We start from the raw sequence: 144,179 nt of genomic DNA on the forward strand, positions 1-144,179 counted from the left end.
GACAACGTTAGGCACCAAACATATCTCAACAGCCTTTATAGGATCATATAGGCGAATTCCCTCAAATGCCCTCATCCTTTGTTCTAATGCAATGAATTTGTTCAGATCATCTTCTTTTACCATTTTGCCCTTTTGAGATTCATTCTCTGTAAAATTAATGGTAAACGACATTCTCGTGGGGTATGCTGGTTGAAAATGCATGGCTTGTTGAAAATCAGATGACAACCCATTTGCCCCCAGATTCTGTGGATTGAAGGGATTTACAAGCATAGGTTCAGGCTGAGCTATAAGTGTTGCTTTTCCGGATTTATCTCTCAAGGCCTGCTCGAGCAGACTAGTAAGCCTTGCGACTTCTTTTTTAAGATTTTCCACCTCTTTTTTATGTTGGGCTTCCAACTGGGCTCTTTCTTTGTTTTCCATTTGTCTTTTCTCAGATGATTGTTATAGGTAGGTTTTAATGGGGAACCTATATTTCAACCTGTAAATGTAAATCATGCAATTTATGCAAAAATATTGATTCAATTAAAAATGCATATGAAATGCGGGCACACCCTTCACGGGATGACAACCTAATAGGAAGATCCTAATTGTTGAGTGCATCAAGGGGTTGGTTATTATCTAGTTTTAAATGGGTCTCTCGCATGCTCAATGATCATCCTTGAAAAGGTCGATATGAGGCTTACAAGTAGTGTGAAGATAGAGGCCCAGAGTAATATCAGTTCGGCATATCAACCAATTCCATGTAAACAATCAAGCGAGAGCTGGTTAATTTCACGAGTCTTACCCAGGCTAAAGCCATTGGGGTATCGTTACTCCCCCACCTATCCTAGGTTGTAAGGTGTGTGCTTTTAATGTGATGCATGGCAATATAAACAAGGATGCATGCTAAAGCAGTTAAATACAGGAAAAAATAAACAAATAAACACATCGTAACAAACATTATAGCAATTTACAAACAAAATGCAAATCTTAGTCCATTAGTCCCCAGTGGAGTCGCCATTCTGTCGCACCTGGACATCACGGCAGCCTTAAAAATCTTTAAAATCTTTGAAAAGAACAAATTTCTGGCATTCTGTTCTTTGATGGGGGAATGATCTTGTTTAAGAAGTCGCCACCTAGTATTATGGTCACTAGGAACCTTAACTGGTCAACAGAGATTCTATGGTTCGGGACTGGTTACGTAAAAGGGAAGATATTATCACCCCTTAAACGTCCTGCCTGAGGCAGGCTGCATTGCTAGTTTCGTCTTAAATTGCTAAATGTTTATTAGTTTACGATATGATAATTTGCTTATAATATTCCCGACTTTAGCGCCAGTGAATATTAAACTACGGATACTTTCAACTTTGGCGTTGGTAAATATCACATAGCTATAAAATAAATTAGATTAATATTTTTTTATTCCCGACTCTAGTGCCAGTGAATAAATAAACAAAAATAAATTTATTTTTTACGCATGCACATATTTTTTTATTTTTTCTAGCTAAATAAAATAAAATACAACGAATAAAAATAATATAAATTTAAACCGGTATTTTTATTCCTGACTCTGGCGTCAGTGAATAAACCAATAAATTTACGTTATTTTTATTCATCTAAATAAAATAAAATACAACGAATAAAAATAATATAAATTTAAATCGGTATTTTATTTCTGACTTTAGCGTCAGTGAATAAACCAATAAATTTACATTATTTTTATCCATACATACATATTTTTTATTTTTTATTTCTCTGCTTTTTATTTTTATATTTTTATTTTTTTTGAACTGGGCTAGACCCGGCCCAGCATAATTTTTTTGGGGCTGGATCCAGCGCAGCCCACATGGCCCAGCCAGCCCGGCCAGGTCACTGGCCCAAGCCAGTGACCGGCTGGGCAAAGACAGATGAAGCACGCGTGGAGTGGCTCCCCGCGTGCTTCATGCACAGTGCGAAGGTAATTAATTTACCTTCGCACAGTGCAACGATACAATCAAATTGAATGTACAAAAAAACGAAAGAAAAATGACTTACCTGTTCTCTGGAGACGGTGTGGATGGTGGCAGCGCGGTGGCCCTCCTCCGCTTATAGCTTTCCCTCCTGCTTTCCTTTGCTTCTATGCCCACTGTCCTCTCTTTTTTCTTTGTTTTTCCCTGCTTTCTCAGTCCTTGTGATGATGAACTGAGGACGGTGCTGGCTTCTCCTTCCAATTCGGGATCTGGGTTTTGTGTTGGGTTTTTTTATGCAGGGACGTCTGCAGAGATGAAGGCAATAGCGGGAACAATTCTCTGTGTATACTGGATTCCTTACCTCTCCTTCTCTCTATGTATTAATGCTTTGCTCCGGGGTTTTTGCTTTTGTTTTGGCTCCAGTTTTTCTGGGTTGATTGCTCTATTTTTCTGGGTTTTTTCCGCCTCTGGTGTGCTTACGTTCTCTGCCTTGGTTACTCCAATGATTTTCGCTTCAATTCCCCCAAAATCCTTCTCCCCCTCTCTTTGCCTCTGCTCTGCTCTGCCTTTTATAGAGCCAGAGAGCATGTAGAAACCCGTTCCCCTGTTAATCAATCCATGAGCGGGATCGTGGGCAAGAGATCGTGGTGTAGTGGCCTTGACTTGCTGGATTTTTCCCTGTTGAATCGGTCTTCTCCGTGCGGAACGAAAGGGATGGTGAACGGTGGGATCAAAACGGCGTCACTTGGCATGAAAAAAATGACAGATTATGGATTGGTCCCTTTCTGTTTGAAATGTATCAATTGGGTCCTTTAATCAATAATTTTTTTATTTTACCCTTGGATAAATTTCAATTAAGTCCCTGAATTTATTTAATTAATTAAATCAAAGTTTAATTAAGTCCACAAACTTATTAATTCTTCTAATTTCATTAATTAAACTAATCCAAATTTTAACTAAATTTCCAAACTTATCAATTCTTCAATTTCTGACCAATTTACTCTCAAATATGATAATTTCATCCATGAACTTTGAATTTGTGTTGTTTTAACCTCATTCTTAATAATATTTATTTTTTAATATTTATTCAAAAATTAGATTATGACAACAATAATTCATCCTCCACAATCCTTGGGGTGAATCTCGATACATCCATGAATGATCTGTCATTACTTCTATCGAACCTCTATAAAATTACAATGACAACATGTGTTAATTAACTATGTTAGGTAAATAAATTTGCAAAAATATTGGTTTACTTCGAGATTATCCAACAAGCTAATTACAACTTCTCATAAATATTTATTATCAATTATCAACGTCCATACAAATTTATACATATAAATTTATGGAAATTACAACTCCGCAATAGCATTGATAAAAATTAAAACGGACCCGTTAAGCAAGCTATTAATTATTTCACCACAACACATGTAATTTGATAATTCAACAAAGTTTCAACAATTTACAACCAAATACAATTTTACAATATCTAAAACAAACCATAACAAGTACAAAATTATACATTCATACTACAAGTTTGTTTGAGAAATAACAATAAACATGTACATACACTAAAAAAATACATATACTAAAAAAACAATAAAATTGACATTTAAAATTAACATTTAAATTTTAAAATTAAAAAAAGATAGATTTACTTACAGAAAATGATAAAATCCACAATAAATCAGAATACGAATGCTGTGACCACAAAACTTAAAGAAGTATTACTTGTGTTGAAAAGAGGAGTATTTTTTGGAGGGGGTGGTTGTTTGCAGTTTGGGAGGGGAGGGGAGAGTTAGGATGGGGAAGAAAAAGGAAAAATAGGGGAGGAGAGGGTCGACAGAGTGGTGATATATTCACTTTTACCTAGGGAATTATCGATGGACTCCTTATGTCGATGATTCCATCGGCATTTTTTACGGTGAATTGGTCATGTCACTGTACGGAGATTTGGGTTTGAATCCCTCGGTGATTCTGTCGGTAAAATCGCTTGCAAAAACTGCCACGTCAGCATCCCTGTCTTTTTTTTAATTTTATATATTTCGTCTGTAATATAGTCGGTATATACTGATGGAATTATTCCATTGGTAATTATCACCGCAATTATTTCGTCGGTATATACCAACTGGATTACAGATGAATAGTATCCGTTAGTAATTATCACTGCAATTTACCGACAGAATAATTCCGTCGATAATTCCGTTGGTGTTAGGTAAATTTCTGGTAGTGAAAATAATAAATTAAAAAGAAATTTTGTCATGACCAGGGGTGAAAATCCATAGTAATCAATGTAAAATTAACCTTGGACAAATAAAAGAATAAATATGCTCAAGAAAAATTACCTGGCCAAGAATTTGATGGAAATAACATGTAGGATATTTAAAATAGTGGGATTGTTGTAAATAAAAAGTTTAACCTTCTTTCTCCTACAATGCCGACAGTTTGGCTTCTTGCAATTTCTTGTTTTCTTTCACCAAATTGGCATTAAAGAGTGTGTATGAGGGGGTAATTGGTATAAAAAATTGATTGAGAAAATGAGGGTTGAGAGGTTGGGAACATAGAAAAAAATAGAGAGAGAGAGAGAGAGAGAGAGAGAGAGAGAGAGAGAGATGCAACATTGGAGGAGAAAAGAGAAATTCTTGGGATTTCTTGCAAAAGGCTTAATAAATTGGGTTAATTGATTGTGGTAAGATGTTTTTATTATTCTAAATGCACTTTCTTTTGTTAATTTTTATGAAAATCCCCAAATTTAAAAATTTAGGGTTTTGGTGTGTTTGTGTTTGGAAAGGTGACATTGTTTAGTTATTGGTTAATTTTGGGTTAGATAACATAGTTAATGATTAAATTAAAGATATTAAAAACTAAATTTTTGAAATTTGGGACCCTAAGTGGCGGGCCTTGGTAGGGATTTTAGGAAAATGTAAAAACTTGATTAAATTATGTGATTTTAATATTTTAAAATGATATTGGGAATGCTTGGGTTGATATGAAATGTTGTGATGGGGATTGCTAGGTAGTTAGTTATTGCTGCAATATATTGGAACGGTGTAAATGTGGAATTTTGGCTAAATTGTGTAGGTTTTGAGGATATAAAGATGATGTGATGCTTAAACTTAAATAGTATGATGATAAATTATATTTAATCATGATTATGATTCTTGATTAATTAAATTTTCTAGATATGGTTGAATGTGAAATGATGAAAGTAAGGAATTGGAAAAAGTAATTGTGTAAATATTGGTGTTTTAAATAGTATACTATATTTTGATTGCCGAGTTAGTAATGGAAAATATAAAATTACTTAGTATTATGGTCACTAGAAAACCTAACTCGTCTTTCAGAGATTCTAAGGCAAGGGACTGGTTGTGTAAAGGGAATGTTTTAGCACCCCTAGTACGCCCTACCTAAGGTAAGTTGCTTGGTGTTTGGTTTGCCTTATAATTGCTATGGTTGTCATCACCCAATTTTGGGTGATTCCCCAAAATTCACCTTTTTTTAAAAAAATAAAATAAAGGCTGGCAATGTGAAGAAAGCTGACCAAGAAAGGCTGCAAAAATAGGCAAAAATCAAGCTGCAATTTTCGAAGGCCTAATTGTACACTGTTATGCCCAAAGATAGAAAAATGCAAATTCATAGGTCAAATTAAATGAGTATTGGATGAATTTGCATAAAAATTAAGTCTAATGACATAATTAAATTTTTAATGGGCCAATTTGATTTAATCATGGGCCAAATTAAATTTTAATTATGTTCAAGAATTAATTTAGGTCCAAATGAAGGATTTAATTAAGTGTAAGGACTTAATTATACTTTAAATGGGTCAAATTAATTTTATTTGGAGCTTAATTAGTGAAAGATTAAGTTTGGGAGCTTAATTTGGACTTAATTGAAAAGATCGGAATTTTAAGAGACCCAATTTAATTTTTACCAAGTGAATCAATTGAAATCAAAGGCCAAACACAAAACTTGAGGGACCAATTTTGAAGCCCGAAAAAACTATTTTGCCTATAAATAGCCTTCATTTTCAGCTAAGTCGGGGGGGCAATTTTGACAACTTAAAAAGAAATACAAAAAAACCTAACCCTAAACCCATTTTTTCAAGGGAAGCCGCCGCCCCCCACCCGGTTGAAATTTCCTTCTCTCCTTCGGTGAAAAAACTGACCGGCGTCTTCCCCTTCTCTCAATCGATTTTCACTGCCTCCAGCGGCCTCTCCATCTCTTCCAAAAACAGAGACCGATCTCCTCCTCTGCCTTCGGTTTCTTCCTTTTCCAGCCGCTGACCAAGCTGGCCATTACAGCTCAAACAACCCGTCTTCTCCTCCAAAAACAGAGACCGAAGCCTTCCCCCCAGCAGCATCTTCTCCTCCTCCAGACCATCAATGCCGGCCTCCAGCAAGCACCACAACAGCAGCAGCTCCTCCCCACAACAACCGGCTCCTGCAGATCCAGCGTTTTCTCCTTCAACCGACCTCAGCAGTGGCAGTTTCTGCCCACGCGACAGACCCAACAACCCATACTCCTGAACCAGCTGCCAGATCGTGAACGCCCGGCCATCCCTGTTCTCTCCTTCATCTCCCCGCAGATCGGCCTCCACAGGAGCCAGCCTCCCTCTCAGCCACCGTTCTTCCCTCTCGTTCGTTCCCCTTCCTTACCGGCGACCTGAGACAGAGAAGAGATGAGGCAGAGAAACGAGACAGATTGAAGAGAAGAAACCGAGACGATACATGTTTGTATTTATTTCAGGGATCTTTTTATGATGAGACGGCAAATGAGACGGCAAAAGAATAAAGAAGGATTTAATATTTTGATTGGATCACGGTGTAGAAGTACAAACTTGTATGAAAGTTGTATTTCTAAAATCCGATGAAAAGACAAAATTTTTAAAACTTCTTTGACACATCACAGCCACAAAGCAGCTTACCTCAGGTAGGGTGTGTTAGGGGTGCTAATACCTTCCCTAACCACAACCAGTCCCTTACCCGTGAATCTCTGACAAGACCAGTACACTTGGGTTTCCTAGTAACCCTCAATTAAATACTAGGTGGCGACTCCCAACAAAATCAATTTCAATAACAGAGAGAAAAACCGCCATTTCTAGGACGGGGACGCCGCGCAGGTGTTTTCCGACGTGCGACAGAATGGCAACTCCACAGGGGAGGTACTGTTTCTAACAACATTGGACTAAGCTTTGTGTATTTGATGTGTTTAAATTTTGCCATTTTTGTCTTGTTTTAATTTATCCATGCATTTTTAGAATTGTTTCATGCATCACTTGTATTTATTTTTGAAAGCACACACAAGCTTCTAAGCTAGGTGGGGAGTAGCGGTCTACCTCATGACTTTTAGTCGGGGTTCAGATTTGTGAAACATCCAACTATGAGCTGAGTGTTTACTCGGTAATGGCGGTCACAGGGTGCCCTGACCATTCCTTGTAAACCCCTATACTGCCTTCATGCGAGGTGGTCACTGGGCAGTTCATAGACCCTTTTGAGACCAGGTAGAAAACCTATCCATGTTCACATAATGAATAGAACCTGTCCTTAGGTTGTATGTGCTACTGTTTATTTGCATTGGGCAAACCCTTCTTGAAGCATCTTGAATTCAAGACTTGTGGGTGACAGAATGATCGTCACTCCAAAAATTTTCATTGTAGAGTTTGGGCAAGAATCAAGATTCTTGTTTCATCATACAAAAGTGACGATCATATGTCACCCCTCGAAGGGCAAGTTCAACATATAGATTGCATGTTCATACATTTGTCATGCATGCACCAGAATAAAAAGTGGGTCCCCTACGAGTCTGCAACACCCAATTTTGAGCAAAAAACATTGGAGATAAAGATCGTGCTCATCGCAGCACCCATTTTCAAAAGGAGTTGGAGTCTCTGAACAAAAGCTTAACTCACCTCTAGCTTACTCGAGCAAATATCAAAAAATATCTCTAGGGAAATTCCTTCCAGTTGACCTATCATCTTTGTTCAAACCCCAACGACTCAACCCAAAGAAACTGGGGGCAAACATGGTCAAAAGCATGAACACAATCCGAAGGGGAATTGCACCACCGTTGCAGAATGGAGCTTGTTCTTGTTCTGCCAAAAAAAAAATAATAAATACCCCTGCTTGATCATGCTTGCAAAAACTCCTTGATTTTTGTTTTAACCTATTCCAGTTTTTGTCTGTAATTTGGCTCAAAATGCCACAAGACTTTCTCTGTCAAATGAGCCTTTCCTGTGAATAAAAGCATGTGTTTTCTTTTTTTTTGTGTTCATGCAAATAACATACTAAGCACACCTTTGTACTTACAAAACTACTGCACCAAGAATTCTTTGGTGTTTTTCCCTTTTTCCCAAAACCATGCATGACCCCATGTTTTCACAAGGATTTTTGGGAAATCCAAGTTTAGTACAAAAACAGAAATCATATTGGTGTTTGTTCAAACAAACAAGTTTTGAAAATTCAGGTGATTCCTTAGAGAGGTAACCATACACCTAGAAAACCTAAAAAAAACACCATGAAGTGACTCTAAAGCTGAGTTTTGGTTGCATGAATAATGAGAAATCACTTTGCATATTCGCATGAAAGCAAGGCTTACCGATCCTAAATGCATGCATTTGAGATGAAGAAAGACCATCTTTGATAATCTTTTCACAAGGCTGAAATATATCCTTTGCAGTCCTCTTTTGAGCCTAATAAATTTTTCTTGAAAAATAACCTTGGTTAGGATCACACCATACACTGGGGGGGCAAGTGCCAAAAATCCTTAATGATTGAAAGTGCCCAAATGACTCTTAGGGGCATGAAAAAAATCCTCAATGATTGAAAGTGCCCAAATAACTCTTGGGGGCATGAAAAACCTCAACGATTGCAAGTGCCCGAACAATACTGGGGGGCATAAAAGAAAATTCTCAATCAATCGAAGGTGCCCGTACAAAGCTGGGGGGCATGAAAAAAAATCCAAATAATCCAAAAATTTTGAGCAAAAAAAAAAGCAAATGCAATGATGCTCAAAATCAAATGAAAAAAAAATGAGAAAGAGCCCAAGCCCAACATTAGGGGGCACCGTGGACCATTTTACAAATCAAATCTAAGGTCCAGAAATGTATGAACAAAAAGTTCGGGATACAAGCACTAGTGATCCTTAGTCTTAAAGTCCCTTAAACACCTTTTGAGCCTACGAATATCCTTTTCTTCATAGTCAAGAGCCCAAGCCTACATTACGTGCCTAATCAAGCCCTTTCTGATCAAAGGCAAGCAATTTGGATCGGTAGGCAGTGCTTTCTCATGCGAAACGAAATCATTATTCATGCAAATAAGACGGTTCTCAATAACCCTCAAATTGAAATTTCAACCTTTTGTGACCAACCAGATGTCACTTCATGTCCTTCACTTTTTCGTCGAAAGACGGTTCTCAATAACCCTCAAATTGAAATTTAAACCTTTTGTGACCAACCAGATGTCACTTCATGTTCTTCACATTTTCATTGAAAGACGGTTCTCAATAACCCTCAAATTGATATTTCAACCTTTCGTGACCAACCATATGTCACTTCATGTTTCACATTTTCACCAAAATCAAAATAAAAAGTTTTCATCACATCTGAAAACCTCTCAATAGGAATCACTTGATTTTCTTCAGAATGAGTTTGCTTTGAACAAACATCAAAATGATTTCTGTGTCTGGAATAACTTTGAAATTTCAAAAATTCTGTATGAAAACAACTCCTTGTAAATAGCCAAACCTTCTTTCACATTGCCTCATCCCCAAACCTGATTTGAATACTTGGGGGCATGATCAAGCTAGGGGCAATCAAAAACATCTGGTAGAGCTGGCTCCATGATTCCCTTTTTGAGAAATTATTGGGCAAAATTGGTAACTCTTGAGATAAAGGGGGGGGGACAAAGAAGCATGATGATATCAAGTCTTTCCCAGGGGTCAATATCACAAGAGATGACTCGAGTAAGCAAGAGCGAAAAGAGCCATCAAAGCTTACTATCAGAGACTCAAACTTTTGAAGAAAAGAGAACTCCATGAAGAAAAGAGAACTCCACGTAGAAAAGGGAACTCCATGAAGAAAGGGGACCTACATTTCTCAGGTAAGTATACATGCATATTGATCATGATGCATTACTTTCATCTTTGACAGATCAGTGTCTCACCATCACCTCTTTTGAGCCGGCTGTTAAGCCCTCATCACTTAGGTAGTGTGTTTTCTAACCCTACCTCCTTTTTTGAGTAGGCTTTCGAGCCCTCACATCTTAGGTAGTGTTTTTCTAACCCTACCTCCTCTTTTGAGCAGGCTGTTAAGCCCTCATCATTTTAGGTAGTGTGTTTTCTAACCATGCCTCCATTTTTTTTAGTGGGCTTTCGAGCCCTCACATCTTAGGTAGTGTGCTTTCTAGCCCTATTTACCTTCTTTTCGAGTGGGCCTTCGAGGCCTCACACCTTAGGTAGTGTGTTTTCCTACCATACCTCCTTTTTAGTGGGCCTTCAAGCCCTCACACCTTAGGTAGTGTGTTTTCTAACCCCGCCTCCATTTTTGAGTGGGCTTTCGAGCCCTCACACCTTAGGTAGTGTGTTTTCTAACCATGCCTCCATTTTTGAGTGGGCCTTCGAGCCCTCACACTTTAGGTAGTGTGTTTTTTAACCATGCCTCCATTTTGAGTGGGCTTTCGAGCCCTCACATCTTAGGTAGTGTGCTTTCTAGCCCTATCCGCCTCCATTTTCGAGTGGGCCTTCGAGCCCTCACACCTTAGATAGTGTGTTTTCTAGCCCTGCCTCTTTTTAGTGTGCCTTAGGGCCATCAACCTTTTTAGATAGTGTGTTTTCTAACCCTGCCTCCTCCTTTTTAATGTGCCTTCGAGCCCTCACACCTTAGGTAGTGTGTTTTCTACCCCTGCCTTCTCCTTTTAACTGCGCCTTGGAGCCACCACATTTTAGGTAGTGTGTTTCCTAACCCTGCCTTCTCCTTTTAACTGTGCCTTTGGAGCCACCACATTTTAGGTAGTGTGTTTCCTAACCCTGCCTTCTCCTTTTTTAGTGCGCCTTAGAGCCCTTACACCTTAGGTAGTGTGTTTTCCAACCCTGCCTCTTCTTTAGTGCGCCTTAGGGCCATCAACCATCTTAGGCAGTGAGTTTTCTAACCCTGCCTTTCTTTTTCAGTGCGCCTTAGAGCCCTTACACCTTAGGTAGTGTGTTTTCCAACCCTGCCTCTTCTTAAGTGCGCCTTAGAGCCATCAACCACCTTAGGTAGTGTGTTTTCCAACCCTGCCTCCTTTTTAGTGCGCCTTAGAGCCACCAACCACCTTAGGTAGTGTGTTTTCCAACCCTGCCTCCTTTTTAATGTGCCTTCGAGCCATCACACCTTAGGTAGTGTGTTTTCCAACCATACCTCCTTTTTAATGTGCCTTCGAGCCATCAACCACCTTAGGTAGTGTGTTTTCTAACCCTGCCTCCTCTTTTGAATGTGCCTTCGAGCCCTCACCTCTTAGGTAGTGCGTTGTCCAACCCTTCCTCTTTTTAAGAGCTCCTTCGAGTCCTAACCTTTTAGGTAGTGTGTTTTTCTAACCCTACCTCCTTTCGAGTGCGCTTTATAACCCTCAAGAGGATTCATCATTCCTCAACAAGATGAGTCAATCATATCTCATCCTTGTTTTTCTTCTTTACAATGCTTACTATCTAAAGTCTCGTAAGCATTGTAAAGAGGGGGCCAACTGTCATCACCTAATTTTGGGTGATTCCCCAAAAATCACTTTTTTTCAAAAAAATCAAAAAAATCAAAAATATAAAATAAAGGCTGGCAATGCGAAGAAAGCTGACCAAGAAAGGCTGCAAAAATAGGCAAAAATCAAGCTGCAATTTTCGAAGGCCTAATTGTACACTGTTATGCCCAAAGATAGAAAAATGCAAATTCATAGGTCAAATTAAATGAGTATTGGACGAATTTGCATAAAAATTAAGTCTAATGACATAATTAAATTTTTAATGGGCCAATTTGATTTAATCATGGGCCAAATTAAATTTTAATTATGTTCAAGAATTAATTTAGGTCCAAATGAAGGATTTAATTAAGTGTAAGGACTTAATTATACTTTAAATGGGTCAAATTAATTTTATTTGGAGCTTAATTAGTGAAAGATTAAGTTTGGGAGCTTAATTTGGACTTAATTAAAAAGATCGGAATTTTAAGAGACCCAATTTAATTTTTACCAAGTGAATCAATTGAAATCAAGGGCCAAACACAAAACTTGAGGGACCAATTTTGAAGCCCGAAAAAACTATTTTGCCTATAAATAGCCTTCATTTTCAGCTAAGTCGGGGGGGCAATTTTGACAACTTAAAAAAAAATACAAAAAAACCTAACCCTAAACCCATTTTTTCAAGGGAAGCCGCCGCCCCCCACCCGGTTGAAATTTCCTTCTCTCCTTCGGTGAAAAAACTGACCGGCGTCTTCCCCTTCTCTCAATCAATTTTCACTGCCTCCAGCGGCCTCTCCATCTCTTCCAAAAACAGAGACCGATCTCCTCCTCTGCCTTCAGTTTCTTCCTTTTCCAGCCGCTGACCAAGCTGGCCATTATAGCTCAAACAACCCGTCTTCTCCTCCAAAAACAGAGACCGAAGCCTTCCCCCCAGCAGCGTCTTCTCCTCCTCCAGACCATCAATGCCGGCCTCCAGCAAGCACCGCAACAGCAGCAGCTCCTCCCCACAACAGCCGGCTCCTGCAAATCCAGCGTTTTCTCCTTCAACCGACCTCAGCAGTGGCAGTTTCTGCCCACGCGACAGACCCAACAGCCCATGCTCCTGAACCAGCTGCCATCCTCGTTCTCTCCTTCATCTTCCCGGAGATCGGCCTCCACAGGAGCCAGCCTCCCTCTCAGCCACCGTTCTTCCCTCTCGTTCGTTCCCCTTCCTTACCGGCGACCTGAGACAGAGAAGAGATGAGGCAGAGAAACGAGACAGATCCAAGAGGAGAAACCGAAGCAGATCTAAAACCAAAAACCGAGAAGGAAAGGGGACAACTTGTTGTTGCGTTTGTGTTCTTTTTGCAGGTGACAGTGATTGGCACCACCGGCAGAGAAGAGGAGAGGAGCAGTAGCTGAGCTGAACCCACTGTTGGTTAATTTCGCAAGTGCATGAATCGTAACAAGTAATAAAGTGATGAGTAGAGTATCATCCCACGAGGATTTGTAAGAATTACTACTAATTACCAAAGTCTTTTAAATTATGATCTATTTGAGGAATCGAATGAGATAGTTTATGAAACAAAAATTAATGATTAAAAAAAAAAACAAACAACCAAATAATTAAATATTAATAAATTCAATTGTACTGGTTCTAGGATTTCTGACTTACCGTAACTATGCTTATGTGAACTTTCTCGATTAAATTAATTACTCCTAATGTTGATAATCAGGTTTTCCTAATGTAAATATTAATCTCTCTCGAGCATCAATAAATTATTTCGACAAACAAATTTCATATACTCTATGAAAGTCCTGAACTTGTCGAAATTTATTAAGTACTGTAAAACCTGTATCGATTACAAAAGTTCCTAGGATATCTCTATCCTATAGATTTCTTAAGGTATTTCAAACAATAGCTAAAACAATTATCACTTCTCAGTTTCAAATTGAATTCTAAATCGTGCAGATGTTGGCCAAACACACGCAAGCATTACACATATAATGAAATACTCAACATCTTAATATAATAATTCAATCGAAGAATTTGTTCACATATTCATAGTAAGGTTACATAAAAAATCCCAGAATAAAAGTCTACTCCATAGTTAAATTAAAGAGAAACAAACTTGATACGATGAACATCACTCAAAAGCAGAGAATTTCAGTGGAGGAGATAGGTGTCCTCCCGGTCTTCAATATTTTTGCCTCTGTTCTTGTTGTTCCTGTTGGTGCCGCCTCCTCTATTTTTCTTTGCTATGTTCAGGGTTTCTAAGTGTCTCCACACGTTTTTCAGACCCCCAAACTCTTCTTTTATACTGTGGCTTTTCTACCCCTGCAGTCATGAGGAAAATTTCCTTTTCTGCATTGATTTCTCCTACCCAGACATTGCGGGCCAGATTTGAGGTAGGAAACGTGCGAATTCAAAGATCTCTATTTCTGGAGAAATTGTAGAGAATCAAATTTTCTTTCCAACGACACTGATCGTGCAATTTTTGGACCTCTGAGCGTTGAGATATGGGCTATAAACCGAAACAGTCTTTGCAATGCAGGAATTTCGGGCTGGTTCAATCCTTGTTTTTCAACTCGCTTTTTGGGCTTCGAAACAACAAAACTGAGTTATATGTCCTTCATATGTTTTGTAGACCTTCATCTCAGCTATTTGAAAATGGTTACGAACATCCGGAACTAAATTGTATAGCTTCTTTACAGCACATAATGAATCACTGTTCAGTTTCACTGCCCGGCTCTGCCTGTTCAGTAACCTAAGATCTGAAAACACATTAATTTCCCACGAGGTCAATAGTTCAAAAAGAGATTCAAAATTCTAATTGTCTTGTGCAACATATCCAAAATATTTAAAAATCAAGCATGAATAGCAGAAAATATACATGCTAAAAATTCCCTTATCACCCACCATTTTCCGGCATATAGTGGCGGCGCGTGAACCCACCCGCCGCCACTGTTCCTATGCACTGTTCCGGCAGCAGAGGGTTCCTATGCAATTTCTGTGGGACTGACTTGTAAATTTCGGATTATTTAATGTAATTTTTGTTTAATTTTGAATATTATAATGTACTGTGGATGTAAAAAGGAAGAGGAAAAGAAGAAAAGAAGAAAAAGCAAAAAAAGAAAAAGAAAAAAAAACAAAATATAAATATAATAAAAAATGTGTGTTTGTGCTTGTATTTTTATTAATGTTATTGAATTATATATATATATAAAAAACAAAAAGAAAAGAAAAAGAAAAAAAACAAAAAATACATGTTTGTATTTATTTCAGGGATCTTTTTATGATGAGACGGCAAATGAGACGGCAAAAGAATAAAGAAGGATTTAATATTTTGATTGGATCACGGTGTAGAAGTACAAACTTGTACGAAAGTTGTATTTCTAAAATCCGATGAAAAGACAAAATTTTTAAAACTTCTTTGACACATCACAGCCACAAAGCAGCTTACCTCAGGTAGGGTGTGTTAGGGGTGCTAATACCTTCCCTAACCACAACTAGTCCCTTACCCACGAATCTCTGACAAGACCAGTACACTTGGGTTTCCTAGTAACCCTCAATTAAATACTAGGTGGCGACTCCCAACAAAATCAATTTCAATAACAGAGAGAAAAACTGTCATCGCTAGGACGGGGACGCCGCGCAGGTGTTTTCCTACGTGCGACAATGGTGTTGATGTTCTCTAATCCCATCAGTTTCCTAGGATAAGTCTGCTTTGATTAACGAACTTGGGTTCAAAGTCTAAGGGAAAGAACCCTTGGCCAATACGGATCATACCTTTAGATATGTTTATAGAGTGCCAAAGAGAAACGGTGCAGATCTCTTGAAGTCTATGTTTGATTTGAAATAAATTTAGAATTTATAAATTTAGAGACAACCAAGATAGAAATCTAAGGAGATTCAATGTGCTTAAGAGCTCATTTTTCCCTTAGTATTTCAAGTGTTCGCGACTTGTAAATCGCAAGGAAGAGAAACAAAAACCAAGTTACAAATCAAAGGAAATTCAAAGTGCTTTAGAAGCCCATTTTTGCCTTAGTATTTTATATTTTCATGACTCATAAACTATGGAATCAAAATTTGAAATGTCCCCAATTATAATTGAGGCTTCTTTTAAGGATGTGCAATTAAATTGTTCTAAATAAAATTTTAGGCATAAAACTACCCTTATGTTAAAAATAAACAAGTTGTATTCCTATTAACAATATTCTGGACATTTACCTTTCATAGGTTTTTAGCCCTTATATTATTAAGGGATATTGGCTTGTTACTTCTAGAAAAATATTTTTTGATATTAAACACCTGGGGTTTCTTTATCCAAACATTAACAGTGGACAATGACGAATTATTCCTAATAATATTTTGAATATTAACCCTTTTGGGGTTTCTTTATCCAAACATTTGTAGTGAATAATAACAAATTATTTACCCTTTTGATATTTACCCTTTTGAGATTTTTTTATCCAAACATTAATAGTGAATAATAACAAATTATTCCTAATAATATTTTCGATATTTACCCCTTTGGGATTTCTTTATCCAAATATTAATAGTGAATATAGACGAATTCCCAAAAATAAAATTTTTATATTTTTGGAATATTGGCCAACACCCTTTGGAATTTACAAACATGTTGTAAAATCCAAGATGCAAGAAAATAATTTTTTGTGTTTAGAAAATCCATGCTAAAACACATTTTTTTAAAACCTCGAATATTTGCCTTTTTTAAAAAAATAATTTAAAAATATGTTAGGGTATTATCCATATGCAACACACAAAAACATTTTTATATTTTGATTACAAACACTATTTATCACAACAATTAAATACAAACATCATAATTGAAGCTAGCCAAACATCACAAGAATAAATTCATCACATGGGAGGCCAAAGTCCTGATTGAACTCAACACAGCGGTTAATCGCAACAATTAACACAAGCATCCCAGTAAACATAATTAAAACGACAAGCCATCACATATATTTCTAACACTGCAAGACTTAAAGCGTGCGTGTAAAACAAAGCAGGAGGAACCCAGCAGGGGAAAAAAGCTTTTCAAAACTAAATCTCATTCAACAGACTTCGATCCATCCTCTCAAACTCAGGAGCCAAATATAGCATGACCCATTATTTTCAACGGAAAAGAGTAAATCCGTGTACACATGAAAATCAAAGCTTTGAAACCGAATCCTATAGTAGAAACCGTGACCCCGTCTCTCCCCTTTTCTTAATCTCAGGCCTTGCCATGTTTGTTTCACGCTAAAGGAAACAACTTAAACATCATGCCTTTGTATTACATATGTTAAATACTATAACGATAGACCAGCGGTCTGCTGCTTCCCTTTTCACAGAAACAAGAATGAAAACGTGAACCAAACCTGCCAAAAGAAAACCTCAAACGCAAAGGAACCCCTCTCACGTTTTTCTTTATGGATGAAAACTAAATCTGTGTGAAAACAAGCATCCTATACAAATCCCAGTCAAGGAGGCACTAGGCAGAGGAGGCGATGGATGATGTGTTGGGTCATTCAAGCAATCAAAACACATCAAATTTACATGGTTCGGCAACTTGCCTACTCCACGGAGCTACTGGTTTGTATTAATCAAGCTTAGAAACAATACAAACAACAAAACAAGGAGGAAGAGAAAATTCTTCTCTACTCAACTCAGCTCTCCCTAGCTCTTTCTCTGTGTTTCTCTCTTGTTCTCTCTTGTTCTCTCTACACTTCGTCTCTCTCTCAGCATCTCTATTTATAGCTGAGACACTCCTTTAGTCAAATATGGCAGCCACCATTTTCAATGGTTAGGTAACCTACCATGCCTAACCTTGCAGCCATGTTTGACAGCAGCCATGCTTGACATGGTTGCCACCACCACCATCTTGTGTCCACACATAACAATCTCCCACTTGGACACAAATGGTGCTAGATCTGTCTTTTAATCTCTGAGACCAACTGAAGCTTTACACAGCTTCAGTTTATCAAGAGTAACTCCTTTGGTTAACATGTCAGCTGGATTCTTGCTTCCGCGGATCTTTTCTAGCATCAGTTGCTCCTCGTCTAGCAATTGTCGGATGAAGTGATATTTGATCTGAATATGCTTCGTCCTGGAGTGAAATGCTGGATTCTTGGCAAGGAAGATTGCACTCTGACTGTCGCTATACAAAGTACCCTTTTCATTCATCTTGCCCAATTCTTTCAGGAAACTCTGTAGCCATACTATCTCTTTTGCAGATTCTGAAACTGCAACATATTCAGCTTCGGTTGTTGAAAGAGCGACGATCTTTTGTAAGGTCGAACTCCAGGAAACAGCAGTCCCTCCTAGAGTATATACATATCCTGTAGTGCTCTTTCTGCTATCAACATCTCCTACTAGATCAGCGTCTACAAAACCTTCAAGTTTCAAACCACCAGCTGTGAAGGTAAGACATGTCTCTGATGAACCTTTTAAGTATCTCATGATCCATTTCACCGCCTCCCAATGTTGCTTTCTAGGATTGCTCATATATCGGCTTACAACTCCCACTGCATGGGCAATATCTGGTCTAGTACAGACCATAGCATACATCAAAGAGCCAATAGCTGAGGCGTATGGAAGCTTATCCATGTATCCACTTTCTAGCTCAGTTTTTGGTGACTGGTCTTTGCTGAGCTTGAAATGATTCCCCAGAGGTGTACTTACTGGTTTAGCATTATCCATACTAAACCTGCTGAGAACCTTCTTGACATACTCTATTTGTGAAAGCTGTAGTATGCCTTTGTCTTTATCTCTAATGATTCTCATGCCAAGTATTTGTTTAGCAGCTCCCAGATCCTTCATTTCAAACTGTTTTGACAATTGTTGTTTCAGCTTGTCAATCTCCTCAATGTTGGATCCTGCAATCAACATATCATCCACATATAATAGTAGAATGATGTAGGAGTTGTCAAAATGTTTGACATAGCAACAGTGATCAGCCTGACATCTTGTGTATCCCGAACTACACATGAAGTTGTCAAACTTCTTGTACCACTGTCTTGGAGCTTGCTTCAAACCGTATAGGCTTTTCTTTAGCTTGCAGACTTGGTTCTCCTTTCCTTGTATTTCAAACCCCTCTGGTTGTTGCATGTAAATGTCTTCCTCCAATTCTCCATGAAGAAAGGCTGTTTTTACATCTAATTGTTCAAGATGTAAATTATCTGCTGCTACTATCCCCAGAACAACTCTGATTGTTGTGAGCTTCACAACTGGAGAAAATATCTCAGAGTAGTCAATCCTTTTCTTTTGTTGAAACCCTTTTACAACAAGTCTTGCCTTGAACCGTTTGCTTCCGTCATGCTCAGTCTTTACTCTGTAGACCCACTTGTTTTGCAAAGCCTTCTTTCCTTCAGGTAGTGTGGTCAGCTCCCAGGTCTTGTTCTTCAGCAACGAACTCATCTCATCCTTCATGGCTAACTCCCACTTGCTTGAGTTTCCATCTTGTAAGGATTCTTCATAACTTAGCGGCTCACCACCATCTGTCAGTAAAATATAATTCAGTAGAAGTGTGAACCGTTGTGGGGGCTTTATAGTCCTTGAAGACCTGCGAACATAAACAATTGGTTCACTTGGCTCTACATCGTGTTGGGTAGTGGTGGGTACAGATGTGCTTGAATCTTCTTGTAAAGACTCTTGAGTTTTGTTTTGCTCGGTAACATCGGGAAGGCCTTCTAATCTTATGAATTCATATTTTTGTGGACTTGTATCTGAATCAGTCATATCTGTTTCTACACTTGATCTATCTTTGTACAAAACTTTCTCATTGAAGATCACGTTCCTGCTTCTGATAATCTTTTTGTTCTGATCATCCCAGAACCGAAATCCAAATTCTTCATCTTCATAGCCAATGAAGAAACATTTCTTAGATTTGGCATCTAGCTTGTTGCGAGCATCAGAATCTATATGCACATAGGAAACACACCCAAAGACCTTTAAATGAGAGAGTTGTATCTCTTTTCCTCTCCATACTTCCTCGGGCAATCTGAACTCCAAAGGAACTGATGGTCAACGGTTGATCAAGTAAACTGCAGTATGAACTACGTCAGCCCAGAATGTTTGAGGTAGCCCTGAATGCAACCTCATGCTTCTAGCTCGTTCATTGATGGTCCGGTTCATTCGTTCAGCAATGTCATTCTGTTGTGGTGTGCCTGGAATGGTCTTTTCCATTCTGATACCATTAACAGCACAATACTCCTTGAAACCTCCATCAATGTATTCTCCTCTATTATCAGATCTTAAGCATTTCAACTTCAAACCTGATTCATTCTCAACCATAGCCTTCCACTTCTTGAATGTTTCGAACACATCAAAATTATTTTTCAGAAAGTAGACCCATACCTTTCTACTGAAATCATCAATGAAAGTTACGTAGTACCGAGAACCTCCAAGAGATGCCACTGGAGAAGGTCCCCATAAATCTGTGTGCACCAGTTCTAGCTTTTTTGGTCTTAAGGCCCTGCCAACCTTTAAGAAACTGAGCTTCTTCTGTTTTCCAAGAACACAGCTTTCACAAATGTCTAGATCAACATTTTTAAGCTCTGACAGTTTTCCCTTCAACTGAAGTATCTTCATCCCCTTTTGACTCATATGGCCGAGTCTATAGTGCCATAGCTGTGCTTGATTTTCTGCTTCATTAGAGGCAATAATGTCTGCAAATCTTGTGGCCATATACAGGGTGCCGGTTTTCTTTCCACGAGCCAAAACCATTGCTCCCTTTGATACCTTCCACATACCTCCAGAAAAAAGGATTGAATGACCACTCTCATCAAGTTGTCCGACTGAGATCAACTTCTTCTTTAGTCCAGGAACATGCCTTACATTTTGCAAGTTCCATGTAGATCCATTCATTGTCTTGATCTGCACTTCTCCTATACCCACAATCTCCATTGGTTGTCCATCGGCCAGATAGACTACACCGTGATCTCCAGCAACATAGTTTTGCATCATCTCATGGTGTGGTGTATAGTGGAATGAAGCACCAGAATCAAGAATCCAATCATCAATTGGACTTTGTACAGCAAGAATCAAAGCGTCTTGCACCTCATCTGTGGTAGCGTTTGCAGAGTCAGCTTCAGGTTTTTTTGGTTTTGTGCAATTCCTCATGAAATGACCAGGTTTGCCACAATTCCAACATTCAACCTGCTTTCTGGGTCCGGACTTGCTTTTACTTCTGTATCTTGATTTGGATCTGCCTCTGGATAAGCCTTTATCATGTCTCCTCCCTCGAGTGTTAATGTTGAGAGTTGATCCTGAACTTGAACTTTCACCTGAGTCTTTCCTTCGCACTTCTTCAGCTAAAATCAAGTCTCGGATGTCATCATATTTCAGTTTGGATTTTCCAGCTGAGTTGTTCACGGCTGTCCTCATACCTTCCCAACTGCTTGGAAGTGAAGCTAGCAAAATGAGTGCACAGATCTCATCATCAAACTCAATCTCTACAGATGACAATTGATTTGTGATGGTATTAAAGTTGTTGAGATGTTGTGTGACGGAGGTGCCTTCTGTCATTTTCAAGTTGAACAAGTTCTTTATCAAGTGCACTTTATTGTTTGCCGAGGGCTTCTCATACATCCCAGACAAGGCTTCCATTAGTTTTGCAGTGGATCTTTCTTTTGTAACATTGTGAGCAACTCTTCTTGATAAGGATAATCGGATAATACCCAAAACTTGTCTATCAAGAAGCAACCAATCTTCTTCTGGCATATTTTCTGGTTTGCTCCCCAACAGAGGAAGATGAAGTTTCTTCCCATATAAATAGTCTTCAATTTGCATTTTCCAATATCCAAAATCTGTTCCATCAAATTTTTCAATTCCCGCAGCCTTTATTTCATCTGCCATTTTTAATGTATCTCTGATTTGAATTTGTCAAATCTGACCTTACAGATGTGTCCAGAACGACCAAAAATATTGGAAACGAAACTGAGATCACCTCAATCGGACTTCGGATGGCTCAGATCTTAACAATCAAAGTTTTGGATCAACGGACGGTGCACATGAAGTCGCGTGTCAGGCAGAATAGTGTTTGCGAAGCACTGGATCAAAACCCACTTTGATGACGTGGCCAGATGACATGGCCAGATGACGTGTCCTTCACGTAGGCCAACGGGGACCCCTTTTGCTGACATGGCAAATACACGCGCGATTCTTGCTGACGTGGCAGTGTCTGACGTGTCTGCTGACTGGTCGGATGACGTGTCAGGTGACTTGCTGATGTGTCAGGTGACTGTACGGTATTACTGGCGTGGCTGCTGACTGGCTGATGACGTGGCGGGTCAACCCGGTTCAGATGCAGGCATCCAGGCAGAGACGACGCGTGGAGTGCGTGCTGCGCGTGGGCGCGCGTAGGCAGTGGCTTCGTCGGCGCGTGCGGGCCCGTGCGGGCATGTAGGACGTCGATTCTTCGCCAGGTTTTCACTAGTGAATTCGTCTTCTCTTGCTCTACACGATGGTATGTTCAAAAACACGTTTTGAGAACTTTGATTTTTGAGTTTGGATCAAACACCCTCCTTTTTAAGAACAAGCTCTGATACTAGTTGTTGGGTCATTCAAGCAATCAAAACACATCAAATTTACGTGGTTCGGCAACTTGCCTACTCCACGGAGCTACTGGTTTGTATTAATCAAGCTTAGAAACAATACAAACAGCAAAACAAGGAGGAGGAGAAAATTCTTCTCTACTCAACTCAACTTTCCCTAGCTCTCTCTCTGTGTTTCTCTCTTGTTCTCTCTTGTTCTCTCTACACTTCGTCTCTCTCTCAGCATCTCTATTTATAGCTGAGACACTCTCCTTTAGTCAAATATGGCAGCCACCATTTTCAATGGTTAGGTAATCTACCATGCCTAACCTTGCAGCCATGCTTGACATGGCTGCCACCACCACCATCTTGTGTCCACACATAACATGATGAACCCCTTTAAAAATCACGGTCTCTCGTAAAAAGTAACAGAAAGGCATATGCAGCTTAAATAGAAGGAAAACAGCTCATAACCATGGATAGATCAGCAAGTAAGCATGCCATCCTTTTTTTCGACAGAACACAAACATCTAGAGAAAAGGAAGAAACGGTTCTGGAACATAACGAAACACAGATGCAAAGGCCGAAACTTATACCTGCAGATTGCTTGCAGAAAGGGAGAACAAACCAGTGGACAGTCCCTGCGTGTTTGCCTTTGATGACCCGAAGAAAACCTTCCTCTTTTACCGCTAGGAACCTTTTCAAAACTCTCTAGAGCTTTGTTAAATTCCTTTTCGGCAAGGTAGAGTAGATTGAAGTTAACCTCCCTTCCCTTTCGTTGTTTCCTTCTACTTTCTAACTCAAACTTTCTCTTGTTCTCTCGGTTCTCTATTCTCCCTTTCCCTTTTGTTCCCCTTTTCTCCTCTGTCCCTATCTTTTCTCTGCCTGTTTAATTCTCTCCGTCTCCCTCTACTCCATTCTTAATATCTTTGTTTTTTTTTTCCAGCCTTCCCTCTCTTTTGTGTCTCTGCTCTCTCTTTTTCTTTCTTCCCTCCTCCTCCCTTTTTTTTTCTTTTCTTTGCAAAGCGGTCTGTTATATATGCAAGCTGAAGACCACCCCCACATTCTCTCATCTCCACCGTATGTCTTAGGGAAACAATCCCAGCCCTTAGATGATGATGAGGCTCCCCCCGTGTCTTCTTCTACAGCTGGCACAGAGGAGGTGCAAAAATCGTTTTCCTTGGACTGGAGCTCTGAGTTGCAGCTGCACAGGCGTGAAAAGGGGGGTTGTCCTGTACATGCTAGGTTGCAGCGGGAAGGACGACAATTTTCAAAAATTAGCAGGGAATGGTTGCAAGGGACGGTACTGTTCTGAAAATGCAAATAAACAGTGCCATAATGGGGCTGTTTCAAAACGGTGCCGCTTCTTTTCTCAGCTGAAGAAAGAAAAGAACAAATGCGAAGTAATGTATGACGGAGTCATTTGTATTGCTGAAAAAGAATACAGCAGCAGCCACGTAATTCATGGTGGCAGATTTTTCTGTCATTTGCTGATCCTATCCCTTTTTCTATTTTTTCTTTTAAAACCCAGCCAAGTTTCTTCCAATTGATATATGCAATTAACTCCTTTATTTCATTTTTTTCAATTCAGTCCTGCAAAATCCTCGGCAGAATTTTGCAGCAGAATTTTCATGGCAGAATTTTCACTTTCTCATTAGATATTCAAACATGAATATCTTGAGCTTTTAATATTAAAATCAAGTAATTCAAGAACCTAAATTTATCTATGCGTGTAGGACTACAACTTTTACTAGGGATTCAAGGTGAGATAAAATCGTTTTACAGAACAGAAACTGACAGCAATCTGGTTGGTAAAAAGGGATCTCTATTAGCACGTATGGCTTAAAAAATGGGTAACAACAATTACTATGAAACAAATAATGATGTGATTGAATAAGTATAAATAATGAGTTAAAATGATTTGAGATACTAATCAGGGATGTTTCCTTGAAAATTCTAACAAACATTTGATACTCTGTTTTGCAAAATAAAAATATTGGTGTAAAAAATTAAGGGTCGAGAGATCAATTTTTTTTAAAAAAATATAAGGATTGGAAAAGATGAGCAGGGTAACTTCGTGGAGCATGCATGATGAGGCCGTGACACTATCGATGCATGCGGCCTCTTTTGGTTGCATTAGAAACATCACAGCAAGATTTTTCTATTTTCTGCAAATTCAACAGAAAGTAGAAGTTTAGCCATTCATTTTATTACGTTGATGAAAGATATTAATAAACTCTTTGATATTCTTGATGTTAGAGTTAAGGAGTGCTATCAAGACGAAGAAGTTATCTTTGTTGCTGATATTGCAAAAAGATGCTTGAATTTGAATGGGAAAAGTCGACCTTGAATGGGAGATTTCACATCAGAGTTGGAGAGGATAACTGGACTGTCTCAAAAAGAGCCAAATATTCAACAAAACTGTAAAATATGTAGGGGAAAAAAACCCTCATGAATGATGCAAGCAATGACTGGGATGCAGCTTCCACATCAATTACGGGTGATTTTGACAGTGGCAGGACTCCATCATCTCATGGTGAACCACTGATAAATATTAAAACATGGTGATTTAGATGATTGGGTTTTTCCCGTTGTTATTGTAAAATAAAAATAAAGTTTGCTGAATCGCTGTAAAACACGTGTGTCTCTGTTTTTCATGGGAGAATAGCATAAATAATATATTCTGAATACAAAATGGTTGAGCAATTACAAGTGCAGAAGGCTATATTTGAGCTGAGATTTATATCCACATGAAAGTTCTTGTTTGTTTGTTTTCTATACGATAGTAGATCCAATGAAATTTATACAAAGATGCTGAACTACATAAACAAAGACTTGACCATAAATTTTAAAGATGCATTATTTCTTCTCAATGTTCACTTTCCGATTGGACCCAATAAATGCAGGGTAAGCTATCATCAGTTTTTGGCCTTCATACTGATGCTTTAGCTTTTATTAATCTTTCTCTGCTCGACAATGCAAAAGATCGACATAATGGAAACAAAAGATGCTGAACTAAATGAACAAAGACTTGACCATAAATTTTAAAGATGCATTATTTCTTCTCAATGTTCACTTTCTGACAGGACCCAAGAAATGTAGGGTAAGCTATCAGCTTTTGGCCTTCATACTGATAGCCTTAGCTTTTATTAAATGCAAAAGATTAACAAAAGATGCTGAAACTACATGAACAAAGACTTGACCATAAATTTTAAAGATTCCATGGGTTCAATCATACACATTATTATTTTTCTGATAACGTCACAAAATCAATTCATTTCATGATGTATCAAATCTTTTTTTTTTATTGAGAAGTTAGTAATGAAAAATATAAAATTGTAATTTGAGATACCATTAGTACTATGAGATACCATTAGTATAAACAATGAGTTAAAATGATTTGGGATACTAACTTGAAATTAAATCAAGAGAGATGTCCAACGTTGATCTAGCAGTTGAGGGGAGCTCACACTAATGGAATGCCGGGTAGGTGCCACCACTATACTTCTTTAATTGCAGTATTGTTATTTCAATGACTCTTTTATTGATTCATGTGTGTGTGTGTGTGATGAGCGACAACATATTTTATGGGAAATTTTGAATAATTTTAAAGTCAACCATAATGGCAAAGACTTATTGAATAAATTTATAGTTCATCGTAATGACATAAACTTATTAAGTAAATTAAAGTTGACTGTTATGATGAAGACTCTTTATATAATTTTTAAGTAGGTTGAAATGCCGAAGATTTGTTGGATATATTCAAAGTTGATTGTTATAACGGAGACTTAATGATTCAATTCATAGTCGACCATGATGATAAATACTAACTAAATAGACTTAAAGTCGGCTACAATGACGAGGACTTATACCTGATAGTGAAATGATGGAGTTATAGTTGAAAATAAATAATTAAAATGAAATGAAATTATGGTAACTATGTTTGTACCTAAAACAGTTTTAGGGTAAAGAATATTCAACTGCTCTTATTCATTGTTTGTATTACTATGTATTGCAAGTTCTTCTTACCCGCCACCATAACATTGATCTTGTTGTTGGGATTTCATAGCTTTCGTTATTAGATAGAATTTTGTAATTACTACTTTATGTCATGTAATTAAACTTGATGCATAGGTTAATCATTAATACTTTCAAGTTGTAACAAGTAAAAGAATAAATTAGTAATTATTCTAGTTTTTTTGGATAATTGTCCGCGCTACATTGCAGATCGTATCAAATTTTTATTGAACATAAAAAAAATATTCAGATGTTGTCAACATGTTTTCTAGAAAAAAAAAATGTTAGGTGAAGGTTGACCCAATGTGACATAGTCAACTTTACAGGTCCAAATACAACTCGAACAACCGGTAAAAAATATAGTTTGACTAAAAAAATCAAGACGATATCTTTTTTTAAATATTGAGATTTACCTGAATTTACTCGAATCGACTCCAATTTACTCAGATCAAATCAGATTAATCTACCAAATCTTCAACCTAAATTATGAGACCTTAATAACTTTATAGAAAACAAATAAAAAAATTATCAAACTCAATTCTCAACCAAACTCATATTGAAAGATGAAATTGAAAAACAATCAATTGAAACAAATTATAATGTTCAATTCTCAATCAACTCAATATTGAAGGACAAAATTAAAAGAAAATCAATTAAAAAAAGGACACGAAAAAACCACATGAGTCAACCCAAGTTAACAGACCAAACTCGTGACCCAAGTCATGAGACCGGGATAACCTTATAAAAAACAAACCGAAATATATTATAAAGCCTAATTCTCAATTAACCTAATATTGAAGGATGAAATTGAAGAAGAAAAAAATTAAAAAAGAACAAAAAAAAATCAAGGCAACTCGGCTATTCCATGACTCAGGTCATGAGACTATGATAACCCTATAAAAAGAAAATTATGAGGTAAAATTCTCAATCAACCCAATATTGAATGATTAAATTGAAAAAAATCAATAAAAAATAAACAAAAAAATATTTCTAGTCAACTTGTGCTAACTTGCCATACTCAAATAATGAGACTTGGATAAATTCATAAAAAAAAATTCAAAGCATAATCAACTAAATGTTAAAGAATTAAAATTAAAAAAAATAAATTAAAATAAACCTGGACAAGGGGATGTTACCAATCTCATGCAATATTATGAATTCTGCTTTAAATTAAATTAAAATTAAAATACGGTTTGCGTTCTTGTCATTGTGTATACAGGTACTGGTGTAGAATAAAATTTTGGATAGAGATCCTGTACTGGCAGACTCTGCTAGAATTTTGTTAAATTAGATAAATTATTTGTTTGAATGGAAAGTCCTTGCGTGATTGATATGCATGCAAAATATACAAGTGTGCGTGTGTTATGCGTTGATTGAGAAGGAAACTTTTAATGTGCAAACTGCACTTTTGTGTTGGTTGGAAGAGACTCCGTATAGAGAAGACTTCTTACAAAGATATATAGAAAGAATTCCTCATTTTACAAGTCCTTGCGTGATTGATGATGTTTTTGTATTTTATTTATTTTTCCTAGTTTATTTAGAATTTTAATTACTTTTTCTACTTAGTTTGGATTCTTCGGTTTGGTCAGTTTTTGCCTTTATATAAACAATCATTGTGTTATTGTTTTCCATCAAATTATTGAATATCAGATTGTTTAGAAAAATATCATATTCTTCCCAACATGTTTCTCTATAATTTGATGGACCGTGAAAGAAAATCAAGGACCGGGAAAGATGGGCGGGGTAACTTGGCAGCGCGTGCAGGATGAGCCCGTGACGCTCTAGCGATGCATATGGCCTCTTTCGGCCGCATTAGAAACGTCACTACCTTCAGCAAGTCCTTAACAGAAAGTAGAAGTCTAGCCATGCATTTGATTATGTTGATGGAAGATAATAAACGCTCTGATATTCTTGATGTTAGAGTTAAGGAGTGCTATCAAAACGAAGAAGTTATCTTTGTTGCTGATATTGCAAAAAGATGCTTGAATTTGAATGGGAAAAGTCGACCTTGAATGGGAGTAAATTATGCTGAATTAAACATATAAACATGTAATATGCTTTATCATGTGGGTGTAAATTATGCTGATTTTGCATGTCAATAGTTTTTAAATTAATTTGTCACAGAATAATGTCGTTCCAGGTCAACTTCTGGTGTAACAAAGGAGGAGAGAAAAATATGAGGATTAGGGTCTCCACACAGAAACACTCGGTCCCATAACTTTAGTTTGAGATTTCACGTTGGAAACACTCGGTCCCCTGTTTTATTCATATCATCGTCGTCTACACGCTATTTTCTTTAGTTTTAGACTACTCGTCTTTAAATTGGTTAGACGAAAGTCACCATCAGTCAATTTGAGAATCTTAATTTATAGTCTTGTGGAATTTATACATTATTAATCGAAGCTTGGAAGTTGGATAGAAACATCCTCACTCCAAATCCTACGAATACTCGAATTAAAAATATGGAAGGCCACCATATTATATATATAGATAGATTGAGAGAGAACTTTTCATTCAATTTGCTTCAAATGATTTGAGAACTTTCCATTGTGTTTACTCTTTTAAGGCAGTCTTCTCTGTCTCAATTGTTTTTTTTTTCTCACAAATATAGGGAGCAACGAAAGATCTTTCCCCCCGCTCTCTCTCTCCTTCCATTATTGATCTCCAGCAGCATCTAAATCTGCAATAGAAGGGAAGGCATGATTCCTCGTAGTGTCTCTCTAAATTTTTTCCTGCTATTTCTAGTCCGTGAAATAGCAACTGTATCAGCACTAATTATGGCGAAGCCTAATTGTAAAGACACTTGTGGAAACATTAGCATCCCTTTTCCATTTGGAATAGGAACAGGTTGTTACATGAATGACTGGTTCTCAGTTGATTGCAACGAAACAACTGCGGATTCTCCCAGCAGGGCTTTCTTAAGCAGAATCAACATGGAGGTCTTGGGGATTTCATTAGAGGACAGTGTGGTTCGAGTAAACAGTCCAATAATTTCCTCCGGCTGTTCTGGTAGAGGTGCCAACTTAGCCATTAATATGACTGGAAGTCCTTTCGCCTTCTCTTCCTCAAACAGGTTCGCCGCAATGGGCTGCAACAATCATGCTTTATTGACCGAAATTCAGCCAGAAATTGTCGGGTGCACGACGTCAACTTGCGGTGCTAATAATTTGACTAGTTTTAGTACAGAAGGTAAAGAAAATTGTTACTGTTCTGGTAACAATTGCTGCCGGACCTCAATTCCCTCGAATCTCCAGATGTTCAACGCGAGTTTGGGGACCACAGAGGACCCTAATGATCAAGGATCAATGCAAGGTAGCTTTTATAGTAGACGGAGAATTGTCCCTGGACAACATAAAAAGTCCCGAGGCGGTGCAAGATATGCAGCATGTCCCAGTAATCCTGGATTGGTTTGTGTATAGTGATGACATCCGTGTGGAGAATTCTGATGCAAAGTATTGCAGCCCCCCTGTAAAATTAGTTTCTGGTAGTTGGGGTTTGAGGACAGTAACTTTGTATTCCAATTCAACTAATTGTAGGTGCAACCTGGGCTATGATGGCAATCCGTATCTTCCTGATGGATGCACGGGTATGATTCGAACACGCTTAATGTGATTTTTAATTAAAAAATAATAATAATGGAGTACTGAAGCTTAAACAGTAGTCAAAAGCTCGACTTTTGAATGGCTCCAATCACAAGGCAATAGCTCATTGGATTTCCTGAATCAGATATCGATGAGTGCAAAATTCCCAAGGGAAATTGGTGTTCGGGGATGACAAAATGTGTGAATGTACCGGGGTGGTACAAGTGTGAGCTCGGTCAACCTGAAATCTCATCTGACGATTCTCTTTAACCAAAGCCACTTGAGATCTTATCTGGCGACCTTTTTTAACCAAAACCAAAGAATGTGTGTAGCTCCGTCAACCTGAAATCCCATCTAGCAATTCCCTTTAACCAAAGCTACCTGAGATCCCTTCTAGCAATCTCCTTTAACCAAAACCAAAGAATGTGTGTAGCTCGGTCAACCTGAAATCTCATCTGGCGATTCCCTTTAACCAAAGCTACATGAGATCCCATCTAGCGACCTCTTTTTATCAAAACCAAAGAATGTGTGTAGCTCAGTCAACCTGAAATCCCATCTGGCGATTCCCTTTAACCAAAGCTACCTGATATCCCTTCTGGCAACCTCCTTTAACCAAAACCAAAGAATGTGTGTAGCTCCGTCAACCTGAAATCCCATCTAGCAATTCCCTTTAACCAAAGCTACCTGAGATCCCTTCTAGCAATCTCCTTTAACCAAAACCAAAGAATGTGTGTAGCTCGGTCAACCTGAAATCTCATCTGGCGATTCCCTTTAACCAAAGCTACATGAGATCCCATCTAGTGACCTCTTTTTATCAAAACCAAAGAATGTGTGTAGCTCAGTCAACCTGAAATCCCATCTGGCGATTCCCTTTAACCAAAGCTACCTGATATCCCTTCTGGCAACCTCCTTTAACCAAAACCAAAGAATGTGTGTAGCTCCGTCAACCTGAAATCCCATCCGACGATTCCCTTTAACCAAAGCTACCTGGTATCCCTTCTGGCGACCTCCTTTAACCAAAACCAAAGAATGTGTGTAGCTCCGTTAACCTGAAATCCCATCCGGCGATTCCCTTTAACCAAAGCTACCTGATATCCCTTCTGGCGACCTCCTTTAACCAAAACCAAAGAATGTGTGTAGCTCCGTCAACTTGAAATCCCATCCGGCGATTCCCTTTAACCAAAGCTACCTGGTATCCCTTTTGGCGACCTCCTTTAACCAAAACCAAAGAATGTGTGTAGCTCGGTTAACCTGAAATCCCATCCGGTGATTCCCTTTAACCAAAGCTACTTGAGATCCCATCTGGCGACCTCCTTTAACCGAAACCAAAGAATGTGTGTAGCTCGGTCAACCTGAAATCTCATCCGGCAATTCCCTTTAACCAAAGCTACTTGAGATCTCATCTAGCGACCTCCTTTAACCAAAACCAAAAAAACATGTGTAGCTAGGTTAACCTGAAATCCCATCGGCGATTCCCTTTAACCAAAGCTACCTAAGATCCCATCTGGCGACCTCCTTTAACCAAAACAAAAAAAAATATATGTAAAAAGCGGTCTCATTGTAATAGGTGGCCTACCCAGATGGAAAAATGTGAAGTGCGGTCTCATGGTAACGGGTAACCTATCCAGATGAAAAAAATGTGAAGTGTGGTCTCATTGTAATGGGTGACCTACCGAGATGAAAAGAATGTGAAGTGCGGTCTCATTGTAACGAGTGACCTACCCAGATGGAAAGAATATGAAGTGTGGTCTCATTGTAATGGGTAACCTACCCAGATGGAAAAATATAAAGTATGGTCTCATTGTGATGGGTGACCTACCCAGAAAAAAATGATGGTCTCATTGTGATGGGTGACCTACCCAAGTGAAAAGAATGTGAAGTGACAAGTGTGAAAAAAATAGGACTTACCTGGTGAAGTCCTGAAGGGATGACAGGAGAAGGGCTGGAAAACTTGGTGCTTCTTGATAATTCCCGATCGCAGGGTTTGAAAACTCGGGGTTTCCCGATTGCAAGGTTGATCTTTTCATTTCTTTGAGATTTTCCTAATGGTAAGGTTCCTCTCATCTTCTTTTTATTCCATGATCAAAACTGATTCTTTGTTATCATCAACATAATGCTTCTTTCTTTTTCCACAATCTTGCTGGACCTCATTGAGGATTTTTCCTGTAACAATTCAAAAAAAATTGTGCAATGTTTTGAGGTTAGATTACATGCATCATTCTTGCCTGATTTAGAATATAGATCCCCCTTCTTTGATGTTCGATCGTCATAAGGTGCCTTTGTTTGCATTCCAAAGCCTTCTTTGTCCTTCTGATTTACCGGCTTATCCGTGTGCTAGCCATCCACTCAGCTATAAGTGTCGTGCCTATCCTGGGCTATCCGTGATGATTACTCCTCTCGTTGTTTATCAAGCATAAGTGTGCCCCCAAGTGTGGTGTTGCTTAATTTATCATGAATGAGCTTAACCGATCATTCATCTTCTGGATTATCCTGAGAATTGTTCTCTCATTGATTGTGCGTATCGTGCCAACACCCATCAAGATTGTCAATCAGTCATGAACTTGCCTCAAGTTGAAACAATACTCTTCAAGTATATGTTATCACCAGTCTTCTTGGATACTATCTAGTCATCCAAACATGCATCTCATAGCTTGTAGTGCAAGGCTCATCGTTAATGTTCTTCTCCATAGATTTCTCTCATCTTGTCGAATCAAATTATGAAATGAAATGCATTGGCATCATCAATGATGCTCATTTTATCACCCATATTCATGTGATGAAGTGCGCCTTTGAGCTCCAAAACAGATGGCCCACAGTCAGTTTTGGTGGTGTGCATCTTTCTAACATTCATTCAAATGTAACCATGCGATAGCATCTGTCATAGCCATGTTTCAAAGGGTAACCCCCAAGATGAAGATATGAAGTTTTCCCTCAAGTGCAACGCTGTTTTCAATTACTGCTGGAGTTCACTAGATCATGGAATGTTTTTGAACAATATTGCCCCCGGTATGATCTGAACGTGCTTGTTCATTGATTATCTTTCTTTGAACCACATTGTCCTCCATTCACCGATTCTTCATTTAATCATCTTTCTTTGCCCCCCAGCTGAGCTGAATACTGTTTTTTTCCCTTCTTAGAGTCCATTGTATTGCCCCACGGTGTCTTAACTTTTCAAGGAATGTTGAGAAGAGTTGATGTCATTTCATGTCAAGGATTTTGCAGACTCAACCGATGTTCTTCTTTGTTCGACAATATTTCTTGTTCTGGAATCAAATCTCATATTCAAAGGTCATATTTATTCAAGTCTAATTGTTGAAATGAAATCAGAGAGATATCAGTTTTGGAAAAGATCTTTTAAAAATCAAGCTTTTTGGTCAAAGACTCAACACATGTCATTCAAAATATGTAATCCTTTGATTGTCTTGTATTTTGAAAACAGAAATTGACACGTTGCAAGATTAAAATGGCCTTTTTTTTTATGGTTCTTTGTATCCATTTTAAACTCTAATTTTGGGTATATCTTTTTTTATTGTCTGTGATGAGGTGACATTTTTGTGAATTTCAAAAACAAGATGTTTAGGCTTTATCAAAAAAGGTTGTTTCTTTTCTTAGCATTTATTTTATCAACATGCATAATAACCAGTAGCTTAATTCATGAAGTCATGACCCTTATAAAAAACTCTTCCAATTTTGAGAGCGTCATTTATCGGTTTAGATTGCTTACTTGATCGAAAAGGGCTTTTAAAAGCACATAATGCAGGCTATGGTTCATGGCTATGAAAGAAAGGGAAATTCATAAGCTCCAAAAGATGTTTGAGAGTTTCAAAGACTTAGGATCAACATCAACTATTCATCAATTCTCTTTCTCTTGTTGTCTTTGTAGAGACAGTGACATATAACCTTGTTATCCTCAAAGATCAGAATTATCTTAACATGGGTCATAAAGCAAATCCAACTTCTTCCTTGATGAATAACCAATCTAATCATTAGAGGCTTTATCATTGATACCAAAAGACAATGTTTGTAACTCGGTATTTTTTCCTAGTATTGACTTTTTGTGTATACTGTGTCTTTTCTTAATTGAAACCTCTTTTGCTCTTTCTAGACTTGATAGGCGTTCTCCTTCCTTAATCTTTGACTTGCCTTTAAGTGTTGGCAATTTCCACTCTTTTTTCTTTCTTTCTTTTTTTCTTATAGCCTTCCTTAAAGTTTTCTCACATGCCCCTAGTCTATGGTTTCTTTCTTTTAGCCCTCTCTTAATTGTTGGACTTTTGTTCTTAGCCTTCCCCTTATCCATTGATTCTAACATTGTCTTATATTTGCCCCTAGTGTGGGGTGTGATCTCGGTCAGGGTTTTTTGAAAGAAATATTCTATCAGGCTCAAATGGGGACCCCAAGGGATATAATCTTTAGAAAGTGAAGGGATGAACAAAGATGGCCTTTTCTCATTTCAAGCAAGGTCAGTTAGAACCGATAAATTTTGATCTCGTCCAGTGTAATGATTTGGACTTGTAAGAATCATGATTCACGAGTCCATAACTACTGAATCCACTACATGTCAATATATACTGCTAAAATTTAGCTACATGGTGTGTGGTTCAATTTCAAATGTGAGTTCAAAATTTGTCTGGTCACCTCATATTGTTTATCTTGTCATTTTAACAAATATCGAGTCATTTCTGCAATCAAAACACTTTTAATCTTTTAGGATTGACTAGCCTTAATTTTGCATGTTGGAGTTTGATCAAAATATTTCATCAAAATACCCTTTGAAAGAAGCATCTCTTGATTTCAAAACAAAAGGAAGACAAAGGAAAGACATGTTTCATTCAAGGATGAGATGTGACCCCAAAACAAAATGCAAAATGGCAAAAATCCACAACAAAATAATTGACAATTCAGCACCATTCTTGGATCATCTTTTCTGGCAATATTTGTGCTTTGCCAAGGATGTTCTGGTGACAATATGATTGATGACATCATTTTTCACAAACTCAACTCGCTTCTTGCTCACCATCATCCAGTCTCAATTCTTGAAATTCTTGCAACTGTTCAATTGAAATGGCTGAGGAACCCACCATGATATTCACATCTCGTCTGAATTATACCACGGTGGTTGCATGAAATTTATCGAAGTCGGGGCAACAAGTCTAGAATCTAATAGATGCTAGTCGGCAAACTCGGGTGGTAGAGTGATGTCAATCTTGGCAAAGACATTTGAGTAGTTGATATTATGGCAAGACCTGACTAGGAAAAATAACTGAGGTTTCTCAATTGAGAGGCATCTTCTAATTCAACTCTCATCACTGTTCTGGAATCCATGGTAGATCCTTCAATCTTTCATCTCCTCATAGCTTGTTCAATTTTTTTTCCAGCAATCCTCACAACATCATGTCAATCTTCCAAGGTTGTTGTGGTTGTTTGAGGATTGTTAGAAACCTTCCACCAGCTAGGTAATTTTGGCAGCGCACAGAAACATGCAGCATCGCCATTATCGACGTGTGGAATCACGCTGTCTCTATTGGAGGAGAACCTGATGAATCAAAAGCTCATCTATCTCCTCTTCGATTCCTCACTAACAATGCAGCAAGCAGACACTTGTAGAGGGAGTTCTGCTCTATTGAAGTTTCAGTCTTCTTCATGTTTTTTCAGTTCAAGTAAGTCTATTCTCCCTACTTTTGCATTTTCAAGCTAACACTGATGGGAGAAAATTATAGATGATCTGAAACTACCGCATCCCCTCATGTATTCCCCACTAGCATAGCCACAAACAGATCTCTTTTGAGAGATCTCTGCTATGTTAAACTTTAATGAAAAGTCATGTTTTTCAGACCAACATCCTGTGTTGCTGGACTGGAATGGAGTTCACAGCAGATATGGCTAGAAAGAAGGCCTCTGCTCATGGCGTGAAAGGCTGATAGCTATTGGGTGCTATTGAAAGATGTGGAGTCGGTGAACAATTAATAGTGCAGTTGAACCAAAAAGGAGATTGTCTTTTGTTGATTATTGAAGACGTTGCTGTTGTTGTTCATGACTGAGGAGAGGCAGTGCCACTTCAATGTTTTGGCCACTACTGGTAGAGTGCTGAGAAAAAGAGTTCGTTATTTTTCCTTGTAAGGGACATGGAATGATAGTGCTTCCACAAGAGGCTATGCAGACATTCCCTTTCCACTCTTGAAGTTCAACACTTGTTCAAGCCGATCGAGTTTAGCTACTTCACATTTGATGCTCTCAATTTCCTTTTGACAAAGAGCCTTATCGGACCCTATTCTTTATTTTCCAACTTTTCTCAGTCCAGTATAGAAGACCTCGGGTGAGGGAACCTACTTTTCATCCTGGTGGATGCATGACAAATGTATGAGCATGTAATCTATATGATGAACTCGCCTTTCGAGGGGTGATATATGGTCGTAACTCTTGTATGATGAAACCAGAATCTTGATTCTTGCCCAAACTCTACAATGAAAATTTTCTGAGTGACGGTCATTGTGTCACCCACAAGTCTTGAGTTCAAGATGTTTCAATAAGGGTTTGCTCTAATGCAATTAACGATAGCACATACAACTTAAGGACAGGTTCTATTCATTATGTGAACATGGGTAGGTTTTCTATCTGGTCTTAAAAGGGTCTCATATCTGCCTAGTGATGATCTTTGTAAAGACAGTATAGGGGCGTTACAAGAAATGGTTAAGGCACGTATACCCACCATTACCAAGCAGGCACTCAGATATGAGTTGGGTGTTTCACACATCTGAACCCTAACCAATATTCATAGGGTAGATCTCTAGTTCCCCACCTAACCTAGAAGCTTGTGTGTGCTTTCAAAAATAAAAAAATGTGATGCATGAGACAATTCTACAAAATGCATGGATAAAACAAAAATAAAAAAAGACAAAAATGCAAAAACATAAATACATCAAATACACAAAGCTTAGTCCAATATTGTTAGAAACAGTACCTTCCCTAGTGGAGTCGCCATTCTGTTGCACGTCACTCGCGCGGCGTCGGTTGGCGATTTTTGTTTCTTTTGCTTAGTTTGAGTTCTTGGGAGTCACCACCTAGTATTCGATTCAGGGTTACTAGGAAACCTAGATGTACTGGTATTTGTTAGAGATTCACGGGTAAGGGACTAGTTATGGCTAGGGAAGGTATTAGCACCCCTAACACACCCTACCTGAGGTAAGCTAGCACACCCCTAGGTATCTATGTGGCTTGATGCAATTTAAAAATTTTGCAAATTATCTTGCTAACAGTCTATAAAATTTTTTAAAAAAGTTCTCCTCGATAAGGAAATCCTTATCTTATCAGGTAAAGAAAATCTAACGTCAACACAAAAGCCAAACAAACAACAAATTTTTTTAAAAAAATATTAAGAATAAATCTTACGTATAAGATCATAATCTTGAATATCAAAAGAAAACAAAATATTTTTTGATATATTTTTTTGAAATATAAACCAAATTCAATGCAAATTGCAACATTTAATTCTCCTTTCTTTTTTTATCTTTTTAGTTTGATGATAAAAAAAAACCATACATAACAATAAAAGTGACAAAGACACCTACTCAAATACTCTCTCTTTTACTATGTTTAAGCACGCATCCATTACATGTTTACAAATAAAAAATTTAAAATAAAGCAATCAGTACATTAAACAAATTGAAATTTACAAAGTAAACCCCTAAAAATTCAGAACAGTGTCGGGCAACCCCCAGAGGTTGCAGGAACAGTAGCGGTGCGTTGCTCCACGCGCCACCGCCACTGGCGGCGTGTGGGTTCACGCGCCGTCGCTGATGAAGGAAACAAAACCGGTGGATCAAGAACGTCTTCTTCTTCTCTGTCTTCTTACACTGTTGGTGAGGGTCACCACCACCTGCAACAAGGGAACAAATACACAAACAACAGTTGATTTTAAGTTTTCTTTTTGTCCAGATCCATTCTCGGGTCTGGTTTGTTGTTCTTTCCTTCTTCTTTAAGCGGCGGATCTAGCAGTTGAGGAAGGGGACGGTGTCTGTGGGGGAGGAGCTGGAGGAAGACAGTGGACAGATTTGGGTCTGTGGGTGCCGCTGTGTTCGGGCTGGTCTTGGGTTGGTGTCGACTAGAGCCTTTGGTGGAAGCCGGTCGGTGTAGATGAGGGAAGATCTATTATGAGAGGTTTGACTGGTTTTGGGAGATGTGAGGTCTGGTGATGGCTAAGAGAGGGAGAAGGAGGAGATGACTGAGAGAGAGAGAGGACGGACGAATGTGGGTAAATGGAGGAAATGGTGTTGGGATGGCGACTCGTTTAGGAGGGAAATGGGGGCCCCTGGTGATGGCTGGTTCAGGGTGTAAAGGAAGGACAATGGAGAGTGGAAATGGAGAAGAGGCAGTGTGTGGAGGCTGTTCACGTGTCTGGGTCAGCGGGAGGAGAGGAAGGGGCTGGTCTTCGGGTGCTGGAAAATGGCGATGAGGAAGAGAAAAGGTCCTGGTTTGGTTTCAAAGGGAGGGGGGCGGCCAACCTTTGTGAACTAGGAAAGGGAGGCTTGTGGTCGTCCCTGGTTCTCTCTAATTTTTTGCTAAAAGAGAGGGGAGGCGGTTCCTTTCAGTTGTGCAAAATTGCCCCCCTTGTGTGTGTTGTAAAGACTTGTATTTATAGGTAAACATATTGCTAGGTTTCCAAACTTGGTCCCTAAACTTCTTTCTTTTTTTGTAAAATTTGATTTTTTTATTTTTTTGTATTTTTTTCTTATCAACATTGACTCGAATGAGGAAAATCAGTGATTTTAAAAATAACGCGTTAAAAGCCGAACGCGTTTAAAAGACCTTTAAAAATTAAATTCTTTTGAAACGATGCTGAAAATGCTAAAAATGATGCAAATACATTAAAAAAACATATTTTTTGGATTTTCGTTGTTTTTGTTATTTTTTTATTTTCAAAAATTTTATCAAAAAAATTGGTCAAAAATTAGGTAAAAACAAATATATGTAATTTATCTTATTCACGTTAACACTATGTACAATTTATCTAATACAACATATTTGTTCAAGCAATAAAGTTTCTTTACGTCATAGTCACCTCACCTCCTTTAACAAGACACACTTCATCAACTCAACCAAACCTCATTTCAGCTCATAATATGACCATAATTTTTTCCGTACAAACCCTAAGATAGTCATGTTTGGGGGCTTTTCATATTTTCCTCTAATTTCTACCGAGAATACAAATTGACCCATGAAATTTAACTTACCAAGCAAAATAGAGCTTGAGTTAGGTGTTTCTCAGCACTTCTTCTTCCCCTCCATTCCTTTGATTTTTCTTGTGATTCTCCTCCTCCTTCTACCTTCCAGCCATCTCACTCTCTTCCTATGTCTCAAATGTTGGGTTTTCTTTCCACTTTCCCTCACACCCACCCTTGAAACTCTCTATTAGAGGTCATGCGTGGTGTTTTGGTGGAAAAAAAAAATTAAAGAGCCTGGCTTAGGTTTCTGTTCTGGCTGGCGGCATTTATGAGGAAGGAAGAATAATGTTTTTTTCTCGTTTGTATTTATACTCTCATTAGAATGTTTAGGTCTTGTTTGTTTGGTTGACCTTTAATACATTTTCTAGTGTTTTTATATAATGTATCATAACTAAACTATTAATATATTTCAACAATTTTCTAGTAAAATCTTATATTGTAGAATTATTTGCCCAATTCTCATCCATATATTTATTTCTATGTCTTGTGATTATATTTGACTCGATAGAATTCCCACTCAATCCTCTTAAATTTTAATTATAATTTGTTGGGATTTTACAAAAATTGTATGTACTTCTAGACGTTCTTTTATTCAGTGTTAAACTTGTCCTTTAGGCAAGTCGTCATGTTTGTCATTGCGATCTGTGAGTCACAAAATTTCTACCCACTTGATTTAATATTTAGTGATGTTTGGGGTCCTGCCCCTATATTTTCTTCTGATGACTTCTGTTACTTTGTTATATTTGTCGATGCGCATACCAAACATATTGGTATTATCCGCTTATTGTCAAATCTGATGTGTTTTTTATTTTTCAACGTTTTCAAACACTTGTTGAGCGTTAGTTTTCACTTAAAATTAAATCTGTTCAAACTGATCGGCATCTCAACTATCCTAAACTTTATTTTTCTTAGTTCTTGATCCCTGATTTAAGAGAGTGGCTGGATTTTTGTGATAGAAAGAGAATCTCGATTGAGACTAATACAAGAACGACATGAAACATGTCTCTTCTATCCCAGCCCAACCATGTCCATCTTTTTCTGTTTTGAGATAGCACCAAACACTATCTTAGCGACGTGTTAATAAATTAAATTTCATTTCATTTCTTTTATCTCTTTTTTAAATTTCAGAACTATAAAAGGGTACTAAACTAGAGAGAACAAATTAAACAGATACGAAGTTATCTTTGTTGCTGATATTGCAAAAAGATGCTTGAATTTGAATGGGAAAAGTCAACCTTGAATGAGAGAAGTCACATAGAATTCGAGAGGATAATTGGAATGTCTCAAAAAGAGCCAAATATTCAACAAAACTGTAAAATATATATGAAGAAAAAAAAACGTCATAAATGATGCAAGCAATGACTGGGATACATCATCTCATGGTGAACCACTGATAAATATTAAAAACATGGTGATTTAAGAAGACTTGTCAATGGGATTAGATGATTGCATTTTAATTTCCCGTTGTTATTGTATAATAAAAATAAAGTTTGCTGAATCGCTGTAAAACACACGTGTGTCTCCGTTTTTCTTTTCCCTTGTTACTATTTTGATGTGAATTAAACATATAAACATGTAATATGCTTTATCATGAGGGTATGCTGATTTTGCAAGTCAATAGTTTTTAAATTAATTTTGTCAAAGAAGAATGTCGTTCGATGTCAACTTCTGCTATAATAAAGGAGGAGAGAAAAATATGAGGATTAGGGTCCACACAGAAACACTCAGTTCAATAACTTAAGTTTGAGATTTCACATTGGAAATTTCGGTTAAGTTTCTCCATGATAAAGAATTTCGGTTAAGCAGCATCAACATGGAGGTCTTGGAGATTTCATTACGGGACAGTAGGGTTCGAGTAAACAGTCCAATAATTTCCTCCGGCTGTTCTGGTAGAGGTGCCAACTTAGCCATTAATATGACTGGAAGGTCCTTTCGCCTTCTCTTCCTCAAATATCTTCACCGCAATGGGCTGCAACAATCGTGCTTTATTGAACCGAATTGAGCCCGAAATTGTTGGGTGCACGTCAACTTGCGGTTCTAGTACAGAAGGTAAAGAAAATAGTTACTGTTCTGGTAACAATTGCTGCCAGACCACAATTCCCTCGAGTCTCCAGGTGCTCAACGCGAGTTTTGGGACCCCAGAGCACCCTATTAATGATCAAGGCAGGAATCAATGCAAGGTAGCTTTTATAGTAGAGGAAGAATGGTTCCGGAACAATATATCAAGTCCCGAGGTGGTGCAAGATATGCAATATGTTCCAGTAATCCTGGATTGGGATATGTATTATGATACTGACATCCCTGAAGGTGTAAAGAATTCTGATGCAGAGTATTGCAGGCGGGGTTTGACAACGTGGGGTTTGAGTACAGTAACATATTCCAATTCAACTACTTGTAGGTGCTTCCCGGGCTATGATGGCAATCCGTATCTTCCTGATGGATGCACTGGTATGATTCGAACACGCTTAATGTGATTTAATCTATTTTTTTAAAGAAAAAATAATGGAGTACTGTAATAGAGATGTAACAAAGATAATTAGCTGCCTTCTTATCATCTGCTGCTTCCTTATCATCTGCTGGCTCTCCCTTATCACTTCATTTATTCAAATATATTTAAACGTTGTTTGTTGTAGCTGTAACTCATAAATTATAGGATTCAGTTGTAACTTTCCTAGTTTGTAGGTTTTCAAACACTTCTGATTTGTATTTATACAAGTGTTTTATCAATGAGAAAGTTAAGCTTTTGCAACATTTTATGGTATCAGAGCTTAATTAGAGGGAACAAATTTCATTTTTCTTTCCGCCTCCCCCTCTCTTAAACTTCATCAACGGCCATGGCTTCTCCTTCTATTCAAAACACAAGTGACTCTCATAACACCCTTATTAGTATTAATGTTGCTGCTCAAACCCCTCTCAAACTCACCTCCTCAAACTATTTGTCATGGAAACTACAATTCCAAACTCTTTTTATTGGCTATGACCTCTTAGGATATATAGATGGCTCTAAGCCATGTCCCTCAGCCACTCTCATCCTGAATGAAACAACCAACTCCAATCCTGCTCACATTCTTTGGATTCGACAGGATCAATTAATTTTAAATGCAATCATTGGTTCCATCTCTCCTAACCAACTGTCATCATCATGAACCGACAACCTTCACCCAAGCCCTCAAAGATCATAAATGGCGTCAGGCCATGTCTGAGGAATATGATGCTTTAGTCAGGAATGGCACCTAGGCTCTAGTTCCACCAGCTAGCAGTTACAATTTGGTTGGGTGTAAGTGGGTGTTTCGTACTAAACGAAAATCTGATGGTTCTGTTGACAGGTTCAAGGCACGCTTGGTTGCCAAAGGATTCCACCAACATCCTGGAATTGACTACCACGACACATTTAGTCCTGTTGTAAAGCCAACCACTATTCGGATTGTTCTTAGTATTGTAGTGAGCCGTGGTTGGACCTTGCGGCAACTTGATGTAAACAATGCCTTTCTTCAAGGCCATCTATCAGAAAATGTATACATGTCTCAACCACCAGGATTTGTTGACATTGATCACCCCTCTTATGTCTGCAAACTAAACAAAGCCATTTATGGCTTGAAACAAGCCCCTAGGGCGTGGTATCAGGAGCTAAAGACTTTTCTCCTGCAGTTTGGTTTTCGCAATTCCTATGCTGATACATCACTCTTTATATTTCATGCTGATGGCTACACAATGTATCTTCTTGTTTATGTTGACGATTTGATTCTTACAGGAGACCATGAAACCAAAGTTAATCACTTCATTGCTATTCTTGCTCAACGCTTCTCTATCAAAGAACTTGGTCTCCTCACTTACTTTCTGGGCGTAGAAGTGATCCCAAACCAACATGGTTTGATACTCTCACAAAGAAGATATATCACAGACCTTCTCATTCAAACCAAGATGCAAGACGCGAAAGTTGTACTCACCCCCCTACCGATTAGTCCCACTCTCAATCTCACTTCAGGTTCCTTGCTTTCTAATCCCACTAAGTATCGCAAGGTTGTTGGCAGTCTACAGTATCTGCTTATCACTCAACCAGACATTGCTTTTGCTGTCAACAAATTGTCTCAATATATGCACTGCCCTACAACTGACCATTGGTCCTTTGTCAAACGGCTACTACGTTATCTTGTTGGCACCATTGATGATGGCTTACAACTCTACAAAGACTCCACAATCAGTTTACATGCCTTTTCTGACACTTCTCTTAGTTTACAAGCATTTTCGAACGCAGATTGGGCAGGGGACAAAGACACTTTTTGCTCCACCAGTGCTTACGTTGTTTATCTTGGTCAGAATCCAATTTCATGGTGATCTAAAAAGCAACGAACAGTTGCTAGGTCTTCCACAGAGGCAGAGTATCGTTCCGTTGCCAATACAGCAGCTGAATTTATTTTATTTGTTATCTCTTAACTGATCTCGGCATTTCGCTTCCCTCATGTCTTGTTATTTACTGTGATAATATCGGTGCCACTCAGCTCTATTCAAATCCAATATTTCATTCTTGTATGAAGCATGTTTCCATAGATTTTCATTTTATCAGGGATCAAGTTCAATGTGGCGTTCTTCGTGTGGCGCACGTCTCCTCTGAAGATCAACTTACGGATGCTCTCACCAAGCCCCTTCCACGCCAACGTTTTCTTCAGCTTAAACACAAGATTGGAATTCTCTCCTGCGCTCCATCTTAAGGGGGCATAATAGAGATGTAACAAAGATAATTAGCTGCCTCCTTATCATCTGCTGCTTCCTTATCATCTGCTTGCTCTCCCTTATCACTTCATTTATTCAAATATATTTAAACGTTGTTTGCTGTAGCTGTAACTCATAAATTATAGGATTCAGTTGTAACTTTCCTAGTTTGTAGGTTTTTCAAACACTTCTGATTTGTATTTATACGAGTGTTTTATCAATGAGAAAGTTAAGCTTTTGCAACATTTTATATTGAAGCTTTAGAATAGAGTTGAAGCATAAATTCACCATGCAATATCATTCTACTTTTGGATGGCTCCAATCACAAGGCAATCACATGAATATACTCACTCATTGGATTTCTTGAATCAGATATCGATGAGTGCAAAATTCCCAAGGTAAATTGGTGTTCGGGGATGACAAAATGTGTGAATTTGCCGGGGCGATACAAGTGTTAATTGGGTTTAGATGATTTACAAACAAAAGAAATATATATATATATATATTTCTTTTATTAAATTTCTTTTATCAACATAATGGTATATTCATTTATGTAACAGATTCATCCAATATCTAGAGAGATCATTAGTTTGGGACTCCACTTTGTCAAGCCTATGTAAATATTTAACTTAAGCATAATAAAATTAATGTGTTTATGGAGTGTGCTTTCGTGTAAACCTTGATGTAATTATAAAAGTCTAGCTTAGCATGTAAGTACATTAATTATCTTGTAATTAACCCTTTTGAAATGTTCAAGAACACTTATTATGTTTTAAATACTTTCTTTGCATATGTTCAAGAGCACTTATTCTTTATTTTAAATTGTATAACATGATATGTGGGCTATGTTAATATTAAATTTATTTTTAGGATATATATATATATATATATATATATATATATATCCTAAAAATATATATGTTGTGTGGACTGTATGAGGTGTTGAAATATTGATGATTGAAATAAGGTTCGGAATTATGGAACCATGTGATGATGGATTGATTGAGAATATTAATAGTAGTTGATAATTTGGAATGTCCTAAATACAAACGAAACTTTGCCGAAATTTTGGTAGATTTCAAAAACAAAAAAAATTACCCTCAAATTAAGAGCATATGTTGGGATTATTTAGCATTGCTCAAATCATATAGTCGAGACTGTTACAGTTGGTATCAGAGCCCTGGTATGGATTCTGGGAATAATTAAGAGGTTGTTATTGTTCATTAATTTATTGCAGGATGGTACGTACCCGCCAAGAGATTAGAATAGATCTATCCTCTACAAGATTCTACTTCACATTCACCAGTAGTATCGACTCAAGCAGGGCATGAAGAATCGACGGGGCCTCAAGTTAGACAAACACCAAGGCAAACTAGGGATGTCCGGTCGACCGTGTCAGCCCCACGGGAACGAGTAGAGGAGCCCTATTAGACTACACTTGCAAGGCCATCTATTTCTTATGTTGATCCGATGCTCCTGGCCCAGCTAGTCAAAACAGTTATGGAAAGTATGGCTAATGCTGCCACTCCTATGCCAGCACCCCCACTTACACCCATCATACAAAGCATTTCAGAAGCAGCTACAACTACTAATGATGTGGTACATCTAGTTCGTTTGGTGAAAAGTATGAGAGAAATGGGTTGTGAACCCTACTCAGGTGAACAAGATGCTGAAGTGGTGGGAAGGTGGATTAGAAAGGTGAAGAAAACAATGATTCAAATTAAGATACCACATGATTTGCGGGTAGATTGTGCTACACAATTACTATCAGACGGTGCTATGACTTGGTGGGAGACAATTCAGTTGAGAAGGGCTATAAAAACCCTATCCTGGGATGATTTCAAAATAGAGTTTGAGAATCAATATTACTCCAAATATCATCGAAAGATGAAGGAACAGGAATTCCTAGCATTGAGACAGGAGGGAATGTCAGTACTCGAGTACGAGAGACGATTTCATGACCTCTCACTATTCGCACCACATTATGTCCCATCAGAACAACACATGATAGAAAATTTAAGGGATGGCTTCAAACAAGAATTGAAGTAGGGGTTGATTGCTTTACAATTCAAGACAGTAAGGGAACTGAGTGAATCAGCACAAGCCTTGGGCTTGTATGGAAGAAGGTCAACAGAGTCACGGGGGTGTAGGAAAACGAAAGGATATGGAATTTTTAGGCAGGCCACCGCTTCCAAAGAAAGGTAGAGGCGAACAGTTCCTTCAATTCAAAAGGAAAGGGGGGACATCAACTAGCTCTCAGCAGGATATCAGTGGGAAGTCAGGAAATGGTCAGACCCGCTCTAGGGCTATAGCTCCGAGGTTCATTGGACCATTTGAAATCCGAAAACGTATCGGACCTGTAACATATAAAATAAACTTGCCCTCATAATTGGCCAAGGTTTACAATGTATTCCATGTTTCTTTGCTGCGAAAAGTTGATGTAGACCCTGCGAGAGTGTTACCTCAAGTGCCAATGAAGGTAAAAGAAGACTTAACACTTGAGGTAAGATCGATAAAGATACTCGATTGGGGCGAGAAAGAACTTTGTAATAAGAAAGTTCCCATCATCAGAGTCTTATGGTGAGAACTTTGTAATAAGAAAGTTCCCATCATCAGAGTCTTATGGTGAAGCTCACAAATCGAGGAAGAAATATGGGAGAGAGAATCAGAAATGAGACGAAAATTCCCCGACTAGTTTATAAACTCAGGTACATCACTCAAATTTTGAGGATGAAATTTCTATTAGGAGGGGATAATATAAACCCCAGAAAAAATAATATAATTAAAGTTGCTTAAATTGCAAACTAACTACATGAGAAATAGAAGTGAAGAAATTCATGCATATGGTTAAATAAAAACAGGAATTCAAAAATTTTTTAATATAAATTTTCGAGCGAAATAATTCGAGACATTATAAATAAACCCGGTAATGTTGAGGGTTGGATTTAATTGAAGAGAATAATACACTTAAAGGAAATGGGGCCTAAATGCAAATAAGGGAAATTATAGAGTATAAATACTCTTCTCCTCACCAAAAATCTGCAGCAACCATAAGAAAAGAAAATAGAGAGTTTTGTATCCATTCTTGCAAAATCAAGAGAGAAACACTAAAATTTCAAGAAACACTAAACCCTTGTGAGCAAGGGATTAACAAGAAAATTGAACAAGAAGAGAAAAAGGAGGGCCAACTGTCATTAGAAAAGAAAGGAGGGAGTTGAAAATCTTTAATTGGTTGAAGATCAAAATCTTAATTCGTACCGGGTAAGGTGTTCTAAACATGATCTTAAAGTTCATTTCAAATTCGATAATGAATTGACGCCTTGATATTGAATTATAAGTTAGGGTTCTTAGACATGAATTGGGGAAAAAAGTATTTATTGTCATGTGTGGTATGTGATGTGGGGCGTGAAACCAAAATAATTTACCCATAAAATATAGTTTGTGAAAGTATTGTGTGAAGGGAAGGGGATGACGAATCTGGACAGACTTGTCTCCTGACTTTCAATGAGATTTCTGGTAGGAGGATGAGGGAATTAGGATCGGGTTCCTTCATAGAAATTGTAGTTTTGGATGTTAGCTAACCAAGGAAACTGGTTTTGCTCAATTTGGAGCTCTAGCACTCCAGTTATGGGTCACCAACCGATATTGAGTCATGACTGATTTTGTAGGTCAGTAGGATTGATTAGTTGATGAGCAATTTTGACTATCTTGGAGGAAGAACTGGGTTCTCCTTCCTTTAGAGAACTTGTAGCCTCATGTCTTAGTTTTCCAACGAGATCAATCTCACTTAAAATAGAGTTCTAGAATCTAGATATAGTTAAAACTCTGATGAGTGTTCAGACAGTAACAATTCAATATCTGGACAGTAACAGTTCAATGTCTAGACAGTAACAGTTAGATAGTAACATTTCAATGTCTAGACAATAACGGTTAGACAGTAATAGTTAGACTTTCACGTGAATACTATATGTAAGAATATAAAAGAACTGAGTCATGCGAACACTTGCACGTTGAGATACTCACTCCAAAAATATACATAATATATGTATGTATGTTATTATGAGGAAATGAACATACATAGAAAGTAACATATGTGTAATGAATGAATATGGATTCTCTATAATAATCTGCTTGAAGGAATCATAACCAAAAACTTCCTTGTGATGCGACCAGGATTGGATCTTCTGTTAGGGGAGGTCACGAGACAAGAGGAGCAGGTGAGTGATTTTCCCTTCTATTTGCACTTATACAATTTAAAATTCTTCTGGTGAATGCATTTACAATAAATACCATGTTCAATGTAAATAAAGTCTAGCGTATTTATAAGATTAGCTTCGGCTAATGGCATCCGTGATAGGAATGCTGGGAAATGAATTACAAGATTAGCTACGGCTAATGGCATCCGTGATAGGAATGCCAGGAAATAAATTACAAGATTAGCTATGGCTAATGGCATCCATAAGGATGCACACTATTAAAGTGTTTCCATGCTTCGTCGTTGGAAGGATCACCATCACTCCATCAATCGCATCATGTGATTGGTGCCATGTCATGTGCTCAGCAGTCCTTGGTGACATGAATAACCTCTGTAGTGTAGGTGTGATTGGGAAGTATCTAAGTTTTTTATATCCCATGAGAGTCTTTCCCCTGCCAGTTTTGGGTTTGTAATGGGAATGGCCACATATCGTGCACTCGGTAAGCTCAGCATTTTCAAGGTAGTATAACAAGCAGAAGTAAGGGCACATGTCAATTTTCTGGTATCCTAAACAGAGGGGTTTCATCATTGACTTTGCAACATAGAAGTTCTATTTCAGCCTCTTCCCTTCAGGTAAAATGCTTTTTGCCCATTCGATAGTTTTGTCATAACCGGCTTCACTCAACCCGTGATCTGACTTGATGGTGAACACCTGTGCTACGACCGATAATTTACTATGGTTCGTGCAACCATCCCATAATGGTTCGTCAGAATCTTTCAACAGATCAAAAAACCTAGTTGCATCTGCATTAGGTTCTTCTTCTATGATTGGACATTGACTAACATTACCTTGATTCATTCTCATTGCATCCATAACCATATTCATGTAAGGATTCCTGTTGTAATTTGCAACTCCCTGCACGTTGTTAGCACTAGAAGGTGACCCAACCACCCTTTCTCCCATGCTCTTATTACGAACAAATACTTCTCTGTGTGCATTCTAACACAGGTAATTCTCCATGAACCCTTTGTGTAGAAGATGCATCATTACAACATCTGGATGCAGATACTTTTTATTTTCACACTTCCTGCATGGACATCTAATACCGCCTCCAGTAAAATTTATGGGAATAGATGTTGCGAAATTAATAAAACCCTCAACCCCGTTACAATAATCCATCCTCCGCAATTCTTGGGGCGAATGTCGATACATCCATGAACGATCATCCATGACTTCTATCGAACCTCTATAAAATTACAATGACAACATGTATTAATTAACTATGTTAGGTAAATAAATTTGCAAAAGTATTGGTTTACTTCGAGATTATCCAACAAGCTAATTACAACTTCTCATAAATATTCATTATCAATTATCAACGTCCATACAAATTTATACATATAAATTTATGGAAATTACAACTCCGCAATAGCATTGATAAAAAATAAAATGGACCCGTTAAACAAGCTATTAATTATTTCACCACAACACATGTAATTCGGTAATTCAACAAAGTTTCAACAATTTACAACTAAATACAATTTTACAAAATCTAAAACAAACCAGAACAAGTACAAAATTATACATTCATACTACAAGTTTGTTTGAGAAATAACAATAAACATGTACATACACTAACAAAATACATATACTAAAAAAATAATAAAATTGACATTTCAAATTACATTTAAATGTTAAAATTAAAAAAGATAGATTTACTTACAGAAAATGATAAAATCCACAATAAATCAGAACACAGATGTTGTGACCACAAAACTTAAAGAAATATTACTTGTGTTGAGAAGAGGGGTTTTTTTTAGGGGGGATGGTTGTTTGCAGTTTGGGAGGGGAGGAGAGAGAGAGAGTTCTTGAAATTTCTTGTTTTCTTTCACCAAATTGGCATTAAAGAGTGTATATGAGTGGGTAATTGGTATAAAAAATTGATTGAGAAAATGAGGGTTTGGGAGGTTGGGAGCATAGAAAAAAAATACAGAGAGAGAGAGAGAGATTCTTGGGATGTCTTGCAAAGTGCTTAATAAATTGGGTTGATTGATTGTGGTAAGATGTTTTTATTATTTTAAATGCACTTTCTTTTGTTAATTTTTATGAAAACCCCCAAATTTAGAAATTTAGGGTTTTGGTGTGTTTGTGTTTAGTTAGTGGTTAATTTTGGGTTAGATAACATAGTTAATGATTAAATTAAAGATATTAAAAATTAAATTTTTCAAATTTGGGACCCTAAGTGGCGGGCCATGGTAGGGATTCTAGGAGAATGTAAAAACTTGATTAAATTATGTGATTTTGATATTTTAAAATGATACTGGGAATGCTTGGGTCGATATGGAATGTTGTGATGGGGATTGCGAGGCAGTTGGTTATTGCTGCAATATATTGGAACTGTGTAAATGTGGAATTTTGGCTAAATTGTTTAGGTTCTGAGGATATAAAGATGGTGTGATGCAATAGTATGATGATGAAATTATATTTAATCATGATTATGATTCTTGATTAATTAAATTTTCATGGAAGTAAGGAATTGGAAAAAGTAATTGTGTAAATATTGGTGTTTTAATGATGTAATTAAGTTCAGAAATTGATTGAGAGTTTGCAATTTAAAAGATTATGTATACAAGTTAGTAATGGAAAATATAAAATTGTAATTTGAGTTACGATTAGTACTATGAAAAAAATGATGATGTGATTGAATAAGTATAAATAATGAGTTAAAATCAGAGATGTTTCCTCGAAAATTCTAACAAACATTTGATACTCTGTTTTGCAAAAAAAAAATGTTGGTGTAAAAAATTAAGGGTCGAGAGATCAATTTTTTTAAAAAAAATATAAGGATTGGAAAAGATGAGCATGCATGATGAGGCCGTGACACTATCGATGCATGCGGCCTCTTTCGGTTGCATTAGAAACATCACAGCGAGATCTTTCTATTTTCTGCAAATCCAACAGAAAGTAGAAGTTTAGCCATTCATTTTATTACGTTGATGAAAGATATTAATAAACTCTTTGATATTCTTGATGTTAGAGTTAAGGGGTGCTATCAAAACGAAGAAGTTATCTTTGTTGCTAATATTACAAAAAGATGCAAGCAATGACTGGGATGCAGCTTCGACATCAATTACGGGTGATTTTGACCACTCTCGTGCAAGGTACCTGATTTATCACCGTGACATCAAGTCTATAAACATACTTCTAGATGAGAAATATAGAGCGAAAGTATCTGATTTTGGATCTTCAAGATCAATATCCATCGATCAAACTCACTTGACCACTCTCGTGCAAGGTATCTTTGGCTATTTAGATCCCGAGCACTTCCAGTCTAGTCAATTTACAGAAAAGAGTAATGTTTATAGCTTCGGAGTGGTTCTGGTTGAGCTCATAAGTGGACAAAAACCGATATTTTCTGTAAGCCAGACAGAAACTAGAAGTTTAGCCATGCATTTTATTATGTTGATGGAAGACAATAGACTGTCTGATAATATTCTTGATGCTAGAGTTAAGGAGGGCTGTCATGTGAAGCCAACCACCTAAGTCAACAATGGTAGGAGAAGGTGAAGCCATTCTTTACACCTTAGTCAAAAATTGTAGGCACCGAATTGGTGCACTTGCCTTGCCCCTTTGTCCTTTGCTTGGATGCTTGCCTATAATTAGGCAATGCATCCAAGCTTATTTTGCACAACACGGAGAGAAATAAGAGAGAAGAGGAGAGTGAGAGAGGGAAAGTAATCCCATATAATTGTGAGGTATTTGTGAGATAATAAGTGAGGTGTTTTCTCCTAGTAATAGAGAGATTTCAGTTGTTCTCCTATTGTTAGAGAGAAGTTGTAATTCCCACATTACGTGGTAAAATCCTTCTATACTTGCCTGTGGACATAGCCAAATTGGGTGAACCATGTAAATTCTTGTGTGTCATTTCTCATTTTATCTTGTCCCTTACCTTTTCTCTTGTCGGGTTCGGGTTTGCATGCCAGTATCCTAACATGTCAGAATGAAGAAGTTATCTTTGTTGCTAATATTTGATGCAACCATATTATTCGATAGTTTCACCCACATTTAACTAGTGTTTTGCCTATGTTTTATATATAAAATGCCTTGATATTCTTTGTTTGATGTTTTGAAGGCACTTTTGGATGAAAGATGCAAAAAGGAGTAAATTGGAGGTAATTGGCAGATTTGACCTTCAGTCGATGTTTTGTGCAGAGCGTGAGCTCTAGAGGTCAAAATGAAGTTATTCTAATGGCATTAAAAAGCTAACATCCATACCTCTCTAGAAATCTAAGGCAAGAAAATAAAATAAGGAAGATCATGGAAATCACAGCTTTCAAAGTCCATTCTCGCAATCTGCCAGTGTTGACCTTCGTTCATTCCAACTTGAATATCTGGAGCTACAGAAGTCCAATTTATGCAAACTCAATTGTTTTGGATTGCCGACTAACAGTCCTATAGACAATCAAAAGTTTAGCCAAAAACGATGTCATATGAGGGAGATATGATTTTCCAAAGATGACAGCTAAATTATGCCAGCAAACAGGTTTCGTGAAGGAACATGTCCAAATTACGTTTTGAAGCATCTAAACCGGCGTCCAAGTTTTTATTTCAACAATTTAGCTCCTCTAAGTCAAAGCTTGAAGATTTAATGCAAGGCTATTTCTTCTTTTTAGGAAAATCGTTATTGAAGTACTTAAATGTAAACTGTCAACTTAAGGGAGGACTATTTTGTAAAATAAGGAATAGGGTTTCTTAGCATATAAAAAGAAAGAGCAAAAGGAGGCAGCAGCCAGCAGAGAATAAACATAAATTCTCTCCTCTACAAACCCAAAAATCATGCTCTTTTCATTCTTTAGAAGTAGTTGTTCAATAGTTATGCAAGGCTAAGCTCTTTTCTTGGTTGCAAGGACACAACAAACCTTCGGATTTCAAGAACCGTGAGATTTGTCGCACCCTCCCGAGAGCTCGACGTCGCGGCGACACTATCCCTCGTAGCGGGGATTGATGTTGGGGTCTTTATGTTATGAAAAAAAGGGAGTCGCCACCTAGTATTATGGTCACTAGGAAACCTAACTGGTTTTTCAGAGATTCTAAGGCAAGGGACTGGTTGCGTAAAGGGAAGGTTTTAGCACCCCTAGTACGCCCTACCTAAGGTAAGCTGCTTGGTGTTTGATTTGCCTTATAACTGTTATGGTGTTGATGTTCTCTAATCCCATCAGTTTCCTAGGATAAGTCTGTTCCGATGAACGAAATCTAGGGTGTTTTTGTCTTAGTGTTTTATACTCTCACGGCTCGCAAACCGTGGAGTAAAAAAATTTGAAATGTCCTTGATTATAATCAAGGCTTCTTTCAAGGATGTGTGCAGATTTATTATTCCTGGAAAGTTATTTTTGATATTTACCACTCCGGGTTTCTTTATCCAAATATTAAGAATAATAACAAATTATCCCCAATAATATTTTGGATATTCGTCCTTTACGGATTTCTTTATCCAAACATTAGCGGTGAATAATAACAAATTATCCCCGATAATATTTTGGATATTCGTCCTTTAGGGATTTCTTTATCCAAACATTAGTGGTGAATAATAGATGAATTCCCTAAAAATAAGATTTTTATATTTTTTTGGAATATTGGCCAATACCCTTTGGAGTTTTACAAACATGTTGTAAAATCCAGAAATGCAAGAAAAATGATTTTTGTTGTGTTTAAGAAATCCATGCGAAAACACATTTTTGAAACTTCAAATATTTGTTTTTTGGATAAAAGACGTAAAAACAATGTTAGGGTATTGGCCGTATGCATGAAAACAAAACATTTTTTCTTTTATATTTTTTTTTTTGATGTCTCGACGAAAACCGGGTATTTTCATACCGGACTTGTATCTTTATAGTACAAAAATACAACCTTGCAGAAAATCACAGATTTTTTAAATACATCTTTGAAGAAAACTTTTTGAATGGTCCAGACCCGGCCCAAAAAGGAAAATGGGCCGAAATCAGCCCAACAGCATGGGCTTACTTTCTACAGGGCTGGACTCAGCCCAGCCCAAACCACATGACCGGTTACTGTTCACTGTACAGTAACCGTGTTACTGTTCCTCCGCACAGTAACACGTTAATTAATTTTCCAGTTACTGTGCACATGCACAGTACCCCCAAACTGCATGCAAAGACCACGTTACTGTTCAAGTGAATTATATTTCACTTGAACAGTGCAAACACAAAGCAAAAAAAAATGCAGGAAGTTACAGTTTAATCAAAGCTGGAAGTCTGAAACAAGTCTGCTCATTACTCTAAAAAAAACAATTCCGCAGGCACCAAAACACATTAAGTCCTGAAACTGAAACCTATAACAGAAGCTATAACAGAAGCCATGCATTTCTACAAGAAACAGAGGGACAAAAAAAACATGAAACCAGAACCTGCAACAACAAAGTCCCCTTAATTAAAAGGACACTCCCTCACGTTATCTTCTTTAATTAGACAGACCTTCCCTCACGTCATATACATCCTTCACTAGCCAAAAGCTTTGTTTAACAACAAAAACTTCTCCCGTTACATTCTGCAGCTCCTGCCTGCAGTAAAGAAGGAAACTGGAGGCCAGGTTAACCTCCTTTCTCTTTCATTGTTTTCCCAATTTTTACTCTCAAACCTTCTTGTTCTCGGTTCCCTCTTTTTTCTTTTTCCTAGCTTCTGTTTCTCTTTTCTCTTCCATTTTTCATTGTTTCCTCTCTCTGTTTTTTCTGTTTGTTTTTCTTATCTGTGCTTACTCTCTCCGTCTCCCCTACTCTCTTCGTTTTCCCTTCTTCGTAGAAACTACGTTTCTAAGCCACTAACATTCCTATATATGCAAACTTTCCGGCAAGGAGACAGCTCCAGCAGGGAGACCATGAAAAACAGTCACTCACAACAACAGACCGAGAATCAAAACGCAGCTATAACGTAGACAAATAATCCAAACTACAAAGTATGGCAGTGACAGTGGGCAAGCACAATCCTTTTGTTCAAACCATAATAAAACAGAACATCTAGAGCAAAAAAAAACCATAAAAGGGTTTGGGAAAGAAAAACCACACACCAAATGCCAAGCTTAGCAAAGAAAAGGAAGACTAGGAACCATACCTGCTGATGCGGCTGTTTCGAATGCAGAAAGTGAGGTGCAGGCAGGTGGAAACCTTTGCTTTTCTGCCTCTGAAACTGAAGAAAGCCTTCCTATTTTTCTGCCGTTGGGAGCTTTTCCAAAAAAACTCTTAGAGCCTTTGTAAACCCCGGTTCGACAGAATAGGATAGACTCAACCCAAGGTAATCTCCTTCTGTTCTCAATGATTTTCGGCTTCTCTAAACCTTAGCTAGTGTAGCACTCTGTTTCTTTAACTCTTCTCTCCCTCCTCCTTTTTTGCTCTCTCTCTTTAAACTCTCTCTGTCTCTTCCTTTTCTCCTTTCTCCCCCTCCTTAAACTCTCTCTGTCTCTTCCTTTTCTCCCGTTCAAAAACTGAAACCTCTCTTCCTTCCCTCTTTTTTTTTTTTTTAAAAGCCTTCTCTCTCGTTCAACAACTCTCCCCCCTTTTTTTTCAAAAATCAACCCCCTTTCTGCAGCTGCTAAGAGCTGTATTTATAGGCAAAGGGGAAAGCTGGGACGCTGCTGCGCATGGGGAGCAGGGGACACCAGGCGAAGTCTCCAATAGGCGTGGCCTTGCAGGGCGCGCCTGCGCTGCTTTCCACTCCTAGGGTCTCCATCTGCATGCTGCGGGGAGGGAGGAACAAGGCCGTTTGCTTTGGGTTCTGCTCCCCTTTTTATTATTATCAGTAATTATATTTGCAGGGACCCCAAAAAAAATGGTTACAAACACGCGGCAGAATTTTCACTTCCTCATCGGGTATTCAAACATGCATATCTTGAGCTTCTGATATCGAAATTGAGCGATTCGAAAGCCCAAATTCATCTATGCGTGTAGGACTACAACTTTCATGAAGGATTTAAGGTGAGATATAATTGTTTTACCAGACAGAATCGGGCCGCAAAACTGGTCGGTAAAAAAATGGTCTCCTGATCCGATTCAAAAAACTGACGAATGTCGAGCATCCCAAGTTCGACTGAGAGTCTGCCATAAGAACAATGAGCTCTAGGACCCAATAAAGGTGTAGGTCCATATTTCAACATGTCATGAGTGACAGCAAATAGCTGGGATGGTCAGATATTGCACGAAACCAAGTCAGAAACAGGGCCTAAGCTGGAACAAAAAATATTGCGGCAGCAGCAGAACCAGGTTTTTGTATTTCCACTTTTGAGGGATTTATTCACCCTTAAAGACCTTATAAAAAAGGAATGAATTTGGCATTATGAAGACTTCTGATCAGTCTAAGAAAACCTGATGATTTTAGCAGCAAAAGGGGAAGGATAAAAAAAGAGCAGAAAACAGCTCAAACAGAGTTTCAAAAAAATATTTCTTTCATTTGCTTTTGTCAATCTTCTAGCAAACATGGGGTCCCAAAATGAGTAACAACAAGATTTATTCTTCCTTTTATTTTTAGTTTATGTTATGAATGAGTATGATTGTTTTCCTATGCATATTTCCTATGATTGTTGTTGATGATTGCTAGAGCGGACTCTATGTTATTGTTGTGAACAATCTATTGCTAAGTTTAATATCAAAACCAGAGTTGTGATATATGAACTTGTGAAGCAACTAAGCTTGATAATTGTGGCAGAACTACGTTATTGAACTTAGGGAGAACATTTGAACAAAGTGACACAAGCTGCGGACAGCTTGTATGTTAATCTTGATGAAATTATCTAGTTCTTAAAGCTACCATTAAATTGAATCATTAGTGCGGACACTTTGATTGTTTGTTGGTTAGGATTAGTTATACGGCGGATCTGTTAATTAATCAACGTTAAGAAAAGATAAAATTTCAGAACATAAACTGAAAACTAGATGATGAAGAAGAATAAAGAACTGTTTTATTAATTTCTCATTATCACAGAAGTGTTTACATCAAGTATATATATACAAATGTGTGCCTAGAAAATAGGAGTTACAAGTGATTGAGTCCAACTCAATCAGTTCATCTATACCAGCTGGAATTGGAGCAGATTGACTTCAACAGGGGATCAACATCTTCTTATCTATAACAGATCAACTTCAGCTTATCTTCTCAACACTCCCCTTCAAGTTGGAGCATGAATGTTGAGAATGTTCAACTTGCTTGTTAATTTCTTAAAATTGTCTCCTCCTAAGGCCTTAGTGAATATATCTGCTAGTTGAAGATGAGAGGGAACGAATTGTGTAACAATTTGACCGGCTTGGATCTTTTCTCTCACAACATGGCAATCTATTTCAATATGCTTGGTACGTTCATGATATACCGGATTTGCAGCAATATGAAGTGCAGCTTGATTGTCACAGAATAAGGTAATTGGTTTTAAGCATACTTGAAGATCTTTAAACAGACATCTAAGCCATGTGAGTTCACATGTTGCAGCAGCCATGGACCTGTACTCAGCTTCGGCAGATGACCTGGAGACTGTTTTCTGTTTTCTTGTCTTCCACGAGATGAGAGAATCTCCAAGAAATACACAGTAACCAGATGTTGATCTTCTTGTCATAGGACAATTTGCCCAATTTGCATCACAATAAGCTCTCAGTTGCAGAGAGCTGCTGGAAGAAAATAATAAGCCGAGACCTGGGTTGTTCTTTAAGTATCTCACTACACGAAGAGCAGCATCCCAATGAGGCTTTCTTGGTGCATGCATAAATTGGCTTAAAATGTTTACAGAATACATGATGTCTGGTCTAGTAATTGTAAGATAGATTAATCGCCCCACCAATCTTCTGTAGTGTGAAGCATCATTCAATATCTCACCTTGGTCATTAGTGAGTTTCAGATTCTGCTCCATAGGAAAATCAACAGGTTTAGCTCCAAGAAATCCAACATCGTCAAGAATTTCCAATGTGTATTTTCTCTGAGATATAACTATTCCAGCCTTTGATCTTGCCACTTCCAGACCGAGAAAATATTTTAGCTTACCAAGATCTTTTATGTGGAATTGTTATTGAAGAAAGAGCTTGAGATCTTGAACAGCCTTGTCATTGTTCCCAGTAATTATGATATCATCTACGTAGATAAGGACCATGGTTAGAGTAGACCCTTTTTCTTATACAAAGAGAGAATGATCCGAATGTGACTGAGAGAATCCAGCAGTTTTGATAGCTTCTGAGAATTTCGAGAACCAGTTTCTGGGTGCTTGTTTGAGTCCATACAAGGACTTGTGAAGCCGACATACTATCTTCTCCCCTTGTCGGCAAACTCCTGGTGGTGGAGTCATATAAACTTCCTCATGTAAGTCACCATGGAGGAAGGCATTATTAACATCCATCTGAAAAAGGGGCCAATTGCGGACTGCTGCCAAGGCAAGAAGGCAGCGAACGGTAGTCAACTTAGCAACTGGAGTGAAAGTTTCATGATAGTCCAAGCCTTCTGTTTGAGTAAAACCCTTGGCTACCAAGCATGCTTTATACCTTTCCACTGAGCCATCAGACTGGTATTTGATTCTGAACACCCATTTGCTGCTGATGGGACGACAGTTTGGTGGTAATGGAACCAGAGACCATGTCTTCTGATTTTCAAGTGCAGTGAGCTCAGTTCTCATTGCTTCACACCATTTAGGATCACTTAGTGCCTGCTCATATGTTGTAGGTTCAAGAGTGCTAGTAATTGTGTTAACAAATAGCTGATGAGAAGGAGATAATGACTGATAGGAAATAAAGCTAGATAACGGATATTGAGTACCTGACCGTGAAGAGGATGACTTGATTGTGGATGCAGAGAGTGGTGACATACCAACCTGGCCACAATGAAAATCACGGAGAAGAACAGAGGATTGTCGAGGCCGATCGCTGCGACGTAGTATAGGAGCAGGTGTGGTTGTTTGAAGAAAAGGAGAAGACTATGTGGGATTTGATGATGGTGGTGATGAGGATTTAGAGGAAGAAGAAGATAATGGAGTGATAGGGGTCTCGGGTGGTAAAGGAGAAGAAGATAGTGTTTGTGGAATTAGACTGTCATTGGACTCAGGGAATATGGGTGGCAGAGATGATTGTGGAGGAGAATTGTCTGAAGTGTGGTTAAAAAAAGGAAATGTGTTTTCATGAAAAATAACATCTCGACTAGCAAAAAACTGCCGAGTGGTGAGATCATAAACGCGATATGCTTTTTGATTAGAAGGGTATCCAACAAAAATACATCGACGAGCTCTTGGTGAAAATTTGGTCAAAGGTTGGAAGTTTGTGGCATAACATAGACAACCAAAAGCACGTAGATGTGAATATGCGGGTGATTTCCCGTACAAGAGTTCATATGGTGATTTGTGACTCAAAACTGGAGTGGGAAGACGATTTATAAGATAGGTGGCAGTAAGCAAACTCTCTCCCCAAAATTTTAATGGTAAATTTGCTTGGAATCTCAAGGCACGACCAACATTGAGCAGGTGTCTATGTTTTCGTTCAACAACACCATTTTGTTGAGGTGTGTACGGACATGAATTTTGAAGCAAAATAGCATGGGTAGAAAGGAATGGCTTTAAGGAGATAAATTCCAGCCCATTATCACTTCGTATAATTTTAACTTGACAGTTAAATTGAGTGTTAACAAAAGTGATGAATGATTTTAACAACCCTTGTGTTTCAGATTTGAATTTCATAAGGAAAATCCAGGTAAAACGAGAGTAGTCATCCACAATAGTTAAAAAATAATGTGCACCAGAGTGTGTTTCAATCTTTTGTGGACCCCAAATATCACAGTGTATAAGATCAAAAATTTTGGTACTTTGAATTGAGCTTATGGGAAAAGATAACCTGGTTTGTTTTGCCAAAGGACAAACTTCACATGAATGTTGCGAATCATAAACAAAAGATGGGATTAATTTTGACAGAAACTAAGAGGGTAATTTTGATGGATGTCCTAATCTGTTGTGCCAAACAACTCCTGATGGAAAAGAGACTTGATATGAGATTGGTGTTGTTGAATGTGATTCTGATTGTGGCATAAGGTAGTATAGTCCCTTACTCTACTTCCCCAGGCCAATCATCCTCTTCGTAGCAAGGTCCTGCAATATACAAAAAGTGGGAAAGAAGTGGACAGAACAATTTAAAGCAGATGTGAGTTGACTGACGGAAAGCAGATTCACATGGAATGAGGGTGCACAAAGAACATCATGAACATGTAGATTTTTGGTAACATGTGCAGAGCCAGCACTTGTAATTTTTGCATGGAAACCATTTGGTAAGGTGACTTGAGAGAACATAGGAACAATGGTTTTATCAACAACTGAAGTAGCTATATGGTTAGTGGCTCCACTGTCAATGATCCATTGAATAAACTTGGAATTGTGAGTCGTGGATGATGAACAAAATGGAGTGGAGTTACCTGTATAATTTGCAGAGACTGTGGATTTCTCGGTTTGGAAGAAAGCTTTGATTTGTGAAAATTCTTCAGGAGTGAATTGAAGAGGCTGATCAGAGATTTGAGAAGACTTGATGTTGGTGTGAGATGATTCAATTCCTGTTTGATTTGCAACAACCTTTTGAGCTCGATTCCTAGGTTGAACATTCCTGCCATGAAGAGCGTGACCAACAGGAAACCCAATCAAATAGAAACATCTCTCCACTGTATGTGTTGTTCCATCACAATAGGAGCAGTGAAGTCGTTTCTTGGCTCCTTGCATTGTTGATGAGCCAGGCATCCAATTTTGAGAGAAATCTTGTCGTTGTGAAGTATAGCCTAGTCTTTTGACATTCATGGCGTGAACCTGTTCAGTAACCTTGTGCTCAACCAGTCCTCGTTGTTTTTCTTCCTCACATAAGAGTGAGTATGCTTTCTTAACAGTTGGTAAAGGTTGCATGAGCATGATTTGCCCTCTAATAGCTGAATAGCTCTCATTTAATCCCATAAGAAACTGACCAAGTCTCATCTTTTCTTCATTGTTTGACAGTTGTTTCATTCCACCACAAGTGCACTGAATAGCAGGACTGCTCATTTTTAATTCATCCCACAGTGTTTTTATCTTGGTGTAATATGCGAAGATGGAATCCTGATTTTGCTGCAATTCTACTATGGAACGCTGAACTTGATAATGATGAGAAAAATCACCTTGTGAGAATCGTTCTTGTAGATCCAACCAGATTTCAGAGGGGGTTTCAACATAAAGAACACTATTGGCAAGCTCTTGATTTAAAGAGTTGAGAATCCAAGTGTCGCACGTCGGAAATCACCCCGCGCGCGCGTCGGCCCGTCCTGGCGATGGCGGTTTTTGCTCTCTGTTAATTGGAATTGATTTTGTTGGGAGTCGCCACCTAGTATTTAATTGAGGGTTACTAGGAAACCCGGGTTGACTGGTCTTGTCAGAGATTCGCGGGTAAGGGACTGATTGTGGTTAGGGAAGGTATGAGCACCCCTAACGCACCCTACCTGAGGTAAGCTGCTTCGTGGCTTTGATGTGTTAAAGAAGTTTTAAAAATTTTGTTTTTTCATCGGATTTTAGAAATACAACTTCCGTACAAGTTTGTACTTCTACACCGTGATCCAATCAAAATATTAAATCCTTCTTTATTCTTTTGCCGTCTTATCGTGAAAAGGATCCCTGAAATAAATACAAACACGCATTTTTTTATTTTTTTCTTTTTCTTATTTTTTTTATTTTTTTTATAATTCAATAACATAAATAAAAAATACAAAAAACAAACACACATTTTTTTATTATATTATATTTTTTCTTCTTTTTCTTTTTCTTTTTTCTTTTTCTTCTTTTTTCTTCTTTTTCTTCTTTTTCTTTTTTTTACTCCCACAATACAAATTACAAAATTCAAAAATAAATCAAAATTACATCATATAATTCCAAATTTTACAAAATGGTCCTTAAAACTCCAAAAATTGCAAGGGAAGTGCTTCAGGAACTGCAGCAACAGTGGCGGCGCGTGGGTCTACGCGCCACCGCCCATGAAGACGGCAGGAGCTACCAGATCGGGACTCTCTTCCTCTCCTCTGCCTCCCTGCACCGGCGGTGACCTGAAAAAACAACAAAATCCACAGCAACCAATTGATTTTAGTTTTTTTGTTTCCTTTGTTTCGTTTTGTAAAATCTGCTTCAATTTGTTTGGATCTGCTTTGCTGCAGATCCGTTTCCTTTGCTCGTCTTCTTCTCCCCTGTTCTTGTTCCATGTACTGGCGGCGTCAAGGAGGAACGGGGAGAGACCGACTGGCTGTGGAGAGATGGGGCTGCTGGAACGGCTGAGGGCTGGTGTTGAGGAGACGCTGCTGCTGGTGGCAGATCGTGGAGGGAGCCGGGTCTGTTCTTTTTCTTGCTGAAAAAGAAGAGAAGCTGTCGTTGGGGAGAGGGAGGAAGGGCGACTGAAGGGAAGGAGAAACCGAAGGAAAAACTTGTGAGAGGGGAAAGTCGTTCGGGTGAGAAGGAGTGACAGGGCTGAGGAGAAATGGGGAATGGTTTGCAGCCGAGAGAGAAGATGAGAAGGAAAGGGAGAAGACGATGTTGCCGTGGCCGGCTGGGGGAGAAAAAATGGAGGCTTGTGCAGAAACCAACGGGTGGGGGCGGCGGCTGCCCTTGGAGAAGAAGAAGAACAAGTTTTGTAGGGTTAGGTTTTTTTTAGGGTTTGTTCTTCCTTTTCTTTCTTTTTTTTTTTGTCAAAAATGCCCCCCCCCCTTATAGCTGAAAATGAAGGCTATTTATAGGCAAAATAGTTTTTTCGGGCTTCAAAATTGGTCCCTCAAGTTTTGTGTTTGGCCCCTGATTTCAATTGATTCACTTGGTAAAAATTGAATTGGGTCTTTGATTTTTCAATTAAGTCCAAATTAAGCTCCCAAACTTAATTTTCACCAATTAAGCCCTCCAATTAATTTTGACCCGCTTAAAGTATAATTAAGTCCTTGCACTTAATTAAATCCTTCAATTGGACCCAAATTAATTCTTAAACATAATTAAAATTCAATTTGGCCCATGATTAAATCAAATTGACCCATTAAAAATTTAATTATGTCATTAGACTTAATTTTTATGCAAATTCGTCCAATACTCATTTAATTTGACCTTTGAATTTGCATTTTTCTATTTTTGGGCATAACAGCGTACAATTGGGCCTTGAAATTCTTCCAAAAATTGCAGCTTGATTTTCGCCTATTTTTGCAGCCTTTATTTTATTTTTTTATTTTGATTTTTTGATTTTTTTTTTGATTTTTTTGGAAAAAAGAGAATTTTGGGGAATCACCCAAAATTGGGTGATGACAGTTGCCCCCCTCTTTACAATGCTTACGGTAGAAAGTCTTGTAAGAGACTTTAGATAGTAAGCGTTGTAAAGAAGAAAAAAGGATGAGATATGATTGACTCATCTCGTTGAGGAATGAAGAATCCTCTTGAGGGTTAGAAAGCGCACTCGAAAGGAAGTAGGGTTAGAAAAACACACTACCTAAAAGGTTAGGACTCGAAGGAGCTCTTAAAAAGAGGCAGGGTTGGAAAACACACTACCTAAGGTGGTTGAGGGCTCAAAGGCACATTAAAAAGGAAGGCAGAGTTAGAAAACTCACTACCTAAGGTGTGATGGCTCGAAGGCACATTAAAAAGGAGGTATGGTTGGAAAACACGCTACCTAAGGTGGTTGATGGCTCTAAGGCGCACTCCAAAAGGAGGCAGGGTTGGAAAACACGCTACCTAAGGTGGTTGGTGGCTCGAAGGCACACTAAAAGGAGGTATGGTTAGAAAACACACTACCTAAGATGGTTAATGGCTCGAAGGAGCGCTAAAAGGAGGCATGGTTGGAAAACACACTACCTAAGGTGGTTAATGGCTCTAAAGCGCACTAAAAAGGAGGTATGGTTGGAAAACACACTACCTAAGGTGATTGTTGGCTCTAAGGCGCACTTAAAAGAGGTATGGTTGGAAAACACGCTACCTAAGGTGGTTGGTGGCTCGAAGGCACACTAAGAGGAGGTATGGTTGGAAAACACGCTACCTAAGATGGTTAATGGCTTGAAGGCACACTAAAAAGAGGTATGGTTAGAAAACACACTACCTAAGATGGTTGGTGGCTCGAAGGCACACTAAAAGGAGGTATGGTTGGAAAACACGCTACCTAAGGTGTGATGGCTCGAAGGCACACTAAGAAAGGAGGCAGGGTTGGAAAACACGCTACCTAAGGTGTTTGAAGGCTCTAAGGCGCACTCAAAAGGAAATAGGGCTCGAAAGCCCACTCGAAAGAGGAGGTAGGGTTAGAGGACACGCTACCTAAGGTGTTTGAAGGCTCTAAGGCGCACTCAAAAGGAGGCATGGTTGGAAAACACGCTACCTAAGGTGGTTGTTGGCCCTAAGGCGCACTAAAGAAGGAGGTATGGTTGGAAAACACACTACCTAAGGTGGTTGGTGGCTCTAAGGCACACTTAAAAAGAGGCAGGGTTGGAAAACTCACTACCTAAGGTGTGATGGCTCGAAGGCACATTAAAAAGGAGGTATGGTTGGAAAACACGCTACCTAAGGTGTGATGGCTCGAAGGCACATTAAAAAGGAGGCAGGGTTGGAAAACACACTACCTAAGGTGGTTGATGGCTCTAAGGCGCATTAAAAAGGAGGTATGGTTGGAAAACACGCTACCTAAGGTGGTTGATGGCTCTAAGGCGCACTAAAAAGGAGGTATGGTTGGAAAACACACTACCTAAGATGTTTGAAGGCTCTAAGGCGCACTCAAAAGGAAATAGGGCTCGAAAGCCCACTCGAAAGAGGAGGTAGGGTTAGAGGACACGCTACCTAAGGTGTTTGAAGGCTCTAAGGCGCACTCAAAAGGAGGCATGGTTGGAAAACACGCTACCTAAGGTGGTTGTTGGCCCTAAGGCGCACTAAAGAAGGAGGTATGGTTGGAAAACACACTACCTAAGGTGGTTGGTGGCTCTAAGGCACACTTAAAAAGAGGCAGGGTTGGAAAACTCACTACCTAAGGTGTGATGGCTCGAAGGCACATTAAAAAGGAGGTACGGTTGGAAAACACGCTACCTAAGGTGTGATGGCTCGAAGGCACATTAAAAAGGAGGCAGGGTTGGAAAACACACTACCTAAGGTGGTTGATGGCTCTAAGGCGCATTAAAAAGGAGGTATGGTTGGAAAACACGCTACCTAAGGTGGTTGATGGCTCTAAGGCGCACTAAAAAGGAGGTATGGTTGGAAAACACACTACCTAAGATGTGAAGGCTCGAAAGCACATTAAAAAGGAGGTATGGTTGGAAAACACACTACCTAAGATGTGAGGGCTCGAAAGCCCACTAAAAAGGAGGCAAGGTTAGAAAACACACTACCTAAGGTGTGAGGGCTCGAAGGCCCACTAAAAAGGAGGTACGGTTGGAAAACACACTACCTAAGATGTGAGGGCTCGAAAGCCCACTCGAAAAAGGAAGTAGGGTTGGAAAACACGCTACCTAAGGTGTGAGGGCACGAAGGCCCACTTAAAAATGAAGGCAGATAGGGCTAGAAAGCATATTACCTAAAAAGTGAGGGCTCGAAAGCCCACTAAAAAGAGGAGGTAGGGTTAGAGAACACACTACCTAAGAGGCGAGGGCTTAAAAGCCCACTCAAAAAAGGAGGTAGGGTTAACGAACACACTACCTAAGAAGTGAGGGCTCGAAAGCCCACTCAAAAAGCGGTGATTGTGAGACACTAATCTATCAATATGAAGGTTATGCATCATGATCAATATGCATGTATACTTACCTGAGAAATGTAGGTCCCCTTTTCTTCATGGTGTCTTCCTTTTCTCAAAAGTTTGAGTCTCTGATAGTAAGCTTTGATGGCTCCTCTCGCTTTTGCTTACTCGAGTCATATCTTGTGATCTTGACCCCTAGAAAAGACTTGATGTCATCATACTTCTTTGTCCTCCGCCCCTTTATCTCAAGAGTTGCCAATTTTACCCAACATTTTTCCTAGAAAGGGAAAAGGGAATCATGGAGCCGACTCTACCAGATGTTTTTGATTGCACTCCAGCTTGATCATGCCCCTAGCATTCAATTCGGGTTTGGGGATGAGGCTATATGAAGGAAGATTTGATTTTTGACAAGGAGTTGTTTCCATGATGAAATTTTGGAATTTCAAAGCTATTCCAGATACAGAAATCATTTTGACATCGATTCAAAGCAGAACTCATTCTGACAAAATTCAAGTGATTCCTATGGAGAGGTTTTCAGAAATGATGGAAACCTTTTGTTTTTATTTTGATGAAAAATATGAAGTGACATTTGGTTGGTCACAAAAGGTTTAAATTTCAATTTTGGGGTTATTGAGAACCGTCTTTCGACGAAAATGTGAGGAAGTGACATCTAGTTGGTCACAAAAGGTTTAATTTTCAATTTGAGGGTTATTGAGAACCGTTTTTAAAGCATTCATTTTATTTGCATGAATAATGATTTTGCTTCGCATGAGAAAGCACTGCCTACCAATCCAAATTGCTTGCCTTTGATCAGAAAGGGCTTGATTAGGCACGTAATGTAGGCTTGGGCTATTGGCTATGAAGAAAAGGATATTTGTAGGCTCAAAAGGTGTTTAAGGGATTTTAAGACTAAGGATCACTTGTGCTTATATCCCAAACTCTTTTTTTTTATACATTTCTGGACCTTGGAATTAATTTGTAAAATGGTCCACGGTGCCCCCCAGTGTTGGGCTTGGGCTCTTTCTCTTTGTTTTCTTCATTTGGTCTTGAGCATCATTGCATTTGCTTTTTTTTATGCTCAGAATTTTTTGATCCTTTGGATTTTTCTTCATGCCCCCCAGCTTTGTACGGGCACCTTCGATTGATTGAGAATTTTCTTTTGTGCCCCCCAGTATTGTTCGGGCACTTTCAATCGTTGAGGTTTTTCATGCCCCCAAGAGTTATTTGGGCACTTTCAATCATTGAGGATTTTTTGGCACTTGCCCCCCAGTGTAGGGTGTGATCCTAGCCAAGGTTATTTCAAGAAAAATCTATTAGGCTCAAAAGGGGACTGCAAAGGATATTTTTCAGCCTTGTGAAAAGATTATCAAAGATGGCCTTTCTTCATCTCAAATGCATGCATTTAGGATCGGTAAGCCTTGCTTTCATGCGAGTATGCAGAGTGATTTCTCATTATTCATGCAAATAAAACTCAGCTTTAGAGTCACTTCCTGGTGTTTTTTTGTTTTTTTTTTTTTTGGGTTTTCTTGGTGTATGGTTACCTCTCTAAGGAATCACCCGAATTTCCAAAACTTGTTTGTTTGAACAAACACCAACATAATTTCTGTTTTTTGTACTAAACTTTGATTTCCCAAAAATTCTTGTGAAAACATGGGGTCATGCTGCTTGTTTTGGGAAAAAGGAAAACACCCAAGAATTCTTGGTGCAGTGGTTTTGTAAGTACAAAGGTGTGCTCAGTATGTTATTTGCATGAACACAATAAAAAAGAAAACACATGATTTTATTTACAGGAAAGGCTCATTGGACAAGGAAAATCTTGTGGAATTTTGAGCCAAATTACCGACAAAAACTGGAATAGGTTGAAAAAATCAAGAAACTTTTGCAGGCATGATCAAGCAGAGGTAGTTTGAACAAGAACTGGCTCCATTCTGCAACAGTGGTGCAATTCCCCTTCGGATTGTGTCAAGGCTTTTGATCAATTTTTTTTTGGGCAGAACAAGAACAGACTCCATTCTGCCACGGAGGTGCAATTCCCCTTCGGATTGTGTTTAGGCTCTTGATCATGTTTGCCCCCCAGTTTTTTTTTGGGCTGAGTCGTTGATGGAGGCTGAACAAAATAGCAGACCGGTTGGAAGGACCTTCACCAGAGGTATTTTTAAGTGTTTGCTCGAGTCAGCTAGAGGCGAGTCAAGCTTTTGTTCAGAGACTCCAACTCTTTTTGAAAATGAGTGCTGCGGAGAGCACGTTCTTTATCTCCAATGTTTTCTTGCTCAAAATTAGGTGTTGTAGCCTCGGAGGGGACCCACCTTTTATTCTGGTGCATGCATGAGAAAATGTATGAACATGCAATCTATATGATGAACTTGCCCTTCGAGGGGTGACATATGATCGTCACTTTTGTATGATGAAACAAGAATATTGATTCTTGCCCAAACTCTACAATGAAAATTTTTGAAGTGACGATCATTCTGTCACCCACAAGTCTTGAATTCAAGATGTTTCAAGAAGGGTTCACCCCAATGCAGATAAATGATAGCACATACAACCTAAGGACAGGTTCTATTGATTATGTGAACATGGGTAGGTTTTCTACCTGATCTCAAAAGGGTCTACGAACTGCCCAGTGACCACCTCTCGTGAAGGCAGTATAGGGGTTTACAAGAAATGGTTGGGGCACCCTGTGACCGCCATTACCGAGTAAACACTCAGTTCATAGTTGGATGTTTCACAAATCTGAGCCCCGACTGAAAGTCATGAGGCAGACCGCTACTCCCCTCCTAACTTAAGGCTTGTGTGTGCTTTCAAAAATAAATACAAGTGATGCATGAAACAATTCTAAAAATGCATGGATAAATTAAAACAAGACAAAAATGGCAAAATTTAAACACATTAAACACACAAAGCTTAGTCCAATGTTAGAAACAATACCTCCCCAGTGGAGTCGCCATTCTGTCGCACGTCGGAAAACACCCCGCGCGCGCGTCGGCCCGTCCTGGCGATGGCGGTTTTTGCTCTCTGTTAATTGGAATTGATTTTGTTGGGAGTCGCCACCTAGTATTTAATTGAGGGTTACTAGGAAACCCGGGTTGACTGGTCTTGTCAGAGATTCGCGGGTAAGGGACTGATTGTGGTTAGGGAAGGTATGAGCACCCCTAACGCACCCTACCTGAGGTAAGCTGCTTCGTGGCTTTGATGTGTTAAAGAAGTTTTAAAAATTTTGTTTTTTCATCGGATTTTAGAAATACAACTTCCGTACAAGTTTGTACTTCTACACCGTGATCCAATCAAAATATTAAATCCTTCTTTATTCTTTTGCCGTCTTATCGTGAAAAGGATCCCTGAAATAAATACAAACACGCATTTTTTTATTTTTTTCTTTTTCTTGTTTTTTTTATTTTTTTTATAATTCAATAACATAAATAAAAAATACAAAAAACAAACACACATTTTTTTATTATATTATATTTTTTCTTCTTTTTCTTTTTCTTTTTTCTTTTTCTTCTTTTTTCTTCTTTTTCTTCTTTTTCTTTTTTTTACTCCCACAATACAAATTACAAAATTCAAAAATAAATCAAAATTACATCATATAATTCCAAATTTTACAAAATGGTCCTTAAAACTCCAAAAATTGCAAGGGAAGTGCTTCAGGAACTGCAGCAACAGTGGCGGCGCGTGGGTCTACGCGCCACCGCCCATGAAGACGGCAGGAGCTACCAGATCGGGACTCTCTTCCTCTCCTCTGCCTCCCTGCACCGGCGGTGACCTGCAAAAACAACAAAATCCACAGCAACCAATTGATTTTAGTTTTTTTGTTTCCTTTGTTTCGTTTTGTAAAATCTGCTTCAATTTGTTTGGATCTGCTTTGCTGCAGATCCGTTTCCTTTGCTCGTCTTCTTCTCCCCTGTTCTTGTTCCATGTACTGGCGGCGTCAAGGAGGAACGGGGAGAGACCGACTGGCTGTGGAGAGATGGGGCTGCTGGAACGGCTGAGGGCTGGTGTTGAGGAGACGCTGCTGCTGGTGGCAGATCGTGGAGGGAGCCGGGTCTGTTCTTTTTCTTGCTGAAAAAGAAGAGAAGCTGTCGTTGGGGAGAGGGAGGAAGGGCGACTGAAGGGAAGGAGAAACCGAAGGAAAAACTTGTGAGAGGGGAAAGTCGTTCGGGTGAGAAGGAGTGACAGGGCTGAGGAGAAATGGGGAATGGTTTGCAGCCGAGAGAGAAGATGAGAAGGAAAGGGAGAAGACGATGTTGCCGTGGCCGGCTGGGGGAGAAAAAATGGAGGCTTGTGCAGAAACCAACGGGTGGGGGCGGCGGCTGCCCTTGGAGAAGAAGAAGAACAAGTTTTGTAGGGTTAGGTTTTTTTTAGGGTTTGTTCTTCCTTTTCTTTCTTTTTTTTTTTGTCAAAAATGCCCCCCCCCCTTATAGCTGAAAATGAAGGCTATTTATAGGCAAAATAGTTTTTTCGGGCTTCAAAATTGGTCCCTCAAGTTTTGTGTTTGGCCCCTGATTTCAATTGATTCACTTGGTAAAAATTGAATTGGGTCTTTGATTTTTCAATTAAGTCCAAATTAAGCTCCCAAACTTAATTTTCACCAATTAAGCCCTCCAATTAATTTTGACCCGCTTAAAGTATAATTAAGTCCTTGCACTTAATTAAATCCTTCAATTGGACCCAAATTAATTCTTAAACATAATTAAAATTCAATTTGGCCCATGATTAAATCAAATTGACCCATTAAAAATTTAATTATGTCATTAGACTTAATTTTTATGCAAATTCGTCCAATACTCATTTAATTTGACCTTTGAATTTGCATTTTTCTATTTTTGGGCATAACAGCGTACAATTGGGCCTTGAAATTCTTCCAAAAATTGCAGCTTGATTTTCGCCTATTTTTGCAGCCTTTATTTTATTTTTTTATTTTGATTTTTTGATTTTTTTTTTGATTTTTTTGGAAAAAAGAGAATTTTGGGGAATCACCCAAAATTGGGTGATGACACCAAGAAAGAACCATATCATTGCATCGTTGCCATAACATGTATTTAGGATCAGATTCACCTGGTATAGATATGGTTCCATTGATGAATCCCAACTTGTTTTTGGCGCTGAGACTTATTAAAATGGAACGTCTCCACATGGCATAATTGGTTCCATCAAGAACTTTCGGAACAAGAGTCATGCTTGGATGATCTGATGCATGGATAAAAAAGGGATCAGAAGGATCAATGGTTAAAAAGGTCATGTTTGGAAGGGTAGTATTTTTGTTGATACTTGTTGAATCAGTACTGTCCTCCATTGGAGAATTTTGCGGAAGCTTGGTTTTAGAGTTTCATATGCTCTGATACCATGAAAACTAGATGATGAAGAAGAATAAAGAACTGTTTTATTAATTTCTCATTATCACAGAAGTGTTTACATCAAGTATATATATACAAACGTGTGCCTAGAAAATAGGAGTTACAAGTGATTGAGTCCAACTCAATCAGTTCATCTATACCAGCTGGAATTGGAGCAGATTGACTTCAACAGGGGATCAACATCTTCTTATCTATAACAGATCAACTTCAGCTTATCTTCTCAACATAAACTGCAATTTTCGTTTCAAGGATCGGTTCTAATTTCTGTTGGTGGATGTGTGCTTGCGACCAAGGTTTGTTTTCTTGATAAGTTTTGGTTTTAATTGATTTTGTTTGCATAGTTTAGATAATCACAAACCAAATCCCCCAATTACATAACGTACAACATAAAATCTGACTTGAAACTTCCTCGTGGGATCGACCCCTTGCTTGCTCTATACTATCTTGTATGTTTTAAGCTAGGGTAATTAATTTATGCGACCGCGACATCGCAAAAATCTTGCGAAAGATGCTTGAATTTGAATTGGAAAAATCGACCTACAATGTGAGAAGTCACATCAGAGTTGGAGAGGATAATTGGATTGTCTCAAAAAGAGCTAAATATTCAGGAGAACTGTAAACTATCAAAAAACACCATAGATGATGCAAGCAATGACTGGGATGCAGTTTCGACATCAATCACTGGTGATTTTGACAGTGGCAGGACTCCATCATCTCATGGTGAACCACTAATAAATATTAAAACATGGTGATTTAGATGATTGGGGTTTTCCCGTTGTTATTGTATAATAAAAATAAAGTTTGCTGAATCGCTGTAAAACACGTGTGTCTCTGTTTTTCATGGGAGAATAGCATAAATAATATATTTGTCTGAATACAAAATGGTTGAGCAATTACAAGTGCAGAAGGCTATATTTGAGCTGAAATTTCTATCCACATGAAAGTTCTTGTTTGTTTGTCTTTTATACGAAAGTAGATCCAATGAAATTTATACCCTACATAAATTTTAAAGATGCATTATTTCTTCTCAATGTTCACTTTCCGATTGGACCCAAGAAATGTAGGGTAAGCTATCAGCTTTTGGCCTTCATACTGATGCTTTAGCTTTTATTAATCTTTCTCTGCTCGACAATGCAAAAGATCGACATAATGGAAACAAAAGATGCTGAACTACATGAACAAAGACTTGACCATAAATTTTGAAGATGCATTATTACTTCTCAATGTTCACTTTCTGATGGGACCCAAGAAATGTAGGGTAAGCTATCAGCTTTTGGCCTTCATACTGATGCTTTAGCTTTTATTAATCTTTCTCTGCTCGACAATGCAAAAGATCGACATAATGAAAACAAAAGATGCTGAACTACATGAACAAAGACTTGACCATAAATTTTGAAGATGCATTATTACTTCTCAATGTTCACTTTCTGATTGGACCCAAGAAATGAAGGGTAAGCTATCAGCTTTTGGCCTTCATACTGATGCCTTAGCTTTTATTAAATGCAAAAGATCAACAAAAGATGCTGAACTACATGAACAAAGACTTGACCATAAATTTTAAAGATTCCATGGGTTCAATCATACACTCCATGGAAAGCACCATGGTCATCTCTTTGGTATATTTTCCTTGCCAGTAGGGATACTAGATTCGAACATAGCTGAATTAAGAGCTGTTGTCAAAGCTGTTGAGCTCTCAGCCTCAAATTGTCTTCTTCATCGTAAACATATTACTATTGAATCTGATTCTGCCAATGTAATCAGTTGGATGCCCAATCCTCATAACAGGCCATGTATGCACCGAGAGCTCTTCTCCATAGTTCAGAGATTGACTAGATTTTTTTGGCTCAATTACTTTTTCTCATGTGTACCGTGAGAGCAATAGTCTAGCAGATTGTATGGCTAAGCAGGGAGTGCGAAGATCCAGTGATTTCATTGCTTGGTTTTGATCACTCTCTCAGCTTATGTCTATCAGGCTGCTAAAGGTGCTCCACTTCAGAGGTTAGATTCACTAGAGAGATGAATTGAAGACTCTTGGAAGTTTCCCCTGGATTTTGTTGTGATGGTTATCTTGTGTAGATTCCAATGTTGCTTTCTTAGGCTATATCTGTTATTTTTTCCTCTTTGTATGGACCTTGCTTAATTTGTTTGGTTGTTCCTGCAAAATTGATATGCTACAAGCTCTGTAATTTCACATGCCACCAGGTTATGGTGTTCAATGAAATCATATACTTCTCAAAAAAAAATCATACACATTATTATTTTTCTGATAACGTCACAAAATCAATTCATTTCATGATGTATCAAATCTTTTTTTTTTATTGAGAAGTTAGTAATGAAAAATATAAAATTGTAATTTGAGATACCATTAGTATAAACAATGAGTTAAAATGATTTGGGATACTAACTTGAAAATCCAGAGAGATGTCCAACGTTGATCTAGCAGTTGATCAGGGAGCTCACACTAATGGAATACGGGGTAGGTGCCACCACTATACTTCTTTAATTGAAGTATTGTTATTTCAATCACTCTTTTATTGATTCATGTGTGTGTGTGTCATGAGCTATAACATGTTTTATGGGAAATTTTGAATAATTTTAAAGTCAGCCATAAGGGCAAAGACTTGTTGAATAAATTTATAGTTGACTGTTACGATGAAGACTCTTTATATAATTCTTAAGTAGGTTGAAATGCCAAAGACTTGTTGGATAAATTCAAAGTTGATTGTTTTAACGGAGACTTAATGATTCAATTCATAGTCGACCATGATGATAAAGACTAACTAAATAGACTTAAAGTCGGCTACAATGACGAGGACTTATACCTGATAATGAAATGATGGAGCTATAGTTGAAAATAAATAATTAAAATGAAATGAAATTATGGTAATTGTGTCTGTACCTAAGTTTTAGGGTAAAGAATATTCAACTGCTCTTATTCATTGTTTGTATTACTATGTATTGCAAGTTCTTCTTACCCGCCACCATAACATTGATCTTGTTGTTGGGATTGCATAGCTTTTGTTATTAGATAGAACTTTGTAATTACTACTTTATGTCATGTAATTAAACTTGATGCATAGGTTAATCATTAATACTTTCAAGTTGTAACAAGTAAAAGAATAAATTAGTAATTATTCTAGTTTTTTCGGATAATTATCCGCGCTACGTTGTGGGTCGTATCAAATTTTTATTGAACATAAAAAAATATTCAGGTGTTGTCAACATGTTTTCTAGAAAAAAAAATGTTAGGTGAAGGTTGACCCAATGTGACATAGTCAACTTTACAGGTCCAGAACAACCGGTAAAAAATATAGTTTGACTAAAAAAATCAAAAAGATATCTTTTTTTAAATATTGAGACGATAACATATTGGATTTACTCGAATCGACTCTAATTTACTCGGATCAAATCAGATTAGTCTACCAAATCTTCAACCTAAATTATAAGATCTTAATGACCTTATAGAAAGCAAATAAAAAAATTATTAAACTCAATTCTCAATTAAACTCATATTGAAAGATGAAATTAAAAAAAAATCAATTGAAACAAATTATGATGTTCAATTCTCAATTAACTCAATATTGAAGGACAAAATTAAAAGAAAATCAATTAAAAAAAGGACATGAAAAAACCACATGAGTCAACCCAAGTTAACAGACCAAACTCGTGACCCAAGTCATGAGACCGGGATAACCTTATAAAAAACAAACCGAAATATATTATAAAGCCTAATTCTCAATTAACCTAATATTGAATGATGAAATTGAAGAAGAAAAAATTACAAAAGAACAAAAAAAATCGAGGCAACTCGGCTATTCCATGACTCGGGTCATGAGACTATGATAACCCCATAAAAAAAATTATGAAGTAAAATTCTCAGTCAACCCAATATTGAATGATTAAATTGAAAAAAATCAATAAAAAAATAAACAAAAAAATATTTCTAGTCAACATGTGCTAACTTGTCATACTCGAATAATGAGACTTGGATAAATTAATAATAAAAAAATCAAAGCTTAATTAACTCAATGTTGAAGGATTAAAATTAAGAAAAAATTAAAAAAAAACCTGGACAGGGGGATGTTACCAATCTCATGTAATATTATGAATTCTGCTTTAAATTAAATTAAATTAAAATTAAAATACGGTTTGCGTTCTAGTCATTGTGTATACAGGTACTGGTGTAGAATAAAATTTTGGATAGAGATCCTGCTAGAATTTTGTTAAATTAGATAAATTATTTGTTTGAATGGAAAGTCCTTGCGTGATTGATATGCATGCAAAATATATAAGTGTGCGTGTGTTATGCGTTGATTGAGAAGGAAACTTATAATGTGCAAATTGCACTTATGTGTTGGTTGGAAGAGTCTCCGTACAGAGAAGACTTCGTGCAAAGATATATAGAAAGAATTCCTCATTTTACACGTCCATGATTATTCAATGCCGGGTCTTTGGATTGAAGATGATGTTTTTGCTATTTTATTTATTTTTCCTAGTTTATTTAGAATTTTAATTACCTTTTCTATTTAGTTTGGATTCTTCGGTTTGGTCAGTTTTTGCCTTTATATAAACAATCATTGTGTTATTGTTTTCCATCAAATTATTGAATATCAGATTGTTTAGAAAAATATCATATTCTTCCCAACATGTTTCTCTATAATTTGATGGACTGTGAAAGAAAATCAAGGACCGGGAAAGATGGGCGGGGTAACTTGGCAGCGCGTGCAGGATGAGCCCGTGACGCTCTAGCGATGCATATGGCCTCTTTCGGCCGCATTAGAAACGTCACTACCTTCAGCAAGTCCTTAACAGAAAGTAGAAGTCTAGCCATGCATTTGATTATGTTGATGGAAGATAATAAACGCTCTGATATTCTTGATGTTAGAGTTAAGGAGTGCTATCAAAACGAAGAAGTTATCTTTGTTGCTCATATTGCAAAAAGATGCTTGAATTTGAATGGGAAAAGTCGACCTTGAATGGGAGTAAATTATGCTGAATTAAACATATAAACATGTAATATGCTTTATCATGTGGGTGTAAATTATGCTGATTTTGCATGTCAATAGTTTTTAAATTAATTTGTCACAGAATAATGTCGTTCCAGGTCAACTTCTGAGAGAAAAATATGAGGATTAGGGTCCCCACACAGAAACACTCGGTCCCATAACTTTAGTTTGAGATTTCACGTTGGAAACACTCGGTCCCCTGTTTTATTCATATCATCGTCGTCTACACGCTATTTTCTTTAGTTTTAGACTACTCGTCTTTGAATTGGTTAGACGAAAGTCACCATCAGTCAATTTGAGAATCTTAATTTATAGTCTTGTGGAATTTATACATTATTAATCGAAGCTTGGAAGTTGGAAAGAAACATCCTCACTCCAAATCCTACGAATACTCGAATTAAAAATATGGAAGGCCACCATATTATATATATAGATAGATTGAGAGAGAACTTTTCATTCAATTTGCTTCAAATGATTTGAGAACTTTCCATTGTGTTTACTCTTTTAAGGTAGTCTTCTCTGTCTCAATTGGTTTTTTTTTTCTCACAAATATAGGGAGCAACGAAAGATCTTTCCCCCCGCTCTCTCTCTCCTTCCATTATTGATCTCCAGCAGCATCTAAATCTGCAATAGAAGGGAAGGCATGATTCCTCGTAGTGTCTCTCTAAATTTTTTCCTGCTATTTCTAGTCCGTGAAATAGCAACTGTATCAGCACTAATTATGGCGAAGCCTAATTGTAAAGACACTTGTGGAAACATTAGCATCCCTTTTCCATTTGGAATAGGAACAGGTTGTTACATGAATGACTGGTTCTCAGTTGATTGCAACAAAACAACTGCGGATTCTCCCAGCAGGGCTTTCTTAAGCAGAATCAACATGGAGGTCTTGGGGATTTCATTAGAGGACCGTGTGGTTCGAGTAAACAGTCCAATAATTTCTTCCGGCTGTGCTGGTAGAGGTGCCAACTTAGCCATTAATATGACTGGAAGTCCTTTCGCCTTCTCTTCCTCAAACAGGTTCGCCGCAATGGGCTGCAACAATCATGCGTTATTGAACGAAATTAAGCCAGAAATTGTCGGGTGCATGACGTCAACTTGCGGTGCTAATAATTTGACTAGTTTTAGTACAGAAGGTAATGAAAATAGTTACTGTTTTGGTAACAATTGCTGCCAGACCTCAATTCCCTCGAATCTCCAGATGTTCAACGCGAGTTTGGGGCCCACAGAGGACCATCAATGCAAGTTAGCTTTTATAGTAGACGGAGAATGGTCCCTGGACAACATAAAAAGTCCCAAGGCGGTGCAAGATATGCAGCATGTCCCAGTAATCCTGGATTGGTTTGTGTATGGTCATGACATCCCTGTGGAGAACTCTGATGCAAAGTATTGCAGCCCCCCTGTAAAATTAGTTTCTGGCAGGTGGGGTTTGAGGACAGTAATATTGTATTCCAATTCAATTACTTGTAGGTGCAACCAGGGCTATGATGGCAATCCGTATCTTCCTGATGGATGCACTGGTATGATTCGAACACGCTTAATGTGATTTTTAATAATAAAAAATAATAATAATGGAGTACTGAAGCTTAAACAGTAGTCAAAAGCTCGACTTTTGAATGGCTCCAATCACAAGAATATACTCACTCAATGGATTTCCTGAATCAGATATCGATCAGTGCAAAATTCCCGGGGTAAATTGGTGTTCGGGGATGACAAAATGTGTGAATGTACCGGGGTGGTACAAGTGCGAGCTTGACAAAGCTAAGATCACTTTTTTGAGTAAGTTCCTGTCTCTTAATTCTTTTTTCCTTCGTAATTTATAGGAACCTGAAACATTGGTTTAGAGGATAAATTGTGTTTGGGAGAGTAGAAACTATATATTTTCCCTTGTCTGAGAGGATGGAAGGGGAGCTAGGAGAAAATTGTCGTCCATGACTGCCTTTTTTATCTACCCAAAATGGATAGAATGAGGCAATGATGATATACGGCAGAAGGTTACCTCAACCCTAAAAAAAATTATTAATTTACATCTTTTCCCTTCTCTAACCCTTGGTTCTCCTGTAAATCAATATACGGCAGAAGGTTACCTCAACCCTAAAAAAAATTTAACCACCTTGTTGACATAGATTGCTGTTCAATAATAATACGTATGTATGTATCTAACTTTTTTTGTTTTCCTCTGGCGAGCAATGGCAGTTCTAGGTACGGCCACTGGATCGTTGTTGCTGCTTGTTGGTATTTGGCGGTTATATGAACTTGTAAAAAATAGGAAGAACATTGAACTGAAAAAGAACTTCAAACGAAATGGTGGTTTATTGCTACAGCAACAATTATCCTCAAGTGATGGAAGCATCCAGAAAACAAAAATGTTTACTTCCAAGGAGTTGGAAAAGGCAACCGATCGTTTTAATGATAATAGAATACTTGGTCAAGGTGGCCAAGGAACTGTTTATAAAGGAATGCTAGCAGATGGAATGATCGTTGCTGTTAAAAAATCCAAAATGATGGATGAAGAAAAGTTGGAAGAATTTATCAATGAGGTCGTCATCCTTTCACAACTCAATCATAGAAATGTGGTCAAGTTGCTAGGTTGTTGTTTAGAGACGGAGGTTCCTCTACTAGTCTATGAATTCATTCCCAATGGAAATCTCTTTGAGTATATTCATAACCAGAAGGAGGAGTTCCAGTTTTCATGGGAAATGCGACTAAGGATTTCTACTGAAGTTGCTAGGGCACTTTCTTATCTTCATTCTGCAGTATCCATTATGATTTATCACCGTGATATTAAGTCTACAAATATACTTTTAGATGAGAAGTTCACAGCAAAAGTATCAGATTTCGGAACTTCAAGATCGATCGCCATTGATCAAACTCATCTAACCACTCATGTTCAAGGCACTTTTGGATACTTGGACCCAGAGTACTTCCAGTCTAGCCAATTTACCGAAAAAAGTGACGTCTACAGTTTTGGTGTTGTTCTTGCAGAACTCTTGAGTGGGCAAAAACCAATTTCTTATGAAAGGTCGGAAGAAAGGAGAAGCTTAGCCACTCATTTTATTCTTTTGATGGAAGAGAACAAGATGTTTGATATTCTTGACGAACGACTTATGGAGCAGGACCGTGAAGAAGAAGTTATCGCAGTCGCTAATCTTGCAAGAAGATGCTTGAACTTGAATGGAAGGAAACGACCAACAATGAGAGAAGTCGCGATAGAGTTGGAGCAGATTCGGCTGTCAAAAGGAGCTCTTCATGCACAACAAAGTAGTAAAGAACTTGAAAACATCAGGGATGAAGTTCCCAGCGTATGGGAAATTGCTGGACCTACTTCAGTAACAATTGGCGATTTTAGAAATGGCACGGCTCCATCTTTGGATGTCCAGCCACTGATTTCTCACGAAACATGGTGATGAAGGACATCCACGACATTTATGTTCATTTGATTTGCATGAGTTTTAGACAATTTTAAGATTTTCTCGTTGTATTTCCCTTCATCAGACGTTCCTAAACTAATCGAACAATTAACATATATGTATAATTAGTATTTTGTGCCTTGTGGTAGTTCTATTTATGATCTCTCCTTGTGATTTTATCACTCCTTTGATTTTCTCTATCTCACCCCAGTACTCCCAACAAAAGTTGCTCTAATCCGAAAGTTGAAAGATTATATTTTAGTTTCAGTCATAGTTTTTAAATTTTGTCTAATTTAAATAAATAAAAATTAATAATGTCAAATTTAATATCATTTATAAAAAATAATTCATCTAATAATCCAATAATATGCACCTTTTTTAAATTAGATGATTTTTTTAGTCCCTCTTCTTTTTTTTACCACACCCTTATACACTCAAATTAATGACCAATTATATCACATTTATTAAGGAAGGCAAGATTCAAAAATAAAAAACTAAAATAAAAAATAAAACAAAAAGAGATGGTTTTGCTAGAATTGTGGCTATACATGTACTTTAGTTCCCAACTTTTTAAATTATAAGTTTTTAGTTCTTAACAATTTATTAAACTTAATTTTAGTCATAAACTTCATTTTTTTTATTGGTCCCTAGTTTGAAAGAGTGGCTAGATTCTCGTGATAGAGAAAAAAAATATAGATTGAGACTGATTCAAGAAAAAACATGAAACGTGTCTCTTTTATCGCAACTATGTCTATCTTTTATCTTGAGATGGTATCCAACGTTGTTTTAGCGACGTGTTAATGAATTAATTTTATTTCTTTTTCTTTTTCTTTTTTTAAAATATCAAAACTATAAAAATGCACTAAACTAGAGAGAACAAATTAAAAGATACTTAGGCCAGGCTCTAGCTGCTTAATTTTACATAAAACACACAAATTCAAAATTTATTAGTCTTGTTGTAATCCATTTTCGGTCCCCACACAAAAATAAAAATATAAATATAAATATATAGCCGGAAGAAATCAGAAAAGGACCAAAAAAATTGATTAAGGAGTTTCAAAAATACAAGGATCGAAATTTTTTACAGTATATACTTAAATGATGAGAGCCTTGTGGGAAAAGAAAATTTCATTTGAAGAGAAAAGTCCAAAATTAGATGTTTATGGACTTAATTGGATTTTATTGAAGGTTTAATTGAATTTATAGAGGGTTTGATTGCAAGACAAATTGATTTTTAAGTCAATTTGAGCTTTATTTGGAAGAAATTAAAGTTCTGGGGTCAAATTATAATTTTTAAGAGTTGATTTGGTCAAATCAGGGGCTTAATTGCATAAATATTGAAGTTTGATGGCTAATTAGGGACTTAATTGAGGAAATCTGAAACCAATGACCAAATTGGAAAAGGTGCGTAAATAGAGGGGTTGTAATTAACCCAATCAGGGTCCAAATTGAAGAAATTAGAAGTTTATTGGTCAATTGAGGATCAAATTGCATAAATTAGAGACCAAGGACCAAAATCAAAAAGGCGGCCAACTATAGGGGTGGCTATTGAAATTGGCAGGGATGCAATTGAATTAATTCTTAAAATCCAAATTACATTGTGAGGACTTAAAAGAACAAAGGATAAATTAAGGACTGATTTGAAAAACATTTGTTGGCGCCACATTTAAATGAAACGACGCGTTTTGTATAAAACGACGCCGTTTCATGTTAAAAAAAAAAGAAGCAGAACAGTGTCGTTTTAAGCGACATTGTTCTTCTTTCTCCTTCCCCCGGACGTACAGCAGGGGAAGGTAGACAATTTTCTTCCTCTTTCTTCATTAATTCTTGTGAGTCGCGTGCCCTGCAGAAGTCTCGAAACCCCAAGCCTTGATGATGAGAAGTCAGGGGTGCCGCACCTTGCCGGCCAACCCGGCACTGCCCTGCTCCCCATGCACAGCAATAAAGAGCCCCCGCTCCTTTTGCCCTATAAATACTCCACCACAACGCCAGCACGCGAGAGAGAAAGGGAGGGAGAGAGAGAGGCAGAGAAATAACAAAGGAAAAGAGAGAAAGGAACGAACCGAAAAAGAAAAAGAAAAGGGGAAGTGAATAGAGGAAAGGAGAATCGGAACCGAAAGGAACCACCAATAAACACAAACGGGAGAGGGACGAAAACAGACCAAAAAGGAAAGAACCGGGGAAGACACAAACGGGAGAGGGACTGTGAGGTTTAGAGAAAAGGGAAAGAAAAAAAAAATAGTAAAGATACAAAGCAAACCAAAGGGGAAAGGAAACGCAGCAAAAGAAGAGGAGGAGAACGGAGGAGAAGGGAAGAATAGAAGCCTTTTTTTCCATCGCTTGAAGCAGTAACATTACTATTTGGAGCTGCCGCCCGTGAGCCACAACACCGCCACCGGCCTCCACCGCAGCACCGCCAGCGAAGCAACTAGACCAGCAACGCACCAAGTAACTTTTCTCCTCCTTAATTGTCTGCGCTTTCGTGTTTTTTTCCCCTGCATGCAGAATGAACAGCGTTTTGCATGCAGGAGGAGAGGGGGGAAATAATTCCCCCCCTAGTGTTAGGTTGTTGGGCCAGGCTGATTCTGGCCCAACATTGTTGTTTTTTTCTTCTCTGGGCCATACTGGTTCTGGCCTAGCTATGTGTTTGTGGGCCAGACTGATTCTGGCCTAGCTATGTGCTGTCTGGGCCAGGTCCGGCCTAGACAAAAATAGAAGACTTTGTTGGGCCGAGATTGGCCCAATCCATGCTGGGCCGAGATCGGCCCAACCCTTATTGGGGGCTGAGTCCAGCCCAGTTAGTTGGGCCGGCCCAACCCAGCCCACCTAACATTATTTATTATTTATTATAATGTTTTATATATTATTTATATATAGATATATATATCGAAAAAAAAAATAAAAAAAATCTGAAAAATCCTTGAAAATATTGTTGATTTTCCTGCATATTTTTATCAAAATGGCTTAATATTGATTTGTATTTTTATACCGTAAAGATACAAATCCAGTATTAAAATACCTGGTTTTCGTCAAAAACATTGAAAAATTGTAAAAAAAAATGTTTTGCTTTCAAAAAAAATCTGAAAGATCCTAAAAAATATTGTTGATTTTCCTGCATATTTTTCATCAAAATGGCTTAATATTGGTTTGTATTTTTATACCGTAAAGATACAAATCCAGTATTAAAATACCCGATTTTCGTCAAGACATCAAAAATATAAAATATATAAAAAAATGTTTTGTTTTTATGCATACGGCCTAGTCTCTCCAAAGATTAAAAAAAAAATCATCACATCATATTTTCATACAACAAAAAAATTTCAAAAAAAATATATGTATTAGTATGCACTTTGGCTGTAACAACAAGTTTGTTAGAGCCATGAGAACTAGGCCAATATTTCAAAAATTCTAAAAAAATCTTTTTGTCTTCTTTTTTAGTATCTGGATTACGAATTTATACGTAAAACGTATTCCTGATATTAAAAATATATTTTTCATATAGACATTAGAACGGTTAGGTTTTTACCCGATAAGATAAGGACCTCCTTACTGAGGAGGACTTTTCTTAAACCATAGACAGACCAACAACTAGAAATACGATAACACTTTAGCTTTTTATCAGACAATCAAACAATGCAGCTTACCTTAGGTAAGGCGTATTTGGGGTGCTAATATCTTCCCATTACGCAACTAGTCCCCGTACCCGATCTCTGAGACCAGTTAGGGTTCCTAGTGACCAAAATACTAGGTGGCGACTCCCATTCCATTTTCAAACGATAAACGACAAGAATTTCATGTCTCCCCATATTTGGCCAAATAGATTTATATTTTAGATTTAAAGTGGGAATCATACTATTTCGCCGCGACGCCGTACCCGTGCGACAAGTCTTTAATTTTAAGTCATCATTATCAATTTGTCACGAATATCTTTATTAATTTGATTTCCATTAGTTTAGCAAAAAAAAAAAAATGTTTAAAGAAATTGTTTAATTTTTAAATCTTGTTGTATCATCGTTATGAATTGTTCATCAGTTGATTCGGTACTATAAAGCTGCTTTCCTCAAACATCAAAATTAAATAATTTGTTCATTGACTCCATGATCTGCAATATTGATACAGTTAATTGCAGGAGAATATATATTTAAAGATTTTTTCCATGTCAAAATAGATAAATTTATTGATGGAATGATAAGACTGAATAATTATTAACTAAAAAGGTTATTACCATGCATATCACATACATAGAGAAGAGTCAAACTGCATATTTGTCTCTTCAGTGACAAATTCAGCGCAAAAGTTATCACTGCCAGAAGCTGCTTGGAAAGTTATTTATTTATTATAATTCGATGCTTTCTTTCTTTGCTAATCTAATTTCTAATGGACAGATTTGTTTTTGAAATGGTTAATATCAAATTAAAAATGGAATTCACTCACATTCTGAATTAATATTTTGTTTGATAATGTTCTCTATTTTAACATGAAATATTAATATAACTAATTAAAATCAATTATAAATATATAAAAGATTAATTCTAAAAATCTTTGGTTGATAAATTTTTTAAATCCATAAAGTTTTTATTTTACGTTGAAAGATTACAAGTATATATAGTGGTGTTTTAGAAAAATAAAATTATAAACTCTATAACACATGTAACATTTTAAAATCTTCCTTACTACTGAAGGAATATATATTTTAAAATTATTAAATGTATTTTGGATACAAATATATTTCTTAATATTGTTTTCTAAAAAATTAAGTTTTGTCGAGTTTTTCAAACTGTTGAATATTTGTGTAATCTTAAAATATTTGAGGAGTTTGGTTATAATTTATTATTAATCTTCTTGCTCGAGGGTGGTTTCGTGTCGACTCTTAAGATAACAGTCAAATTGTCTAAAGTTATTAAAGATTTCATAGTTGAATAATTAGGAGCTTGGATCTATGTTATTAGACATTTTTAATTCTTTTTCGAGTTTTTGAAGTTTACTTGTGCTTCAGAGAAACTTCTTGGATGTTTCTTTTTGTTTTTGATGATGCACCCTCATTCGACTATTCAATGATCACAAGAGAGGTAATATTTCTTGTCTGACCTTTTTTGCTCTCTTAAATATTTAATTAATTTGCTGTGTAATAGTTATTCAACTAATAAGAAAAAATTATTAAAAAACCAATTCAATCTAAAAATTTAAGTTATTAGATGAGGTCTCAAGATATGATTTATATTATTCTCTAACATACCCCCTCAAGTGAAAATTATTTAAACTTGAAACTTACATTGACTCACATTACTTTATACTTTATTTTTTTTATTAAATAGATAGAGATGATGAGATTTGAACTCGTAACCGCTTAGTCATCAAGGTTCTTATACTATGTGAAAAAATCAATTTAACCCAAAAACTTAAGCTGTTAGGTGAAGTCTCAATATATAATTTATATTATTCTCTAATAAAAATATCATCTTTTCATATTAAATGAACAATTATAATATTATTTTTTTACTGCTAGCTCGATCTTAAATATTCTCATTCCATTATTAGCACTTATATTATTTGTTGTGCAAATTCATCACAAATAATTAAAGTCCCCTTGAGAAATTAATATAATCTCCAAATATTCTATAAAAAAATTCAAAGAACAATTATTTTATCTAGTAAATCCCCAGAACAAATTATTTTTGAAAAATACTCAAATATATAGGAAACTTTATTACCCTTCTCATGTCATTTTTCTCACCTTCTACTCTCCACCAATCCTTCACCAAACTGTTAATTTTAATCTTTCTACTCTCTCACAAACATACAGTACTTTGAGGAAGTCCTGCTAGCTAGGCACATTGTTTCCAATTAAACTAGTACCCATGTCTATTTTCTAATCCAGACAATTGAATCCACTTGTCCTCCTGCTAGATTAAACTAGAAAGCCTAGAACATGCCTATAAAGTCTTGAACAAATTAACTCAACTATGGTGAACTCCGAAACAATACGAGAAAATGAAAATGGCCTACAAATATTTCTTGCCTCCAATCATTCTCCTACTGTTGCCCACCTTATTTCAGTTAGCAAGAGCAGTTGCACCTATAGCAAAGCCTGGTTGTCAAGATCACTGTGGAAACATCAGCATTCCATACCCTTTTGGAACGACAAAAGATTGCTACCTGGAAGAATCGTTTGAGATTGTTTGTGACGAAGCAGCCAGCCCTCCTAGGGTTTTCATAAGAAAAACCAATATGGAGGTTCTGAATATTGAAGATGGTGCTGCCGTCGTCAAAGGTCCAATTATGTCCTCCAATTGTTCCGGTAGGCAATCCGGTCCACCTGTGAACTTGGAGGGAAGTCCTTTCTTTTTCTCCTTCGGTAATCTGTTCATTGCAGTCGGCTGCAACATCCGTGCTCTCTTGACAGAGATTGGGCCCCAAGTCAGTGGATGTGACTCAACATGCGTTCCCTACTATAATCAAACAACCATTATTTATGGGCAAGAAATCAATAGTCTCTGTTCTGGGAAGCACTGCTGCGTAGCCAGAGCTCCTTATAGGATGCAGGTTTTTTATCCAAGTCTAGAAACTAAAAATGAGAGTCAAGACAGCAGTGGATGCAAGCTTACTTTCCTAGCAGACCAAGAATGGGTTGCGTTCTCCGATATAAACAATCCGCAAGTGTTTCATGATCGGGAATATGTTCCGGTGGTGCTGGCTTGGGTGATGGATTACAAGCTTTGGAAATATGACCCCAAGACCATGAATTGCAAATATTTCCTTTTCGAGAACTCTTTGACTTTAGCATACGAATGTTCTTGCCGGAAAGGTTATGAGGGCAACCCTTACCTTGGGTGCGTAGGTAAAGTTAATGTTTAAGAAAAGACTTTATGTTGCAGTTTGGCTGTACACCAGCTTCGCTTTTAGCTCTTGAAATAAACCATTTGTTTATGCGGCATTTGCCCAGTAGACAAACGGGTTCTTCCTCTTCTGAATAATAATATTAATAATAATAATTTCTGCAAAGATTGTTCTGGTTTATCAGGAGACAAAGTACATGAGCATCTCTTTTCTATTTATCGATCGTCTTCCTGAGTTATAATTTCCTTACTGTATTTTAAGACTGTTGAGATTTGTTGCGCCTGCTTATTTGGTCAATTTCATATCACCTCTGCTGCTGGTGATAATCAATGCAGTATGAACATCTACGTTACCACAATTAATTATACATTTTTCTGCCTGTAGGTATATCTAAGCCAAGTTATTGTAGCTTAAGTCCCTAGCTAGTTGCTAGGACTATTGCTGTTATAGGCTTTCTCATTACTCTTTCTGACAAATCAATGCGAGATCTTGGATTAAAAAGTTTAAGCGAAAAAAAAGAGATGACACTGAAAATATTTTATAGACCTGAGAGTACAACTCCATTGATATTCCTTCAAACTAGAGTTCCCATGAATGTATCAGGTGCGTAAGTGAACCCTAACCAGCCTTCACACAGTCCAAACATCATTCCCTCATAGCCATTCAATTTCTCGAGATCAATTTTAGCACACGACTCCTTAAATCTCACGAATGTTTGTAGACTTGACAAGCTATCAGATCCTGCCTGGTGCCTGCTTCCCGTTATTCGTTCAACACCAAGTAACATAGCCACCCTCTCCAATCCACCGTGCAAGCCACTAATGCATCCCATCATGAATTTTGTATCATAAACTCGAACCCCAAAGAAAAACCTCATCATCCCCAAAAATGACCGCATATCACTTGGCAACTCTCGTTTAGTTAAAATCTTGATCAAGAATCCAAAATCATAAGCGCCATGAAAAGTAATCCAAGTTATTGAAGAATTATTGGAAACAAGTCCAGAACTCAAAATCAGCCTTCCAAAATCTGAGGAATCAATACCCTTCTCTCTGTTCTTCTTCTAATCAATACCTTGGCGTTCAAGTAACCCAATAGACTCTTCATTGTGATGATCGTGCTTGATATTGAAATCCCGGAAATTAAACTGCCACGCATAGTGGAATTCTGTTCCGAAACTTGGAAGATTTCCATGTGAATCAGAAAGAGCCATCCCAAGTTGAATTATTTTCAAGAGATCAACATTCCACTTCATGAGACAGTAGTTTTCATAGGGAGTGGCATGAGACAGCCAACTCTTGTCACGATTTAATTGAAAGATAGTACCAGGGAATTCTGTGTCCAAAGCAACCAAGGGGAAGCGAGAGATCGCTTCTTTGATTAGAAAAAACTCATATACGAGGTTGTCTGCCCAGACTTCGCGCAGATGTACTGGTTTGCTGCTCTTCATCGTTGACGCTGTACGTTGTGATTTGAAGATCTAATGCAAGTTGAGCTATTTCAATGGCTTAGGTTGTCAATCTATAGCCAAGATCAGAAGGGGTGGTCCGAAGTTGATTAGGAGTGTATGGAATCCTTGTTTCTTCAGGTTTTCCATCTCAAAATTAAAAAAAGAGATCATTCCTAGGTTTCCTGCCGTAAGAAGGATTGTCCTAATGGAATGCTACTTTCAGTGTCTTAAATTAATTCGGCTTATAATTACAACCTCTTTATATAATCAAGGAGTCCATAACGAATAAGACACTTAATTGCCTACCTAATATCCAATCAGGGAGGGATTAAAAAAACAAATTGCATGTATTGTTCAATCCCTGCCAGCAAATAGATGAGCCGGCAAATCCAGAAAAATTGTTACTCCATCTGTTTCAAAGATATTATTTCATTTAACTTTTCAGCAATTATTTACGTATCTTATTTCAAATTATTTTATTCATCATTTGAAAGTAAATAAGAGAGAATCTTGAGTGGAAGAATTAAAACAAATTATAATTAGAGGTATAATAGTAAAATCAAGTAATTAATTGTTTAATTTTTTTAATCATGGATTATAATTTTAGGACAACCAAAATGAAAGGTAAACAATATCTTTGAAATAGAGGGAGTAACAAATTGCATGTAATATGCTTTATCATGTCGTTCGATGTCAACTTATGCTGATTTTGCTAGTCAATAATTTTTAAATTAATTTTGTCAAAGAATAATGTCGTTCGATGTCAACTTCTGCTGTAATAAAGGAGGAGAGAAAAATAGGAGGATTAGGGTCCACACAGAAATACTCAGTCTAATAACTTAAGTTCGAGATTTTACATTGGAAATTTCAGTTAAGTTTCTCCATGATATAGAATTTCTATATAAAAAAATTGATTTAATCAACGTCGGACAAAACTTGAAATGTATAAGTGTAGAGCACCTGAAATTAAACAAGCACATCTGTACAAATATATGATTTTATTAAATATATGAATGGGTACAATCTCTACGTAATATATTCTTTCAAAAGAATATGGCAATCCTCTGATTCTTCCCTTGAATTTGATGTATGGTGACTTGATTTATTTGAGTAATCAAGCCAAGATTTGTGCTTTGCAAGAACATGAATTTGGGCGTGTATTGCGAAGCGAGATTTGGTGATTTGATGCTTTGAAGAGTACCTTGGATGTGTCTTCAAAGTGTTGTTGAAGAACTCTTATGGGGCGTTTAGGCTTGATCCAACAGAGCTTCGTTCTTTGTAGACTTCAAGTGTAGATGAAGGAGGCTTGAGAACTCTTTGAGAGAGCTTCCTTGCTTGAAGAGAGAGAGAGAGCGAGAGCTTCCTTGCTTGCAGAGCTTGTCTTGAAGGAAATTTGTATCTCCTCGAATCCTTTTGGTGATTTGATGCTTTGAAGAGTACCTTTAATTTGTCTTCAAAGTGTTGTTGAAGAACTGTTATGGGGCGTTTTGACTTGATCCAACAGAGCTTAGCAAGATTTGATGATTTGATACTTTGAAGAGTACTTTTGATTTGTCTTCAAAGTGTTGTTGAAGAACTCTTATGGGGCGTTTAGGCTTGATCCAACAGAGCTTCGTTCTTTATAGACTTCAAGCGTTGATGAAGGAGGCTTGAGAACTTTAAAGAGAGTTTCCTTGCTTGAAGAACTTGTCTTGAAGAAAATTTGTATCTCCAGGCATCCTTTGCCTTTAGGTTAAGGCCCTCTATTTATAGAGATCTGTAGGGGCTCTCATGCCCTTTTCCAATGCCACATGGCATAATTTTATTGGTTGATATTTATTGACGGAATCTTGCATTTATGAAGAGATATCTGATGGGATCTTGTATTTATGACAAGATATCTTGAATATCTCATCCCAAATGTCAACTTTTCATTGGCCAAGAAATATATGAAGGCTCATTTATTTTCCATATCATTTATTTCAATTTTATTTTATCCTTTCTTTTAAAGAATAAAATAACACATGACAAAATTTGATTGGTAGAAAATTTGTGTTTCTACAGATGCCCCCTCGAGACAAGTTCACTTACTTTCGAAACACGTGAGCATGTCTCAAAAAATATGGTTGAGAGGGTTTTATACTTTCGACTAAAATTTGATTTGATCATATTAGATTTTCACAATAAATAGATAAAAATCTTATTGTGAAATAAAATATGATTGTCAAAATTAGAAATTTATGTACCAATCTTATTGAATTTTATCAAATCAAATGATAGAATATCTAAGTTTAATACCTCATTTGAAACAGTTGCATGTTTGAGGACCAAACAAAATTTATCTTTATACCCGAATAGCAACCAATACTTTGACCGGCTTGCAGGAATTTTTTTTTTTTTTCATTGGAAGTGGTCAGTGTAACATCTTGTTTTGAAGAGCTCATTGTTCTGAATCCAACGACGCAATCCGTTCGTGATTCCAGCTAGTGGTTAATGAATTATCACAAATTAAAGATTTTGATTCATATTCTCTTTCTTCTCTAGATATGCGTGCCCTCCTTGTCTGATGAATTATTTGCTTGCTTCATTCACGTTCAAATGCTCTTTCCTTTATAATTCCTTGTATTCTTAACCGATTGAGAGCAAAGACTAATCAAATGCTTTTCAAGTTAGGAAAGATAGTTTGCCTTTTCAACACTATAGGAAAACTTTGTCTTGAGTAGCATGTCGCATCCTTTGTTTCCTGAATGAACTGTCGAGAGAGGGTAAATGAAGATTGCAGAACCGAACAGGAATTATCGCTTTTTTCGCTATGACTTGAATAGGAAAAATTTGCAGAACTGAACAGGAATTATTGCTCTTGTTTCATAAGAGGAAAAGCAACTTGCATAGCCGACCTTTCTATCACAGAATACGAGTTTTTTTTTTCTTCTTTTGTAATCAGGCAACGGTCTATAGTGTGGCTATAAAAGGCAACTACATTGTCTTTTTTTTTGTCACCAACTTAGCGGTCCTTCTGTTCCTTCATTAACCGTATAGAATCCACCTAGCAGCTCAGCATCACCGACGGTCCTAGCAGGTATGCATAGCTCTCCAGTATTTGTTTTACAATTGCAGGTTTCCTTCCTTTTGTTTTTTGTATATATACAGGACACAATTCTGAGTTTATGCAGGTGAAGTAATCTGTAAACTTTTAACCAAAGCTCGTAAAACAACCTTTATTATGATCAAATTATCATGATTCGAACGTCTATGAAATTGGAAGCAACGTCTGCTGTAGGCGGATTCACATGATTATTCCTTTTTTACCATTGTCAACACTGCAATCTCAACTTGGTTTTCAACTGTGTGTATAATAAACCAACTGTGGAAAAACTTCCAAAGTTTCCAAGGCTTCATGATGCGTGAGTATAGGTGATCTTCCAACCAGTGGTCTAGAATTATGATTTCCTTGTCCATCAGGCGTGTTTACGGTTGAAGTTGCTGCAAGAGATTCAACATCCTTGTCATCAATGCTCTCTAATCATTGGCACCACAAATTATGATATACTATCAACCCTGAATTTGATGAGTTATGATATATATGTTCTCCCAGCTCTGGATTACTTTTGTGAAAGCTGCTAGTTCAAGGCGCCTCTTTTTTTTCATGGACCTAGAATTCACACATGAAGGCCAAAGCATTTCTACCATCTCAGTTCTACAGAAGTCCATTTCACGTCAACATATATAATGTTTTTTTTTAAACGAGGGTGACCTTGCACTGATTTGTCGGATCCAATGCTTCTTGCACCCATGTTCTTCATCCAGCTTCTTCTGCCATTCAAGCAATCTGGATTTATCCTTAGATTCATCAATGTATGTTCTATCTGATGCTCTTTCAATTTCAATTGGTCAGGAAGACCATGAAGCCTTAACCCAAAACCACCCGTGATTGATTGGAGCTCCTCATTAGCATTCTGAAGCACTTTCTGTTGTGTGGTCCCGCACCATATGATAGGGGGACCACCACATTAATTAAGGAGGCAGTTGGTTGCCTCTTTGATTTAAATTAAGCTGCCACTGTAGAAGGCAGTAGAGAGAAACAGAAGAGAGGAGAAGAAAACCGAGAGAAAGAAAAAAGAAGAGGCAGCAGAGCAGCCTGCGTTCTTTCTTCGATTTCCAGCTCGTAAACCATTGGATCGGGCTGAGATTTTGACAGCAGCTTCTAGACACGTTCCTCTTCATTCTGGACGGTTGGATCGAAGATTGGTGGTGTGGAAGCTGGTTGTTTTGACAGAAAACGGGGCTATCAGTATTGTGAGTTTTTTCTCAAATAATTCTCCTTTAATCTTGTTGTAATCCGAGAATAAGTTGTTCTTGATGATATATATGTTGTAGCCCTTAGTTGAATATGAGGAAGAACAATTGTGAACCCATTATTTGTGATAGTGGAAGTTTTTAGGTGGACTACGGTCCCGTGGTTTTTCCCGCATCGGGTTTTCCACGTAAAAATCTTGGTGTTGATGTGTGTGATTGTTGCATTATATTTGTTCATTGTTTGATTCTATTTTTTACTGCACAAAGAGGGAAAAAGGATTGGGACTTGTGAATTGTAAATTGTATTCCGCTGAATTGATCCGGTTAGTTGTCCCTAGTTTTCCCAACAAAGTGGTATCAGAGCATTTGGTTGTGTAGATTGAATTCTTGTGCAGTTAAAATGGAAAAGGAAGATTCGGGTATGATAAAGCTCACTTCCTCAAATTATTTTGTATGGAAAACAATGATGGAGGATCACTTACATTGCAATGATTTGGCTTTGCCGATTGAATGTAAAGGAATAAAGCCTGATGACATGGATGATGCAAAATGGAATGGACTAAATAGAAAGGCTACCGCTAATATTAGAAAATGGGTATCTTCTAAGTCCATTAATCATATTTCTCAAGAACATGATTGCTATAAAGTTTGGAAGTTATTGGAAGAAACATTTGCCAAGAAGAGTGCACACAACAAGGTTTTTGTAATTAGAGACCTTGTGAATTTGAAGTATAGAGATGGTGAAGATGCTTCAGTGCATATAAATGTATTCCAAGGGTTCTTGAATCAGCTGTCATTAATGAACCTTGAGTTAGCCGATGAAATGCAAGCATTAATCCTATTGAGTTCATTGCCGGATAGTTGGGAGACTTTGGTAGTGTCACTTAGCAATTCTACTCCGAATGGAAAGCTCACTTTGAAAACATTGAAGGATTGTATCCTCAATGAAGAGAAGAGGAGGAAAGGGACAAGCACTTCCGAGTCTCATGCACTTGTTACAGAAAGTCGAGGGAGAAGTCAAAACAGGTTCTCTCACGGCAAGCAAGATGGAGAATCCAGCAATAGAAAAGGCAAATGGAAGCCAAGAGGAAGATCTCAGTCAAGGAAGAGTTTTAAGTGTTATTATGGTGACAAGCCTGGGCATATGCAAAAAAATTGCAGAAAGTATAAAAGAGATAAAAAGGGTAGAGATGAAGACAAGAATGAATAGAATGGTACAGCTGCAGTTGTATCTAATGATGATGTTGCCATTGTGTGTGATGATGGCTGTGTTAATCTTGCATGTCAATATACCACCTGGGTTGCAAATTCAGCAGCTTCTTACCATGTTACACCCCGGCGTGATTTTTACACATCCTACACTGCTGGTGACTTTGGTCAAGTTAGGATGGGAAATCAAGGGATGGCCAATGTTGTGGGCATTGGAGATATTTGGTTGGAAACCAATACTGGGTGCAAGTTGCTACTCAAAGATGTTAGACATGTGCCTGATATGCGCCTATATTTGATCTCTACTGGTACTCTTGATGAAGAAGGCTATCACAGTTACTTTGGAGATGGTAAATGGAAGCTCTCCAGAAATTCCCTAATTGTTGCTAAAGGGAAGAAGATGGGTCTCTACATGTCACAAGCCAAGGTGATCAAAGGGGAGGTGAATGCAATTGAAGATTGCTCTACTGATCTATGGCATAAACGGCTTGGACATTTGAGTGAGAAAGGCCTTGGTATCCTTGCCAAGAAGAACTACCTTCCATTAAAAGGTATGAACTTGAACATATGTACTCATTGTTTAGTTGGTAAACAGCATAGAGTTGCATTTCAAAGATCACCTCCACAAAGAAGATCACATGTTCTTGATTTAGTTCATACTGATGTTTGCTCTATGATTGATAAGTCTCTTGGAGGTGCATTGTACTTTGTTAGTTTTATTGATGATCACTCCAGGAAGATTTTGGCCATTTGTTTGAAATCCAAAGATCAAGTGCTTGATGTCTTTAAGGATTTCCATGCTAGAGTTGAAAGAGAAACTAGTAGAAAGCTGAAATGTGTTCGAGCAGACAATGGTGGTGAATATAGGGGTCCTTTTGAGAAGTACTGCAGGGAACATGGCATCAAGTTGGGGAAGACAGTTCCTAAGACTACACAGCAGAATGAAGTGGCTGAGAGAATGAACATAACCATTGTTGAAAGAATTAGATGTATGCTCTCTCATGCAAAGCTGCCTAAGTCCTTTTGGGGTGAGGCAATGAAGACCGCAGTTGTCATGATCAACCTTTTTCCATCAGTTCCTCTTGAGTTTGATGTTCCAGATAGAGTTTGGAAAGGAAAGGATGTTTCCTATGCACACTTAAGAGTGTTTGGATGCAGAGCATTTGTACATGTTCCAAGGGATGAAAGGTCTAAGCTTGACAGCAAGACAAAGCAGTGTATTTTCTTGGGCTCTGAAGATGATGAGTTTGGATATAGGTTGTAGGATCCAAAGGAGAAGAAAATTGTGAGAAGCAGAGATGTTATCTTCTTTGAAGATCAAACCATTGAAGACTTTGAACTGAAGGAGAAAACAAAGTCTACTACTTTTATTCCAACTAATTCAAATAAAAAACCTACTCCACAGTTACCTTTGATGTCTGCTAATCATGGGGGAGACTTGCAAAATGATGAAAATGATGGTTTTCTTAATGAGCCATTAGTTGGTGATCCTGGATCAGCTAATGATGATATTGATGTTATTCCTGAATAGGTTATACAGGAAGCTCCAGATGAGCCACAATTGAGGAGGTCAACTAGACCTCGCCAACCTTCCACTAAATACTCTCCTCATGAGTATGTGCTGGTTAGTGACGGGGGAGAGCCAGAATGCTTTGATGAAGTTATGTCACATGAGAAGAAAAGTGAGTGGTTGAAAGCAATGCAAGAAGAGATGAAATCCTTGCATGAAAACCATACCTTTGAGTTAGTGAAGCTTCCTAAAGCTAAGAGAGCACTCAAGAACAAATGGGTGTTCAGGTTGAAAATTGATGAACATTGCTCACAGCCAAGGTACAAGGAAAGATTGGTTGTGAAAGGTTTCGGTTAAAAAAAGGGTATTGATTTTGAAGAAATCTTTTCACCAGTGGTCAAGATGTCTTCAATCCGAGTTGTGCTTGGCTTAGCTGCTAGTTTGAACCTTGAAGTTGAGCAACTTGATGTGAAAACTGCCTTTCTCCATGGTGACTTAGATGAGGAGATCTACATGGAACAACCTGAAGGGTTTGAAGCAAAAGGTAAAGAGCAACTAGTTTGCAAGTTGAAAAAGAGCTTATATGGGTTAAAGCAAGCTCCAAGACAATGGTACAAGAAGTTTGATTCTTTCATGGTGGATCATGGTTATGACAGGATCACTTCTGATCATTGTGTATTTATGAAAAGGTTTCCAGATGGAAACTTTATTATTCTCCTATTGTATGTGGATGATATGTTGATTGTTGGCCATGATGCTAAGAAGATTCAGATGTTGAAGGAAGAGTTAAGCAAGTCTTTTGCAATGAAAGACTTAGGACCGACAAAACAGATTCTTGGCATGAAGATCACACGTGACAGGAAGAAGGAGAAACTTTGGCTATCTCATGAGAGATATGTGCAAAAGGTACTTGAGAGATTCAACATGAGCAACTCCAAACCGGTTTGTTCTCCACTTGCAAGCCACTTTAAACTAAGTTCTAAACAGTGTCCTTCAAGTGATGAAGAAAGAGATGAGATGAAAAAGGTTCCTTATGCATCTGCAGTTGGTAGCTTGATGTATGCCATGGTTTGCACAAGGCATGTGCCTGATATGCGCCTACATTTGATCTCTACTGGTACTCTTGATGAAGAAGGCTATCACAGTTACTTTGGAGATGGTAAATGGAAGCTCTCCAGAAATTCCCTAATTGTTGCCAAAGGGAAAAAGATGGGTCTCTACATGTCACAAGCCAAGGTGATCAAAGGGGAGGTGAATGCAATTGAAGATTGCTCTACTGATCTATGGCATAAGCGGCTTGGACATTTGAGTGAGAAAGGCCTTGGCATCCTTGCCAAGAACAACTATCTTCCTTTAAAAGGTATGAACCTGAACACATGTACTCATTGTTTAGTTGGTAAACAACATAGAGTTGCATTTCAAAGATCACCTTCACATAGAAGGTCACATGTTCTTGATTTAGTTCATACTGATGTTTGCTCTATGATTGATAAGTCTTTTGGAGGTGCATTGTACTTTGTTAGTTTTATTGATGATCACTCCAGGAAGATTTGGGCCATTTGTTTGAAATCCAAAGATCAGGTGCTTGATGTCTTTAAGGATTTCCATGCCAGAGTTGAAAGAGAAACTGGTAGAAAGCTGAAATGTGTTCGAGCAGATAATGGTGGTGAATACAGGGGTCCTTTTGAAAAGTACTGCAGGGAACATGGTATCAAGTTGGAGAAGACAGTTCCTAAGACTCCACAGCAGAATGGAGTGGCTGAGAGAATGAATAGAACCATTGTTGAAAGAATTAGATGTATGCTCGCTCATGCAAAGCTGCCTAAGTCCTTTTGGGGTGAGGCAATGAAGACTACAGTTGCCATGATCAACCTTTCTCCATCAATTCCTCTTGAGTTTGATGTTCCAGATAGAGTTTGGAAAGGAAAGGATGTTTCCTATGCACACTTAAGAGTGTTTGGATGCAGAGCATTTGTACATGTTCCAAGGGATGAAAGGTCTAAGCTTGACAGCAAGACAAAGCAGTGTATTTTCTTGGGCTCTGAAGATGATGAATTTGGTTATAGGTTGTGGGATCCAAAGGAGAAGAAAATTATGAGAAGCAGAGATGTTATCTTCTTTGAAGATCAAACCATTGAAGACTTTGAACTGAAGGAGAAAACAGAGTCTACAACTTTTATTCCATCTAATTCAAATCCAAGACCTACTCCACAGTTACCTTTGATGCCTGCTAATCATGGGGGAGATTTGCAAAATGATGATAATGGTGGTTTTCTTATTGAGCCATTAGTTGGTGATCATGAATCAACTAATGATGATATTGATGTTATTCCTGAACAGGTTATGCAGGAAGCTCCAGATGAGCCACTTTTGAGGAGGTCAACCAGACCTCGCCAACCTTCCACCAAATACTCTCCTCATGAGTATGTGCTGGTTACTGACGGGGGAGAGCCAGAATGCTTTGATGAAGCCATGTCACATGAGAAGAAAAGTGAGTGGTTGCAAGCAATGCAAGAAGAGATGAAATCCTTGCATGAAAACCATACCTTTGAGTTAGTGAAGCTTCCTAAAGCTAAGAGAGCACTCAAGAACAAATGGGTGTTCAGGTTGAAAATTGATGAACATTGCTCACAGCCAAGGTACAAGGCAAGATTGGTTGTGAAAGGTTTCGGTCAGAAGAAGGGTATTGATTTTGAAGAAATCTTTTCACCAATGGTCAAGATGTCTTCAATCCGAGTTGTGCTTGGCTTAGCTGCTAGTTTGAATCTTGAAGTTGAGCAACTTGATGTGAAAACTGCCTTTCTCCGTGGTGATTTAGATGAAGAGATCTACATGGAACAACCTGAAGGGTATGAAGCAAAAGGTAAAGAGCAGCTAGTTTGCAAGTTGAAAAAGAGCATATATGGGTTAAAGCAAGCTCCAAGGCAGTGGTATAAGAAGTTTGATTCTTTTATGGTGGATCATGGTTATCACTGGACCACTTCTAATCATTGTGTATTTATGAAAAGGTTTCCAGATGGAAACTTTATTATTCTCCTATTGTATGTGGATGATATGTTGATTGTTGGCCATGATGCTAAGAAGATTCAGATTTTGAAGGAAGAGTTAAGCAAGTCTTTTGCAATGAAAGACTTAGGACTGGGAAAACAGATTCTTGGCATGAAGATCACACGTGACAGGAAGACGGAGAAACTTTGGCTATCTCAGGAGAGATATGTCCAAAAGGTACTTGAGAGATTCAACATGAGCAACTCAAAACCGGTTTGTTCTCCACTTGCAAGCCACTTTAAACTAAGTTCTAAGCAGTGTCCTTCAAGTGATGAAGAAAGAGATGAGATGAAAAAGGTTCCTTATGCATCTGCAGTTGGTAGCTTGATGTATGCCATGGTTTGCACAAGGCTGGATATAGCTCATGCAGTTGGTGTGGTTAGTCGGTTCCTCTCCAATCCTGGTAAAGAACACTGGTCAGTAGTGAAATGGATACTCAGGTATATCAAAGGTACTTCTAGTTTCAGCTTATGTTTTGGTAAGGATAAACCTGTGTTGGATGGATACACAGATGCAGATATGGCTGGTGATGTTGATTCTAGAAAGTCCACATCAGGATACTTGATGAAGTTTGCAGGGGGAGCAGTCTCATGGCAATCAAGGTTGCAAAAATGTGTGGCATTATCCACTACAGAGGCTGAATACATTGCTCTTACTGAAGGGGGCAAATAGTTGTTATGGATGAAGAAGTTCTTACATGAACTTGGCCTAGTTCAAGAGAACTTTGTGTTGCACTGTGATAGTCAAAGTGCAATCCATCTAAGTAAGCATCCTACTTTTCACTCTCGATCAAAGCACATTGAGGTTAGATATCAATGGATTCGAGATGCTATGGAGATGAAGTCATTTGTTGTTGAGAAGATCCATACTGATGACAACGTGTCAGACATGATGACCAAACCTCTACCAAGAGAGAAGTTTGAGTTTTGCAAAAGGGAAGCAGGCTTGTCAGAGCCTTCTAAATTGAAGCTTACATGTTGATCGCCAGTATGGCGAATTCCTCACATGGTGCGTGAGGGGGAAATTTGTTGTGTGGTCCCGCACCATGTGATGGGGGGACCACCACATTAATTAAGGAGGCAGTTGGCTGCCTCTTTGATTTAAATTAAGCTGCCACTGTAGAAGGCAGTAGAGAGAAACAGAAGAGAGGAGAAGAAAACCGAGAGAAAAAAAGAAGAAGAGGCAGCAGAGCAGCCTGCGTTCTTTCTTTGATTTCCAGCTTGTAAACCATTAGATTGGGCTGAGATTTTGACAGCAGCTTCTAGACACGTTCCGCTTCATTCTGGACGGTTGGATCGAAGATTGGTGGTGTGGAAGCTGGTCGTTTTGACAGAAAACAGGGCTGTCAGTATTGTGAGTTTTTTCTCAAATAATTCTCCTTTAATCTTGTTGTAATTCGAGAATAAGTTGTTCTTGATGATATATATGTTGTAGCACTTAGTTGAATATGAGGAAGAACAATTGTGAACCCATTATTTGGGATAGTGGAAGTTTTTAGGTGGACTACAGTCCCGTGGTTTTTCCCGCATCGGGTTTTCCATGTAAAAATCTTGGTGTTGATATGTGTGATTGTTGCATTATATTTGTTCATTGTTTGATTCTATTTTTTACTGCACAAAGAGGGAAAAAGGATTGGGACTTGTGAATTGTGAATTGTATTCCGCTGAATTGATCCGGTTAGTTGTCCCTAGTTTTCCCAACACTTTCATATCTATCTCCTTGTTGCATCAATTCTAACAAGTACCTAATTTCTTGTTCAACTCATGCATAATGTCTTTTTCTTTTTTTTTTTTACGAAGTGCATTAGTTTTCTCTCCTGATCTCAGGTGCTTATTCTTAGAGTGTGGATTGGAAATCCATTCTCTGGTTCAGATAGCAGGAGCGACAAGTCACTAACCGTCTTTGTATAATCTCTTAAAGCATCGGTGACAAGAAAGATATATGTCCCTGTATAATATTTTTTTTTTGTATCTATGTCCTTGCAGATTTTTCTTCAGCAAGTCCTGCCCCCTGATGATCATAGTAATATTTTGCATTTACTCACTTTCATCTTCTCATTGAATTAACACGAAGCTGTTGCAGCAGTAGCGACAGAATCAATAAATCCTTCAGTCTTAAAAGTAGCGACAATTTGCACTTGTAGCTGCAGCTTCTACTCGTAGTAAAACACCAGTAACTTGTAAAGGAAGTGTTTATTTAGACCACATTTCATCATCATCATCATCAAACTTTCCTCAGCAACAAGGCAGAACCCAACAAGGTAAAACATAGATATCTTTTGCAGCCAGCTAAAAATTATATGCTTCTCCATAAGGGCAACTAGGTCCCAATAGTGACCAATCCTCGTCTCCTCCAATGGTGAATGGTTCCCCTACAACGTCGATTTCTAAGAGTGCAGTGGAACTCCAAGGACACCCAGCTGCACAAGTAACAAAGGCGGCCAATCATCTTAGCAATCCAAGAGCTCTGTTTTAGTGCCTGTGCAAATTAAATTCATCTCCATTTGGTGGAGAAAAAATATTCCACCAATCCTTGGTTATCCTCACAACTCTTCTTCATCATCAGCCGCAACAATTAACAAAGCATGCATTGCAGTTGGCTCAGTTAATCTACATTAATGCTTTTTATGCAAGCTCAAGCACTTCATGTAGCAAATTCAACAAACGTTGCATTAACCTATTGGGTTTTATCTGTGACAGTTGCATCAGCAACGTGTGCCTTCTTTGCACCTTCAACTTCTCTTTAGATCCTATCAGCCCATCACATCGTTTCACTACTAGAAACAGGGGCTATTAGCATCTGAATTTAGCAACGGATAATTCCGTTGCTAAATTCAGTAACAGATTTGCAACGGATTATATATATATTATTTTTTTAATATCAGCAACGGATTTTAACAACGGAAAATCCATTGCAAACTTTACATTGAATTTAGCAACGGAAAATCCGTTGCTAATTAAAAAAATAATTATTTAAATTTTAATATAAAAATAAATCGAACTGACTATGCCTCTTTCATGTGTTGTTTTCTTTGTTATTTACTCCATCTCTGTTGAGCAGCTCTACAATTCATTCATGAGAGAGAGAGAGAGAGAGAGAGAGAGAGAGTGCATCAAGCTGTTTTACCATAACAGGAAGGAGGGTAGGTCTGTAGAAGATGTATGGAGATGGAAAGGAGGCATCTTAGCATCTGGCTTTGCTGATCAGAGAAGGTAAGAATAATTGACAAGGAGAAGGGTTCGCCCCCATTTTCTGTGCTCTCTTTGTTCATGCTACTTCCCATCCCATAATTTATTTCCTTTCAAGCTGCTCCTTCCTTAAAGTCTCACATCTACTTTGCCAGTTTCCTTTCCTTTTATCCCACAATATAACTCTAACTTCCCTTTTGCTGGTGACCTGTGCATGTGCTTGCATGTTAGCTCTAGCAGATGGGGTTTGAGATTTTGGAGCTCGAAGAAATAATTTTGAAAAATGTTGCAGATAGAAGAAGAATGCGACAATTGTACTGCCAGCACAAATACATTGATCGATCGTTCTTGAGTCTTCAGTTTTTGACGAATAAATTAATTCCCGATGCGTTGAGTTATTGTTGTACAGCTACCACTGGCATTCCTAGCCTGTGCCGAGCATGTCATTATTGCTGTCATCCGGTAATCCAGCCCTTTTATCCGGAGAATCCGTTGGGGATTGTGAATTTCTCCGTTGCTAGTTTTGCAACGGAAAATCCGTTGCTTACACTTAGCAACGGATTATCCGTTGCTCAGTGTAAGCAACGGATTTTCCATTGCTGCGAAATCAGCAACGGATTTATCCGTTGCTAAAAAATCAACAACGACAAATCTGCATCTGATTTTTGCCGTTGCTGATTCCGTTGCTAAAACAATTTAGCAACGGATTTTAGTATTATTTGCAACGGAGTAGTCCGTTGCTAATTACTATATTTTTTAGTAGTGTTTTATCCGAGTCCTCTGGTGATAAAGATGACATGGCCTGTTGAGCTTTATCTTCATCTTCTTGAGAGTTTATTCTGAGGTGCTCACTTATGGTAGCCATGTTCTCTGGGCTTAGATACTTCATCATGGATATGAACATCTGCTGCATAGTTGGATCCTTTATTTGGTCCCTATCTGTTCTTGCATATCAGAAGTTGAGGCAGGAAAGCTTGATGGAGGAATATTTCTCGAACTTGAAAAAGAAATCCAATGAGGAACTAACTCCACTGATGCTACCATTCTTATTAACTGTAAATTTTCCTCGAGTTTCTATTGGTTTGCCCCAGCAAAGGAACTTGATCCGTCAGTGTTTAAAGCTGAAGCAACGGCTGGAACCAAGTCATTTCCTCTCGAAGAAGATGCCATTTCAAACATTTTCTGGAGCACTTCTGGTGACATCTTACTTATTATATCACCTGCTCATGTTTGGAGGAACCATACCAAATCTGAAGCCATTTGAAGCATACTTTAAAGCTCTTCAGGTCATCTCGTTGATCATATTTGAGGTAGTCTTAAACGAACATGTCAAGAGACATCTCTCCAGCTTATGTCGCGTTTTGAAACAAGAAAGATCTTGACATCTCTTAAAGACTTGTGCAGGTGACTTACCTATAGCAATATTCCAAATCGTTCTCTTATGCACAACAACATCTCAACGACTAGAAGGCAACTTTTTTTTTTCTTGCTTTGACAGTGGAGGTGAGCTTTGGATGTTGCAGCGCAGCAAGACCGAGTTAGAGTAATTCCTCAAGGCATATGATGGAGAATTTTCTTAAGAGAAATCATAACCTTCAGCATTTGAGCAGAGATCACCACATTATTTTCTTCCCTTTGTGTATAAAGATCAAGTCACAGTGTATTTCAAAATATTTTTTTTTGTCAAAGAGGTATTTTTTTTTGTGTGTGATTGTACTCGGAATGGATTCCAAGTTACCTACATACCTTTCTGGATAAAGGATCAAGTCATAATGTAGTTCAATTTTGTTTGTTTTTTTTATGCCTTTCACAGTTTTAGCTCGTGCGGGCCAGGAGCTACATCAGATTTCAAGCATAGTATCTTTTCAAGAATTTGTCATTGATAAGCTCAATCCTCAATCCATTCTCATCGATAATTTTATAAGCCTCATTGGTGTAGACTTCTTGAACCACACAAGAGCCATCCCATTTGGAGAGTAATTTGTTGCCCCCATCTTGACAATACTTATAACATTGGTGGAGCGTTGAGGAGATTGTACCATTTTCATGTATCCATGGTCGTCCAAGTAGCATATTATAAGTAGTTTTGGCATCTATGATATGGAAAAGTGCATTGACCTTCATATCGCAAGCCTTATCTTTCTTATAGCGTTTTGTCCTCTTTGATTAAAACTTTGAATCATCTGATGACTTGGGAAGAGTTTATCCATTGGAATCCCCCGCTCTTTCACAGTCTTAAGAGATAGTATATTGACTGCCGAGCTATCATCCACCAAGATACAATTCACCATTTTTTCATCAAAATATCCTTTAATGAACAACAACCGATTATGGAGTTTTGATCCAAGCAACAAGTCTTCATCATTGAAAGATATCTCTGTTATGCATACATCATGAGACAAGTTTGAAGAGTGATCATGACTTTCCTTCATGACAGGTTCAATAAGAGTTTTCTCTTCATCAATATGATAACAAGCAACAAGTGCATTTTCAATCCTTCTCATCTCTATTGGCATGTACTCATTCAGTGTAACAGGCTTTCTTAGACTTTGAGTTGAAAAACCCTCCTTTCTGACTGGTATGGACTTTCGTTGAATCTTTCAATGTGTCGGCTCAATTAGCTTCCTCACCGTTGAGATCCTCATTCTAGTTGGCTTTGTCATCTGCATGCACCTCTTCCTTCCTCTTCTATGCATGACTAAAGTCCATCCTTCATCATCATAATTTTCAGATGAATTAGGTTTCGAGTTGTCAACATGAGGTGCGAGGGTTATACATGGAGTTTGACTTAAGGATGCAGTGAAGCTCGTAGGCAAAATGATGCCAAGCTCTATAGGTTCAAAGGAGCCAAAACTTATTGTAGGGAGTGACTGGCGTGGTCCTAAATTGACCATGGTTGTGATATTAGAGGTTGCTACTTCATCATCGAAAATGATATCTCCATTCTTGTGTAGCCTCATGATCTTATCTTTCAGCACAAAGCACTTCTCTATGGGATGACTAATCAAGCGATGGTATTTGTAATAGTTTGGATTGTCCACTTGGTTTGCTTCATCAGGGCGCTTCACCTCCAGTAACTCAATGATTTTTGACTCAAGCAAATCATCCAGCATCTTAGATATGTCTGAGTCGGGGAATGGATACACCTTTTCTTGTCACTCTTTCAGGGATGGTTTCTTTATTTCACCTTTTTGAAAAGTAGCCGATGTCGCCCGATCATTCCTCTTAACTCCAGCTGGTACCCTTATTGCAGTCGAGTTAACTACTAAAGATTGTTTTCCCTTGACCTTTAAAGTGCTCTTTTCAAATTTATGACCTTCAAGCTTATTTCTCATTGGCTCTTGCATAGGTAATGATGAGCTTTCAGCTGCCATAATGCTAAGTTCCATGTCGTGTGCTCGAGTAGCCAATTCTTCAAAAGACTTTGGTTTGATACCTTGTAAAATATAGCGTAGTCCCCAATGCATCCCTTGAATACACATGTCTAACACAAAAGTTTCGGTGAGCCGATCTCTACAATTGAGGCTAAGGTTTCTCCACCGATGAATATAGTCAATAACAATCTCTTCCTTCCATTGATGTGCATTAGTGAGTATAATCATGCTAACCACACGACGAGTGCTGTAAAAGCGGTTAAGAAACTCGCGCTCCAGTTGCTCCCAAGTATCGATCAAGCCAGACTCCAAGTCAGTATACCAATCGAAGGCATTACCTTTCAAGGAACGAACAAACTGTTTTACCATGAGATCGCCATTAGTTCTGGCATTGTTACAAGTCTCCATAAAGTGAGCTATATGTTGCCTAGGATTCCTTTTGCCATCGAATTGTTGAAACTTTGGTGGTTGATAGTTCGGAGGCATCCTTAGCAGATCAATTCGTTGGGTGTATGGTTTCGCGTAAGAATATGAGGGTTGAACTGAGCTTTCTACTTGGTCTTTGATGGCTTCCTTAATGAGTTCTTTCAGTTGATTTGTGGTAAAGATACCATCAGTAATACCATGTATATTCTTTATAGCTCCGATTGCAGACTCCTGAATGACATCTAGTTGATCTACTTGAAAAGCCTTGGTAGTCGAGGTTTGGCCTCCTTTGTTCAAGCTCTCAAGTTTGTTCATCAACTTTGCTATCTCGTGGGCTTTTTGCCTTAAGTGAAGTCGAAAACCCCTCAACGAGTTTTGTCAAGTTAGCCACTTGATCCTCCAAAGATGTTATCCCGGTCATCATCACTGACATGGAGCAGAAAACAAAGCCTTGGTGATTGACACGGATAAGTTTCCATAGGTGAATTGTCGGAGTTGCCTTGAGTGCCGAAGAGAATTTCGCGTGCCCCACTTGAGTCTTGTAGTGGAGTTGCTTGTGGCTTCATCGTTGAGGCAAGATCTTGTGCCCCTCCTGCATTTGAAGTTGATGTCAACTTGAGAGTCGGCTTAGTTTGTTCATACAACTCGACAATGAATTTTGTTTTCAATGGCGGGGTTAAAGAATCTTCAATAGTATGTTGGTGACTTGAATCAATGACCTTGTTGCTTTTCGAAGCGATAATGGTGATCATGTTCCTCCTAGTTGCCATTGAGAGTTTGTTGAAAATTCTTTCTTGAAGGGAAGAGATGAGAGGTAGAGATTTCCCTAGTGGAGTCGCTAGAAATTTATAGACACAATTTTGAGCACCTGAAATTAAACAAGCACACGTGTATAAATATATGATTTTATTAAATATATGAATGGGTACAATCTCTATGTAATATATTCTTTCAAAAGAATATGGCAATTCTCTGATTCTTCTCTTGAATTTGATGTATGTGACTTGATTTATTTGAGTAATCAAGCCATGATTTGTGCTTTGCAAGAACATGAATTTGGGCGTGTATTACGAAGCGAGATTTGGTGATTTGATGATTTGAAGAGTACCTTTGATTCGTCTTCAAAGTGTTGTTGAAGAACTTTTATGGGGTGTTTAGGCTTGATCTAACATATCTTAGCGAGATTTGGTGATTTGATGCTTTGAAGAGTACCTTTGATTTGTCTTCAAAGTGCTGTTGAAGAACTTTTATGGAGCATTTAGGCTTGATCCAATAGATTTTCGTTCTTTGTAGACTTCAAGCGTAGATGAAGGAGGCTTGAGAACTCTTTGAGAGAGCTTCCTTGCTTGAAGAGAGAGAGAGCGAGAGCTTCCTTGCTTGCAGAGCTTATCTTGAAAGAAATTTGTATCTCCCGGAATCCCCTTTTCTTTAGGTTGAGGCCCTCTATTTATAGAGATCTGTAAGGGCTCTCAGGTCCTTTTCCAATGCCAGATGGCATAATTTTATTGGTTGATATTTATTGACGGGATATTGCATTTATGAAGAGATATCTGATGGGATCTTGTATTTATGACCAGATACTTGAATATCTCATCCCAAGTGTCAACTTTTCATTGGCCAATAAATATATGAAGGCTCATTTATTTTCCATGCCATTTATTTCAATTTTATTTTATCCTTTCTTTTAAAGAATAAAATAACACATGGCGAAATTTGATTGGTAGAAAAGTTGTGTTTCTACAGTCATCCTTATCCGGGTCAGTCAAGTGGGTTGAGTCGTCTGGTATTCGGGTTGTGTTGGCCCATCCGGGCAAAGAAGACACGTGCGACGCGTGGCGCGCATCTGTGCACGTGGCCAGCCACCTCGCCGACGTGTGACGGCGCATGCGGCCATTTTGTCTCTTCCTCCTCTACACAGTGGTATGGTCAAAACATAATTTTAACAACTTTTATTTTTGAGAAAAAAATCAAACACCACTTTAAACCATAGGCTCTGATACCAATTGTTGGGGATTCCGGCTCCCCTTGCACGGATCAGTGGTGTTCTGATAGTTGCCCATCGAAGGCTAAGCACACTAGGACACAATATTTAACATGTTTTGGCAAATCGCCTACATGCACGAGAGAAGTCCATATTATTAGAGATAGATAGAGAAAGAGTTAGAACACACATAGAGGAGGAGGATCACTTCACTCAAACTCTACTCCCATTGCTCTCACACACTGCTGCACCTTACAGCAGGGTTGCTGCCCTTGGCAGCCCCTCACTTTCTCTCCTCTTCTATCTTCACATTCTCACTCTCTGCTCAAACTTTGCTGCTCTCTTTCAGTGTCTATTTATAGGCAAGAATGGTGGCTGCATTAATGGACGGTGTCGTCCATTAATGGTTGCTTGCATTTGTTAGTGGTTGGTGCAACTACCATTGTAGCCTTTTGACAATGACAACCCTCTCTTCTTAGGGTAGGCTGCACATGTTGTTGCCCATTAAATGGCAACATCCCAACAAAATCTTCATTCCACTATTTAATTATACTAGCTGGTTTTACCCGGTGAGTCACCAAGAAGGTACAAAGAAACATCTCAATTCTTGCTTTACAGGGATATATGAACTTATTTAGGAGCAATTTGGAATCAAAACTTTCAAAAAGAAAAGAAAAAAGAAGGGGGGAAATGGTTTGGAAATTGGTATTTCAATTAATGTTGATGATGCTCATGTTTCAACTAGCAGCAGCAGCAGCGCACCGATCGCAAAGTCCGATTGTCCAGAGCATTGTGGAGACATCAGCATTCCATACCCCTTGGGAATAGGAAAAGATTGCTACATGAACGAATGGTTCGCCATAGAATGCAATGCAACTTTCAACCCTGCTAGAGCTTTTATAATTCGAATCAACATGGAGGTGCTGAATATTTCAGCTGAAACAGCCACTGTTACTGTCAAAAGTCCAGTAATATCCTCGAATTGTACTGGCAGGGAAGATGGTGTGCCTCTGAATTTGACTGGAACTCCTTTTGTCTTCTCCGAAAACGATAATGTATTCATCGCAGTAGGTTGTAACACTCAAGCTTTATTGACCGGAATCACGCCAAGTCTCATCGGTTGTGTGTCTACCTGAAGTGACGTAAAGAGTAAAAATTTCTGTCGGGCTTTACCACCATCATTCCTTCAGGTTTTCAATCCAAGAATAGAAGCTACAGATGATAATCAAGATAGAGAAGGATGCAAGCTGGCCTTCCTGGTGAACCAGAAATGGTTCGAATCGAATGTCAGCGATCCATTCACGTTGCAATACGGAGATTATGTTCCAGCAGAGCTTGGTTGGGCAATGACTGTGAATACTGATTATCCCGTGCATTGCAGAGGATATTACAATGATTCTTTTCGATCCGAATGTGTGTGTCTTGGGGGCAGCTATGAGGGCATCCCTGACCTTGGATGCATAGGTAAATACTTTTTTTCCTCCAAAAATATGAGTGATGACAGCACTTTGGTTGTTGAGAAAATGATGATTTTGCTATCGTAATGGTGGCTTGCTAATTTTGTTAGTGATTTCTGTCCTAACATTGGATAATCATCTTATTCGTTTTGGATTTTTGCTCTTATTATTTTATTAGATGTGGATGAATGTAAAGAATCCAAGCATTCGTGCCGAGGGTTACTTAAATGTGTAAATACACGGGGGAGTTTCGATTGCGAGATCAATAAACTTTATATAGCCTTGATAGGTACGTCTATGAATTCTTCGCTCTTGGATTACACTAAAATAATTTTAGTAAAATGTTAAGCACTTGTCATCATTAATTTAGATTGAGCCAAAAGATTAAATGTATAAAATACTAGCTACTAAATCTAGCTTGTTGCTGCTCAGCAGTCATATATATATATATATATATATATATATATATATATATATATATATATGCATGCTGTTGATTGCACATGCCAACAAATTAACCTTTTCTTCGTTGTTGTAAATAATGCAGTTATAGGCGCAGTTGTCTTGGCATGTCATCGCTGATGGGCATTTGGTGGTTGTATAAACTTGTAAAGAAATGGCAAAAGATTGAACTCAAAAAGAAATTCTCCAAACGAAATGGTGGGCTATTGTTACAGCAGGAATTACGTGCTGGTGAAGGTTGGGTTCAAAAAACAAAAATATACAGTTCAAAGGAGTTGGAAGTAGCCACTGATCGTTTTAATGTGAATAGAATACTCGGTCAAGGCGGTCAAGGCACAGTTTATAAAGGGATGTTAGCAGATGGAAGGATTGTTGCTGTTAAGAAGTCCGCGGTCGTTGATGAAGGAAAGCTTGAAGAATTTATCAATGAGGTCGTCGTTCTTTCACAAAGTAACCATAGGAATGTGGTTAAGTTGCTTGGTTGTTGTTTGGAGACTGAAGTTCCGTTGCTAGTCTATGAGTTTCATTCCCAATGAAAATCTTTACAAGTATATCCATGATCAAAATGAAGATTTCTTGTTATCTTGGGAGATGCGATTACGGATTGCCATTGAAGTTGCTCGAGAACTTTCCTATCTACACTCGGCGACATCCATTCCGATTTATCACCGTGACATCAAGTCTACAAACATATTGCTAGATGAGAAATATAGAGCAAAAGTATCTGATTTTGTATCTTCAAGATTTATATCCATTGATCAAACTCACTTGACCACTCTCGTGCAAGGTATGTTTGGCTACTTAGATCTCGAGTACTTCCAGCCTAGTCAATTTATAGAAAAAAGTGATGTTTATAGCTTTGGAGTGGTGGTTGAGCTCATAAATGGACAAAAACCGATATTTTCTGTAAGTCAGACAGAAACTAGAAGTTTAGCCACGCATTTTATTATGTTGATGGAAGAAAATAGACTGTCTGATGTTCTTGATGCTAGGGTTAAGGAGGGCTGTCAGAATGAAGAAGTTATCTCTGTTGCTAATCTTGCGAAAAGATGCTTGAATTTGAATGGGAAAAACCGACCTACAATGCGAGAAGTCACATCAGAGTTGGAGAGGATAATTGGATTGTCTCAAGAAGAGCTGAATATTCAAGAGAACTGTAAAATATCAAAAAACACCATGGATGATGCAAGCAATGATTGGGATGCAGTTTCGACATCAATCACTGGTGATTTTGATACTTGCAGGACTCCATCATCCGATGGTGAACCGTTGATAAATATTACAACATGCTGATTTTACAAGACATATCAATCGCTGAAAACATATATGCGTCTCTGTTTTTCTTTTCCCTTGTTCCTATTTTGATGTGAATTACACAAAAAAACATGCAAATTGCTTTATCCTGCGGGCGGACTTTATGCTGATTAATTTGCAAGTCAATAGTTTTGAAATTAATTTGTATATAAATGTTCAAAGAATAATGTAGTCGATGTCACCTTCTGTTGGTTCAAATCTTATGTTTGCAAGTCAATGGTTCATAATTTGCTCATCATAATATGTCACGTGTAAAAATTATAAAATGAGATAAATCTTTTATTGACGTGGGATTTGTTGTGGAGATGTTTATAAATCAGATAAACAAGACAAAGCTAATGAAGAACTCCGGAGGCGTCAAACACACAATTTGACTAAAACAATTATAATTTTAGTTTCAATTATTGAATTAGAATTAAATTTGATTAGAATATTCAATAAACCGGGTTAGCTCACTATAACTAGTTAAGATCTGGAAGGTCTTCATATTAGGTATAGAATGTAAACCCCGTGTTAAACAACACAATTCCCAAGTGAAAAATAATAAATTAAAAAGAAATTTTGTCATTACTAGGGGTGAAAATCCATGGTAATTAGTGTAAAACCTTGGACAATTAAAAGAATAAATATGCTCGAGAAAATTTACCGACGGCGAAGGATTCGATGGAAATAACATGTAGGATATTTAAAATAGTGGGATTGTTGTAAATAAAACAATTTGCCTTCTTTCTCCTACAATGCCGACAATTTGGCTTCAAAAAACGGGAGAAGAGAAATTTCAAAAAAAATCTTAGCTAAACATATACTTTAATCTCCTAACTTTTAAAATTATAAGCTTTCAATTCTTAACCATGTATAAAATTCAATTTTAATTCTAAATTTTTTTTTTTATTTCTTGATTTCTAATTTGAGAGAGTGGCTGAATTCTTATGATAAAGAGAGAAAATCTTGGTTAAAACTAAAACAAGAAGGATATAAAACATGTCTTTTCTATCCCGGCCCAACCAAACCAGGTCCATCTTTTTTTATTTGCAGATAATATCAAACATTATCTTAGCATTAGCAACGTATTAATAAATTAAATTTCTTTTCATATCATTTTTATTTTTTTTAAATTTCAGAACTATAACAAAGTACTAAGCTAGAGAGAACAAATTAAACGGATACGAAGTTATCTTTGTTGCTGATATTGGAAAAAGATGCTTGCATTTGAATGGGAAAAGTCAACCTTGAATGAGAGAAGTCACATAGAATTGGAGAGGATAATTGGACTGTCTCAAAAAGAGCCAAATATTCAACAAAACTGTAAAATATATATGAAGAAAAAAACACGTCATGAATGATGCAAGCAATGACTGGGATACATCATCTCATGGTGAACCACTGATAAATATTAAGAACATGGTGATTTAAGAAGACTTGTCAATAAAAATAAAGTTTGCTGAATTGCTATAAATTAAACACATGTGTGTCTCCGTGTTTCTTTTCCCTTGTTGCTATTTTGATGTGAATTAAACAAATAAACATGTAGTATGCTTTAACATGAGGGTGTAAATTATGCTGATTTTGCAAGTCAATAGTTTTTAAATTAATTTTGTCAAAGAATAATGTCGTTCGATGTCAACTTCTGCTGTAACAAAGGGGGAGAGAAAAATATGAGGATTAGGGTCCACACAGAAACACTCAGTCCAATAACTTAAGTTTGAGATTTCACGTTGGAAATTTCGGTTCAGTTTCTCCATGATATAGATTTTCTATAAAAAAATTGATTTAATCAACGTCGGACAAAACTTGAAATATATAAGCTTTAATATAAGAGTTATATTGGGTTTTTTTTTTGTTGAAAAGTAAAACAGAAAAATAATAATTCGTAGCATCATCTTAGATTATTTAAAATTCTATGAAAATACAATAGTAAATTATTAAGTAATTATCCTGCGCTTGTCGGACTAAATTTTTTAATGATGGGTTGTAAAACAAAACATTTGTTAATATTATAAAAAAAAACCGTAGATTTCGTTTTGTGGATTTTTCTATCCCTTTTGTATATGTTCATTACATCCTATAACATTAACTAAACACAATCTTGCAATCTCTCTGTTAGTTGATTGCTGATTAATTTCTAAAGATATGTTCATTCTAAATACTTATCTTGGCACTCAAGAGAAACGACTTTTCTTCCCCTGTTTTATTCATTGCATCGTCGTCCACACGCTACCTTTCTATCTTTAATTTCTCTATTCTGAGTCCCAACACATTTAAGTAGTTCAAAGCCTACTGTTTCTTCTCTTTAGTTTTAGACTAATCGTCTTTAATTTGAGAGTCTTAATTTATACATTATTAATCAAAGCTTGGTAGTTGGAAAGAAACATCCAACCTCTAAATCCTACAGAAACTTGTGGAAATATTAGCATCCCTTTTCCATTTGGAATAGGAATTCGATTTCAAAAAGATAACCTTCTTCTTGAAACATCCTAGCTCTAAATCCTACGAATACTCGAATTAAAAATATGGAATGCCACCATATTATATATATATATATAGATTGAGAGAGAACTTTTCATTGAATTTGCTTCAAATGACTTGGACAGTTTGTTTACTCTTTTAAGGTAGTCTTCTCTGTCTCAATTTTATCATTATTGATCTTTCCCCTCTCTCTCTCTCTCCTTCCATTATTGATCTCCAGCAGCATTTAAATCTGCAATAGAAGAGAAGGCATGATTCCTCGTTGTGTCTCTCTAATTTTTCTCCTGCTATTTCTAGTCCCTGAAATAGCAACTGTATCAGCACTTATGACGAAGCCTAATTGTACAGAGACTTGTGGAAACATTAGCATCCCTTTTCCATTTGGAATAGGAACAGGTTGTTCCATGAATGACTGGTTCTCAGTTGATTGCAACAAAACAACTGCGGATTCTCCCAGCAGGGCTTTCTTAAGCAGAATCAACATGGAGGTCTTGAAGATTTCATTAGGGAGCAGTAGGGTTCGAGTAAACAGTCCAATAATTTCCTCCGGCTGTTCTGGTAGAGGTGCCAACTTATCCTTTGATATGACTGGAAGTCCTTTCGTCTTCTCTTCGTTAAATATCTTCATCGCAATGGGCTGCAACAATCGTGCTTTATTGAACCGAATTGAGCCAGAAATTGTTGGGTGCACGTCAACTTGCGGTGCTAATAATTTGACTAGTTCTAGTACAGAAGGTAAAGAAAAGAGGTACTGTTCTGGTAACAATTGCTGCCAGACCAGAATTCCCTCGAATCTCCAGGTGTTCAGCGCGAGTTTGGGGACCACAGAGGACTCTAATGATCAAGGAAGAAATCAATGCAAGGTAGCTTTTATAGTAGACCGAGCATGGTCCCTGGACAACATAAAAAGTCCCCAGGCGGTGCAAGATATGCAGCATGTCCCAGTAATCCTGGATTGGTTTATTTATAGTGATGACATCCGTGTGGAGAATTCTGAGGCAAAGAATTGCAGCCCCCCTGTACAATTAGTTTCTGGTAGGTGGGGTTTGAGTACATTAACATTGTATTCCAATTCAACTACTTGTAGTTGCAACCTGGGCTATGATGGCAATCCGTATCTTCCTGATGGATGCGCTGGTATGATTCGAACACGCTTAATGTGATTTAATCTTTTTTTTTTTTTAAATAATGTAGTACTGAAGCTTAAACAGCAGTCAGAAGCTCGACTTAATAGAATAGAGTTGAAGCATAAATTCACCATGCAATATCATTCTACTTTTGGATGGCTCCAATCACATGAACATACTCACTCATTGGATTTCCTGAATTAATCAGATATCGATGAGTGCAAAAATCCCAATGGAAATTGGTGTTCGGGGATGACAAAATGTGTGAATGTACCGGGTGGGTACAAGTGCGATCTCGACAAAGCTAAGATCACTTTCTTGAGTAAGTTCCTGTCTCTTAATTCTTTTTTCCTTCGTAATTAATAGGAACCTGAAACATTGGTTTTGAGGATAAATTGTGTTTGGGAGAGTAGAAATTATATATTTTCCCTTGTCTGAGAGGATGGAAAGGGAGCAACGAGAAAATTGTCGTCCATGACTGCCTTTTTTATCTCCCCAAAATGGATAGAATGAGGCAATGATGATATGGTACATTCTTAATTATTAATTTACATCTTTTCCCTTCTCTAACCCTTGGTTCTCCTGTAAATCAAAGCATACGATATAATTTTGTTTTTTTTAATTTCATTCTCTTTTTCTTTTTTAATTAATTAAATATAGACAAGAACTGGATACTTAATGTACAATTATCTATAATTACAATTTTCCACTTATATGAGAAAATTTTAAATTGTTTGCATGGTTTATTTTTTGTGAATATACAATAACATATAAGAATATAAGAATTAAAAAAAAAGTATATAAAAAAATACACGGCATAAGGTTACCTCAACCCAAAAAAGATTTAATTAACCACCTTGTTGACATAGAATGTTGTTCAATAATAATAGGTATGTATACACAGGTGGAGCCAAGAATTTTTGCTACCCTAAGCTATTAAATAAATATATAAATTTTTTTAAGATTAATTATTAACTTATGTATATGAATTTTTGAAGTTAATAGTAAAGTTTTAATTCAAATATACTATACCCAAAATATTAAAAAATAAATTTGAAAGTATATAAAATTGAAGTGCAAATAAAAATAAACCCATTATTGAAGTTACATCCTTTGATATTTTGTGGAATATAATTAATCTATAATCGAATTTGAATCGATATATTGAACAACCCCTCAACCAGGATAAAATAACAATCTCATGTCAATTGAAAAACAAAGTAAATAATTTTTTTTCCTCTCTCAATTCCTCCTTCCTTCACTTAATTCTTTCTTGGATTAATGTTTTATAAGTTTACAAGGTTATTCTCTCACTTTTCTTTTCTTTTTCCTTGGATTTTATTTTTATATTTTTCCCTTACTTTTCTCTCTTTCTCTCTCGCCTTTTCTTTTCTTTATTTTTTTATTCTGCTTCTGCTCAATCGGCAACATATAAAAGGAAGGAAGAGCTGATTTGTTTTATTTTTTAATGGCAAATAATCATTTTACCCTTAATGAGTCGTTTTGCTTTTATTTGACGGTCTTTTTTTTTGTTAACACTACCAAGCTCCGTTCATTCTAAAATTTTGACCACATTTTATTCAATATATTTTAAGATCCCTTATAAAATTTCAGCTCAATCTAATGGCCGGATTGAAAATTACATCCAATAACGTAAAACTGGTTAAATTGTGATTTTTCATCAAATTTCTGAATTTCTCCAAAAATTCTAAAATTTTAACTTAAGCTAAAATATCATATTAGAAGGCTGCAAATAAATTTCAGAATTTTTTGATAATTCAATTGAAAATTACAAATTCTTTTTATATAAAACTAGTCAAAAAATATTGATAAAATCTTGACCTGGACTAGAGCCCACCCAAGCCCTTAGCATACCTCCGCCCTTGTATGTATGTATCCAACTTTTTTCTTTTTCTCTTGCGAGCAATGGCAGTTCTAGGTGCGGCCACTGGATCGTTGTTGCTGCTTGTTGGTATTTGGCGGTTATATAAACTTGTAAAAAAAAGGAAGAACATTGAACTGAAGAAGAAGTTCTTCAAACGAAATGGTGGTTTATTGCTGCAGCAACAATTATCCTCAAGTGATGGAAGCATTCAGAAAACAAAAATATTTACTTCCAAGGAGTTGGAAAAGGCAACTGATCGTTTTAATGATAATAGAATACTTGGTCAAGGTGGCCAAGGAACTGTTTATAAAGGAATGCTAGCAGATGGAATGATCGTTGCTGTTAAAAAATCCAAAATGGTGGATGGAGAAAAGTTGGAAGAATTTATCAATGAGGTCGTCATCCTTTCACAAGTCAATCATAGACATGTGGTCAAGTTGCTAGGTTGTTGTTTAGAGACGGAGGTTCCTCTCCTAGTCTATGAATTCATTCCCAATGGAAATCTCTTTGAGTATATTCATAACCACAAGGAGGAGTTCGAGTTTTCATGGGAAATGCGACTAAGGATTTCTACTGAAGTTGCTAGGGCACTTTCTTATCTTCATTCTGCAGTATCCATTATGATTTATCACCGTGATATTAAGTCTACAAATATACTTTTAGATGAGAAGTTCCAAGCCAAAGTATCAGATTTCGGAACTTCAAGATCGATCGCCATTGATCAAACTCATCTAACCACTCATGTTCAAGGCACATTTGGATACTTTGACCCAGAGTACTTCCAGTCTAGCCACTTTACCGAAAAAAGTGACGTCTACAGTTTTGGTGTTGTTCTTGCAGAGCTCTTGACTGGGCAAAAACCAATTTCTTATGAAAGATCGGAAGAGAGGAGAGGTTTAGCCACTCATTTTATTCTTTTGATGGAAGAGAACAAGATATTTGATATTCTTGATGAACGACTTATGGGGCAGGACCGTGAAGAAGAAGTTATCGCAGTCGCTAATCTTGCAAGAAGATGCTTGAACTGGAATGGAAGGAAACGGCCAACAATGAGAGAAGTCGCGATAGAATTGGAGCAGATTCGGCTGTCAAAAGGAGCTCTTCATGCACAACAAAGTAGTAAAGAACTTGAAAACATCTGGGAGGAAGTTCCCAACGTATGGGAAATTGCTGGGCCTCCTACTTCAGTAACGATTGGCGATTTTAGAAATGGCACGGCTCCATCTTTGGATGTCCAAACATTGATTTCTCAAGAAACATGGTGATTAAGTACATCCATGACATTTATGTTCATTTGATTTGCATGAGTTTTAGACAATTTTAAGATTTTTTCATTGTATTTCCCTTCATCAGACGTTCCGAAACTAATAAAATAACATGTATAATAATTAGTATTTTGTGCCTTGTGGTAGTACTATTTGTTGTAACCCATTTTTGGGTCCCCATAAATAAAATAAAAATAAAATAAAATAAAATAAAACAAGGGAACACTGTTCATCTCTCTCTCTCTCCACACACTGCCTAAAGCCCCACGCCCCTTAAAACATGGAACAGTGGCCGAACCTAAAGCCCCATGCCCCTTGTCTGGCCGACCAACCGCTGCTTGCCCTGCTCCCATACACAACAGCAGCCCGCTCCCCCTTCGCCTATAAATACTTCCCTTAGCAGCTGCAACAGGAGGGGGTTTTTTTTGGATGGGGAAGGACAAGAGGTAGAGTTTTTAGAACTAGAGAGAGGGCTGGAAAACTAAAAGAGGGGGAAAGGTTTTTTTGAACAAAAGAGAGGGGAACAGGAAAGAAACAAAGGAAACAAAGAGGCCAAGCAACGCTGAAATGGCAGAGGGGATGAAGAGCAGCCGCATCGCCATCGTCAGCTCATCATCTCCTTCATCCCGCAGCCACACTAGGAGGAAGAGCAGCCGCAGCAACGCCAGGAGGAAGAGCAGCTAGCAGCACCACCTCTGCTGAACCATGGCCAGCACCAACAGCAACCAGGAACGAGCCAAGCCACTCGCCCAGCTGTAGCCTCCTCCGCAGCCATATCCTTCCTCAGCCACAGTGAGGGAACCAACAGAAGCTGCACCTTTCCTTAGCCGCAATAGTAGAATCAGCAGAAGCCATCCTTCCTTTCCAGCAACACGAGAACAGAGGGAGTTTCTTTCCTTCATCCTTTTCGTTATTGTAAGAAAGGAAAACAGAACGGAGGAGAGGGAGAGAAGAGAAACAGAAGCAAAACCAACCGGAAAGAACAGAGACGCAAGAGAGCATAAGGCAAGCATAGATAGTGAGGACTGAAGAAACCGGTTTCGCCAGCAGACCAGGAGAGGGTATTAGGCGAAGCAGCAGCCCACAGGAAAACAAAGAAGGAGCAAGAGAATACAGAGGGAAGAACGTCCAGTACACCAGCACATCACACCTGTATCATCGTCTTCGTCGTCCCCAGAGAGAGCATCAGCAAGAAGAGAAAGACAGAGACCAACACCAGTGTTACCAGCGTTCGCCATCATCTCCAGAATCAGTGATAACCGTTTGTGCGGGAGGACTGTAGCATCATCATCTTCGCCCGTCAGCTATCAGGTAAGCTTCTGCATTCTTTCCACTTTTTCAAATTTAATTACCCGGTTACTGTGCATGTGGTTTTGGGCTGGGCTGAGTCCAGCCCTGTAGGAAGTAGGCCCAATTTATGTTGGGCTGATTTCGGCCCAGTTTCCTTTTAGGCCAGGTATGGCCCGTTCGAACAAAAATTCTTCAAAAATTATTTCAAAAAATATGTGATTTTCTGTAATTTTATTACTGTATTTTGATCAATATCGGTTTGTATTTTTATACTGTAAAGATACAAATCCGGTATTAAAATACCTGGTTTTTTTCATGTTTTTTAAAAATGTTTCGTTTTTATACATACGGCCTAGTCTCTCCAACATATATATATAAATATTATAACATCATATTTTCACACAACAAAAGAAAATTTCAAAAACAATATATGTATTAGCATGCATTTTGGCTTTAATAACCAGTTTATTCAAGCCATCATGAGAACTAGGCCAATATTTCAAAAATTATAAAAAAATCTTTTTGTCTTCTTTTAGTATATGGGATTACGAATTTATACGTATACCGGTTTGGAATGCCCAAACACTCACCTTCGATCCTATTGCAACAAAATGGCGGAAGTAATCCGTGATGATAAATTGCTAATCTATTTTCTTCAAGATAGCCTAGCAGGATCCGCTTTAAGCTAGTACATGAGGTTAGACAGCATCAGGATCAAGAGCTGGAGAGATTTGGTGGAGGCTTTCCTTAAACAATACAAGTTTAACATGGAAATTGCTCCAGATCGGACAAGTCTAATGTCAATGGAGAAGAGGAGCCAAGAGTCAGTAAGGGCCTATGCACAAAGGTGGAGGGATGAGGCAATGCATGTCCAACCCCCTCTGATAGAAACAAAAATGGTGACCTTGTTTGCCAATACGCAAGGCACCATATTATGAGCATCTAATAGGTAGCTCATCTCAGCATTTCTACGATGTGGTAGAGCAAGGGATTAAAGCTAGACGCATAGCTGAGCCATCGCAGACGAAGGGTTTTATTGGAAGAAAAATGAAAGGTCACATTAACAACTTTGAAGGTGGGTCCAAGGGCAAGATAGTGGATTCACATAACCTACAAATACCTACCTCTCATGTTGCCCACATAAACTTTAACAAACCTTTTTCCTCTAAACGAGCAAATAACCAGTCAAACTACCAAAGATCAAACACAAGATACATTTCAGAACAACTACCGCCATTACCCATGCATTTGAAGGACATGTATGCCAAACTACTAAGCATTAAACAAATAGCTCATATCCCCACATTACCACTACAACCACCATTCCTCATCTGGTACAAGCCCGAGTTGACTTGCGAGTACTATGCTAGTATTCCCGGGCATGGTTTTGAAACGTGCTACGCTTTCAAGAAAAGGTTGTCGGAGCTCATCATGATAGGATGGGTGTCATTTGAAGACACATCCAACATCAATTCAAAGTCATTGCCTGGTCGTGAAGCAAGTAATGATGGATGAAGGATTGGAAAACCCCGGTCAAGAATTGTCAATGATGAAGAAGGTGAGATCGAAGGAGATGATAAGAAAACACAGGTGGGGAAGGAAGATGAAGCACTGCCACAACTAATTGTCCACACACTAGAAGAAGTCTCCACCAAGACCTTTGGGCGCAAGTTGGCTCAGGGTGAGAAGTTTCAGAACTGGGTGACCCAAGAAGTTCTAGTAGTTTTTAAAATGAATCCTGAAAGCGGATCTCTTACAACATCATATTTAAGAAACTCACCGAATGTGAGTATAGATACATTGAGATAGAAAGGCTCCATTGTGCGCTGGTGAGGGCGGCAAAGAGATTATGACATTATATGTTACACCACTTGATGGATTTCAAAAGTGTAACAAACCCTTTTTTCTCAAGTCGGATTGCAACGTGACGGGTTTTATTTGTAGAATATGACATAAAGTATATGACAATGAAAGCCCTAAAAGGAAGTGCAATTACGGACCATTTGGCTGATAATGCTGTTGAAGAATACAAACCTTTGGGATTTGAGATTTCCCCTATTAAGATATATTGTCAATAAAGAAAGCAGAAGGGAGGACAGATTGATGGACTATGTTTTTGATGGGGCAGTGAATGTATATGGTAACGGGGCCAGTGCGGTAATAATCTCTCCTAATAAGAAGCAATATCCAGTTTTGGTTAAACTGCGTTTCGAGTGCACCAACAATACAGCTGAGCATAAAGCTTGTATTCTCGATTTAGAAGCTGCATTAGAGCTAAAGATAAGATAGATGTATATGGGGATTCGATGTTGATTATCTGTCAGGTAAAAGGGGAATGGCAAACCAAGAAAGAAAAGCTGAGTTCATACTAGGAATACCTATCTAAAGAATTTGAAGAGATTAAAAAAATCACCCATCTAGGAAAAGAAGGGAACCATGTCGCGAATGCTTTGGCCACACTAACGGTTATGACTACCATTGATCTCGAGTATAAGATACAACCTGTACGCATTGACATTAGAAATGACCCAGCTCATTTGAAGGAGAAATAGGTGAAATGAATTTCTTCTTCATAAAAGCCCGGATCAGGATCACATCCCTATACTAGGGGCAATAAAAGACATTTCATGAAAACGGGATGAGAGCCCGTAGATTTGAAAAAGATAAGTTAAAGCATTTGACAAAAGCATGACAAAGAAGGCAATGACAAGTCATACATAAAAAAAAAAGGGGCTACTTGTAAAAAGTCGAAGACTTCTTCTCAAAGATATGATAGGGCAGCACGAGAAATGAATCCAGCATACGACTTCAAAAGCAAGCTCATGTCAAGAGAGAGTTTCATGAAATAGAAGAAGATGATGGGACCTATGTTTCAAAACTAGTTTTTGGAAACGTTGCAGGAGGAATCCTTAATGTAATCCAACAAGATTGTGAATGAAGAAAGGATCATTGAGTTGATGATAGCAAAGAATCATGGTTTTGATTTTGAAACAACAAAAAAAGTGAGAAGAACCTATTAGGAAATCTCCAAAAGAAAATGAAAGGTTCAAACCATGCCATCAGGAAGAACGACACCGATATCAGCTTTGGTTAAAAGAGGTCGCCAGAAGGGATCTTATATTTCAGCTTTGGTTTAAGGAGGTCGCCAGAAGGGATCTCAGATTTCACCTTTGGTTAAAGGGAATCGCCAGATGAGATTCCAGGTTGACCGAGCTACAAAAATAGTTTTTGGTTTTGCTTGAAGAAGGTCGCCAGAAGGGATCTCATATTTTGGATTTGATTAAAGGAGGTCGCCAGAAGGGATCTCATATTTTAGCTTTTGTCAAAAAGAGGTCGCCAGAAGGGATCTCCTATTTCAGCTTTAGTTAAAGGGAATCGCCAGATGGGATCTCAGGTTAGCCCAACCACACACAGGATTTTGGTTCTGGTTAAAGAGGATCGCCAGATGGGATCTCAGGTTAGCCTAACCACACACACAGGATAATGGTTCTGGTTAAAGGGGATCGCCAGATGGGATCTCAGGTTAGCCCAACCACAAAAATTTTTTGGTTCTGGTTAAAGGGGATCGCCAGATGGGATCTCAGATTAGCCCAACCACACACAGGATAATGGTTCTGGTTAAAGGGGATCGCCAGATGGGATCTCAGGTTAGCCCAACCACACATAGATTTTTTGGTTCTGGTTAAAGGGGATCGACAGATGGGATCTCAGGTTAGCCCAACCACACATAGATTTTTTGGTTCTGGTTAAAGGGGATCGCCAGATGGGATCTCAGGTTAGCCCAACCATACACAGGATAATGGTTCTGGTTAAAGGGGATCGCCAGATGGGATCTCAGGTTAGCCCAACCACACATAGATTTTTTGGTTCTGGTTAAAGGGGATCGACAGATGGGATCTCAGGTTAGCCCAACCACAAAGATTTTTTGGTTCTGGTTAAAGGGGATCGCCAGATGGGATCTCAGGTTAGCCCAACCACACACAGGATAATGGTTCTGGTTAAAGGGGATCGCCAGATGGGATCTCAGGTTAGCCCAACCACACATAGATTTTTTGGTTCTGGTTAAAGGGGATCGACAGATGGGATCTCAGGTTAGCCGAACCACACATAGATTTTTTGGTTCTGGTTAAAGGGGATCGCCAGATGGGATCTCAGGTTAGCCCAACCACACACAGGATAATGGTTCTGGTTAAAGGGGATCGCCAGATGGGATCTCAGGTTAGCCCAACCACACATAGATTTTTGGTTCTGGTTAAAGGGGATCGACAGATGGGATCTCAGGTTAGCCCAACCACACATAGATTTTTTGGTTCTGGTTAAAGGGGATCGCCAGATGGGATCTCAGGTTAGCCCAACCACACACAGGATTTTGGTTCTGGTTAAAGGGGATCGCCAGATGGGATCTCAGGTTAGCCCAACCACACACAGGATTTTGGTTCTGGTTAAAGGGGATCGCCAGATGGGATCTCAGGTTAGCCTAACCACACACACAAGATAATGGTTCTGGTTAAAGGGGATCGCCAGATGGGATCTCAGGTTAGCCCAACCACAAAGATTTTTTGGTTCTGGTTAAAGGGGATCGCCAGATGGGATCTCAGGTTAGCCCAACCACACATAGATTTTTTGGTTCTGGTTAAAGGGGATCGACAGATGGGATCTCAGGTTAGCCGAACCACACATAGATTTTTTGGTTCTGGTTAAAGGGGATCGCCAGATGGGATCTCAGGTTAGCCCAACCACACACAGGATAATGGTTCTGGTTAAAGGGGATCGCCAGATGGGATCTCAGGTTAGCCCAACCACACATAGATTTTTGGTTCTGGTTAAAGGGGATCGACAGATGGGATCTCAGGTTAGCCCAACCACACATAGATTTTTTGGTTCTGGTTAAAGGGGATCGCCAGATGGGATCTCAGGTTAGCCCAACCACACACAGGATTTTGGTTCTGGTTAAAGGGGATCGCCAGATGGGATCTCAGGTTAGCCCAACCACACACAGGATTTTGGTTCTGGTTAAAGGGGATCGCCAGATGGGATCTCAGGTTAGCCTAACCACACACACAAGATAATGGTTCTGGTTAAAGGGGATCGACAGATGGGATCTCAGGTTAGCCCAACCACAAAGATTTTTTGGTTCTGGTTAAAGGGGATCGCCAGATGGGATCTCAGGTTAGCCCAACCACACACAGGATAATGGTTCTGGTTAAAGGGGATCGCCAGATGGGATCTCAGGTTAGCCCAACCACACATAGATTTTTTGGTTCTGGTTAAAGGGGATCGACAGATGGGATCTCAGGTTAGCCGAACCACACATAGATTTTTTGGTTCTGGTTAAAGGGGATCGCCAGATGGGATCTCAGGTTAGCCCAACCACACACAGGATAATGGTTCTGGTTAAAGGGGATCGCCAGATGGGATCTCAGGTTAGCCCAACCACACATAGATTTTTGGTTCTGGTTAAAGGGGATCGACAGATGGGATCTCAGGTTAGCCCAACCACACATAGATTTTTTGGTTCTGGTTAAAGGGGATCGCCAGATGGGATCTCAGGTTAGCCCAACCACACACAGGATTTTGGTTCTGGTTAAAGGGGATCGCCAGATGGGATCTCAGGTTAGCCCAACCACACACAGGATTTTGGTTCTGGTTAAAGGGGATCGCCAGATGGGATCTCAGGTTAGCCTAATGACACGACCAAAAGATTGATGTCTTCTCCCAAGTGCAGGAGTGTCGAAGTAATAAATAACCCGGTAAGACCGAGGTCGAACCACAGGGAGGTTACTTGTATAAATTATAAGCAACAATAACACTACAACAATAGTAACAACAACAATAATAATAATAATAATAATAGTGATAATAATAATAATAGTGAAGAAGAAGAGGAAGAAGTTGATGAGAACTTTGAGATGAAAGATTAACGTAAGGATTAAACAATGATAACAACAAATGTCAAGGTTAGAGGATCCACTAATGGTATTTCAAACAAGTATAGTATAAACCCTTATTATTCAATTGGAAACCACACACAAGGAGGTTCCAATCAGATTATAAATTGTTAACATGATTACATTAGCTATCTTATTCGAATAATGCTAATACTTGTAAATGTTGTCAGGCATTCATGATTATAACTTATGTTAACAACAAATCAAGTTCCTTTCATAGCTCAGGTGTCGGTTATACCATACAGTATGGGATATGAAAGTGCCAAGTATTTGTTGTACCAAGTGTTATACAACATAAATCTAGAGTAACCATTTAACAAGCAAAGTATTAAAAGTGAACAAGATAACAAATATAAAGCATGTTAGTATCCAACATTAAGGTCCATGTTAAGTTTATATTATACTTATTCTTACACCATTAGTGTACCCTTTTCACCTTGACATAATTAATTTAGCTAGACATAATGAAAGAAAGAAACATAAATAAAAAAGGAAAGGAAATGAAAAGCATAAGCAAGAGATTAATATAAGCAAAACTTAAGCATTACAAAATATAAAGAGAGAGCAAGAGCATGATCTTGATCTGAAAACCAAGATGCCTAAATACATGGCAAATGCCTCCTTTTATAGGCCAAAATTCGGAACTATTGATTTGTTGACTAATTGATGAGTGGGTGGCCACATCTTGACTTGGTGACAATTCTTATCTTCTTGTCTGCCAAAAACGTCATTGATGAAGTCATAATTTGAACAAACTTAAATCATGAAAGTTCTAGCAAATTGTCTCATCTTTTCAGGGTAAAAATTTGAGATCATTTGGACTTCTAGAACTTGAGATATGGGCTGAACACTGAACAGTGTCTGGGCTGCAGGACAGATTCAGACTTCTTCTTTGTTGCTACAATTTGGACTTGAAAACGGCCTTGTTAAATCTTGGGCTCCACATGAAAGTTGTAGGCCTATGTCTTATCTTTCCATCCATATAAAATGGACCTAAATCCAAGATCTACAGCTCCAGATATGACCCAATTACCGAACAGTGTTCCAGTTTGGACTACACCAACATCTCTTTTCTAAGTTTGGTCATCTCTTTGTCCTTTCAATTTCAGTACTTCAACTCATCAATCAATTCTTTCATTTATGTGATAGGCCTGCATTTAATATGAACATTTACCATAAATTAAAGGTATCTTATATAATTAGATATGTTATTATAAAACATGCTTTAGTTAAGGAGTTATTGATACTTCAAGTGCAAAATGATGATATAAAACCTTGATAAAAATGCACTTTTAAGTACTAATCACCTAACCACACACACAGGATAATGGTTCTGGTTAAAGGGGATCGACAGATGGGATCTCAGGTTAGCCCAACCACACATAGATTTTTTTGTTCTGGTTAAAGGGGATCGCTAGATGGGATCTCAGGTTAGCCCAACCACACACAGAATAATGGTTCTGGTTAAAGGAAATCGCCAGATGGGATCTCAGGTTAGCCCAACCACACACAAGATTTTGGTTCTGGTTAAAGGGGATCACCAGATGGGATCTCAGGTTAGCCCAACCACACATAGATTTTTTTGTTCTGGTTAAAGGGGATCGCCAGATGGGATCTCAGGTTAGCCCAACCACACACAGAATAATGGTTCTGGTTAAAGGAAATCGCCAGATGGGATCTCAGGTTAGCCCAACCACACACAAGATTTTGGTTCTGGTTAAAGGGGATCACCAGATGGGATCTCAGGTTAGCCTAACCACACACAGAATAATGGTTCTGGTTAAAGGGGATCGCCAGATGGGATCTCAGGTTAGCCCAACCACACACAGAATTTTTGTTCTGGTTAAAGGGGATCGCCAGATGGGATCTCAGGTTAGCCCAACCACACACAGGATAATGGTTCTGGTTAAAGGGGATCGCCAGATGGGATCTCAGGTTAGCCCAACCACACACAGAATAATGGTTCTGGTTAAAGGGGATTGCCAGATGGGATCTCAGGTTAGCCCAATCACACACAAAATAATGGTTCTGGTTAAAGGGGATCGCCGGAAGGGATCTCAGGTTAGCCCAACCGCAACATCGATATTAGCTAAGGGAAATCGCCAGATGGGATTTCAGTTTGGCCAAACTACAAATATGGCTTTTTAGTTAAAAGAGATCGCCAGAAGGGATCTCGGATGGAATGTCAGGTTAATCTAATCCAAGTTAGAGGTCAGGTGATCGCCGGATTGGGATCTCAAGATGACTAAGTTTTGATCATTGTTTCGGGTTTAAGGGGAGCTGCTGTAAAGACAGTTTCAGATAGATCAAGCTTCGACAATATCAGTTTCGGAAGTTCAGTTTTGTTTATCTTTATAAAACTTACTACGCAAAACCCATGTTGCTCCGTAAGCATTATAAAGAGGAGGCATCTGTTGTAACCCATTTTTGGGTCCCCACAAATAAAATAAAAAGAAAATAAAATAAAAATAAAATAAAATAAAAAAGGGAACACTGTTCATCTCTCTCTCTCTCTCCACACACTTCTAAAGCCCCGCGCCCCTTAAAACATGGAACAGTGGCCGAACCTAAAGCCTCACGCCCCTTGTCTGGCCGACCAACCGCCGCTTACCCTGCTCCCATACATAACAGCAGCCCGCTCCCCCTTCGCCTATAAATACTTCCCTTAGCAGCTGCAACAGGAGGAGGTTTTTTTTGGATGGGGAAGGACGAGAGGTAGAGTTTTTAGAACTAGAGAGAGGGCTGGAAAATTAAAAGAGGGAGAAAGTTTTTTTTGAACGAAAGAGAGGGGAACAGGAAAGAAACAAAGGAAACAAAGAGGCCAAGCAACGCTGAAACAACAGAGGGGAGGAAGAGCAGCCGCAACGCCATCGTTAGCTCATCATCTCCTTCATCCCATAGCCATACCAGGAGGAAGAACAGCCGCAGCAACGCCAGGAGGAAGAGCAGCTAGCAGCACCACCTTTGCTGAACCATGGCCAGCACCAACAGCAACCAGGAACGAGCCAAGCCACTCGCCCAACTGTAGCCTCCTCCGCAGCCATATCCTTCCTCAGCCACTGTGAGGGAACCAGCAGAAGCTGCACCTTTCCTCAGCCGCAGTAGTAGAATCAGCAGAAGCCATCATTCCTTTCCAGCAACACGAGAACAGAGGGAGTTTCTTTCCTTCATCCTTTTCATTACTGTAAGAAAGGAAAACAGAACGGAGGAGAGGGAGAGAAGAGAAACATAAGCAAAACCAACCGGAAAGAACAGAGACGCAAGAGAGCAGAAGGCAAGCATAGACAGTGAGGACTGAAGAAACCGGTTTCACCAGCAGACCAGGAGAGGGTATTAGGCGAAGCAGCAGCCCACAGGAAAACAAAGAAGGAGCAAGAGAATACAGAGGGAAGAACGTCCAGTACACCAGCACATCACACCTGTATCATCGTCTTCGTCGTCCCCAGAGAGAGCATCGGTAAGAAGAGAAAGACAGAGACTATTTATGATCTCTCCTGTGATTTTATCACTCATTTGACTTTCTCTATCTCACCCCACTCCCCGCAAAAGTTACTCTACCATGTTTGTTTTCTGGAAAATGATTTTTGAAATTACTTTTTAAACTTTCATGTGTTTGTTTGCTGTTAGAAAAGTTGGGCAACGGAAAACACTTTCCAATCAAAGAAAAATTTGGCTTGGTTTCCAAAAAAGTGTTTTCCTGAAAAATTTGGACGGAAAACACTTTCCAGAAGTTGTGAAAAAATTTAGAAATGTCATATTATTTGTTGATTATATCAAATTTGGTCCTCAAACTTTTGATTGCTATATATATTTTGTTTTGAATATTTATTTTTCAATTTCATCTCTTAAAATTTAATTTTTATATCAACTTTGGTCCTCATTTTTATAATTGTTATTTGCTTTTCCCTTATCATTTTTTTATTGAAATTTTTTATCTATCAAATTTGATCCTTATTCTTTTGATTGTTACTTATTTTATTTGAAATAATTTACGAAATGTTAATTATTATTATTTTAATTTCTTCATCTTTTTTTTTTTTTTTTTTTTAAGATTTGATCTCTATTATTTTGATTATTATTTATTTTATTTGAGATAATTTATAATTTTTTTTAATTTCATTCTCATTCAACTTTTTAATTTATAAGATTTGTTCCTCATCATTTTAATAAACTTGAAAAAATAAAACATTAATAAGTTATTTTTCAGCTTATTTTCCATGACATAACCAAATATTGGAAAGTGTTTTCCAACTTATTTTTCATTACACTACCAAACATCAGAAAATTATTCACTTTCCCAGAATTCACTTTCCAAAAGGAAACTACTTTCTAGCAAACAAACGGGGCCTAATTCCGAAAGTTGAAAGATTATATTTTAGTTTCAATAATAGTTATTAAATTTGATCTAATTTGGCTCAACTTTTAATTTAAATAAAAAAATTAATCATAACTTTATTTTTTTAAAATTTATTGGTGCCTAGCTTGAAAGAGTGGCTAGATTCTTTTGGTAGATAAATAAAATCTTGATTGAGATTGATTCAAGAAAAACATGAAACATGTCTCTTTTATCCCAACTATGTCAATCTTTTTTTATCTTGAGATAGTATCAAATGCTATTTTAGCAACTTGTTAATGAATTAAATTTTTTTTCTTTTCATTTTTCTTTTCTTAAAATATCAAAACTATAAAAATGTATTAAACTAGAGAGAACAAATTAAACAGATACTTAGGCCAAGCTTTAGCTGCTTAATTTTACATAAAACACCCAAATTCAAAATTTATTAGTGTTTAATTTTAAGTCATCATTATCAATTTATCAAGAATATCTTTATTAATTTGATTTCCATTAGTTTATAGCCAAAAAAAATGTTTAAAGAAATTGTTTAATTTTTTAATCTTGTTGTATCATCGTTATGAATTGGTCATCAGTTGATTCGGTACTATAAAGCTGCTTTCCTCAAACATCAAAATTAAATAATTTGTTCCTTGACTCTATTTTTTTTTAAAGATACTTATATCATTAAACGCCAAAATCTGGCGAGATTAGTACATAAGCTGCAAAATATCATATTATGGCAAAATGTCATAAAAAAGACAAACCGCACTCTAAGGGAAAATAGAAGCAAAAAAACCAGAAAATCACATATAACCCTGCATAGAGAGGACAACGAGGTAATGGAGCCTGGGAGAATTAGCAATATTTATCATAATGAACTCATAGCTAAGCTTTTGACACGACCAAAAGATTGATGTCTTTTCCCAAGTGCAGGAGTGTCGAAGTAATAAATAACTCGGCAAGACTGGGGTCGAACCACAGGGAGGTTACTTGTATAAATTATAAGCAACAATAATACTATAACAATAGTAACAACAATAATAATAGTAATAGTAATAATAATAATAGTGAAGAAGAAGAGGAAGAAGTTGATGAGAACTTTTGAGATGGAAGATTAACCCAAGGATTAAACAATGATAACAACAAATGTCAAGGTTAGAGGATCCACTAATGGTACATCAAACAAGTATAGTATAAACTCTTATTATTCAACTGGAAACCACACACAAAGGAGGTTCCAATCGGATTATAAATTGTTAACATGATTACATTAGTTATCTTATTCGAATAATGCTAATACTTGTAAATGTTGTCAGGCATTCATGATTATAACTTATGTTAACAACAAATCAAGTTCCTTTCATAGCTCAGGTGTCGGTTATACCATACAGTATGGGCTATGAAAGTGCCAAGTATTTGTTGTACCAAATGTTATACAACATAAATCTAGATTAATCATTTAACAAGCAAAGTATTATAAGTGAACAAGATAGCAAATATAAAGCATGTTAGTATCTAACATTAAGGTCCATGTTAAGTTTATATTATACTTATTCTTACACCATTAGTGTACCCTTTTCACCTTGACATAATTAATTTAGCTAGACATAATGAAAGAAAGAAACATAAATAAACAAGGAAAGGAAATGAAAAGCATAAGCAAGAGATTAATATAAGCAAAACTTAAGCATTACAAAATATAAAGAGAGAGCAAGAGCATGATCTTGATCTGAAAACCAAGATGCCTAAATACATGGCAAATGCCTCCTTTTATAGGCCAAAATTCAGAACTATTGATTTGTTGACTAATTGATGAGTGGGTGGCCACATCTTGACTTGGTGACAATTCTTATCTTCTTGTCTGCCAAAAACGTCATTGATGACGTCATAATTTGAACAAACTTGAATCATGAAAGTTCTAGGAAATTGTCTCATCTTTCCAGGGTAAAACTTTGAGATCATTTGAACTTCTAGAACTCGAGATATGGGCTGAACAAAGAACAGTGTCTGGGCTGCAGGACAGATTCAGACTTCTTCTTTGTTGCTACAATTTGGACTTGAAAACGACCTTGTTAAATCTTGGGCTCCACATACAAGTTGTAGGCCTATGTCTTATCTTTCCATCCATATATAATGGACCTAAATCCAAGATCTACAGCTCCAGATATGACCCAATTACCGAACAGTGTTCCAGTTTGGACTGCACCAGTATCTCTTTTCTAAGTTTGGCCATCTCTTTGTCCTTTCAATTTCAGTACTTCAACTCATCAATCAATTCTTTCATTTATGTGATAGGCCTGCATTTAAGATGAACATTTACCATAAATTAAAGGTATCTTGTATAATTAGATATGTTATTATAAAACATGCTTTAGTTAAGGAGTTATTGATACTTTAAGTGCAAAATGATGATATAAAACCTTGATAAAAATGCACTTTTAAGTACTAATCAGCTTTCTTTTACAAAACAAAACAGGTATAATCTCAAAAGCATAACAGCAAAAGACATATAAGTAGAGCCACAAGATTGATGGTTGGGTTAAAACCAGGCAACAAATTCACTTGATCTCTGCACTCCTTGTTTAGCCATACAATCTGCCATGCAATTACTTTCATGAAAGATATGGGAGAAGGTGATTGAGCCAAAATATGCTTTCACTCTATTAACAGAGGAGAAAAGATTGTGATGCTTCCAGGGGCTGTTGTGAGGCTTATGCATCCAGCTAATAACATGGCAGAATCAGATTCTATGATGAGATGTTGATGATGGAGGAGACAATTAGATGCTGATAGTTCAATGGCTTTGACAATAGCCCTCAACTCAACAATATTAGAATCTAAAATCCCAAATGGAATAGAGAACATACCGAGAAGATGGTTGTGGTGATTTTGCAGCACACCACCTAGTCCAGAGGGGGCTGGCTTACCAAGAGAATAGCCATCCATGTTCCATTTGAAGCTATTAATCATAGGAGGAGATCACATATTATTAATTCTGAAAGAGTGAGCATTGGACCACCGAAACAGGCCATCTACGGATCTAATAAGATCTATAGGGGAGTATGGGAAATCAGAATGGATAGCTTTTAGCCATAGGCATAGACGGGTGATAATAAGAAAGAATATTGTATCATAGTCAGGTGTCTTCTGTTGGAAAATCAGATCATTTCAAAGAAGCCAAAGAGACCATACCACTGAGAAAAACAACATCAGCCACGCCTTCCTCTGAAAGTGACCATGCACAAGGGAAGTCCATTGAGACCACATATCTGAGAAGCTCTTTGGGCAGCACCAAACTAAGCCCCACCACTTAATGATTTTGGACCAAATGAGCCGATGCTTATGGCAGTGCAGCAGGATATGGTCAACCGACTCTTCATCCACTAGGCATATAGGGCAATTAGATTCTGAACTATCCAAAATACCTATTTGAACCAACATACACCGGGTGTTGATTATGTTAATGATAACCATCCAGCAAAAGATCTCTACCTTAGGAGGGACAATACCTTTCCAAATCCCAACAAAAGAGAAGCCATTATTTGTGGAAGGCTCGGGACTTAACAATCCACAAAGAGATTTCACTAAAAATCTTCCTGATTTATTGTCCTTCCATATTAGTCTATCCTCTCCATCTTTGTCCATATGTACTATCGATAGGATTGCATAAAGTTGATCTAGCAAACCAATGTTGCGCCCCCGCAGTGGTCTTATCCAGGAAAATACCCAAATCCATTCATACCCTTCCCACATTCCCATCTTATCAATGCTGGCTTATTTGTCGTTGGATAATTGGAAAAGATTAGGGAAGTGCTCTGGTAAACAACTATTATTGATCCAGCAATCAAGCCAAAACATAGTCTTCTTGCCATTTCCAATCAGAACCAGTGATTGTTCATTCACAATATTCTGCAGTCGAATATCTTTAACACAGTGATTGACAATCCGGGTCCATGTAGTTGCAGCTCCTGGAATAGGAGCTTACAGTAGCAGTTTAGAACAGTTGATGTTGTGAATGCTTTTGATCACATCCTTCCACATACTTGATTCCTCCAACCCAAACCTCCATAACCATTTAAATAGCAGAGCTTTGTTTTTATCCCTTAAGGATCCAACCCCAAGACCACTAGCATGTTTTGGTAGAGTAATAGTTGCCCAGCTGACATTGCATATTTTATGACTTTCCTCGTTTCCAGACCAGAGGAAGGATCGAAATTTCTGTTCAATTTTGGAAGCTACCGTAGCAGGCATGAGGAACATAGATAGGTAGTAGATGGGAAGATTACTTAGCACAGATTTAATCAAGCACAATCGGCCCCCAGTAGATAAGAATCTGCCTTTCCACGAAGCCAACAGGCAACTGATATTGCACACAATAGGATTCCACATCATAGTTCTACCTAAGTTTCCACCGATGGGGAGACCAAGATACATGAGAGGCAGCTGATCCTGCTTGCATCTTAGAAGTTGAGCAGTGAAGTTACATGTATGTGCTACTACACCCACATCGACAATACCACTTTTATAAAAGTTGACCTTCAGCCCCGAGACAAGTTCAAAGCACAAAAGGATACGTTTAATGTTCTGCATGCTATATAAAGAGTTTGAACTGAAAATATGGTGTCGTCCGCAAACTGTAAGTGAGATATGATAGGCCCTATATTGCCGATGTTTATACCCGTAGTCAATCCCAAATCACAGCCATGCTGTAACATACAACTCAAACCCTGGACTGCAATATTGAAGAGAAACGGAGAGAGAGGATCTCCTTGGAGTAGGCCTTTTTCCAAGCGGAATTCCTCCGTGAGAGACCCATTGACAAACACAGACATCTTCGTCGTTGATATGCATTGCATAATCCACCCTCGCCATCTACTTTTTTCTTCTTGATGAAGGAAAGAACCTCATTTGCAATCAAAACGTTGTCTAAAATTTGCCTCCCTTTGATGAAAGCATTTTGATGATTAGAGATGACTTCTACCATAACATGTTTCAATCTGGTTGCCAGAATCTTCGAAAAGATCTTGTAGAGACTACCCACCAAACTGATAGGTCTGAAATCTGATAGCTTGTTAGCACCTTTAATCTTCGGAATAATAGTAACAAAAGTGCTATTGATACCTGTAAGAAGGAGATTAGTCCGATAGAATTCATCAACCATTTGGATAATGTCCCCACCTATAATGTTCCATGCTTTCTTAATGAAAAATAAGTTAATACCATCAGGACCTGGAGCTTTGTTTCCATCATAATCCCAAACAGCTGCTTTAATCTCTTATACAGAAAACGACAATTCTAGAGCAGCTGAGGATGAGGGCTGAAGCCTTGAAAATTCCAGGTTTGAACATGAAGCTCTAGGTCTGTTCTGGTGGGAGTATTGGTTGCGAAAAAAGTTAAAGACAACTAGCTTCACATCAATTGGTTTGGATAGGATCTGCCCATCGACCTCTAGGTAGACAAGCTAATTCTTTTTCTGTCTTGTTGTTGCAGCTAAATGAAAAAATCAGGTATTTTTATCTCCAAGCTTACAGCACTATATTCTTGACTTCTGATGTTAGGCAGACTCTTGAGCTCTATACAGGATTTTGAGTCGGGAGGCAATGGTATTGCTTCTAATCAGATCACCAGTCGCTAGGTCCCTGCACTCGTTTTGATGATCCATTGAGTCAGCCTCAAGTTCTAGTTCTTTAATTCTGTAATTCATACCTCCCACAGTAGCTTAACTCCACTGCCGACATCTCTCTTTCAACATCTTTAAAGTTGGGACCGTATTCCTTTTACCAGATTTTGAAACCAAAATTGAGCTCCAAAAACTCTGAATCGTATTCCTGAAATCGAACGCGAGCCACCAGCAATTCATGAAGCGAAAGGTTTCGGGCCCCAAATTATAGAGTCTAGCAACAGATGCAGAGGCCTATGATCAGAAGAGTATTTTGAGAGATCAAATAAAGTAGAGGATGGGAAAGGTTGCAACCAATCCCCCGATAGAAAGATTTTGTCAATGCGGCTCGCCGCATTACCTTGAGACCATGTAAACTTTCTCCCATTTAAGGGGAGCCCAATAAGATCACAACAATCAATGCAATTTTTAAATCTTGTCATGGAAGATGTTATTTGTGAGCCGCCTTTCCTATCTAATGGGAACAAGGTTTCATTAAAATCACCCGCAAGGCACCACGGCTTGCTAACACTATCCCTGAATGTAACAAGATATTTCCATAGCTCATTCTTTAGGTTCCCAACATTCAGAGCATATACAAAAGAGACCAGGTAATCTAGATTGAACTGAGTGAAGATGCCTTCAACATGCAAAATATGACCATTCATAATAACAGAACAACTAGAGACACAAAAAAGATCTGGATTCCATATACATAATATCCCCTCCCGAAAGGCCTAATGAGGGAACTGCATACAAAACCCTAGGATGACGACCCCATATAGCAGTAATAGTGAAATCATTCAAATTTTCCAATTTTGTTTCCAAAATACCTAGGATATCAAGATTAAATTTTCTACCAAGATTCCTCAAACATCTTTTCTTTTCTCTGCCCCCTAAGCCACACACATTCCATACAATGATACTACACAAAGAAGTGATTATAGAGACCATACCTTCAGACTATTTAAGGGAGCAAATCACGTCTTCTTCCTTAGGATCCACTCTTCCTACTCTCGGTCTAGGAATCCTTGCAGTGTTTGAGTCATGAGTGTGATATCATCATGCCGTTGTAAAATAGCTTTTCCAACATCCCAGCACGCAGTGGCTTCAACCCAATTATCAGGAAGTGCAGGCTTATTTGCTTCATCGCCAGCATTTGTGTCGGGTCTGTATATTGAACTACTTGCCTCATCCTAAAGAATCAATTCCCTTCCAGATTTGATAATAGCATTTCTATTCTTGATCCCATTATCAGAAACTGAGTATTCAACAATTACTGTCTTAGAGTGCTTACCGTTGTGATCTCCTATTTGACGTGATTTCTTCCTCTTGAGAGATTGTGTTTTGCATGTGAGCTTCTTTGCTTTCTTTCTGTGGGATTTCCTGTTTCCTACTTCCAGAGCACAAAGCTCATATGGATCAGCAATAGGAGTGATGAAGGTTGTAAAAGATGGCCCAATGCTTGTTGAGTCAGCATTTGTTTCTGAGCCTATGCTGTAAGATTTCTGCTTTTTCTTACAACCCATTTTCTTCAGGTGTCCACTATCATAATCCCTCTGTTGATCTAGCCCATCCTTAGCAGGAAAGCAAGAAACTTGTTGCACATCTACAGCTCTGCATGCAACTATATCCACCAATATATATTCGTAAGGTACCAAGGCTAATCGATTATCAACTTCGTACGTACGTTCATCAGATAAACCTACATGTCTACATAACTCAGTAATTTCTAGGTAGAGGTACAATGGTGAAACTTCAGACGTGGTGAGTGTGCTGTCAATCTGAGTTTGGCTGCCCAACAAACCGGTGAAATCAGATTCAAATTCGGGTCTTTCTCTTGTATCTATGTGAGTCGTTTCTGCCCTATTAGTTTCCTCACAAAAATCATCTTCATCGTCATCAGATAACACAGATGCTGAACACAGTGATACATCCATGGAGTGTTTGACTGTTGTGAGAGAGGGGATGAACTCACCTTTGATTTCTTTCAAACTGAACTCAACCTGCACTCCATCGAGCTGGAGCATCACTTGATCATGTAAAGTTTCCAGCTTTGTGGTTCGAATAAGAACCCTAATACCTGTTATGGACCCCTAACTAACACAGGAAGTGTCGTATCCTACAATATTTCCCTAGCTCTGGAGCAGAAGATTAATACAGTTTTTGTTCCACCCTTCCATTGGCAAACCAAATATGGAGATCCAAGCGAATCTGTCATAAGCTCTACTCCTTATTTCCCAATGTCTGAGATTGCTGAAGAGTGAATGCAGCACAGATCCTTCATTCCTTTGTTCTTGCATTGAGGCTAACTGATCTACATGGGTAACAATCACCTGGCTAGCTCCCAAGAAATGAAAGCTCGCAGCTTTGTCACTTGATTTTAAAACCGTTGCCCCCGGTGTTGCTACATGATTAGTACTTAAAAGTACATTCTCATTAAGGCTTTATATCATTGTATTGCACTAAAGTATCATTAAATTCCCTAACTAAAACATGTTTTATAATAACAAGTCTGATAATATGGTATATCTTTAATTTATGGTAAATGCTTGTTTTGAATGCAGGTATATCTCATAATTCAAAGGATTGATTGATGTGATTAACTATTGAAAGTGAAGAGATAAAAAGAGGACTAGGCTAAGAGAAGAGATGTTGGTTCAATTCCAAACTGGAACACCATTTGGATATTGGATCATAACTGAAGTTGTAGAGCTTGGATTTAGGTCTAATTTATATGGATGGAAATCTAAGACACAGATCTAAAACTTTCATGAAGAGTCCAAGACTCAATTCTGCCGTTTTCAAGTTTAAATCTTAGCAACAACAGAGAAGTCGGAATCTGTCTTGCAGCTCAGACACTGTTCGGTTTTCAGCTCATATCTTGAGTTCTAGAAGTCCAAATGAGCTCTGGTTTTTTTTGTTGGAAAGCTAGGACAATTGTACACAGCTTTCATGGAACAAAGGGCTCAAATTCTGATGTTAGCAATGACATTTTGGCCAGCCAACAATATCAATAACCAAGCAGCCAACAATGTCAAAAACCAGCCACCAACTATCTTCTTAGTCAACCAATCAATAGTTCTCAATCTTAGCCTATAAAAGGAGGCATTTGCCATGTATTTAATCATATTATTTTTCAGATCAAAATCATGTTCTTGCTTTCTCTCTTTATATCTTTGTAATGTTTAAGTTTTCTTTCATGTTATATTATTCTCTTGTTTATGCTTTTTCATTTCCTTTCATATACTTAGTTAACTTATATCATAATTATGTTCTTATCTTGTTTATTTATGTTTTTCTTCTTCATTATGTTTAGCTAAGTTAATTATGTCAAGGTGAAAAGGTTTCACTAATGGTGTTAGGATAGGTATAATATAAACTCAACATGGACTTCAATGTTTATATCCAAGAAAAATTGTTATTATCATGTCTTATCTTTTTATCTTACTAATTCTTAATACCTTGCTTGTTAAATGGTCAATCTAGATTTGTGTTGTTTAACACTTGGTACATCAAATGCTTGATCCTTCATAGTTTTTGGCCGACATCGTTGTTATGATAGGAGCTTGATTTGTTGTTAACATAAGCTAGCAACATAAATGCCTGATGATATTTATAAGTATGGTGTTACTTAGACAAGATGATTAATATGATCATGTTAATAATTTATAATGAGCTAATAACGATAAATCATCCGATTGGAACCTCTTTTGTGTGTGGTTTCCAATTGAGTAATAAAAAGAGTTTATATTATATTTATTTGAAATACCATTAATAGATCCTCTAACCTTGACATACTATTTTATTATTTGTAATTTATACAATTCACCTCTTTGTGGTTCGACCCTGGTCTTGCCGGGTTATTTATTACTTTGACACTCCTGCACTTGGGATAAGACATCAACTCTTTGATTGTGTCACTACATCAACATTTGGCAAGATATTTCCCACTAAGCTCCTATGCAACCATTCCTTATCCTCTTATGTGGAGTTATATTGTATCATTCTCCTCTCCTTCGTGACCATTTCTTGTGGTTTGGATGTGAGTACCTCAGCAAAGGATCTGTTATCTCTGAACGTAAGTTGGGGTTTATAAGGTGATGCAGGTTTGGGTAGGGATTTTGATGTTGGCAGGGGAGGTTTAAAAGATTAGCGTTTAGCTGGGTTCACTCTCAACTTATAGGAATCAAACCAAGCGTTACTGGCTTGGTCGCAAAGATCAGACACAGGCAGGGGTTATAGTATTTCCACAAAACCAAAGCGTCGTCCAAGAACGTTTTTCCGTTTGGACAGAAACAATTTGATAACCCGACCAAACTTACTGAAAGTCTTTTTCAGGTCTTGATATTCCACCCACGAAGGGAATCTCTCAAAAAACAACTTAAGATGGTCTGTACTAGTAGGGGCATTGGCATAAGATGCCGGGCTAAATGTTTTTGTGGAGGGTTCAGATGGTAAGACAGGGGAAGCGGCCTGGTGTGAAGTAAAGGTGATAGGGAAATCTGTTGAATTTGATTAAGGAGATGTTGTTGTGGGTGGTTGAGGTAGGATTTGAAGATGTTGGTAGGGGGTTTTGTGAAGGTTTAGGGTTGATGATGCGATGACGGGCATGGGAGGGTGGTTTTTTATGAAGGGTGTAGAGGATGCAGAGGGTGTCATTTTTGTACTTGAATAAGAGACCTTTCACGGAGAGTTTCCAAGCACATGCTGTTCCTTGACTATGATCTGCAATATTGATACTGTTAATTGCAGGAGAATATTTAAAGAATTTTCCCATGTCAAAATAGATTAATTTATTGATGGAATGATTTCAGTGAATAATTATTAACTAATAAGGTTATTGCCATGCATATCACATAGTCAAACTGGATATTTGTCTCTTCAGTGACAAATTCAGCGCAAAAGTTATCACTGCTAGAAGCTGCTTGGAAAGTTATTTATTTATTATAATTCGATGCTTTCTTTCTTTGCTAATCTATTTTCAAATGGACAAATTTGTTTTTGAAATGGTTAATATCAAATTAAAAATGGAATTCACTCACATTTTGAATTAATATTTTGTTTGATAATGATCTCTATTTTAACATGAAATATTTATATAACTTAAATCAATTAAAATCTTCCTTACTACTGAAGGAATATTATTTTAAAATTATTAAATGTATTTTGGATACAAATATATTTCTTAATATTGTTTTCTAAAAAAGTAAGTTTTTGTCAAATTTCTGAAATTTCTCAAACTGTTGAATATTTGTGTAATCTTAGAATATTTGAGGAGTTTGGTTATAATTTATTATTAATCTTCTTACTCGAGGGTGGTTTGGTGTGGACTCTTAAGATAACAGTCAAATTGTCTAAAGTTATTAAAGATTTCATAGTTGAATAATTAGGAGCTTGGATCTATGTTATTAGACATTTTTAATTCTTTTCGAGGTGATCCTCGGATTGAGTTTTTGAAGTTTACTTGTGCTTCAGAGAAACTTCTCGGATGTTTCTTCTTGTTTTTTATGATGTAACTCCCTTCATTCGACTATTCAATGATCACAAGAGAGATAATATTTCTTGTCTGACCTTTTATCCTCTCTTAAATATTTAATTAATTTGTTGTGTATCAGTTATTCAACTAATAAGAAAAAAATGGTGAAAAAACCAATTCAATCCAAAAGTTTAAATTATTAAGTGAGGTCTTAAGATATAATTTACATTATTCTCTAGCTAGCATGCTTCCTCAAATGAAAACTTTTTAAACTTGAAACTTTCATGAACTCATACTACCTTATGCTTTTTTATTGTTATTAGATTGTAGACACAATTTTGAGCACCTGAAATTAAACAAGCACACGTGTACAAATATATGATTTTATTAAATATATGAATGGGTACAATCTCTATCTAATATATTCTTTCAAAAGAATATGACAATCCTCTGATTCTTCCCTTGGATTTGATGTATGGTGACTTGATTTATTTGAATAATCAAGCTAAGATTTGTGCTTTGCAAGAAGGCGAATTTGGACGTATATTGCGAAGCGAGATTTGATGATTTGATGCTTTGAAGAGTACCTTTGATTCGTCTTCAAAGTGTTGTTGAAGAACTTTTATGGAGCATTTTGGCTTGATCCAACAGAGATTCATTCTTTGTAGACATCAAGCGTAGATGAAAGAGGCCTGAGAACTCTATGAGAGAGAGCTTCCTTGCTTGAAGAGAGAGAGAGCTTCCTTACTTGAAGAGCTTGTCTTGAAGAAAATTTGTATATGCAGGAATTCTTTTCTCTTTAGGTTGAGGCCCTCCATTTATAGAGATATGTAAGGGCTCTCATGTCCTTTTCCAATGCCACGTGGTATAATTTTATTGGTTGATGTTTATTGATGGAATCTTGTATTTATGACAAGATATCTGATGGGATCTTGCATTTATGACAAGATATCTTGAGTATCTCATTCCAAGTGTCAACTTTTCATTGACCAAGAAATATATGAAGGCTCATTTATTTTTCATGTCATTTATTTCAATTTTATTTTATCATTTCTTTTAAAGAATAAAATAACACATGGCAAAATTTGATTGGTAAAAAATTTGTGTTTCTACAGATGCCCCCTCGAGACAAGTTCACTTACTTTTAAAATAAGTGGGCTTGTCTCAAAAAATATGGTTGAGAGAGTTTTATATTTTTGATTAAAATTTAATTTGATCATATTAGGTTTTTATAATAAATAAATAATTTTTATTGTGAAAATAAAATGTGATAGTCAAAATGAAAAAATTATGGATCAATCTTGATTGAAATTTATCAGATCAAATGATAGAATATCCAGGTTCAATACCTCGTTCAAAACGGTTGCATATTTAGAGACCGAGCAAAATTTATCTTTATACCTGAATAGCAACCAACACTTTGACCGGCCTGCAAGAATTTTTTTTCACCGGAAGTGGTCACTATAACATCTTGCTTTGAAGATCTTATTATTTTGAATTCAACGACGCAATCCATTTGTGATTCCAACTAGCGGTTAATGTGTTATGAAGTATTAAAGATTTTAATTCCTCTTTTCTTCCATCTCTTGATTTGCGTGCATTCATATTGATTGATGAATTATTTTCTTCATTCCCGTTCAAATGCTCTTTCCTATATAATTCTTCTCAACTGTATAGGAAATTTGTTGTTTCCTTTCTTTCGGAGTTAACTGCTTTTACTGAACAGGAATTGTTCTTTTAGCCTTCACTGTCACACGATGCTTTGAATAGGAAATAAAATTTAACTCCCCTATGCAATTGTTTCAGAGGAGGACACGGCACCCATGTAAGCAACCGACCTTGTTTTCGCAAACAGGAAACCCTTTTTCTTTTTTTTCTTTTGTTGTACCGTAGATTTCTCAGAGCCCCTAAAAAGTGCGTGATATAAATACCAGCATATACAAGAGCACTATTAACACACGCTCAATCAGAGGTCCACAGTTGTCAAGCTGCTGTCTTCCTTTTTGCTGGTTCTTCTGGCTGTTTCTGCTGAGATCTTCTGGCCGACCAATCTCCCTACAGCAACTGCTCAACCTCCATTGGCTCTTGAGTGCCAACTTCTCCTTTTCCTAATAACTTTGCACATACATGTAGGCATTGATGATGGACTAAGGAGCAGGGTAGTGCCAACCCAATTCGTAGATACTTGATGGTGGGTTTTACCAGGCGGTCCCTCATCTCCTACTGAAACAACAACAAAGCATACGTTGTTGTTGCTCTCTACTGCTCTTTTATTTACAGTGTAGCCTTGCAATTCTTCCTCCCTTTTCGTCAGCACAGCCTCCACCAAATAGCAGGTATGCATGTCTCAATTCAACATTTGTTTTACAACTGCATGTATTTTTCTTTTTTTTTGCAGAAGAAGATTTTAAACCAGAAAGTGTAGGGAATTCCGACCGGTGATGTTCTGATATTTGCCCATTGGAGGCTAAGCACACTGACACAATATTTAACGTGGTTCGGCAAACCGCCTACATCCACAGGAGAAGCCATTGCATTATATAGAGAAAGAACAAGATTTACAACAATAGAGGAGGAGAAATTATCCTCTCTTTAGCAACTCTCAACCTCACTCTATTTCTCTCTTCTCAGTGCTGCAATGGCAGCTATTGCCGGCTGCCTTGACAGCCCACTCTCTCCTACATTTCTCGCATCTTTGGCTCTACTTTCCCTCTCTCTCAAATCTCATTTTGCTCTCTAATGTATGCCTCTATTTATAGATATCCATGGCACCTTCTCTTGCTTTTTTGTTAACAATGGTGGCCACAAACTCTAGCTCATCTTCAATAATGGTGGCTACCAACCTTTGACATTCCGGAAGGGCTGCTGCATTTGTCAATGGACGGTGCCGTTCATTAATGGTTGCTACACATTAATGGCAACCAACCCGACAGAAGGAAGATGCCCACCCTATTCGTGCTATTCGTGCCATCTCCGTATCTCTAGTTATGCAAGTGACTATTCATTTCTAGGTAGCATCGAACCTCCCAAAGCTCATTGAAAGTCTGAAGCGGTTGGCCAAGTCTGCTCCCATGTTTGACTGTTCCATCGAGGGATCTCCTTTGCTGGAAATCAAACCATCACTTGCAGCTATTTCAATGTCCTTTTCATCACCAACCGCGTCTTTATCAATGTTAATAGCATCAGATTTATGGCCATCAATGTCAACTGGAGTAGAGCTGTGTCGTACCCTTAATGCCAATAGCATAGATCCATCGATTGGTCCGGCCATTCGGCACAAACCTCCAAGGGTCCAGAGATGCTAATAATCATTTTTTTTTTGTCCTTGCAGACTTTGCTTCAACAAACCCTGCCCCCTAATGATCATAGTAATATTTTGCATGGGCTCACTTTCATCTTCCCATAGAATTAACACGAAGCTGTGGCAGCAGAATCAACAAATCCTTCAGCTTTAAAAGCAGCAACAATTTGCAGTTGCAACTTCCACTCGTATTAAAGCACCAGCAACTAGTAAAGGAAGTTTTATTCAGACCACATTTCATCATCATCATTTATGGCCACCAAGTTCCCAAATGCATTTTCTGCATTTCCCCGAAATCTAGTTCAAATCAGGTGATATCATGCCATACGTAATTGTAGCAACACTCCTACTGAAGTACCGAGATGATTTGTAGCATGACTTCAAGAATATTGAGAACTTTCTAATTAGCATCGCGGCTTCTGCTGTTCATCACAAGAGCAATATCTGTTCATCAGCTTTTTGCAGTTTTTTTTCCGACTAAAAGAACACTGCATTTCCTTTCTTTCTGTTATAACTAGCACGACTCCTTCTCCTTTTACTATCGGTACAACCTCCACCAGTCCTAGCAGGTATGCATGGGGTCTCTCTCTCCCTTTCTTTTTTTTTCTTTTTTTTTTCATATACTGTTGCAGCATTCTATGGTGTCCTTATTCCTGATGCTACCACCATGCTCTGTAACAACACCAATGCTAGCTTCACATACCTTCTCCACTGTATCGTTCCAAGCAATAGGAAAGAATGCATCGCTAGCCAAAGAAGCTCCCTTGACCTCATCTCCTGCTTTCCTCATGGATATTCTCAAGCTTTCTAAGCGATTTGGCCGCCTGTTTCCCATGCCTGGCATACAATTCTTTGTAATGACGTTGCTCTTAACATCTGCACTACTTGCTGCTGGAGAATCTGGGACGCTTGTAACGTGAACATCAATCACTACGTATTGTTGCTGGTGTTGGGCTGGAACAGAACTGAGATGGAGCTGTGCGGTGGAGGACGGCTGTGATCTCGGTGCTGGTGGAGGAATGAAGAGTTGCATGATGTTAAAGTTGATGCTGGTGTTGCATTTCATGGTGGACCGAGTTAGAGCTGCTGTTGATGAAGACTCCAACTGCTGGTGTGTCGAAGACTCCAGCTGCGTCAGTTGTGGAGCAACAGAGATGGACGATGCTTAGCTTATGGTGGATGTAATGAAGAAGCTGGTAGCCATTGCTCCAACCCACTGTCATCTATTTATTGCCGAACTAGCAGATGTTGTTCAAATTTTGACAAAATCTGCCATGGTTGAGTTACACGGTGAAGCAGTGAAAGCACTTCTCAGTACAGCATCCTTTGATTGCCTTTGCCCAACCAATCCTTCTACAGCAAATGCTCAAAGACTAGAATCCGCTTTCTTCTTCCCAATGAATCAATAACAAGCTGCTGTAGAAGTAGCAGCTGCTACGACCAGCCAGCATGAGTCCTTCCCATGTTGCCGACAATGTTGCTTCTTCAAATAGCTAAAGTTCTGCTTCAATGAACACCACGACAGTAGCAATAACTGGCGCTACAACAATGAACTTCA

At 37.8% G+C, this 144,179-nt stretch overlaps 4 protein-coding genes, 1 long non-coding RNA gene and 2 pseudogenes across 6 annotated transcripts; 6 read left to right on the top strand and 1 right to left on the bottom strand.

Annotated features, from left to right (window-relative positions):
* Positions 1 to 28,707: 28,707 nt before the first annotated feature.
* LOC133682484 (wall-associated receptor kinase-like 22) lies at positions 28,708 to 71,673 on the top strand (annotated as a pseudogene).
* Positions 71,674 to 76,324: 4,651 nt separating this feature from the next.
* Positions 76,325 to 79,516, top strand: LOC133689670 (wall-associated receptor kinase-like 8). The gene is made up of 3 exons (XM_062109639.1): positions 76,325 to 77,444; positions 77,590 to 77,703; positions 78,121 to 79,516. The coding sequence occupies exons 1-3, from the start codon at positions 76,571 to 76,573 to the stop codon at positions 79,329 to 79,331; spliced, it is 2,199 nt and encodes a 732-aa protein (XP_061965623.1). The 5' UTR covers positions 76,325 to 76,570; the 3' UTR covers positions 79,332 to 79,516.
* Positions 79,517 to 85,325: 5,809 nt separating this feature from the next.
* On the top strand, positions 85,326 to 86,189 carry LOC133704394 (wall-associated receptor kinase-like 8). Its single transcript, XM_062129205.1, has one exon. The coding sequence runs from the start codon at positions 85,326 to 85,328 to the stop codon at positions 86,187 to 86,189; it is 864 nt and encodes a 287-aa protein (XP_061985189.1).
* Positions 86,190 to 86,745: 556 nt separating this feature from the next.
* Positions 86,746 to 87,621, bottom strand: LOC133682492 (probable CCR4-associated factor 1 homolog 2). The gene is made up of 2 exons (XM_062105843.1): positions 87,246 to 87,621; positions 86,746 to 87,083 (listed from the first exon to the last, which is right to left on the bottom strand). The coding sequence occupies exons 1-2, from the start codon at positions 87,619 to 87,621 to the stop codon at positions 86,746 to 86,748; spliced, it is 714 nt and encodes a 237-aa protein (XP_061961827.1).
* A 12,816-nt stretch (positions 87,622 to 100,437) lies between these two features.
* Positions 100,438 to 101,249, top strand: LOC133704403 (uncharacterized). 2 transcript variants are annotated; one of them, XR_009844058.1, is made up of 2 exons: positions 100,438 to 100,875; positions 101,083 to 101,249. It is a non-coding gene; the product is annotated as an uncharacterized LOC133704403 (long non-coding RNA). The 2 variants fall into 2 exon arrangements; XR_009844060.1 differs by having other exon boundaries at positions 101,092 to 101,249.
* A 6,073-nt stretch (positions 101,250 to 107,322) lies between these two features.
* LOC133704383 (wall-associated receptor kinase-like 22) lies at positions 107,323 to 110,063 on the top strand (annotated as a pseudogene).
* Positions 110,064 to 112,582: 2,519 nt separating this feature from the next.
* Positions 112,583 to 116,692, top strand: LOC133682896 (wall-associated receptor kinase-like 22). Its single transcript, XM_062106444.1, has 3 exons — positions 112,583 to 113,468; positions 113,667 to 113,780; positions 115,392 to 116,692. The coding sequence occupies exons 1-3, from the start codon at positions 112,583 to 112,585 to the stop codon at positions 116,606 to 116,608; spliced, it is 2,217 nt and encodes a 738-aa protein (XP_061962428.1). The 3' UTR covers positions 116,609 to 116,692.
* The last annotated feature ends 27,487 nt before the right edge of the window (positions 116,693 to 144,179 follow it).

The sequence above is a fragment of the Populus nigra genome, chromosome 1 (genome assembly GCF_951802175.1).
Source record: "Populus nigra chromosome 1, ddPopNigr1.1, whole genome shotgun sequence".
NCBI lineage: Eukaryota > Viridiplantae > Streptophyta > Magnoliopsida > Malpighiales > Salicaceae > Populus > Populus nigra.

What these genes read in the sequence shown, in the direction of transcription:
- LOC133704394 (XM_062129205.1), top strand. Translation starts at nt 85,326, where the DNA reads ATGAAAATGGCCTACAAATATTTCTTGCCTCCAATCATTCTCCTACTG.
- LOC133689670 (XM_062109639.1), top strand. Translation starts at nt 76,571, where the DNA reads ATGATTCCTCGTAGTGTCTCTCTAAATTTTTTCCTGCTATTTCTAGTC. An exon ending in TCTTCCTGATGGATGCACTG is followed by an intron (nt 77,445 to 77,589) that starts GTATGATTCGAA and finishes TTCCTGAATCAG; the next exon opens with ATATCGATCAGTGCAAAATT. An exon ending in AGCTAAGATCACTTTTTTGA is followed by an intron (nt 77,704 to 78,120) that starts GTAAGTTCCTGT and finishes GAGCAATGGCAG; the next exon opens with TTCTAGGTACGGCCACTGGA.
- LOC133682896 (XM_062106444.1), top strand. Translation starts at nt 112,583, where the DNA reads ATGATTCCTCGTTGTGTCTCTCTAATTTTTCTCCTGCTATTTCTAGTC. An exon ending in TCTTCCTGATGGATGCGCTG is followed by an intron (nt 113,469 to 113,666) that starts GTATGATTCGAA and finishes TGAATTAATCAG; the next exon opens with ATATCGATGAGTGCAAAAAT. An exon ending in AGCTAAGATCACTTTCTTGA is followed by an intron (nt 113,781 to 115,391) that starts GTAAGTTCCTGT and finishes GAGCAATGGCAG; the next exon opens with TTCTAGGTGCGGCCACTGGA.
- LOC133682492 (XM_062105843.1), bottom strand. Translation starts at nt 87,621, where the DNA reads ATGAAGAGCAGCAAACCAGTACATCTGCGCGAAGTCTGGGCAGACAAC. An exon ending in TGGGTTACTTGAACGCCAAG is followed by an intron (nt 87,084 to 87,245) that starts GTATTGATTAGA and finishes TAACTAAACGAG; the next exon opens with AGTTGCCAAGTGATATGCGG.